The sequence below is a fragment of the Miniopterus schreibersii genome (assembly GCF_964146895.1).
Source record: "Miniopterus schreibersii genome assembly, chromosome: 7".
In the NCBI taxonomy this organism is placed as follows: Eukaryota; Metazoa; Chordata; class Mammalia; order Chiroptera; family Miniopteridae; genus Miniopterus; species Miniopterus schreibersii.
In genome coordinates, this window is record NC_138108.1 from 74759422 (window position 1) to 74903600 (window position 144179).

General features: G+C 43.7%; 1 protein-coding gene across 2 annotated transcripts; it reads right to left on the bottom strand.

Moving 5' to 3' along the window:
• Positions 1-23626: 23626 nt before the first annotated feature.
• CCDC93 (CCC complex scaffolding subunit CCDC93) lies at positions 23627-105583 on the bottom strand. 2 transcript variants are annotated; one of them, XM_081141884.1, is made up of 24 exons: positions 105405-105583; positions 100981-101094; positions 99437-99531; positions 94113-94224; positions 90072-90170; positions 89267-89323; positions 80847-80947; positions 73675-73711; positions 70921-71013; positions 70584-70631; positions 69609-69695; positions 56441-56557; positions 50487-50549; positions 46882-46955; positions 45638-45719; positions 44676-44747; positions 43292-43345; positions 41773-41835; positions 38899-39007; positions 35503-35585; positions 32738-32775; positions 30626-30710; positions 28660-28773; positions 23627-24203 (listed from the first exon to the last, which is right to left on the bottom strand). In XM_081141884.1, exons 1-24 carry the CDS (start codon positions 105444-105446, stop codon positions 24150-24152), a joined length of 1893 nt encoding a protein of 630 aa, XP_080998010.1. In that variant the 5' UTR covers positions 105447-105583; the 3' UTR covers positions 23627-24149. The 2 variants fall into 2 exon arrangements, with proteins under 2 accessions (XP_080998010.1, XP_080998011.1); XM_081141885.1 differs by having other exon boundaries at positions 70584-70634; positions 105405-105563.
• Between the last annotated feature and the right edge of the window lie 38596 nt (positions 105584-144179).

A 144179-nucleotide genomic window follows, 5' to 3' on the forward strand; every position in this document is an offset into this window, starting at 1 on the left:
GTAAAACTAATAACCCTACTCTACAAGGTGGTGGGAATTGAGTGACCTAAGGTACAGTGCTTAGGACAAAGTGCCATCATTGGATCTTTATTAATACTTTCTACAGGAAAAATTGGATCCCACAGTGTCAGGTATGGGGACCCATCAAATCCTGAGCCAGCTAGGCTTTTGGAGCACAGACAACTCTGGCAGTCGATCCCCTGGGATTCTGATTGGACCCAGGGTTTGGAAAGTGCTCCAGTCCTGCAGCACCTGCCTAAGGCAACTGTCAAGTCGATTAGTTTTCAAGGCTGCTATTTTGCACTGGGTGTCTGGTGGAGGGAACAACAGGGCGTGTGGATGACACTAAGTCGCCGTGAGTTGGAGCCTGTTAGGAACAGTGCAGAGGACACATGCCTGTGGCTGAGTCCCTCGGGAGCGTGGTTACAGTCGAAGGTGGAGAGGTGCCAGACAATTATGTTTTCCAAATAACGTGATCGGTGCAGCTACATAGAGAAATAGCCAAGCTATTTCTAGGCCTGGAGAGTGTGTCTTTCAGTTCTGGACTTCTGTTGGAAAAGTAACAGGGCCTCTGCCTGTATAAGACAGGCTTCTGTCCTGGGAAGTAAGTTCCAAATCCTGGCTGTGCCACGGAAGGAACCGATGTTTAACTATTTCCTTGCTCCATGCCCAGGAGGTTCCAACAGGCCTTTGCTGGGCAGAGGAGTCTCCGTGCTTCTGTTACAGACATGAGTAAGGACAATGGGCCAGGTACAGAAACACCGGGGCAGTACCCAGGATGCCTAGCAAGGGCTGAAGCTAAGAAAAAGAACCTTGTCCCCAGGGTAACCTATCCTCCCCCAGCATGTCCCTGGTCATGCAGTTTGGACCCCCTGAGCATTTTCTCCCTAAAGATAACACCTAGCCCGGCCCAGTGTGTCTCAGCAGTTGAGCGTGGACCTAGGATCCAGGGGATCGCAGTTTGATTCCCGGTCAGGGCACATGCCCGGGTTTCGGGCTTAGGGGGTGAGCAGGAGGCAGCCGATAAATGACTCATTGATGTTTCTGTCTGTCTGTTCCCCCCCCCCCCTTCCTCTCTGGAATCAATAAAGATATATAAAAAATAACATCTAGGCCTCAGTTGTATTTCAGCTCCAGGCCCAAAACAAAACCAGACTAGTGGGCTGTGGCTGCCTCAGGACCAGCTACATTGACTAATGACCCCCTGTCCTGGCACTGACCCATCAGTGGAGACCATGACCCTTAAAGGACACACCTGGAAAGGTGATGAATATTCTATTGAGACATTTGCCTGAGACCTCCCCTAAGATTCCCACCTGCAAGAAAGAGATAAATACGCTCAGGACAAAGGACCCAGTGTGTGCTTCCCACCCCCACACCCCAGGAGAGCACAGTGGCATGATCTCCCCTCTGATAGGACCCCCATGAGACTTGCAACCAGGGGAGCAATGGGCAGCGGCAGCTCGTCCCAGGCTTACCCCTTGAACCTGTCTGGAAGGCCCCTTCTCTCCGACTTCTCAGTGGCCAAAGCAGCCCAGCCTGGGCTCTCCTGGTTCTTCTATGCCCTTCCTTGCTTCACTGTCCTAAGTATATTTTTGCTGCAGCCAATAAATTCTTGCTTTCTTTTCTACACAGTCTCTTGAGGCCTTTCCCTCAAGAAGACAAGAACAGAGGTCTTCTCGTCTCCCCAGTAACACTTCCGCACAGTGTGTGGAACATCCAGACTAGAACCAGCACACCCGCAGCCTTGTGCTGAACCGTTCATGCTTCATCTTACAAGGCGAATGTGCCCAACCCAGGAAACGGGCTAGTAGGTTTAGTCATGCACAACTAGGGGGTCAGGAGACACACTCGGGCTTTCCCCGGAAACACGTAGTTTTGCTTTAAAAACCACAGTGTAGGACAGCGTAACCACCATGGCCCCCTGCTCCTCAGCCAGACAAATCCCCAAGGTCCCCGGCAGTGCTCCATTCAGCAGGAATTCAGTTCATTGGTTTTCTCACAGGAGATGAAACTGATTTGCCTTGGCCAAAAGTCTTCGTGAAGAAAGCTTTTCTCCCTCTAGAATTCATCTTTTTTTTTTTTTAATATATATATATCTTTATTGATTTCAGAGAGAGGGAGAAGGAGAGAAGAGGGAGGGAGAGAGAGAGAGAAACTTCAATGATGAGAGTCATCAATCAGCTGCCTCTTGCAGGCCACCCGCTGGGGATCGAGCCCAGAACCCCCGGGCATGTGCCCTGACTGGGAATGGAACCGCAATCTCCTGGATCCTAGGTCGATGCTCAACTGCTGAGCCACACCCGGCCGGGTTAGGATTCATCTTCATCTGCAATGTCAGGGGGATGGGAAATTCTTAACTGGATGAACACCGTGGTGGACATTTTTTGTGATGATGGGCTGCCCAGCGTCTAACCTTCCTGTGTTTGGAGGCCATGCCATTCAAATCCTGGTGAGTCGCCAAGATCAGAAAGGCTGAAACGTCCCCCTGCAGCCAGCGCGGGGCTGTGGCCTAGGTTTGATGGTCAGATACCTGGCCCAGGCTGAGTCAGGTACTAGGACGCCAGCTCCCTCGTCCAACCTCCAGCGGCAGGAGGGGCTCCAGCGCGGGCAGCTGGCAGCAGAGCTAACACCGGGCGACTGTGGCCGTGGCCCTGCACCTTCCCCCCCGCCCTATTGCTGCCGTTTGCAAGCCAAGTTCTCCAGCCAGCCGTCATGTCCCCTCCTTTTCACTGAAATCATTCGAAGGGGCCCTTTGTGCTCATCACTAAGAACCTCTAGCATCGGTGATTCTCAGGGTTGGTTTTAATCTCTCCCGCTGTTGGTGGGTGAGATGTCCAGGTTCCTGCTCTTCTTGCCTGGAGCCTTCGTGCTCCCTGAGCACAGGGCGAATGGCTGATCTGCAGCAAGGTTAGGACTTGGAACCTGTAGGGCAAGGACGCGTCCAAGAAAGACCAGCGGCAGGCTCGCCACCTCCGGGGTCGGACCATGGAGAAGCTGGTCTGGATCTGGAGAGTTCGGAAGCAGGAAAGAGTGGGGCCTCCGGCATCACTTAGCCTCCAGAGGGGTGTCGCAGAGAAAGGGTGGCTGACAGTCATCAACCTTCCAGGGCAGTGGTTCCCAGGTGAGGGGGAGCGAGTGCGAATCCTGGCCCCACCACTTACAGTGAGGCTTTGAGCAGGTTACTTCCCTCGCTGTGCCTCAGTTTCCCCATCTATAGAAAGGGAGCAAGTAATGGGGTCTGCAGGATTAAATGTACTAATGCCCTGGAAACATTTAGCACAGAATGAATGGAGGGAGAGGGGGAAAGAAAGGGAAGGAGTTCACGGTCACCGGCCGGCCCTCTTTGGAGCAGAATGGGAGACGGTCCCCGCTTTTCAGGCGTCCAGGCGCAAGGAGGCAGGAAGACCCTGGCAGCGCAGTGGCGTGCCGGCCTCGGCACCCAAGCCTGTCAGCTCCCAGTCCCCTCTGTTCTCTCAGCCGGCAAAGGGAGCATCGGGCCCTTCACTGCCTGGGAATTGTCCAGAGATGTGAAGGAAAAGTGGGTACAAAACAAAGAGAATCTTGCAAGTCCTCTGCTTTCTTTGTATCCCTTAGAGACTGAAAGAAGAATTTCATGGAAGAAAACCTGGCGCACAAACGGCATTTGTTTAAAGGTAAAAGTTAAATTTGCCTAAGGCGGGAGTATCCGGAGACCAGACTTCCAGTAAAGCCCAGATGAAAGCTGAGACCTGGCGAGATAAAGGAGCCGCCTGGGACCCTGGAATCAGAAATCACAGACGTCAAAGGAGGTCCATGGAGAGGCGGTAATGACTCTCCCGCCTCCACGGGGAATCAAACCCCAGGGAGGAGAAAGGTCAAATGAAAGAAGCACGGGGAGAAAGCAGGGGCAGGCTGAGCGCGGCTGGGCCCCAAATTTGGAAGTTTAGTTCGTGGCCATCAGCACACCGGGGGAGAGAAGCACCGGCTCTTCCTGTGGCTCTCCCTGGGCTCGGCTGGGGAACCTGAATTCATCTCAGCGCAGGGCCCACCGTCCCAGGGGAGCGCAAGTCTAGGCTCCCGGAAATCCTGGTCCCTTCTGTCCCCAAGGACTTTGGGCAGGATTAGGGTTTCGCCCAGGAGTGCGAGGCAGGACACTGAGTGAGCGGGGTTTCTTAGACTCTACACTTAAACCTATTCCTTTTTCAAAATATAGCATGCTCTTCTCCAAAACGTTACATCTGAAGTTCAGCAGGTAGCGCCCGGTAGGGTGTTTCCTTGTGGCTCTCCACTTATCCTGTAAGTCTCACCGGAACCTGTCAGCGGCATCCGGCCCGGGTCTGGTTTTCTAATCATTCTCTTGGGAGGTATTTTCTAATTGAGCTTTCCAAACTTAGAGCCTTGGAGTTCTTGGATTTTTTTTTAAATTTTTTCCTAGCACTTTTCTCTTTTGCGCCTCTGGGGTTAGAAATTGCAACTGTCGCCACCTAGGGCTGACCGTTCAGTTGCAGGCTATGGGGCTGAAGTCACCGGTCCCCGCGGCTCAGAGCAAGGTGCAGACGCCACGGGGCGCAGGGGCGGGGGCGATTCCAGGCGTCCTCCCAGCCTCCCCCAATTCCCCCGCCCCTGAGAGGCGTCGGGGCGCGGCGCTGGCGGCCTCGCTCCACCCCTCCGGCTTTTCCTTCCTGCGCAGAGCGGAGGTGCCACTGGCGTCTCAGGCGGCTGCTGTGAACCGACAGGCGCGCGCTCACCAGGCGAGTTAGGTGAGAAAAACGGAAAGCGGGCAGAGCGGGGCCCCTTCCCAGGCCAGCGGCTCCGGGGGGCGCCCTGGGCCGGCACCCCGGGACGGCGGGGGCGCGGACACGCCCGCCCTCGGCCGCGGCTCAGACGCCCGGGGCGGGGCGGCCGGTGCGCGGACACCCCCAGCCGAGTCAGGCCTCCTGGGGCCCGCGGCCGGAGTGCGACGCGGGGGCCGTCTCGTCTGTGCCCCAACTTCCTCCCCGACGACAAACGTACTGTTTCCCCCCATTTTTTTTTGTGTTTTTTTTGAAACTCTTCTATTTCCTTCCTTGTCTTTAGCTGTATCTTGACTTCCACGTGGCTTCGTGACTAGCAGATCCCTTTCCTCGCCTGCTATGATGTCTCCCCCCGATATCCTTAAGCACTCGCAGCGGCCCCCCATCTTCAGGTGGCCCAGAGTTTCTGTTGGGCTGCGCGCCTCCTCCCGGGACCGCCGCCGCCCGTGTCCTCCGCGCGGGGGCGCGAGACCCGCGGGCAGGGCCAGGACCGGGCTCCCCCTGGCGGCTTCCCCGGCCCCCGGCGCCCCGCCGCCCCCGGGGAGGGGCTGGGGCGTCGCTCCGGGCGCCCGCGCGGACTCCGGCGCGTTCCGGGGCTCCCGGCCCTAGGACGGCGGGCCGCCCGGGAAGCCGAGGGCAGGAGGGAGGACGAGCGCCCGGAGCCGAAGGGGGGCTGCGGCGCAAGGAGGGGCCAGGCGGGGGCACCCGGGCCGCTCGCCGCCCTCCCGGCGCGCAGACGCCGCTTCCACGCCCGCGCCCGCCCCGCCCGCGCGGAGCCCCGGGCCCGGCGTGCGCCCCGCGGGGTGCGGAGAGCCGGGCGCAGCCGCCGCGGAAGCCGCTATCCTCTCGGCGGCCAACGCGGGCGTCGCCCTGCCCCTGGGACCCGACGGCTGCGCAGCACCCCAAGCCCCGCGGAGGCGTCGGGTGGGCCCCAGGTGGCGCCGCGCGGCCGGAGACGAGCGCCGCCCTTCGTCTTCACGTGCTGGCGGCGACGCTGCTGGTGCTGCGCCCGCTTCTCTGTGGAGCCTGTTGGTTCTGGTCACCATCCGCGCGTCCGCGCCTTTCACCGTGGGCCGCACAGCGTGGTGGCCTCGACGGCCGTGTCAGACGAGCCAGTGGCAGCGCCGAGCGCCGCTGGGCTGGTGAGCGAGCGGTCGGACGGGCGACGTCGGCGGCTGGGCCGGAGCCTGTGCACGAGCGGATCTCCCCCGACGCGCCCCGCCGGCGGGGCACCTGCCCCCGCGCCCCCGCCGCCCCCCGTGCCCCCGCCGCCCCCCGCGCCCCCGCCGCCCCCCGCGCCCACCCGGGCGCTCTCCGCGCTCATCGCCTGGCGCCGCTGCTCTTTGGCTGGGGCGAGGGGACGACGCTGGACCTCAGCGCTGCCCGGTGAGGCAGGAGCCCTCCCACGGCGTCTTCTCAGCCTGCGGCGCTCTCTGCTCGCGGCCCGCGGCGGTGCTGTCTGTCTCCCGGAGGCTCTGCCAGGCGGCCCGGTTTCGCTTCGGCCCCCGCCGCAGGGCTGTGCTCCCACCGTCCGCCACCGCGCGGGGGGGGGGGGGACCCAGGCGAAGCGGGGAGTCGGCGGCGCGCAGAAGGGTTGGCACCCGGCGCACCTGGAGGCCACGCGGGGTTTGCCGTCTTTCCTAGTAAAGTGCACGGAGGGGCGCGCCGCCTGCGCCCGGGCGCACGCGCAGGTTCTCCGCCGCGTACTGGCGCGCTCGCGGAGGGGGTGCAGCCCCGCGCCCCGCCGGCCCGCGCGGCAGGACGGGCTCCAGGGCGGCGCGGGCGGGCGCGGGGCGAGCCGTGGGGCAGCGCCCGCCGTGGCTTTTTCCCGGAGCGAGCGGTGAAGTCCGGGCGAGTCCCGCTGCCCCGACGTCCCGGCCCCGCCTACACCGTGCGGCGCCGCGGGGCGCTGGGAGCTCGTCCCGCAGGTGAGGGGGCTCCTCTGACCATTCACCCCGCATTTTCTGTCCCCACCGCATCCTAGTCCATCTGCTGCAGCCCAGAGCCTAGTAGTCTAAGAGTTACTCTGCTTTAACCCCCCCAACCCCAGTGCGCTTCTCCAGTGACTTCGGCTCGAATCCCCGCTGGGGGCGCCGGTGGGAGGCTTCCTCGCGGTGGGCCTCCTTTCCTCATCTTTAAACAAGGTAAATCCGGCTTCAGCGGGCTCTTGGCGAGGGTTAGATGAGATGAAGGACGTGAAGGCCCTGGCACAGTGCCTGGCACCGGGGTGGGCAGAGCTGCCTGGAGTAAGGAGGTGACAGCGTGGCCTGGCATTCTGCAATGGGCCTGACATTACCCGGGCCCGAATGAGACGGAGGAACCTGCGATTTGGCAGAATCGGGGCTTTTTGCCTTTCGGCCAGGCCCTAATAGGTGCCAGCTCCTCCCTCACCCTGGAAGACCCAACTTTTCCTTCTGGGGAGAGGGTGGGAGTGGTGCTGTGTGTATCTCAGACTCAGTTTTGCATAATAACAGGACTTACTGCCCCTTTTCCAAATACAATATATGGACCCGGAAGGGAGGAAAGAAAGAGGGTTTTTGTTGTTCGTTTTGTTTTAATTTTGGAAAGTTAACTCAGATACTTAGGCTGTTCAAAGGCATGTATTTTAAAAGGCACCCTCCCCCCTTCATTAAATGGCAGAGGGATTTTTAAGCATAACACAGGAATGTCAAGATTATAATTACAAAGTGTTGTTAGGGGAGAGCTTTTTTCAGAATTAACGATAGTCTTTGAAAGGTCCCTTGGAAATGTCTGAGGTGATTATAGCTTTTCTGTCTGGTTGCCGAGGTAGGACTGACTTTTAATAGCTACATCAGTCCCATGTGCACCCAGAGACATCACGGTGAGATGGACATCAGAAAGGCCTGCCAAGCAGGAGTCTAGGGTTCATTTTTCACAACCCCATTCAGGCAGGTGATACAAAGATGTGACTGAATAGGGGCCTGGGCTATCAGGGGTGGCCACTGGTGGGGAGAAAGAGCTCTGGTAGGCGGGAGTGTCTGGATTTAGCTATTCACGGGCAGCGGACCTGGGCAAGCCCCTTCCCTACTGTGGGCTGCAAGTTCTCTCTCTAACACAGTCATGGCTAAGAGTCTTTTTTGTTTGTTTTAATATATATTGATTTCAGAGAGAGGAAGGGAGGGGGAGGGAGAGAGAGAGAAACATCAATGAGAGTCATTGCTCGGCTGCCTCCTGCACGCCCCCTACTGGGGATCGAGCCTGAAACCCGGGCATGTGCCCTGACCCAGAATCAAACCCTGATCTCCTGGATCCTAGGTCGATGCTCAACCACTGAGCCATGCCGGCCGGGCATGGCTAAGAGCCTTGAGTCACACCATGCTGAGACTGTAGATGAGATGGTGTTGGGGAGCATCCTGCTGCTTTAGGCCCCAGCAAGCTCTCACCCGAACTCCTGGGGAGTGTGGCTGTTTTTTTCATTCTCCCTTGGGGCTCAGCGTGGGTCTGGAGGCCCCCTGCATGGCTCTCCTCTAGGCAGTAACTCGTGGATCTGGGCCAGTTGTCATTTTTCAGCCCTGCAGTTTTGAACTTGTGGCTTCCAAGCCAGCTGTGGAGACGCAGCAGTCCCCTCTCCACAGTTTTGCTTACCTTTGCGGTTCCAGTTATCTGAGGTCAACCACAGTCTGACAATATTAAGTGGAAAATTCCAGGAAGAAACAGTTCATATGTTTTAAATTGTGCACTGCTCTTAGTAGTGTGATGATGTTTCTCGCTCGAGTCTGCCCTGTCCCGCCCAGCGTGACTCGTCCCTTCATCCACTCTCCACGCGGTAGATGCTTCCCGCCCCTTGGTCCCTGGGTAGCGTCTCTGGGTTGTCAGACTGACTGCCTAGTATCGCAGTGCTTGGGGTAAGTCACCCTTATTTCTCTTAATAGCGGCTCCAAAGTGCAAGAGTAGGGATGCTGACGATTTAGATTTGCCAAAGAGAAGCCATGAAGTGCTTCCTTTAAGTGAAAGGTAAGCACAGGAAGTCCGCACTTACGGTCAGCAGGTCCTGCGACTACGCGAACCGACCTAAGGAAATCAGCTTGACCACAGGCTCATTTATACAAACGAGCTAAGTTCCTACAGCGCCTAATCAACGTTATAAAGACGCTGAATGAAACACTGTTATTCAAGCACCTGCTGTGTAGGAAAAAAAAGTCTAAGGTCTGGTGCTCGCCGAGGTTTCAGGCATCCCCTGGGGGCCTTGGGACGCGTCCCCTGCCCATAAGGGAGGCTACTGTGTAGCAGCTTTGAAGGGCCTTGTCCCTGAATGGACGCATGTCACCGCCGTCACAGTCCATTGGCCAGCCCCTGGCTGTGAAGTCTAGGGGAGCACTAGGTGTCTGCCCCGCCGCCCTTGGGTCACAGTAGATGAAACTGAGGCACAGAGTTAGTTCTTCCAAGAGCACGTGGTTGGTGGAGAAGCTGACGCTGGTACCGACCTGAAGTCACTGCCGAGTCCATGGTGTCTCCAGCGACACAGCTTCTGAGCAGCGTCCCAGGCACGTGACCTCCTTCCCAGCGCAGCGCAGGTGCTCGGAGGCACAGCCCTTCTCTCAGGAGGTGGCGAGCCCCCCCCCCCCCCCCCCCCCCCCCCCGTCTGGGCCCGGGCCCGGGTACAGTGCACTCTGTGCCTCGCCCCAGCCGCCCTGTGGGTGAGGATCGTTTCCTACGCCCAGTCCTTCACTGCTTAGGAGAAAAAGCAGAGTCAACAGGGATTCTTTACTTGCCTTTTAAAACAGGCCTTCAGACAGCTTTTTCTTTCCGGTTGGTTGTTCGATTGCTGTGCCCAAGTTGATAGCAGAGCCCACTTACTCATTAGGCTCGGCGGGCCCACTCCTGAGAGCCACAGCTCCTTTAGGGCGCATGGGAATGGCTTAATTGTAATTTCTTTTAAGATGAGAAGAAAAATGAATATAATACTAATGAATATATAAAAATGAACCCAGCCTCAGTTATATTCACCTTTATAATATTATGGTCATAAAATATGTTTTAATATTTTTTAATGGAGGAAAGTACCCACAGCGGCAAAGACGCCGGGGGCCCAGTGGACAGCCCCTGTGGGTCAGGCTGGGAATGGCATGGGAGGAGGGTTCTGGCCCAAGGCCTGGAGTGGTCAGAGGGGACAGTAGTGATTCCAAGGCTGGTCCGGGACTTAGACTGCTTCCAAGGTGGCTCACGCACGGCTGTGGGCAGGAGGTCACAGCCCGCCTGAGAGCCACAACTCGGCAGCTGGCGTCCCCAAATCCGGGAGAGAGAAGCCAGGACACTGCAGCGCCTCGTATGACCCAGTCTCAGGAGTTAAATATGGTCACTTCCCCTATATTCTGTTCATTGGAAGCGAGTCACTGCCTCCAGCCCACACCCAGGGGAAGGGGAATTAGGCACCACCTTCGGGAGAAGCGCCAGTGATCTGTGGACAGATTCTAACCACAATAACACACGCAGACGGTGTTCAAAATTACCTGACTTTTCGTGACCTGTGTATCAGGCAGCGTGGTAGCCTCAGGTGTTCAGAGAATGAGCGAGCAAGGCTTCTGCTCTCCGGGGACGGACTGCAGGAGACCCGTTAGAGAATCAGAAGCGAAATCGTCTCAGCTGCTCAGCTCGGCCTCCAGGGCCTGCGGTGCGGAAAGGCCCGAGGGAACGGGAGGCGCTCTGTAAACTGTGAGGGGCCAGATGGGTGCGCAGGACCGAGCTACAGGGCGTGGGACAACTTGGATCTGAGTTTTATTTTATTTCTTTAACTCTTACGGATCTGAGTTTTTGATGATACTACAAAATATTTGGCTCTCTAAGCCAACCCTCTATATTAATATTAACAAGTGCTGTAAGCAAGCAGTACACAAGCCCCGGGCAACCTGCAGTCTTACAGAGCCCTTTATGTTCCTGTCATTTGTCCAATGTTTGTCATCTGAACCCCTCCCCAAAACTAAGCAGTTGGTGCTCTTGTGGGTGGAACTGCATGTGGGACCTGGGTGGCTCAGAGCTCAGAAGTGGGAAGACGGTGGTAAAAAGGACCATTATCATTCTGATCCTGTCTATTAAAAGAATAGTGGGCTCAAACATGTTCCCGCGCCAGGCCACAAGGTGGTTATACCTCTAGAAAATTAATGAAATAAATTGTATCGGTGGTAACAAAACATCTGCCTCACGGTTTGCTTTGTTTAGATTGGCACCTACGCAGCTTTATTTACAATAGCTACGGTCTGGAAGCAGCCCCGGTGCCCCTCAGTAGATGAGTGGATGAAAGAGCTGCGGTACGTTTACACCGTGGAATACTACTTGGCCACAAAAAAGGAAATCTTACCCTTTTGTGACAGCGTGGAGATTATTATGCTAAGTGAAATAAGCCATCAGAGAAGACAAACACCATATTATCTAATTTATATGTGGAATCTAATGAACAAAACACACTGATGAACAAAATGGGAACATTCATAGATACAGAGAGCACACAGCTGTCAAAGGGGGGGTTGGAGGCTGAGTGAAAACGGTAAAGGGATTAAGCAAAACGACAACAACAGTCATAGACTCGGACAACAGTGTGATGATGACCAGAGGGAAAGGGGGGCGGGAAGAGGTAAGAGAGGGTAAAGGGGGGATAGATGGTGCCGGAAAGAGACTTGACTTGGGGTGGTGAACGCACAGTGCAACACAAAGGTGATGTATAAAGAGTTGTACACCTGAAACCTGTATAGTTTTATAACTAATGTCACCCTAATAAACTCAATAAGAAAAGGATTGGCACCCAGTTGTTTGAGAGCGTGCAGAGGTTCTTGGGTGCACCAAGGAGCCTTCCCCCCACCTCCTGAAATGCCTCTGCCTTCCCCCCCAGTAACCCCTCCCTGTTCCCCTTACAGCCTTATGTTCATCCTGCCTCTTTACCGCTACTTCCATTTCTCTCTTCTGACTGGACTGTTGGAGATAAGTGGGGGCGGGGGAGGGAAACAAAGGGGGTGTAGACAAATGTGCAGGGACTGTGTGTTTCACTGATGACCTTGAAGAAGCTACTTCTGAGCTTGGGTGGGACGAGACGCAAACTCTATGGCTAACTTTTGGGCAGGCCACAGAATTCCTTAAAGAGGGGAGAAAGCTTTGGACTTGCTGCCCAGAAGGGTGTGTAGGAACTTGCTCACTCAGTTTGCCCAGGCTGCCTCTGTAGCTGAGGGTTTTGTGAGGGGCAGCCCTGGGTCTGTTTTATTTGGGTGCCTTGTCCCAGCCCCAAGCCCCCCTGCATGGTGTTGAGGGGTGAGTGCATGGCACCCAGTCCCACTTCATTTCCATGACAGCCTCAGGCAAGCGGGGCGGCTCTGGGCACCTAGCTTCATAGATGGGACAGTCTGCCGAGCTGGGACTGGGCGGGGGTCTGACGCTAAGGCGCTCCTGCTCTTAACTGCTTTGCTCCCTTTTCATATCGCATTTGACATGCTGGGGACTGCCACTCTCACTTCCTGGAGAACCTTCAGACCTTTTTTTATTTTTAAAATATATCTTTATTGATTTCAGAGAGAGGAAGGGAGAGAGAGAGAGAAACATCAATGATGAGAGTCATTAATCTGCTCCCTCTGCAAGCCTCCTACTGGGGATCGAGCCCCCAACTGGGCCATGTGCCCTGACCGGGAATCAGCCACGATCTCCTGGCTCCTAGGTCAATGCTCAGCTGCTGAGCCACGCCCGGCCAGGCCAGACCTTATTTTAACCCAGTTTCAGGAGCCTTTTCACATAAATGCAGCTTGAGTGAGGCCGCAGAGGAGGTGGTGGCCAAAGCCGGAGCAGCCTCACGTCACTGTGCTCACCCAGTCACTGTACTCCTCACCCAGAGTTTTATTTTATTATTTTAAATTGATTTTGAGAGAGATTTGTTGTATTCATTTATGTACTCATTGGTTGATTCTTGTATGTGCCCTGGCCAGGGATCAAACCCGCAATCTTGGCGTTTTGGGACTATGCTATAACCAATTGAGCTACTTGCATTTTATTTTTTAATTCTGTTTCCTTTGTTCCAGGTGAAGGAGGCACCTCAGGAGGCTGAGATTGTGCTCACGGGGCGTCACCCAGCGGTGGCCTTTCAGGAGAGCAGGGACTCCTGGAGGGAGCAGAGGGCTGCGGGCTGCTGGGCGGCCCCAGCGACGTGCCTGTGCTGTGCTGGCCCCGCTTCTTCCTGACCGAGCTCAGCAGCCCCGTGCCTGCAGCCCGCCCCATCTGGAGGGGCGTGTTCCTGTGGCTGAGCTCCCCCAATTCTTTCTTCAACCCCGATTTACACGCACTTAGCAAGAACTACCCGCCATCAAAGGCCTCCGTCCCAGCAGAGAGAAACCCAGCGCCGGAGAGGCGGAGAGGTGTGGGAGGGCTTGTATTGCCCCTCGCCAGCCTGGGGCCTCTCCCCCAGCTGGGTCCTGATGGTGCCGGGCAGGCCCGGGCCTGGCCTGGAGGCACAGCCGTGCCCCAGGCTCCCAGGAAGGCACATGCGTGGCACGTGTGCAGGCACCGTTCCCAGGCGCGTGGCGGACAGTGCTAAGGGCCCACTTCCCCAGCAGGAACCCCGCTCCCGAGCCCTTCCAGACGGCACTCGAGGCGTTACTGCTGCCAGGAGCCAGGGTGGGCACGCCTTTCCTTGGACACTCCCTTCCTCAGAGGGCCTCAGCACAGGGCCGGTGGCTTTGTGGCCCACTCAGAAAACTGTGTCCTCCAGGAAACAGCTCTTCCCGACCCTGCGTTCACCCAATCCGACTCGTCTTCCCCAATTTCCAAGGCAGTATATCCCAGTTTGCGAGGTGATCACCCGAAGCTTTGTTGGTAAAGGCGTGCTCACTGAAACCCTTCTGAGCTGTCACTGAAGTGACTTTCAGAGGAGAGGTCTGCTGATTTGTAGGAGTTCTCTAGAGACTTATTTTTGTCAGTGAGAGACCGCTGGATGCTAGGTTGCTCTTTAGACCAAATACATTGGCACTTCTGGGAGTGGGGGGAGACCCAGGTAGCAGTGCTTTTTAAAGCTCCCCAGGTGACGCCATTGTGCAGCCAGCGAGAGTCAAGAACCCCTGGTGAGGTCCTTTCTCTGTTTCTGCACCACACGGGAAAGTAGCTGTGAGTTTCCCATTACTCCACCACACTGTGTAATATACTTTTGAATTCATTTCTAGGCTCAGAATCATTCACATGTGTGTATATACATGCAAATCAACTTACCTATCTATTCAACACACACACACATACACACAGAGATGGGGAAAATGCCACCAACAAACCCCTCTGCCCCAGCAATGGCGAATCTTGGCCTTCCTGACTTTGTTAAATATACGTGTGTCTGTAAGAATCCAGGGGCCTGGCGAGGGGACACATGGACTAAATCATCTTGGCCAGTCTACCTGAGTTTGCAGGTGGGCTTGATGCCTAATTAGGCTTTTCAAATTTACACAGAACAGTCCTCTCCACCACTGGCTCACCTGACGGCTAAGGTATGAAGACATTCTCCAAGCTAATAACCTGGAGGATGTGGGGCAAGTAGCTAGGTAATTCTCAATTAAATGACCTGTAGTCACCACCCATCATTGCTGTTTGAAGAGCTGCAGCTCAAGCTTAGGGCTACTGGGGATTTTCCCATCTTGGCTGAAAGACACCAGGTGGTGGTAATGATTTTCTCCCCTATACCTCCTTCCCTAAAATACACAATCAGGAATAAATCTTAAGGGGACTATTTATTGGCCACCATGTGTAGCTGTTGTACCAGGTACTGGCCATAAATGGGTTGGACACCCATGTGCAAACCAATTCCTGGCAAAGAGAAACGGGATTCCCACGACTGATTCAGGACAGCTGTCACGATTCCTCTCCTGGGGCTGACACAGCCACCATACCTGCACAAATCAGGGTTCTGCCAGAAAGGATGGCCCACAGCAGGTCTTCATGCAGGACAGCATGGCTTCCGGAGAACGTTATCAGCTCCCCTTGGACCATGGCTCAGAGGGCCCATCTCCACTTTTAAACCCCAAAAGCCAGAACGGGGGCGGCAGCCTTAGTCTGTTTCCAGGGCGTAGCCACTTCACAATCTGTTCCCCCTGCCCCGCCCCCCAACACACTCACAATCAGAGCAGAACCATCTTCACTGCTTCAACTCCCCAAAGCTGTCCCACCAGAAGAGGACAGCCCTCTTTTCATGTCCCTATTTCCTCCAAAACTCAAGAAAAGGCAAGTTTAACTACTTTTGGCTCAAGGACTCTCTTAAGGAAAGCAGATTTATTAAATGAGAATCTTCTGTCTTATTTCTATTTTTAAAAAAGCTAAATTAAAATTTAAAAACTTTATTTTTTGAATAGATAATACATGTACATGGTACAAAATTCAAAAGGCACAAAAGGTATACAGTGAAAAGCAATTCCCACCCCTCCCAGAAGCAACCAAGGCCACCAGGCTCCTGTGTCTTCCCCAGAGATACTCTGGCATATGCACCCAGGTGTGTTTGATACACATCTATGAGTGTGGATGTTGATGCACACACACATACCCACAGACACACTTTTCTCCACCCCTTCCTCTTTTTATAAACAAACACTAGTGAGTGTGCTATGAACCTCTTCCACTCCCTAACCCGACTTAACCACGCATCCTGGGGCTCATTCCATGGCAGTACAGAGTGGCTCTGTTCTTTTAATATCCCATTGTATGGAGTCCCTGTAATTTATTTAATGGTTGCATTAGATGGTGGTAGATTCCAACTTTTTGCTATTACAAACAATGCAATGAAAATCCTGTATGTAGGAAAAATTCTTGGAAGCACTGCTGGCTCTTTCAGTTTGTGCACAGATACTGTGCAATCACCCTCCAGAGGCTGTACAATTCCGGCTCCTGCCAACCCGTCTCTGTGTGCTGCTTTCCACGGCCTGGTGTCATGTGGCTGTCATTCCAACCAGTCAAGGTACCTTTAGATTCTGACACACTTTGAGACAGGACACTCATGACCTCTGACATGGATGTGCCCCCCCCCCCATGGGGAGAAAAAACATGTCAAAGGTAAATTAGAAACCTGACACCTTTTTCTTCCCAATCTTCAAGGTTTGAGTATAACAAATACACTCTGAGATTCTCTAAAGTTGCTCAATAAGTTGTCTACCTGTTCTCAAACTAAGCACAAATTAGGTGGAAAGTTGAAATCTAAACTTTGCTAATATAGGGGTGCCAAGTTGCAACGAGAAGGTATTTTATCCAACCAAAACCTCCTGACTCTCCAGGCTAGCCAGATGCTGGGGACCGCGGTGAGTGACACAGGCCTGGTCCCTGTTTGTGCTGCTCTCACCCTCCAGAGGGGGGAGCAAGCAACAGCCCTCACACAGGACTTCAATGCAAACAGTGCCAGCAAGTGCCACCTCAACAGACAGTGGGGAAAGGGCAGAATGTGACCAGGCCTGCAGGCTGACACTGAGTGGATTTGTACAAATATCAGGTCATCAGGGAAAGCTGCTGGACACAACCTTGGAGGGAGCGGTCCAGGAGTGGCAACAAGGGCATGGCCATGGACAGGCATGAGCTTGGCTTGAGGAACTGACGTAGGCTGGCATGAAGAATCCAGTGTCCCCACGCTGTCCAACAGGCTGCAGACCAGCTACTGAACCTCACCTAATGTTTTTACACATTTATTTTAAGGACAGACCACAGTAACATTTTTATGTAGCATCTTTAGCCCATCACCATGTGCTGTATGAAGGAATGCTCTGAACTGGGGGATGCTGACAGTACATCCCACAAGTCACGTCACCTGGTGAGTGCCCAGCCATGTGGACAAACAATGGCACCTCATCCTGCTGGGCTCTTCAGAGTACTGCTCTGTAGTAAGATGTGCCTTTACCTTGAGGTCAACACTGGCCATGAGTAAATCTTAAAGCATGTCCTTGAAATGTTCTCCCTCAGAGCATGTTTTAAGCCAATCATCTATATCTCGGACTCACCCAAGGTAATTGTTACAACTTATTGCTAGTGTAAGGAGGCAGTCAGGTGGGGGCGGGACACAGGCTGCTCACCAACAGACCAACTGACCAACGGATGGTACTGGCGGATGCCGAGGCTGCTGCGCCCGAAAGTGGAGCAGGCTGTGGTGACTCAGTGGAGAGACTCTTAGAGGACTTTTTAGCAATTTCTACTGTGTAATACCCAAGTGGGACAAGAGGCTTCCTTTTTGTCCCTTCATTTTAGCCTTGGAGTAACCAGCAACTAACTTCTGAACATGCAAAAGAAAGGAGACCTACAAAGACTTCTCAAAGTAGCAATCTTGTGGATGAGGGCTCTGAAGCAGACCCTTCAAGGAGGCTTTCCAGCACATCTGGCAATGAGGACTCATGGCCCACATCAGACAACAACAATTTCAATTTTGATACCAAGAATGTTGTGAAACCAAGCTTAGCAAAGTTGACTGCTGCTCAGCAATCCAAGAAAAACACAGAAGCAAAATATGCCATTGTGAGACCAGAAAATAGGACCTTATATAAGGACAATAACTTTCACAGTGGAAATGAAGATGTGTTTGAAAACCTTCCCAACACATTAAAGAAGTCCAGGGCTTTTCTCATCCTGCCTTCCCATCACCCAAACCTGTTCTTTAAAAGCTCATGTCTTCAGCAGTCACTGGTGTTACAAAGAAAGAAGCAACAAAGCCAGTAAGTGGAAAACAAAAACATGGTATTGATATTATTGAAAGTGCTCCACAAGAGCAAACAAATAATGACAATTTGACTTGCGTTGATGATACACACAAAATAGAAGTGATAAAATGTCAGCATTAGGATTAGAGTAAGATACAGAATCACCTTGGGATTCTGACAGTTCGTCTGCAAGTCTTCCACAGAAGTATGTTGATCATTTATCTAAAGCTGAAGATAAAAGAGGAAAAATACACTAAATGGACAAGTAGAAGATGTGTTTTATATACCTTTCTGCATGAGTGGATCAAGAAATTTTAAGATGGCTAAACTAGAGGATATAAGAAATGTAGGCATAGCAGTTCTCCACATTGATTCTCCTGAAAAATATCCTCACATGAAAACAAAGAAACATGCCCCAAATGAAAAAAAACAGGAGAAATCGCCATTAAAAGAACTAAATAAAATGGAGGCAAGCAATCTACCAGATATGATACAAAACAACAGTTATAAGGATGCTCAAGAAACTCAGGGGAGGGATGGGTGAACTCAGTAAGAACTTAAAGAGAAAGTAAGCATAAAAAAGGGACACAGAAACTATTTTTAAAAAGTCAGAAATGAAGAATACACTAGAAGAATCAGCAACAGGTTAGATGAAGCAGAGGACTGAATCCGCTATTTGGAAGAAAAGGTAGGAGAAAATACCCAATCAAAGTGGCAAAGAGAAAAAACAAAATTTAAAAATGAGGACAGTTTAAGGGATCTCTGGGAAAACATCATAGAAGTACCATAAAAAGAAGAGTGAGCAAGGGATTGAGAACCTATTTGAAGAAATAATGGCTGAAAACTTCCCTAACCCGGTGAAAGAAAAGGAAACATAAATCCAGAAAGTGCAGAGAGTCCCAAACAAGAAGAACTTGAAGGGGCTCACACCAAGACACATCATCATTAAAATGGCAAAGGTGAAAAAGACAGAATCTTAAAAACAGCCAGAGAAAGACAGCTACCTACAAGGGAGCTCCCATAAAACTGTTGGCCAATTTCTCAACAGAAACACTTCAGGCCAGAAGAGACTGGCATGAATTATAGAAAGTGACTGAAAGCAAAGACCCACACCAAGACTATTTTACCCACCAAAGCTATCATTTAAAATTGAAGAAGAAATAAAGAGTTTCCCAGACAAGAAAAAACTAAGGGAGTTCATTACAACCAAACCAGTATTATAAGAAATGTTAAGCAAACTTCTTTAAGAAGAAAGAAAGAAAATATAATTGTAAAAAATAAAATGGCAATAAATAAGTACCAATCAATAATCACTTTAAATGTTAATGGATTAAATGCTCCATCAAAAGACACAAGGTAGCTAAGTGGATAAGAAAACCTATATAAATGTTGTCTACAAGAGACCCACCTCAGAACGAATGACACATAAAGACTGAAAGTAAAGGGATGGAAAAAGATATTTCATACAAATGGAAATGAAAAAAAAGCTGGGTAACAATACTTATAATCAACAAAATAGACTTTTAAACAAAGACTATAAAAAGAGACAAATAATCAAAAAGGGGTAAACCCAACAAGAGGATATAACCCTTGTAAACATTTATGGATCCAGCACAGGAGCACATAAATATATAAAGTAAATCTTGAAGAAAATTAAGGGGGAGATTGACAGTAATACACAGTAGGGGACTTTTAACACAATATCAATGGATAGATCTTCAGAAAGAAAAGCAACAAGGAAACAGTGGTCTTAAATGACACATAGACCAGATGGATTTAATTGATATATTCAAGGCATTTCACCCCATAGGAGCAGAATATACATGTTCTTTTCAAGTGTATATGGAACAGTTTAGGACATCATATATTATGACACAAAACAAATATTAATAAATTTTGGAAGACTAAAATTGTATCAAGCATCTTCTCCTACCACAATGGTATAAAATTAGAAATCAACTACAAGAAAAAAATGGAAAAACACACAAATACATAGAGACTAAATAACATGTTACTAAACAATGAATGGGTGAACAATGAAATCAAGGAAGAAATCAAAAGATGCCTTGAGACAAGTGAAAACATAACAACCCCAAAATTAATGGGACACAGCAAAAGCAGTACTAAGAGGAAAATTCATAGCATTACAGGTTTACCTCAAGAAACAAGAAAAACCACAAATAAACAATCTAACCTTATACCTAAATAAACTAGAAAAAGAAAAACAAAGCTCAAAGTGAGAAGAAAGGAAATCATAAAGATCAGAGTGGAAATAAACAAAATGGAGTCTTATAAAACAATGCAAAAGATCAATAAACCAAGAGCTGGTTCTTTGAAAAGATACACAAGACTAATAAACCTTATTCAGACTCATCAAGAAAAAAGAGAAGACCCAAATAAATAAAATCAGAAATGAAAGATGGAAGCTTTGCCAGGTCAATATATGCCAAGGTTGAGGGTTTGATCCCTGGTCAGGGCACATATAAGAATCAACAAGTAACAAACAAATGCATAAATAAGTGGAACAACAAATCAATATTTCTCTCTTTCTCCCTCTCAAAAATCAATAAATAAATTAAAAAAGAAAAGAAATGAAAGAGGAGACAACTGACACCACAAAAATAAAAAAATATTATAAAAATATTATAAAGAACTATATGTCAACAAATTGTACAATCTGGAAGGAATGAATAAACTCCTAGAAACATACACTCTTTCAAACTGAATCAAGAACAGAAAATCTGAATAGACCGAGTACAGCTAATGAAATAGAAGCAGTAATGAAAAATCTCCCAACAAACAAAAGTCCTAGACTGGATGGCTTAAGGTGAATTTTACCAAATATTCAAAGAAGAACTAACATGTATCCTTCTCAAACTACTTCAAAAAATTCAAGAGGTGGAAAGGCTCCCAAGCTTATTTACTAGGCCAGCATTATCCTTATTCCAAAACCAGGTAAAGATATTACAAAGGAAGAAAATTATAGGCCAAAAATAGATGCAAAAATCCTCAACAAAATGTTAGTAAACTGAATTCAGTAATACATTAAAAATATCATACAAATGATCAAGTGGGATTTATTCCTGGGATGCAAGTTTGGCATAATATCCGCAAATTGATAAATGTGTATCATAAACAAAATGAAGGATAAAAACATATGGTCATATTAGTTGACGCAGAAAAAGCACTTGATAAAATCCAGCACACACTTATGATAAAAACTGTCAGCAAAGTGGGAACAGAGGGAACATACCTCAACATAATAAGGTCATTATTATGACAAACCCACAATACAGGGATGTCCGCTTTCACCACTCCTATTCAACATAGTACTGGAAGTACTAGCCACAGTGATCAGACAAGAACAAGAAATAAAAGGCATCCAAACTGGAAAGGAGGAAGTAAAACTTATCATCTGCAGATGACATGATACTATATATAGAGAATCCTAGATTCTCCCCCAAATACTAGAACTGATAAACGAATTCAGTGAAGTCGCAAGATACAAAGTAAATATTCAGAAATCGATTGCATTTTTATACACCAATAATGATCTATCAGAAAGGGAAACTAAGAAAGCAATCCCATTTACAATTGCATCAAAAATTTTAAATATCTAGGAATACATCTAACTGGGGAGGTAAAACACCCGTACTTAGAAAATTATAAGACACTAAAGAAAGAAACTGAAAAGGATACAAATAAATGGAAGCATGTACTGTGCTCATGGATAGGAAGGATTAACATCATTAAATGTCCATACTACCCAAAACAATATATTGAGTCAATACAGTTTCTATCAAAATACCAATGGCATATTTCATAGAACTAGAAAAAATAATCTTCAAATTTATATGAAACCGCAAAAGACCCCAAATAGCTACAGCAATCTAAAGAACAACAAAGTTGGAGGTATCATGTTATCTGATATCAAACTATACTACAAGGCCACAGTAATCAAAGCAGTATGGTACTATCATAAAAACAAACATATACATCAATAAAACAGAATAGAGAGCCCAGAAATAAACTCACACCTATATGGCTAATTAATATATGACAAAAAAGCCAAGAACATAAAATGGGGTAAAGGGTGTTGGAAAAATTGGGAAGACATATAAAAAAATTAGAAAGCTAGGCCATTTTTTTACACCACACACAAGAATAAGCTCAAAATGGATTAAAAGACTTAAAAGCAAATCTCCTAGAAAATACAGGTAGTAAAATCTCTGATATTTTTCTTAGCAATATATATATATATATATATATATATATATTTTAAAATATATCTTTATTGATTTCAGAGAGAGGAAAGGAGAGGGAGAGAGAGAGAAACATCAATGATGAGAGAGTCACTGATTGAGCCCGCAACCCGGGCATGTACCCTGACTGAGAATCGAACCCCAATTGCCTGGATCCTAGGTCAACGCTCAACCACTGAGCCACGCCTGGCCGGGCGCAATATTTTTTCTGATACATCTTCTTGGGCAAGGGGAACAAGAAAATATAAACAAATGATACTACATAAAACCAAAAAGTTTTTTCATAGCAAAGGAAACGAAGGCAACCTACTGACTGGAAGAAGATATTTGCCAATGATACATGTGATGAGTTAATATTCAAAATTTATAAACAACTCATACAACTCAACACCAAAAACACAATCCACTTGAAAAATGGACAGAAGACCTGAATAGACACTTCTCCAAAGAGGACATACAGATGGCCATTAGACCCATAAAAAAATGCTCAATGTCACTAATCAGAGAAATAGCCCAACATAAATGCCCCCACTATAAGAAATAACTTTGAGTTGTTTTGGATAGGTCTTGCCATACTTTCCCAGCAACACAGAGGTGGCCTACAGTAACCCCAGAGTGCCACCCACTACTCTTCCCCACCTTTGGACAAATATCCAAATCATCTAACTGCTCAGAAAGTTGTCAGTTAGGGAGTAGGTCCATGAGCTTCTCAACAAGATAACGGAGATGTTCCCCTGAACCTGAAATAATTTAGTCAAACTGCTGTTTCCTTCCTCTGCCCTCCAAGTGCCACCTGCTCTTTGGTAATTTCTTACTTTAACTTCACTGAGTCCTTTCAAAATCCACAATGACCATGGTCCAGGGACCAGCCTGAGTGAAGATGTCCATGGTTCAGCACATGGAATTTCATCTCAAATGCTGCCTTCCCCCAGCTCCGGGAGCAGCCATCACCGTCACAAAGGCCTTGCTGGCCCTGGTACAGAATCCAATGGCTGCTGTTAAATCCAGTGTGAGATTTTTTTTCAGTCTGTACACATCAGCCGTGCTTAATCAAATACATAAGGGAACTAAAAATGTACATGGCCATCCTGTGACTGTCCTGACCCATTTGCCTACACTATTTAAGTTTTATGGTCCAAACCTACTGACTGGTATGTGTGCAATTTATGCAGAATGAAGTGCAAACCTCACACTGGGGCTTCCAGTTGCTGATCCCTGGTGCCAGGGGAGGAGGAGCTGTTTGGTTTGGACTGCTCATTTCCAGAGGGTAAAGTCAACTCTTCAGCCTCCCCTTTAAGGCCCTCCCCAAAGTCTGGCTCCAGCCCATCTTTCTGGACTGGTCTCTAAAGCCTCTTGCACAGAGACCGGCCCATCCAATGCTCTCGCAACAAGCATGCCTTCTACTCTCCGGACCCTTCAATGTTTAGTCATAGTCGTCTTTATCCAAAATGGCCTTCCCACCTATATGTGCCTATTAAAATGGTGTGACCTCTTCATATGTAGCCCAAAGCGTGCCTCCTCCACGTCTTCGGAGTCTCTGCACACCTCACTGCTCTTTCTCTTCTCTGACACCTGCTAATCGCCTATCACTCTGCGATTACCATGTACTGCCCTGGACTGCAGCGAATGGTGTCTCCTCTCAGAGCTCAGACCACGGCCTGCCCAGAGTATAAGGGACAGGAATGAGGGGATGCACAAGACCATCAGCATGTCGGCTATGACTGAAATGAGAACTAGAGCATGATAAGGTATCATTCTTATTTAAGTCCCTGTTTTCAAGGTTTGGTGACATGAACTTGAGTAGAACGTAGGGATTAAACCAACAGCAGACACTGGGTTTTCTTTCTAGTTAATATGCCATGAAGCCTGCTGGCCGGCACCTTGAGGAGCCAGGAACAAAAGGAACCACAGACAAGTGAAGGGCCCAAGTGACCAACACTCAACTCACATGGGATGGTCATTCAGCCTTTGTTTACTAAGAAAATCCCAGGTGGCCAAGCTGTGGAGCGACAGAAGCTGTATCTGCTCTCTGGCCCACTTGCTGGGTGCCCAACTGCAGGGACTGTGTTTGATAGTTCCATCGCCCTCAATGCTTGCTTGTCAATGGTTGTTCAATTAATATTTGCTGAACCAATGAATTCCTTTTTATTCAGAGTCCATACAAATACAGGTACCTTCATATGTGCAAAGTTACTGCAGAAATAAAAGTTGAATCGACACAGAGAACACATACTGCCGCATTTCAGCAGAGGATGAGGGGTGTTATCTAAGCCACAATGTTTTCACTGTCTGATTCCATCAACGACGACCATCACAGAGGTGGAACGGAAGCCAACAGGAGAGAAAATATCTGGGGTGTGGAAATCATTACACCTGCATCTCTCCACTGTAGCGTCTGGAACGATTTCACCATCATGTAGTTGATAGATGGCGTTTAAAATAAATCAATGACGTACGACGATGGCTGGGAATTTTCAGGAGGCCTTGGCTTTCATCTTGGACAGCAGCACCTCGTTCTTGCGACCCTCCTGGAGGGGAAGCAGAGAGAGTGTGTACAGAGAGGTGGTGGCTACATCAGCACCCATGTGAGGCCCAGGTGGTCTTGCTGTCCTTCCCCCAGTCCCATGGGAGACAACTTCTTACCAAATGAACTGGCCCCCTAGCACTATCACTAGTATGGTGAAATTTCCTGGCGACATGCTGCCTTTCAATACCAAGACAGCTACAATGACACAGTCTGTCTGTCAGACTGAGAACACGATGACAGGATTAGGCATTGTCTCTCCAAAATGTTTCTGGAAGCCTCAACACCTTCAGGGGGACAGAAGCTAAAAGCAGAGTTACGTGCCAATCTTGGGTTACTACGTGAAGGAAGGAGTGTGGGGGAAGGTCCTTGGAGATAGACTAAGCAGCACAGCAAGCGAAGCAGCAGAAAAGCTCTTACTCTGACAACAGTGAAGGTTAAGAATATCCTTAACTTTAAGAAAGACAGAAATGCATAGAAGACGAGAAATACACATCAAGGGACACCTTGCCCCCTGAAGAATGAGCTGTATGAGATTTATTACTGTACAAGCTGAGGGACATTGCTGAGGGAGGTCACTGTCCCCATCCCCTGCCTGTGTAACTGATGTCCAGTGCACAAGGTCACCTCTGCATCATTTTATACTCTTCTTCAGATATCTTCAAAGGCTTCTCACTGTGTGTCCTCCTGCCCCTTGTTCCCACTGGCCTTGATAGCTCAGGCTACCTCCATCTGCTAGCAGAAATCTCCACCCCTTCCCTGGGCCATGCCACAAGGAGCCCTGCTTTAAACTGAGAGGTGACGTGGTAGTGGGAAGAGCCTGGAGAGATTGAGCTTGAAGTCCAGGCCTCCAGCAGCCAGGCTTCCCTGGAGATCCACTGTTTCACCCTTGAGCCCTCTGCATACAAGACCCCAAATCAGTGTTTCCATCTCCCTTGGCCTAAGTGCTCCCGGCTCTCTGGAGGCCCTTTGCTCTTTGTGCAGCGTCATGGCTCAAGACTGCAATGGCCCTGGTTTTATTAAGACAGATGCCAGTTCACTGTAGGTTTATACTCATCGTTCACCCAGAGCTGGGGACTAGGCAGGCCCCTGGGCTGGGCGTGAGGCTGAACTCTTCTGTCAAAAGTGAGGTGCTCTGACATGTTTTGAGCACATGTTTCTGGTGGTGGTGGTGGTGGTGGGGGGGGCAGTTAACTTTTCCTGAGGTGGGAAGTGAAAAAAGGTGAAATTGAATAACATCCTATTAGAAAAGTTAAGAAAGTTTTCCTTTTAAAAATTAGTTACCGAGATTTACTTGGGAGAAAAAAACTTCCAGCCCTCACCCCCCGAAGTAGGGAGGGTGGGGATGGAACAAGAACAAGTAGATAGTAATATTGTTACAGTACTTTCTCTACTTCTGTGTATCTTTAAAATTCCCATGAAACATAAAACAATAAAATAATGAATAAATAAGTTAGCTTCAATTGTCACCCACCTCACCTTTTAAATGAGGCAAAAATAACTTAGGAGCATGCACACCCTCCCATGGTAGAGTCCCAGCAGGGGTAACTCCGAGTGGAGCAGATGCCCAAGGTTCAGGAAAGCTGCCCAGGCTGTCACCCGGTGGGTGTGAACACTGATTAAGACCCATGCAATCTATTAGAAGCCTTTTGGGAGACTACAGAATGATACATTTCTATTGGACAGAAAAGGTCCTTTCGACATTTTTTTTCTAGAAGAAAAGAGAAAACGTCTCTTTGCCTCTGTTTCTTTCCTGCTTAAAACCATAGGGGCCTTCCATGTGCCAGACACAGCACTTCAGCTTACTCAAGATACGCATACACAGCCAGCTGCGGTCACTGGTCCAGGCTACAATTTAAATCTTGGCTTGGTGACCTTGGGAGATACTGTGGTTCAGAGACACAATTAATTGATGTAACACTGCAATTAAGGTGATTTGTGTTGTTTCCTGGCAGACTTGTTATTAACACACTCTTCCAAGGTGAGCGAGACACTGGAATTTTACAGATAACCCAAATCTCAAATCAGAAAGTCTTGATACCAGAGAAGGCTGGAAGTCAGAATGAGAGCATGACTGGTCCCTAAGCAAACCACATGAAGTAAAGAGAACTACTAAGGTGGTCACAGGCCATGTTCTGGACAGTAATACTGTGCTCCACAGGATGAGCAACTATTGCCAGCACAAGTGCTAGGACCAGGATGTGGTGGGAATTCAGAATTCGGGAGCATAAAATCAAGCACATGGGGAGGAGGCAGGTAAAGGAGGCAGGACAGAGAAGGTTCTGAGAGAAGACTCCACCCTGGGATGAAAGCCCAACTTTTTAAACTAGTTTTCTACCAAAAATGAGATCTTATTTGGAACTGCAACATGTAAAATATCAGAATTACTCTGGCTGAAGGTATGGGAGGAGACTGGGGAGCCGCAAGCCAGCCACCACCATCACCTCAACACCAAATCACCCCAAATCACCTCAGAGGAGCCTGTGGAAGAAACCTGAAGGTTTGAGAACACTGACAGATGGTTGCTAATTTCATATTTTTGCCAAGTAAAATGCTAACAAAAAAAGAACAATGCACTATCACCATTATTTTATGAGGAAGTCAATTTTAACATCAAAAAACGAAAACATGCTTTTTTAAAAAGGTGAGGCCTTTAAATAAAAAACATTTAGGCGCCTGAAGGACATACTACATTTCTCCTCCCTTTTCCCCACTGTGCTTTGGACTGAAGAACACTTAGGCACGGCAAGTACCTGGTCTAGGGGCTGCCTGGCTCTGAGGGACCCACGCTGCGCCTCTGTGGTGAGAATGACTGTCTGAGGCAGCGGAACACAGAAATCTTGATGCATATTGTATCTGAAGGAACTGTCTTCTTTAGAGGTCATCCTAGTCTTCAGGCCCTTAGGGCCTGTAGTGCAAGAATGCACTTTTCCATTTCACTATTATTTGCTTTGACTCTGACAACATATACTTCCCCTCCCCATCTAGTTTTTGTTTCTGCTGTGAAAAGGGCAGTGCTGGCGTTACCGGCAACATGTGAAAGACAGCTCTTCTCTGGGCCTTCCCTGTGAGTTACTTGAATTAAAGGCAAGAGTCCCTGACTGTCCCCTGCCAGTTCACTGGTCTTTCCGAAACTTCAGCTTCAGCTCCAGCTCCTAGACCTGGAACACCTCGCCCAGTCACTCTCTTGTGCTGCCCAGCCTTAGGCCTTTGCCTGGCTGCTCCCTGGTTGAAGGACTCTTTGTCTGTCCATGGCCAAGTCCTTCCAAACTGAGAGAGACCTTTCCTGACCACACATACATTAGTTCCCCCATGGCAAAGACTGAAATTACTTACTTGCTATAACTAGTTTATTAGGGTTTGTTTCCTCACTTGTTATCTGTCTGCCCAAACAGGGACTGACTGAGTCTGATTTACAGCCTGATACCCTGATACACCCCCAGGGGCATGACAGGAGCTGGAAAAACATTTAGTGAAAAGATGAAAGATTTTGAAATGCCCAAGAGTAGTGGCTCCCAAAAGTTAAATTACAAAAAGGGTAAGGAGAAGTAGAGAAAGAAAAGATGGAGAAGGAAAGAAAGGAGGTCTCAAAAATATACAAGAACAAAATTATTGGCATGGAAAGATTATTTCCTTTTACTCTGGAGACCAAACACCAGGTTACAACTTTCCTTTGGTGCCTCTGTATTTTCAGAGATCTCTAAACTCACTCAAACTACTTAGGTTAGAATGGGGGTGAGAAATCCCTGGCAATAATGCTGCTGAGATCCTGGGAGGTGGTGAAATAGTCTCCTTCCTGGAAGACCTCTTAAGTAAAGGGCAAACGCCTTTCTTTCTGGAACAGTGGAGAGTAATCCTGCCCAAATGCAGGGAAGAAAAGACTGTGACAAATGGAACTCAGTGACTGCTGGGTGTCCCAGCTGCCAGACACAGTGCTAGATGTGATTGTCTCTCATCTGACCCAACAGAAGCCATCACGATGAAACTGAGGCTTGGAGGGACGAGGTCACTGCCTGAGTGCACAGCTGGTAAGTGGTAAAGGTACAATTCCCACCCAAGCCTGGCACACTTCAGAGTTCACTCTCCTCCTACACAGCTTCTCAAGGTCCCTCCCCGTCCTAAGGTTGAGGGGGAGGGAAAGCTCTAGACCTGAATCTATAACAAATGTCATTGCTAGGTGGCCCTTGAGATGAGCTAATGCCTTTTATGAATTTAATGTGTTTATTAAGTGTTAGGAAAATGAAAAAAGATGTGATGTCTCCTGGAACATTCAATTAGAGCCCCAAGATGGCCTCAGAACAATGCAAACTTGACCTCCCCAGATGCCATGCCTCACTGTCGATCACGCTGCTGACCTGCTACTTCCCATCACCGACCAGTGGAAAACCAATGAAGCTCTGGGTTTTCCAGGCTCACCTGGAAGTGAATAGCTTTACATACCCGGCCAACCTCCCTCTTACCTCCTTGAACTCTTTCACAGTCTTAAAGTATAGCCTCTGTTTTTCCAACAATTCCAAGTACTGGTCATTCAACTGGTCTCTTCTCATTTTGTTCTCCTGCTTCTTCTTTTCCATCTGTTAAAACGTTGTGGGAAATGGTAATGAAAAGATACGTTCTGACCATGGGCTGTTTGCAACATCTAATAGGCAACTATTACTAATATTTTCACAGATTTCCTTCCAGTATCTTCCTTCTTTATGTCATTTCTGAGGCTGGTTTATTCATTTGCATGATATTCCATAGAGGCCCTATTTATTCAGCATTTTTCCTATCATTGGGCACTGACTGTTCCATTTTAGGTTTTTTGTGTGACTAAAAATAATTCACAATCAACAGGTTGGTGGTTCTCAACCAAGGGCTAATTTGCCCCCCAGAGGACATCTGGCAGTGTCTGGAGAGTTTAGATTGCCACTACTGTGAGGAAATGGTGCTACTGGCATCTACGGGTAGAAGCCAAGGATGCCATACACATCCCACACTGCATAGGTGGTCCCTGTATGGCAAGAATGATCCAGCGCCGAGGTGCAGCGGCATGGAGCCTGGGGGGGGATGGAAAGAATGAGGGGTCAGGACATTACCTGCCCCAGGAAGGCATCTCCCAGTACACAGAAAGGAGAAGCCAAAGGGAAACCCAGTAAGTTCCTACTCTTTACTCTTAGCAAGAGCAGCTGAGGAGCAGCAGGGCAGGGTGGCAAGGTCCACCACCGAGATGTGGGTTAGCCAGGCTCTGTCCTCCACCCACCTCATACCCCAGGCCATCAGAAGGGACCCATTCGTTCTCTGCAAAGACAGCCTGCCCTGCCTTGGGTAAGTGTCTATGCACAGGCAGGTGTTGCTCACATCAGCTCTCATCTTTGTGGATGAAAAGTCTTGTCACTAGTGATACATTTTTTTCTCCTTTGACATCATTTTACTGGTTATTAATGGGGAAGTTAGTATTTTTCCACAGGGAAAGGGATACGGAGAGATTTCACCCTGGTTCATCACCTGTGAGATGGGAACATAGGTAGCCTGGATGTCTGTCTTCTGCGAGTGCGTTATGACGACAGGTCCCACAGGCAACCCTTTCTTCCACTTGCTTACGTTCTGGCATCACTCACTGGACACTGCCCCAAGGTCCTTAGAGGAGATACTCTAAGTCCCCAGCTTGTTCTACTGCCTTGCCTGAGGACCACTCTGGTGTGATACATTTTTTAAATAGGACCAAAAGCAAGAGACATTTGGAAGTACTCGTGAGGATTCACCTGGTAAGTAGTAGGAACCATAGCTGTGTCTGGCTTACAGTCAGTCAATGAGTCTGCTTGGCTATTGACAAAAGGGCCACATGCAGAGCCACAACGAGGAAAACCCATGCTGTCCCCACACAGGATGATTCTCTGCAAGGTTACCTCTGGAGCTCCCATACCCCTTTCAGTTCCTCTATTTTCTATTCTGACTTCCGAGGCACTCAACATCCTCTCACTTTAGTAGAGTTCAGTTTAGCAACTGTTTGCACTTTCTATAGGAGGCTCCTGAAACCTACAATGCTCTTAAGACCCTAAGGAATCCATCTCTAAGGGCAGAACGTCAGGAACCAAAGATCTAGTGAGGAAATGATTCTGGGCAAGAGAGGAAGGCTGCTGGTGAAGTTGCTTTCCTCATCTGCAACGGGTATAACACCACTCAGGTAGAAGGGCTTTAGGCGGATTAACACAGTACTTGGGACAAAGAAGGTGTTCAACTGTGGGAGCTATTGCTAGGGGCTGCCTGTGGACCAGCAGTGCAGGAGGCCCTGGGAGCCGGCACTGCCCCAGCAGAGACATGAAGATGTGTCCTCAGGATGGAGAGTACACCACCACGGACAACCAGGAGAAGCCTGTTCTTCCCAGGGCTGCTCTTCTCCATCACTAGTATAAAACCTGCCTTATACAAGAGAAGCCACCTGACCTTCATTCTACTTTGCTTAATTCCTTCTACGATCTGTTCCATCTGACGTAAAAACTGGTCCCGGGCAGCAGGGGAAGCCATGGCTCTGAAAGAAAAACCAAAGAAAGTATGATCAGCATACAGGGCTCTGAGTAAGGAGGAGGTGCCACGGAGTCAGCCTCAAACCCAGAGGATGCCCCAAGAGGCCACTAGGCCTTCACAAGTGGGCCCGGGAGGAACCTGGGGATCCCACAGTTGAGAATTCTAAGCTCTGAGGAAGGCATAAAAATTAGCCTGTTTTTATAACTGAATATTAATCTTTTCTTCATTTTTTCTATAATTTTCTTCAGTAAGATGTATTTTCTTAAGTTAAAATTTCACCAGAACTGACAAAACTATTTTTCACTCTGAATGACAATAGGTACTGCTTAGGGAAGGAATTCCCTTTAGTTCTTTTTTTTTTTTTTTAAAGTATGTTTTTATTGATTTCAGAGAGGAAGGGAGAGGGAGAGAGAGAAGCATCAGTGATGAGAGTCACTGATCAGCTGCCTCCTGTGTGCCCCCTACTGGGGGCCAACCCGCAGCCTGGCATGTGCCGACTGGGAATCACCATGACCTCCTGGGTCCTAGAAACACGCTCGACCACTGAGCCAGCCGGCCGGGCTAGTTTTTTTAAAAAATATATTTTCATTGAATTTTAGAGAGAGAGGAAGAGGGGGAGAGAGGGAGAGAGAAACATCAATGTGAGAAACACTGATTAGCTGCCTCCAGCATGCACCCCAACGGGGATCAAACCCACAACCTGGATATGTGCCTTGACCAGGAACTGAACTGGCACCAGTATGACACTCAGCCAAGTGAGCAACACTCGCCAGGGCTCATTTAGTTCTTAAAAATCTGAGGATTTGGAGGCACTGCTCAAGATTACTAGACATATTCTGAGATTTTCCTAAAACCAGGCTGGGAAACCTGCTTCTGTTTCTAGAAGCAGCAGGTAAATAAGCAGATTCCCTGATGTCCTAAAACATTCCCCTCCACCTCCAGTTCTATGGAGGAAGTGGCACCACTAGGGTCAGAATGCGCGCATACCAGGATTAGGAATTCTTCCAAAGGATGGCAACAGTACTCATCACAAAAATGCTCAAACGGCAGGCTCTCTCAAATGTCAAGACACAAAGATGAAGGCACCATTTTTAGAAATGCCACAAGGTTATAAGTCACTAACTGAATCTCATCACAGGGAAATGGAGCCTAACATCTGGAGCTTGTAATTTATTAAGATCTTAAGTTACTGGTCACCTGTCAGGGGGCAGTAGAGATTTGTGCCGGAAGGAAAGGAAGCCTGCTATACGGAGAGCAGGCCCTGAAGCTGCCTGCATGGTGGTGGGCCAATGGGCATGCATGTCTGAGGGCTGGTATAATTTTGGTACAGGTGGACTCTGCCATCCAATTTTGGAGAAAAAATTCATATCTGAATGAAGTAGTTCAGAGGATGCACATTAACTTAAAAACAAAGTCTACTACAAGAATTTTTAAAAATCTTTAAAAAATTCTATGGATTATGCCCTGGCAGGGTGGCCCAGTTGGTTGGAGCGTCATTTCATATACCAAAAGGTTTGTGGGTTTAATTCCCGGCCAGGGCACATACCCAGGTTGTGGGTATGGGAAGCAACCGATTGACGTTTCTCTCTCTCTCCAACCCCCCTCCTCTCTAAAATCAATAAAAACATTTCCTCAGGCGAGGATTAAAAAAAATTATATAGATTATTCCATTATCTAAATTTTAAAACATCTCTATGTCCTCAAGAACAAATGGTATTAATCTAATCAGAGCAAGACAAATGTAACATACAAATAGATTATATTAGTTAGGCACAGGCAACTTATTTGAAAGTTAACTTTTCCCTAAGATATTCCTCAGTGTTTTTAAAATTCACTCTAATATCAGTGTGTTTTTGCAAGAACTCAAGGGCCATGCACATCTGCACTAGCAGCAGGGGTGAAGTCTCCGCATCACACACCGAGCACTAAGTCTTGCTTGATCGCACTACTGCAGCACCAAGGTGAGCGAGAAAAGTGCAGGACCCACTGTACACTGACAGGGAGGTGGACTGACAGTCTAACAGTACTCACTGTGAGAAGTTCTCATGAATGGAGTTCAGCAGGCTAATCTGAGGAAGAAAGAAAAAAAAGAAAAAACTGTAAGCAAAAGATCAAAAGATTCCTGTGCTCAACCCCTGAAAGCCTGTCCTGCTCTGGGCATCACTTCTGAAGAGCACACAATATTCATGAAGATGAAAGTCATGTGAAAAAAACAAACAGAAACATGTTCTTAGCCCTGTCGTTTTTTCCCAGAGAATCTACCTGGACACCCCAAGGTGACAGGAATGTAGGAAGAGGGCTCCTTGAAGGGACATAAATCCCCAGAGAAGATGCTAAGCTGTCATTAGGGCTCTGTGGGCAAGCTGCCACCACTGCCCCTTCTATCTCACAAACACTGCACTTTATTTTGAGGGCTATCAGCTGAGCACAGGTTAGTCAGGGTGGGGAGTGAGAACACTGTGTCAATCCTATTCGTTCCCACAAAATCTTTTTGCCAACGTGGTCAGCTCTTGGGCAGCTCTGAGAGGCTCCACAGAATGCATCAGTCAAGGCCTCCATTCCCATGGCAACTGTCTCCCCTCAGCATGATATGCCCCTCTATCTGTCCCAATGGTACAACCTAGGGCAGAGCTCTGAGTCTGGAGAAACCAGAAACCTAGTTCTTCTTTCTGGCTGAGTCACTAACTCAACTTGTGAGCTCAGGACTAAGCACTTACTATACTTGGACCTCAGGTTCACAGTCTTTAACATGGAAATGATAGTCTTGTCCTTATGACTCCACTGGGATGTTTAGCTAAAATATCACAGGCATAATAGATTTGGAATAAAATGCACAATTTATTCAAATACAAAGTTCTGTGATAATATGGCTTAGAATTAAAAAGCTCTCACTCTTCTGCATACTCCTAGTATGTATGTATGTATGTATGTATGTATGTATGTATTTATTTATTAATACAAATTGGAAATACAGATTTAATGTAAGTCCTTCCAAAAGGCAAGCAAGCTATATTGTAGATATTAATGTAACAATTCTGATGTTAATATGGAAAGGCAAAAGATCTAGATGTCCTTCAACAGCTGAAGAGACAAGCAATCTATGATACACTCATACAGTGAAATATTCTTCAGTAATTAAAAGAAATGAAGTAACAATACAAAGACAGGAAGATTCCTAAATGTATAGTAAGTGAAAGAAACCAGTTTGCAGAAGCTACATATTATATAATATGACATTCTGGAAAAAGCAAAACTATAGAGATGTTAAAGATTGTTGGTTGCCAGAGTGTGAGGACAGAAAGGAAAGGAGGGTTGAACATGTTAAAGTACAGGAATTTTTTTTAGAGTAATGACATTATTCTGCATGATATTGTAATGGTAAATATGACATTAAGCATTTGTTAAACCCATAGATATTTACAGCAAAGAGTATACCTTAATGTATGCAAATAAAATAAAGACTGGAGAAATCCAGGATATGACAATAAGACAAGAAAATCTAAATGTATTATAAGGATATGAAACACCTTTACTAAAGGGTTATTTTTTAAAAGAATGCAATGACTTCAGACACTGCTAATGAAGGGAGGTCAATGAGTTCAAGGCTTTTTCAGAAGGGGCTGGCCTGTCCCTAAGTTAGGACTGGCAAGTCTTTCTCATGCCAGGCAGGAAGACCCCCAAGGCTAGAATGTATAGCAGAGCTTTCCCACCAAAGGCAATCAACTCATCTACCCAAACATTTATCAAATGCCTGTTATGTGCCCATCACTGTGTAAGGCCCTGGATACAGAGAAAATGAGAGCTCAGCCCTTCTTAAGAGCAGCCCCTCTAGGAGGAGAGAGATTTATTTCATTTGATTAACAACTGGCACTAAAGGTGACAATAATGACAGATGCCTCCATGTGGGTTCAGGTAAAAGATACATCTGTAATACTGTTCTTATTAAATGGCAATCAGTGCAAATTGCAAAGTAATAAAATGCAATCAAATTCTGTCACCCTCAAAGTGAGGGGTAAGCAGGAACTGTATGTATTGAAAACCACCATGTGTAAGGAATGTCACATTTTCTCATTCTGTTCCCATCATAATAATATAAAGCAGGTGTGTCCCATTTTACTGGTGAGGAAAACAAAGCCAGGCTACAACCCAATCCTGTCTGACTTCAAAGCTCATGCTCTCTCCATCACACTGTGCTGCTACTGTGAAGGCCAGTGCTGTTCTTTTCTTAAATGTAGTTGCACATCCCATCCCAATCATTTGTCATCCACTTTGGGGGAGCCTTGAATCATGAATGAATTTACTTGAGAGTCAAAGTAATACGGAGGGGCTGTCAGTACCATGTGAACCCCCTTTCACTCATGCTTTTTATGATCCTTTTAGTTCATGCCTGTCTGCTACTGATAATTAAACAGACATTTCCCCATGTAAACAATGACAAGCCCATCACCCCCATTTCATTTAGCTGGTTCCTTCCTTTAAAACTCAAACTAAAGTTTCATCAATTCCAGGACCCCTCCATATGCACCTCCTGAGCTTCCACTGTGTTCCTCTTAACAATGGCATGTCTTGAATGCACTATGAGACACCTGTCCACCAGCCTAGTCACCCCAGACAATGTGAGTTCCGTGGAATCTTGCACCTTCTGACTCTGCATCCCAGCACTGGGCATACACCAGACATTATTTCTGCTGAAACTGAATGCACCCAAGACACTGAGTTCATTTGAACTTCTTGGGATCCATAGCACTGGGAACTGCTCATCTGACTAAGTATTTCCTTTTAATAAAGGTTCTTACCTCTTTTTCCAAATAAACCTTTTTATCATCCAGGGTATTATATAAAGTGAAGAACTGCTTGGTTTCTTTATGCACTGCTGAAACTGTAAATGCAAAGAAATAAGAAACCATATAAGAAAATGTGTCAAAACCACCCTAACCACCCTCTCCCCCTGAGGCAGCCCCTCAAGAAAGGGACCTGTCAGGCTGGCCTCTGGACCTATAGTCAGGGCAGAAGCCCCACAGGGCACACAAGCCTGTGCAGACCTGCTATAGCCTGATGACACACAGCCAGTCAAAACTCTGCCAGCCACGAGGAGGGCCTGGAGGAACCTCCCCGTCAGATGTGGGTTGCTTGGAAGTCCTCAGGTGAGGAGTCCTGGAGGAGGTGGCAAGGATGATGAAGCCCCTACACAGCCTCTTCCTTTTGCCTGGCTTCTTCCTCCCCACATCCCCAAGAACAGGAGCCACAGCCTCACTTTTTAACTCCATGGTTAGCATAGACCTCTTCAGGAGACCTTCTAAAATACCTCCTGCAGGAATGACATGCCTATCCCGGGGCAGAATATATGCCTAATGAATGTGACTTCTCTTCCCATCCCTATGCATATGACTAAGAAGACACTTATTTATAAGGGCTCCCTAAAGCTTTACCTATAAAATTATTCTGCATTTCTGTCCACCTCTCATGCTTCACTTTTCCCCAAAGAATGACTTACAAGGAAATGGCCAAATTCCAGGACTGTGAGTGTGCTGTGTTCACCAGAGAATGAGATCTCTGAGGTGAAAGCTTCCTACCAAACTCACCCCCTTCCACTCCTCAGGGCTCTAAATCCCCATAATACACAGCCGCCCAGAGAAATAAAATCCCAAGACCTGGGTTCACAGTGAGGCTTTGAGCCTAAGATGAGGACTTGCAGCTATAGCTCAAGATCCTTGTGCTGAACAGCTATTAGGCACAGCCAAGATTATGTGAAGTCTGGTTTCCATGCCACGGGCTCTGGCTCCCTGAAAACAGGTTCCCTCTGGAGCAGCACAACTGGGGGAGGAGCAGGCCCTGGGCAGTTCTGGTTTCCTTGGGTAACCATTAACATTTAAATCTGATTCTTTAAACTAATCAACTTTTAACTTTCGTATCCCCTAAGAGCTGCATTTCCCTCCAGCAGTGCAGCTCACAGACAGGTGAAGGTTGGGGAAATTTGCCGAACAAGGCTGGTAACAGAAGTTAATAATCTGATACAAGTATTTTGATGCAACAGTTAAAAAATGTTTCCAACATCAAGATGTGTAATTTGAATGAAAATCACATTAAGAACCACTCAATATAAAGTACTATTATTATTGCTAAAAGCTTTAGAATAGCGATACTCATTCCTGGCTGAAAAGGGGAATCACCAGGGGAGATTTAAAGTCCATGACCAATTAAATAAGATTTTCTGGGGGCGGGGCCCAGCTGATCACAATGGGTGGCCAAAGTGTAAGGTCACTACTGTAAATACAGGAGTCAATTTTAGCTTTGTTGCTCAGGAATGTAGCTGTCACCCTCAGTCCATCCAGCTCAAGGACTGGGTAGGGGATGAAGATATTTGATGACAATTAAAAAAAAAATGATGTAGATATTCTGGTACAACTGATTAAAAAAGTCTTTGGTGTAAAAATGTCCTATCAACAAAAGGACCTTAACATATGAAATTTACTCCTGTGAAATATACAGATACAAGTTATTATTACTTATTATTGTTAAAAGCTTTAAAGTAGGCAGGGTAGAAAATTAAAGGAAGAGATTTAACTTAAAGGCAGAAACTATTTTCTGCTGAGAAACTGCCGTTATTACCTGCACCAGAGCACCTGGATCAAAGGTGAAGACTGGACTCAGAAAGATGGGAGACACATGGGAAATGAAGCATGATTCTGGACTCCAGTAGAGACAGTGCTCTAGACTGAACCAGGAAGACATATGAGAGGCCAAGTTCTTGAGGCAAAATCTGAGGTGGATTTTAAAGACTTGAAGTTTGTCAACTGGCAACTGCACTGCAGTGGCAACTGAACTTGGGGACCAACTCACAGGTCAAGACTCAGTACCCTTCTGAGAGAGGAGGCTCTGAGGGACTGAGGGGGAACCAGTTAGTGACTCTGGCCTGGACAGTGAAGGATTGTGTCAGTGCATTTAGGATTCTGAAGATTATCCAAAAAGTTATGGAGAGTTATTAAATGTTAGAGCTCTTAAAGCAAGAGTATAAATGATCAAATTTATGTTTGAGAAAGATCTCCCAGTAAGGACTGCAGAGAAGGGGTCAGACTCTGGGCAGTGATGAGAAAGTGGTGACAGCAGAAGTCCTGAGGGAATGGACTTCACCATTACTCAGAAATGGAGCAGGCAGAGCAGCATGAATCAGAATGGACTAAAGGGGGGCCCAGTTTGGCTGGACAGTGATCCCACTGGCCAAGAGGAAAAACGGGATAGGGTAGCTGTAGAGTTTGAGGTGTCCAGTGGGAGCCTAGAGGAAGGAGTGATGGTCCAGGACCTGTTGAAGAGGATATCTGAGTTGGGTCTTGAAGGACTTTGTCAGACAGAGGAGAAAGGGTCCCAGACACAGGTAACAGGAGGGGTGGAGGCCTCAGGTGTCAAAGAGCATGGTGTGTTCAGGGGCAGTGTGTGGACTGTGAGACTAGAGTGTGGACTTAGAGAAAGGAGCCCCCAGGCAGCCACTCAGACTGGGGAGGACCGACCCTGGAAAGAATGAGGAGGAGAGAGGTTTTATTTAGGAAGCCCTCGGGGGCTCCTGAAAATTTTCCAGCAGAGGAAGTGACACAATCAGATGTGTGGATGAGACTTGCAGAGGGGCCGCATACCAGCTAATGGTCACTCAGCTGAGCTGTGATGCAAATAAAAACAGATGTGGCAGTAGCAGCGGGAACAGAAGGAAATGACAGGTTTGAGAGCCTGAGGGGATGTGATCACTGACTCAGGCCCAGGAGATCCAGTCCTGGATTCCTGGGTGAATACGATGCTGTTAAAGGTGAGGAGCACATAAGCCTAAAGTCTGCAGGGGCCAATGAGTAAGAACTGTCTGGAGATAATGGGGTGATGATGTGTTCTAATGCTGGACAGTGGACAGGGAGCTCAGTGGAGCTAGTTCAAAATGCTGCTCTATAAGGGCTCAACTAGAGTGAACTGTTCATAGAGGGGGCACTAAGAGCACCTCCGTGCTGCTCCTGGGATTATGCGTTACCCACCAGGACTACATGGAATGAGCGCTGAGTGGGCCTGAGGATAAAATGGAGCCCTTCCCAGTGGCTGCTTTCAGGGACTGTGCTAAGATTTGCGCTCCACTACCCTAAAGGGGGACAAAGCCCCTCGCCTCCTGTCCTTCTCGGGACCAGCCTTGAGAGTTCCTCAGTGGTCGATGCACCTACTCTGGCGGTAGAGTTCAATAAATCTCTTCTGATACTGTATTAGCTCGGCTCGGCTGGGCACTTCATCAATCTTGCGATGTAAAATTGCTATTTCTCGATTTCTTCGAGCCTAAATGCAAAAGGGAAGGGGAGACAACACTATTTGATAAAAGGCCTTACACATTCTCTGCGGAGCCAAAACATTGCCCACCACCCACCCAGAGCATAGCCACATGCCCTGGAATGCAGGCCCAAAATTCTGCTGTTGGCTTGAGGTCCCCATCTCAGATTCTGATTTTGCAATACATGGAGAAACTGTGGCTATGAACTGGAAGCACAGAGACATCAAATTGATGGATAAGGAAGGAGGATTCTGAATGGGATGGGCTGTGCGGCCAGAGCCCAGTCAGCCCACCAGGCCCCAAAGGGCTCTAGAGTAGCCAATTCCACCAGAACCAGGTGACAAGGAACTGATGCCACCTTGCTGCCTCCATATAAATTCCCAATCCCTTCACCTGGTTGAAAAGCTTCCACAACTGAAACCTAAAATACCTCTTCAGTATCTTCTCTCTACCATGGACTGTGGGTATATTGGCAAAGTGCCCCTCTGACTGCATCTGGGGAGGCACAGCAGTGCGGTGTGGTGCAGGGGAGGGAGCGCAGGCTCCTGAGGCAGGCAGCCCCCAGCATCACCTTCCCCAGCAGGGCAGCTGCCTGCAGGAAGTTGCTCAGCTCCTACCACAGGATTCCGGTCTCAGGATGAAGCGGGCTCTCCGGCTGCCTTCACTCTGCCTCTCTGTCTTTTGCTCCCCAGGCCTGCTTTATTCACAACAGCAGAGGCGGAATCTCTAAACCCCTGGGGAAATATGAGCCTCCAAATGAGAAGCCCACCATCCATGCTGGTGCAAGGGAAAGATGTATTTCTCCTTTTGGTCAAGGCTACATCCCCCATGGGTGCTCAGGCTCTGGCTCCTGTTTTTATTTTAGGAATCTAAAAACACAATTTTTCATTCTTTTTACTGTATTGCTAACCTCTCCCTTTCTACTGCCTCCTTCTCATCAGTACTTAAATATGTTCCAGTGCCTTACTTAAAAAAAAAAAAAAAGCCCTTCCTTAAACTCTGATCACATTTCAGCTACCAGTCTTTCTCCTCCTCTGAACAGCCAAACCTCCTGAGAGCCAAGGCCCCTCTGTTCCTCTGCCCCCACTCCCCTCCAGTCATCCTGTACCCCACAAAATGCCTGGCTTCTTTCAACACCCCACCGAAACTGTTCTGGCCAATGTTACCACACACCATTTCTGGGATACTTCTAACGGGCAATTCTCAGCTTCTAGCTTTCTTGACTTCTAGCAACATTTACCATTTTCTCTACTAAGCTCTCTGCTCAGCTCCCACGAGCCCCCGGACTCAAGTTTTCCTCGCCTTCAGCTGCCCACTTGGTCTCAACCTTTATCTGTGATTCCTGCTTTCCCTTGGCCTCTTCTTACAGGGTTTAGTCCCAGGGCCTCTTCTTTGCCTACATTTCACAGCCTTGGTTATCACCTACATAGTGCTGACACCTGATCTCCAGCCCATACTATGCTGAGCATCAGACCCAACACCCATCACTTCTTGGACATTTCAACATAGTTGAGTACCCCAACCTTTAAAAGCCCCAAACGAATCTCATTAACACTCTTAGTCACACTTTCACCTCCTTCAGCCCTACTCTTTCTTTAATGCTTTTTCTCAATGAATAACACAGGCATCCACCCTGCTGCCCATGTCAGAAATCAGAGCACCATCCTGGACTCCTGTTTTTCTCTCATCCATCAGGTACAGCTCAATCTCTCCTCTGCTGGTTAACTTCTGTCCATCCCACTGATCCTGCCCTGGCTCAGGCCCTTACGCTTTTATTGCAGCTTTCCTGTAGCCCATCTGAAGCTATACAGAGTTTGCAATTTGCATATAAGCTCCCTTGTACTTTGATGTACGAATGCATCCTGGTCTAGATCTTGGTACTCAAAGAACCAGCCAGCTCCCAGAAAATGGGCCATCCCATTTACTATCCCTGGGACCTAATGCAACACTAAATATCCAGTAATCACAGTCACAATGATTTCAAATACACAGATATACTGTCCTGATTTTATTTAATTCTGTGTCTCTTTAAAGTTCAGTACAGCGTCCTTGTATCAAGGACAAATCTGACTCACCTGAATTTAACCAACCAGCAAAATAGGCAAGAGCCAGAGATAAGAAAAAAAGGGTGCCACTGGCCCCCACAGCCCTTTGTCCATTCCTGCCATAACCTGCTTTCCCTTCCCAGAGAACAGAAAGAAGGCCTGGGCCAGAGTGCAACACAAGTTAACCCTTGGCTTCTGAGCTACCGTGAGCCATATCCTGGCAACGTTAAGAGATTGTACAATGTGATTTTGATTCTATGTGAATTTAGCTTCAGAGCCAACTTTAAAACCTACCTCCACTATATTGGATGTCCTCACAAATTTCCAAGGTTATCAACTACGACAGCTAAAACGGGCACTTAGTTTTAGAGGAAAAATATTAGACAACACGGGAACCTGAATGATGGCTCTGGCACTTACCAGTTGCTTGATCTTGGTCAAGTGTTTAACAGATTTAAGCCAATTTCTTCACATAGAAAATGAGGCTAATACCTACTCTCCACCCAGGGTTAGGATCAAATCAAACAAGACGAGAGTGAAAGCAGCAGACCCTATGAGGTGCATCAACACCTGAAGCCACTGCGTCTCCCTCTGGAGAGAAGTGAGCCAACAGCAGCCTTGGTACCAAGTCTCTCTAGTTCTCGGAGACTGAAACTTCCCAGTTCTGCTACAGGACATTCACACCTAGCTCGATGCATGTATGTACTTTTGTGCTCATTTTCACTCACCTGTAGTAAACGAATCTTATAAAGCTTCTCTTTCTCCATATTATATCGTCTGTCTAGGTCTTCCTAAAAATGGAAAGAACACAATTATCTGGGAATAAGAAACTTTCATTCTTTGATGGTTTTTCCAAGTTGAATGCTTTTTACCTTTTCTTCCCCATCCCGAGCCCCCAAATTTCTTTTCTCAAATGGCCAAGTTTAGGGTTGGGGTCCTATGTCACCTGAGACCTTGATGCCCTTTAACATCCCTTTATAACAATTCCTTCTTCTGGAGTCCAGGCTGAACCCAGTGTCCTTAAGAGAAGTATCCCCTAAATTCATGTTCCCTTCCCTCGGCCCCACAAACTATGCTGAGGAGGAGATGATCATAACTTTAAAGAACCTCTTGTCCTGTGCCTCTGTGTCTGGAGGTGCTGCTGGTTTGCTTTCTATGTTTCTATTTGGAGCTGCACTGTCCAGTACAATAGCCACTAGTCACATGTGGCTATTTAAATTTACATTAACTAACACTTTAAATTAAAGTCAGTTTCTCAGTTGCACTAACCTCATTTCAAGCGCTCAGTAGACACAGGTAGCTAATGGCTACCATATTGGTCAGTGCAGATATAGAACATTCTCACCACTGCGGAAAGTCCTCTGGATAGCACTGAATTACGAGAAAAACTAGCCCACACATGCACACACACACACACAGAGAAAGAGAGAAACACCACAGTCTCCTCCACATGGCTCAGCTGCAGGCAAACCCCACAGATTTCACCACAGGAGTCCTGAAAATCATCCCTCTAGGAGCTTCTAAGGGCACGAAGGGAAGAGAAACGCTAAAGAAGGCAAATGTTTAGAGGCTTTCCTGCTTCTCTCTTCCTCCCCCTCTCCCTTTTTGTTTTCTCCTGGAGGTTTCCTGGAATGCTGGAGTCCTGGAAGCATTAGTTTGACTCAGGACAGGGGTCAGCAAACTGCAGCCCATGAGCCAAATCTAACAGCCCCTGGGCCAAATCCTCCTCTCTGCCTATCTCTGTAATTCAAGTTTTATTGGAACACAGTCATGTCCTTTGATTTACATATTGACTATGACCACTACAGTGGAGCGGCCCACAAAGCTAAAAATATGTACTATCTGGCCCTTTACAGTTTGCTGATCCCAGAATGTAGTAAAAGAGAGAGGTGTTCTTCCCTCTGCACCACCCCCACCCCTCATAGCCTATGGATTGTGACTAGCAGGTACGGCCAATGCAGGCCTCCCCCTCTCAGCAGAGATGCAGAGTAAAGACAGCACTCCTGTACAAGGTGCCAGGAGAAAGCCTCCCCAGAATGGTGGCCTTTAGGGCCATCCCAGATGAGGTCCTGCCTCTATCTGAGGGGTCAGGTGTGTAAAATGGGGTGATGCTCCCAACACCCCACATATGAGGAGGTGGCTGTAGAGGAAATGAAATGAGGCATAAGAAGCTGTCACAGGAGAGTATAAAGCTAGCCACACACCCTCGGAGAACACTGGCAGTCCTGACAATGGGCAGGTACTTACATTATGAGTCATCACAGTGGTGAGGGTATCATTTGGCTCTCCACTGGACAGGGTCTGAAATGGTAAACAGTAAGAAACACCTCTGAGTGAGGCGAATGCGACAGGAGCTGAGGGTCTAGCTGTAGGAAGGGTGGGGTGGGGGACACTTCACAGACCACATCCAGTCAGGGAACAGAAAGGGAACAGTCGTGTATGAGCCCCAGATTTTAAATTGTTCTTAAATGTCTGTCAGTTACACACAAATAAGCTAAATTTGTGTTTGAATGTGAGTAATACTCCTTCTAACGAGACATGATTCCTGAGAAGAGAAATGGGATCCTAAAAGTCTGTGATGTGTGCAAACTCAGAAGCTGACTGAGCTGACGATTTGAGCCTCAAAGGTTCAAAATTTTAGAAACAACTGGAGCAGGCCATGTGATGATGGTACCAGGACACCACTGCACCGCACAGCCACACTCTGCTAATCCCCCTTCTCATAGGTGGGAAGAGTAGAGTAGCCTGGATGAAAGGACATGCCAGGAAGGTGGGACGTGGCATCTCCCTGCTGGGGATGGCAGTGTCTCTCCCAGTCCCTAAGTGAAGGGGCAGGAGTGCCTGCTGCACTCCTGCCAGTTGGCTTGCACAAGTCTCTTCCCTTCCCTGAGCCTCAAGTTCCCCCTTTTATATGGGAGATGGTATAATCCACGAGTTCTGAGGCAACGCCCAACTCTCACACCCAAGCACAGGGGTGCTCAGGAAATAAGCTTTGAGTCAAGTGTGAGAAGGGAAAACAAAACACAGCACTCTATATATTGGTGAGAGTAATACTTTTTCCTGTCCTTGTGTTATAATTTAAGGCTCGATGGAAACACACACTAGCTCCTCAGGAGACCAAGTCTGTTCAGAGAGCCTGACGTGCCCCTGCAGAAAGCTTCTGCACTGCTGGAGATCCGATATTAACCCAGCTCTGCTCCCCTGCTTCCAGCCCAGGGCTGCCTTTTAAGGGTGGGGCATGTCCCTATGCAGGAACGGAAGGTGAAAGGAGTAACTTGGAAGCAAATTTAGAGAAGAATAGGTTGAGTGGGAAGCAGAACTCAGGCCATTCCTGAAAACACCCCTTCCCTCAGAAAGAGGAGGGAAGACTTGTAATCTGGTTGTTTTCATCCAGAGCGGCTGCTGTCCACACCCACTGCTGCCTTTTACCCAGCAGGAGGGAGAGAAAGGAGAGGGATGGAGATCTTATAAAATCATGTGATGAAACCAGCTGAGAAATGTGTACTCAGAGGACCAGGCTTAAGGAAACTTGTCCTTGCTTGACAGTCCTCACTGGTTCGTCCCCCAGAAACCTTTTCATGGTCTGTCATAATGGCATCTCACAGTTTGAGGATTCCTTTAGGGCCCTTACCTTTTCTTCTCCACCTGGTGCTCGCTCAGCTTTCAGGTTTTCAATTTCCTGCTGCAGCCGTGTCATCTCCTCCTTTAAAAGTGATATAAATATTTATAAAACTTGGACAAGCTAGAAACTGTATGCAATTTTTAAACTTGATCCAGAGTTTTATCTTCACATTTTGTGAATTTATGTGAAAACAGAAAGTCTATTAGGAACTAGTCACACTGATCTCCAATGTTCAGCTCGGGAAAGTTTTCTCAGGAGGCCAACAGGCAGCTTGTTCCTCGGTCAGAAGGCCCTTTCTTTGCAAAGGGAGGGGAGGTACACGTTAATCACTGGGCGTGGAATGAATGGGTGGCCTAGAGCCTACTTCCAATCGGCCTTCTCTGTTTCCTCTTCTCCACAGTCCTGTCCACCTATCCTGGTACCCTCTAGCCTGGAGCCCTTCCTCAGCAAGCCACTCCCTTCCATCTGCCATCCTCGCCTGCCCTTAAGTAAGATCCAGCTTCCAGATGGCTCCTGCGCCAGATTGGCCTCTCCTCCCCTGGAACACACACAGCTTTCGGGGTCTCATCTCCTGCCTCCTGCTGTGGTCATGAGCACCTGTGCACCCATCATCCCTACTACTAGATACCGAGTCCCCAAATGGCAGAAACAAAGGTTTATACATGACGAACAGACATCCTAGCTTTTCTTTTATATAATGTTATTCCTTTGTATTTGATAAGACTTTTCTTTTAAATATATTTGTAAATTAGAAAACACTGTTTGTACGACTGTGCTCTCAATTTTTGGGTTTAGCACAACATAGTGTCCTCGAAGGGTACCTGCTACAGGTGTACAGGTACACAACTGCTTGAGGAGTCTCCTTTTCTAATTACACTTGGATAGGATGCCACAATAGGACAAGGGGAGGGAAAGCAAGAGATTTTACAAGAGTCCTGATTTAATGTCTGCTGACACCAAGCAACACTTACTCGACAATGTGCTTTAAACTCCTGTTCCTGGCTTTTCAGGTTTTCATTCATGGCTACAAGTGCTCTCAAGTTCTGCAGAATACTTAAGAGAAAAAAACCAAAGAATGACATATGGCAAACAACTACAATTTTATGAATCACAGCTAAAACCAAGTCCCCAGTTAAAACAAGACTCCCTTTTAATTTCCTTTGTCTCTTCCAAGTGTCTAATGGGTTCTCCACACATGATTAAGACTACCATTATTTAACTGACATTATTATTCATTTATATGCCAGAGTCCATCAGCTACATCCAAATAAATATTACAGAATCCAGAATTAAAATGTCAACTGCTGAAACATCAATGAGTTTTAGAGTACTGGATATACTTAATGACAACAATTACTCAACAGTACTCAAAGCCTAGACAGTATAGAAAACCATTTTTAATATCCATTCTGAAAAGGAAACATGCTGCTTACGGTCATTAAACACACTAATTTGAAAATAAAAATGTCAAGTATCTAATAGTACTTTTGCTCCATATTATGACAGAAGGGTTTCTAATTAATTATAAAGCCAAGTAAGCCGTGGGGACTTCCTTGCTAAAATGTCAATCAAACTCAGAGCTGCTCAATCCGGGCCTGAAACTTTTTATGATTTCACAATCTCAATCAAGTGAGTGACACTTAGATTTTACTATCCAAACAGTTTGGTGACAAAAACATCAAATGCAAGTGCTTCTTCTATATAATTTAAATTGTTTAAAGACAATTAAAATGAAAAGCAAAACAAAACAAAAAACCCCACCAAAACCCTAGCAGCTGATTTTTGGCAGAAAAGACTGCACCAAGGAGACAAGGCTAAAGCGAGTGCAATTAAAAGAGATAACAATGGTTGACTCTAGGGAGAACTGGGTGCCTGGGGGAGGGGGTGGGAGGGAGACTTTTCACCATATGCCTTTTTGTACTGTGAATGTATTACTTAGTTTCTAAAAAAAGATAAATGAAAAAACAATTAAAGATCCAAAACATATTGCTTCTGATTCCCAGGGCAATTGGGAGGAACAGGCAGCCCAAGCACATCTCAGCATGTGCCCAAGCAATGGGCACACTCTGGGTAACACATGAAATTAACCAACCTGTACAAGGACAGAAGCATGACCCCTGGCTCCTTAGTTCTGTGTCCCAACCAATTAAGCCACCAGGTACTGGCAAAGTTACTTTCTTCAAAGAGAAAATAAACACATGCTGAAACATCCTACCTTGGATCAGCTTTGGATTCTATCTTCTCAAGGGCTGCCTGTTCCTTGTCCAGTTTCGCACTATGGTTTTTCAACTGCAAGAGAGAAGGGAGGCATTGTTGCTAGAGACCTGGCAGTACAGAGGAGTGAGCGCCTCTATCCTCCTGCCCCTTGGTTCCACCTGTACTCCACTTTTGACAGGTGGCCGCGCCCACAGGACTTAGCTGTACGTTGAGAAAACAGGTGAACAAGAGAAATAGGATGGGGCGGAGGGAAAACATGGAAAAGTCAAAACAAGACCCTTTTTGACACATACTGCTGGTTAGTAAAACCCTGGTAACAACTTCCAATCCAGAAGCAAATGGGTAAGAAGTCAAGTGTAATGTTGACAGCCAGTGCCTTTCAGTAGGAAGGGGAAAATAAAAGGAGCAACTGAGTTTGAATTTCAGAATGCCAATATCACAGCTATGAATAGGGGACAGGGTTAAATCTTCTGTGTTCTGGAATAATTTCACCTCCATTTTGAGTCAGACAGTGAGGTTTTTAAAAAAGAAATTTAAAAAATTATAAAGTGCACAGTTATATCATATAATAGAATACTAACCTGCTATTAAAAATAATACAGTTTTTATGATGATCTCTAGTATCTACTGTTACGTGAAGAAAACAAGGTACAAAAACCACAAGTGTAATATGCTTCTAATTAGTATAAAGGAATGTATACATTAAATGTATACATGTATAAAAGAATATACAAGTTACTTGTATATACATAAAGTACTTCTGGAAAGATTCATAAGAAACTGGTTACACTATAGTCACCTCTGGAGAAGGTAACTGTGTGGTTGTTACAGGAGTATACCCTTTTTACTTTTTGAAGTTTGAACCATGTGAATGTGTTACCTATTCAAAAAAACAACTTAAAAAAAAGTTCCAAGGATTATATCTGAAAATGAAGAACCAAGCACAAGCTGCAGCCACCCCTTCTTGCCTCAGGTCCTAAAAAATCCAGACTATTATGCTGGAACAAGGGACAAGAAAGATGGCTGACAGGAATGGACTGTGTGGAATTAGCAGACAGAGGAAGGGCTGGTCTGTAGGGCTGGAATATGCATTAGGAACAGCCAGCTGGGCTAAGCAACATGGCCCTCAAACCACGAGCTAACTCAAGAGCTAGTGCTCGAGTCACAGAGGCAGGGCAAGGCCCCTGAGTGGACAATATCCAGGAAAAAGAAGGAGTTCCCCAATCCTGAATATTAGTTACTAATGGCCAATCCCACTGCAGAATAAGACCCACCCTTCCAGAATCATTATATGAAGCAAGCTGCACAAAATGAACACAGAATCCACATGGTTGGTAACAGGAAATCTGAGAATCAAAAACAGGCATAGCATCAAGAATTATCAAACATCTGAAGAAAGATAAAACCATAAAAAGATGTATCAACATGAATTTTGGTCTGAAGAAATAGTTTATAGGTCAAGAAAAACTTTAGACAATTAATGCCCTTAGAGAGACACGACAGGATAGTACTTATATTAGAAAGGATCAAGTTCACACGTAGGAAATTAAAGCTGTGATTGCTGAAATTAAAAAGGAGACAGGCTAGACCCTGGTGGCCAATCAGGGCCAGCCAGTCTCTGCCTTCTGGCAGCGGTGTGCAGCCTCCCCACAGATGTTATGCCATCATCTGTCCTCTATCTGCCATGCCCTACTTTTCTTTCCCTAATTTACTGGAAAGATGGGCCTCCCCTGCTTTTTAGTGCCACTAACTTATCCTGGAAGGGCAGGTTTTGCTGAAAAGGTAAAACCTGGGAATACTGGTTGAAGGATTCAGAACATTCATTTTGCCAATCTTTGCCTTAGAATAGATAAGGAGACTGAGGTCCAAACACGAAGTTCATGACTTATCCAGGGACCTGGTCTTCAGAATTCTGACCAAATTAGGCCTCTTCATAAGTAGTTCAGAACTAGGTTTCGTAGAGCTTCCCATTTTTGTGGATGGAAATTAGTTTGACTGTCCTACCAGTAATCTCTCTGAGAGGTCTTTGGTGCCAGACTGCGAGCCTGGCGCCCTGCATGACCTTCCTGCCTTGGTCTCCTATCTGCAGAACAGGGATGATAACTGTGTTGTTAGGGCTGCTGGGAAGATTCAATGGACTAATACAAGTGATGTGCTGAGTGCACACCCAGCACATGGTAATGCTGGCTGCCATTATTATTTGATGATAGGAAGCTTATCTCTTATCGAATTAAATCACACATCTACCTTTCTAGTACCTGAAAGGGGATCAACAAATACTCACAGTGTTCAGTACAAAAGGCCACTTTATACCACTTAGGATTTATATCCTAAGGCATTTATGTGTTTTAGGAAATTGATATCAAGATGTTTTGCCTTTAATCTTTTCCAGATTGTTACAGAAAGACTGATCCATGACTTGTCAAGCTTCATGTTAGGGACTCTGCAGCATTAAAAGTAAGACAGCAGCAGAAATTCCACCCCAGGAGTTTGCCATCTAATCCATAGTAATGTAGTCACAGAAGAGTGGAAAGAGAGCTGATCTATTGCAACGCAAGCATCTTTAGAAAGAATTTTTTAAAAATTTACTCTAACTGCCCTTTCTAAACATTCTGACAATAATCAGAGTCTTAGTCCAGGCCAGAATTAAAAAGCTTTGTCAGGTTTTCAAGTTTGTAAGTCCTGCATATTGCAATAAATGTAAGAATTTTAAACAGGCAAATTTCATGTGAAATTTTAAAAACTAGGGACTGGTTTGCTTTCAGAAATGTCTTTGAAGATCAGTCCAGTTTCCACAAGGTCCAAACAGGATTAGGTGGGGCACTCATAGGGAGGCCCTACAGAGTACAGCCATAGCTCCCAAACCACAATGAGAGCCTTTCTGATCCAGATGAGGGTAGTTCTATTGGAATGCAAGGGACAGAAATATCTCACTCCCCTCACGACAGAGCTGGTATCAGAGGTGTTTGTTTTCCTTTCCTGGTTTCCCAGGCAATCAGACGTGGGAGGTAAGCAACAAACTAATGACGAAGTGAGATGGTACGCTTGTAACCATCAGAAAATGGATCAGAAATGGATCAGAAAATGAATTGCATGCTTCAAAATATATCAGTAAACCCCCTCTTCCTCCCCATCCCACTGAGGCTTAATCACTAATTTTGAACAGCAAATTATATCACTGTGATTCTCTCGTATTACAAACAGAAACCATCTCACTCTCATGGAATTCAGTATTTTGGAGCTATTCTACAACCTGTGGCTTGAGAAGCAGGGGCCATTTACTTTGAATAACCTTTCATGTTCTTCTATGTGGCCCACCTCCACTTATCAGGCCCGCTTTCCTCAGCAAGCCTATCCTGGCCCTTGCAGCCCAATCAGTGATCTCTAACACCTAAATCGCAGACGGATAGAACATGAAAGCATAGGTAAACTGGTGGCATGGGTCAGGCACAGTGATGTGATTGTCCTATGCCCCTAAACAAACCTGAGCCCTCAGAAGGGAATCATGACTTCTCCACACAGACTGATGACACATGGCATTCTATTAATAGTGCAGGTCAAAAATGATTCTTAAGGCCCACGGAGGAAGAAAAACCTGCTTACCTCTGTCAGTGTTTTCTTTGTTTCATTGTATCTGGCTTGTAGGTTGGTATGATTTGTCTGCAGCTGTAAGTGAAAGACAGAAGACATCTGCTCTCATTTGATCCTTACAACATAGATATGGGTGATATCCCCACTTCACAGATGAGAAAATGGAAGCTTAGAAAGATTTAAACTGAGCAAACATGGGAATTTTAGAAAGGTCGCCAACAACAAATGAAGAAAAAAACATATATAATTAGTATCAACTACATGTTAGGAGATATACTAGGTATTCTGCATAAATCCTATCACTGAACCTTATATTCAATGGAAGAGACTAACTTTGTTTTACAGATGAGGAAATAAAGATTCAGAAGGGTTAAGTTACTTGACTAAAGCTTTATAGCTCATAAGTGATAGAGCCTGGATTAACATTCAGATCTAACTTTTCTATATGGCTACAATGAATTCAGTTAACCAACTTGCCCATTCACAGAATACAAACTGCATTTCAGCACTCAAGACTCTAGCACAGGATATGGCTGGCAAATAACACAAGATTGAAGAAAGGATTCAGGACTTCAACACTAACAGAAAAAAATGAATTACCTTTACGTTCAAAGTTACATAAATTGTAAACTTGTATCTCAAAAATGTCATTTCCCTTTTTCTTACTAAAAGACAGTCTTGTGCTGTCTATAAACCTTTAGAGATCTGAAAACACTCCATTAAAAGTTCAAAGGGTTTGTACATTTCGACTTTGGAAAAGGGGAAGTGGCAGAAAATCATCACCAGACTCTCTTACCTGTGTACAGATTAACAATGAGATATTTTAGCCTCTATCTCAAAACTAAGTAGCCTGTCCCATCCTTGAGCCTGTACAGAACTTATTGAGAACTATGTCATCTTCAGAAATCACTCCACCTCAATCGTACCTCCAATTACCAGTCTTCAGACTGATGAATGGTTACACTTCAACAAGGCCTACCAGGAAGCCAACTCCAGTAGAGAGCAGAAGTGATGAAGGAGGGAAGCAGGTGGGCTCTGGCTGCTCCCTTTGCAAGGAGAGCCATCTATGCAATGACAGCTTTTATTAACCTGTTTGTGTAACTGGTAGGTGAGAGTATTTCTGGAGAAAGTTTTTTGTTTTTTTCCCTCTGGAAATCCTAGTGATTTAACTCTTGATGCTCTTTGGGGCTCCAGGAAGAGGTCTTGGCACTTTCCCACCTGCTTCACCCACCTTCCTGCCGACTTCTCACCCCTGTACCAACCTACCCATCTGACATTTAGCCAATGCTCTGCTCAAATGAGGTGAGTGGGAGGAGACTACGAACATGACACACAGTCTTTGCCCTCAAGGAGCTGGACTAGTAAACTGGGGATTCGAGTATGAGAAGAGCAGCAGCTGAGACAGGCCCAGGGGATGCCCAAGGAAACAGTCCCCTTACTCATTAGAAATTCAAAGGTGGTTTCACCAACAGACTCATACAAGCTGGATCTTGGCAGGGAAGCAGATGTGTGCAAAGATTGGAAGACTCATCTCCTCTCTAACTCCTAAGTGTTTTTCTCTTCTCCTCATCTGACCACGTTTTCTTAAGTAGGAAATGTCCTAGGAGCTAGGCTCAGCTTTCACCCTGCTGCGGTCCTCCACGATTCTCCTTCCCCCTCACAATTCAGCTGCTGGTTCATTCTTTCTTTCTTGATTCCTCTTTCTTTCCTCAGTCTCCGGTGTCTCCTCAGCTACCTATATGAGTGACACTGCAGTTCTGTCCCATTGCAGCACGATCCCTGTTGGACCGTGAGATGTCCTCTACTCCTTCTCTTGCTTTTATCCCTCCCCCATTTCTCTGTTGGGCTAAGACTTTCTCCAGGGTTCTTGTCACTAAGGCCACAGGTCCATCTTGGTTGCTTTCCCCCTGCATTACACCTTGTAGAAGAGGTTCTTACACTTAAAGTTTCAATTCTCTCATATACTATTGGTAGAAAAGTAAACTGGTAAAATAATGAATAATTTGACAGTTTTGATACAGTAATTCCACTTTCTAAAATCTATCTTAAGGAAATATTTTATATTTGCACAAAGAAGATGGCATAAAGATATTTGTGGAAACATATATTTGCAATTGGGAAAAATCTACATATCCATGAATGGGGGACAAGTTAATAAATTACGGTACATACATACTATGTTGCAATATGCAGTCATTAGAAAGAATGACGTAGATCTATATGTTCAAATCTTGGTTCCACTGCTAATAAGCTGCGTGACCACAGGAAAATTACTTCACTTCTCTGTGTCCCAGTCTCCTATTTGTAAACTGAGGATAGTCTACAATCATACCAACCTGAACACACCCAATCTCATTTGATCTTGGAAGCTAAGTAGGGTCAGGCCTGGTTAGAACTTGGATGGAAGAAGGTAGTAACAGTAACTTCTTCATAAGGATGTTGTAAGAACTGAATGAGTTAATTTTAAAAATACCTTGTAATTACTCAGTAAAAAAGTTATTAGTTATTATTTCTGAGAGAATTATGTAATAGAATAAGTGAAAACAAATTCAACTTTGTAACTAGGCAACCCACTGTCCCCAGGTGAATGGACATATATATAAATGCTTGCAAAGGCCTAGAAAATAAAGGCTGGCTTTAAGAAGTGGAGCATTTTTATTTTTATATAGTTCTATACCATTTGATTTATTTACAGTAAGCTTTTATGATCCTTATAATTAAAAATATAGTTGAAGCATTTAAAAACTGATAGAAAAATATGTGTTTAGCACACCTACACACACACAGTTCTATATGCTTTTGCAATTGTGACTTGCTAGTCAGTGCACACCAAGAAGTATAAGGTGGACCCACAGGGCCAGATGAGGTGGCTAGGGAGGCTGTCGAGGAAAGAGAGAATGGAAGGAGCTAGGGTTGAAGCTCTAAAGACCTGGTTCTTACACAAAAGGCTTGCTGTTAGGATTGTTGTTTGTTGCCCATCTGATTTCTGACAGATAGAACCAGACAATACTAGAAGATGAAAAAATTCTGTAGACCAGCTAGCCTAGAGGTGAGCAAGCTTTTGCAGCAGGGCAAATTTAGGGACAGTAACAAAGTTTAGGGGCTTCATATTTTTTTTGATAGAACATTCCAAATTAAAATGGGTAGAGCAAGTTACCTAGAAAAAAATGTATTCTTACAGCTCTAATCACTGTTTGGGAAAAATGTTTATGAAAATGTTGATGTTGCCCTGGCCAGCCTGGCTTAGTGGTGAGACGGTCCGCTCCTGAACCACAGGGTTGCAGGTTTGATTCTCGGTCAAGGGCACGTACCTGGGTTGGAAATCAGGGAGTGTGTGGGAGGCAACCAATCAATGTGTCTCTTTCACATCGATGTTTCTCTCTCTCTCTCTCTCTCTCTCTCTCTCTCTCCCTCGCCCCCCCCAACCCTCTTCCATTCTAAGAGTCAATGGAAAAATATCCTCAGATGAGGATTAGCAAAAAACAAAACAAAACAAAAATGTTGATGTTAGTTTTGAATTTTTACAAAACATTCACGTCTAGGCTCATTTGGAAACACCGTCATCTTTGGTTTCTTATATTTGCATAAAACTTTGGTTCATAAAAAGTGCATGTCTGTTTATATTTTCATCTCATCCTTGAAGCAATCTCTCTAGGCACAAGTTTACCATCATCTGAGACCTCTAACTCAAATGTGCTCTGTGACCCTGGGCACATCTCTGCCTCCCTACCTCACTGTCCTCACCCAGCTGGCCTAGCTACATAGGCAGGGTTTACTGCACATGCCGGTCATCTTCAATAACACTGACCACTGCAATAATGAGCACTGTCCTTCACTGACAGCCTGCTACATGCTAGGCAGTATGCCTGAAAAGTAATAGGCTCTTGGTAAACAGGTTCAGAGAGGCTTGCCCTTTCAGCTGGAATGTGCCAGGACTGCCACTGGAACAAGGCACAGCATTCCTTCTCTCCAAGTTGAGAGAGGAGTTAAAAGAAAACATGTACTCATGCTGAGAAAATCTGGCTCACAGGGTCTGTAATATCCTGAAAATTATCCTTCCTCAGAAGGTAAAGACATTCTGATGGATAAAGCCTCATCCTTGATTTATGCTCATTCTGTTCTGTGGTGAGTTCTTTTTAAACCAATTACTTTCAGGTTCTTTTCACTGGGAAGAGTCAGTAGTAAAGATAATACTTTCTGTCCTGGCTAGTGTGGTTCAGTGGTTGAGCATCCACCTATGAACCAGGAGGTCATGGTTCGATTCCTGGTCATACCGGGGTTGTAGGTTTGATCCCCAGTAGGGGGTGTGCAGGAGGCAGCCGATCAATGACCCTCTCATCATTGATGTTTCTCTCTCTGTCTCCCTTCCTTTCCCTCTGAAATCAATAAAAACGTATTAAAAAAAAAATAATAATACTTTCTGTGCTGAAAATTAAAATACCTAAACAAATTATCAAATGAAAACTAAATCACAGTCCACCTTGGAATCCTTACTTGCTTATGATCAGAGCATTTTGTAAAACCAACCTACTGTCTGTTCAGCTGTGGAACAAATTCTAATAGAACAAATTCAATCAAAGAAATGACTGGGTAGGACCATTTGATATAGTACTATCTTTTGAATATATGGGATTTGAAAAGATGAAAAATATACAAGTTCAAAATGCCAACTGGCACCCATTTTTAGAAAATCAACTGTTATAGGAACTACTGGTGAACTGTTCTTTAGAAAGCCATATTCATTCCCATTATCTTCTGCTACATGTATTTTTCTAATTAATTAAATATTATTGCCAAGCAACTGAAGCATGTAACATTTTGTCTTCTAATGACTGTTCCTGAGTCAAACTCTCCAGCTTCCTTTTATGTCTACTTTTCAAGGTGAATACATGAAGGTCTTTCTAAAACAGTTCCATCAGTCATCAAGTATCACAGAATGCCATCTCAAAGCTCTCTTAAAAATGATCTGGTTTTCTCCATTTCCCCTATCACCTCTAGTCAAAGCCACCAAAAGTTCATGTCTGGACTACTGGGTCAGCCTCCTAATGGTTCTCCCTAGACCCCTTCTCACCCAAATCCAATTAATTCATGCTCCCACAGCAAACAGAATGGTCTTTGAAACATGCAAATCTGATATTGCTATTCTCCTACTTAATGTCCTTCTAACGTCCTTAACATGACCTCAGAGGTCTTGTCTTCTCACACTCTGCTGACCGGCTGCCTCACTCATGACTCTCCAGCCACAAAGCAGAAGTTGGCCAATACTCTTCCTCTCCCAAGTCTTAGTTCATGTTGTTGCCTAAGTACTCATCAAAGCCCCACACTTCCCATACAGACTTCCTGCCCAGCCATCTATCCAGCTGCAGTCCTCTGTGACTCAAGATCAGGTCAGGTCTCTCATCAGATCTCTCTAGCCTTCTCCTTTAAGCACTTATCACAGCTGTAACTGAATGAGGTGTGTGAACGGTTTAGTGTACGTCTCCCATTACTACCTGAAGATCCTTGAAAGCAGGATCATAGCTTGTTCTTCACTCATCCCTATAGCCTAGTTTAGCTCTAGCACACAGAAGTACTGAGCACATATTTGTGAACAAATGCTACTCTTGCCCTATGATATCCTTCCAGAATACAGGTTGGCAAATCTCTTCTGTAAAGGGCCAGATAATAAATATTTTAGGTTTTGTAGGCCATGTGGTCTCTGCTGCACCTAGTCAACTCTACCCCTGGGGCTTGAAAGTAGCCACAGGAAATATGCAAACATACAGGTATACATGTATTCCAATAAAACTTTACTTACAAAAACAAGTGGAGGCTGGGCTGGCACAAGGGCTATAGTATGTAGACCCCTGTTCTGGAACTTCCTTTGACCATTCTACCACAAAAGTCTTAACTCCTTCCCCAAATTTTCCCTTCCTGAAGAATGGTTTCATTTCACATAAATAAAATTATAAAAAGAAAACACCAACCTCTTCCAGATGTTTGGTCTTCTGCAGAATCTGCTTGTTTAAGGAACTGACTTTCCGACGATGAAGTTGGGAAGTTCCTAATTTTTCTGGACTTTCTTCAGCTGATAGCTCAGACTGCTGTGGAAAACAGGGAGGGCAAATCCAAAGGACTTAATTAGTCCACCTGGGTTCTCATAAGACAGCTCAGTCTGGGCAGGGCACCACTGGCTTTGGTGCAGACCCAGGTCCAGAGAAGATGACTCTGGCACGATGATCAATCCCCGTCAATGGGATCTGCATTCCTGGCAGAGGGAGTGGCAAGTGCAGAAGCATAGGAATATGTAACCATGGTTACATTGATGTCATAAAGGCAATAATAGGGCATCATCAAAGGGTCTTAAAAAGAGGAATAACATCGTTACATTAACATCTTCATAATACCATTCTGGAGTTATCAAGAATGATGAATTGATTCACTTTCATAAAGAATTATAAGCATATGGTTAAAAAGTTTAACCATTCAGAAGCACTTACAATGAAAAGCAACAGTCTCCCAACTTATTTCTTCCCATCCTGGGGCACTTTTAACCATTTATTATTTCTCTTTTTCTGGTGCTCACAGAGCATAGGTTTGAGAGGGACAGAAGTTGCTGACAGAGGCCAGTAGGAAATTCCTGAAATTATACACATGAGGAGGGGATGGAGAAGAAAGTTTGGACAGGATACAGAGACTGTCAGGACTGGAAGTAAGGAAGAGAGTTATGAATCAGGTGATGGGGTGAACACAGCAACATTACTGAGAAATCACACAAAGAAAGAAGCAGCCTGGTGTAGGTACTGAATACAAACACAAGCCTCAAGATCCCAGTGAGAAACCCTCCAAAAAGAAACAAAAAGGTTCACCTTGTTGTAATAGGTTTACTTGGAATGCTTGTTGGACTATCATAGATAGCTCTATTAAACAGTTAAATGCCCGTTTTAACCACATTTCCTTTTTTACTGGAAGCATCCCAATTCCAAGCAAATCACTGATTTTAAGCCCAAGTATAACAAAACAGTTTGGGTATTTGACTTTCCCTGTATGTTTTAACAGTGTTCATGGGCTTGAAAGTCTGGGAGATTCACCCATGGGGAGAAGAAATGGGGAAGTGAGGAGGAGAAATTGGATGGCACAGTCATCATTTATTTTGGCTAAGGACTTCTTTGAGTAATTCAGCAGCATTATTAACAGATGATGATTTTTTTTTGTTCCTTAACAACTCTAGATATGGAAGGAAACAACCAGCAGGATATGGCTGCATAAAATAGTAATGAACATCATTTTCTATCTTGTGGGCTGGTAGGCCATAAAGGAAGTAGAAAAACTAAACATCTGGTTTTGTAACATATCTAGCCTTGAAACCTGGCATTTTGGAAAATGTTAAGTGACATATCCCAGATCATCTGGAATTGGCATTACCTTTTAAAGATGCAATTAAACACATCAAGATATCCACAACCTGGAGTCTGGGGGAAAAGAAGTGTTTCTGAAGATTATCTGAATACAAAAAAGGGGAGGGGGAAGACCAGTTCTCAATTTCCAAATCACTTGTCAGAAACAGAATTATAATTAACTAATTATATCTGTTTTACTTTGCACCACCCTAAACTGTTATTAATTTGGTCACTTTTGTCTGCTATATATTTGGTAGCTTTTTTCTTATAGATAATTTCAGATTTAGGTTTTAACATCCAACTTACATTCCCTGACCCTGATTTCTAAAGAGTCACTGGAATAGCCTCAAAGCATTTTACTGTACGAGTAGAATTACATAAGCCTTCTATCTCATGATTTATTGACATTTGAAACAGAATTAATTCCCCATTCATAGGACCTACCCCACATGGTATGTCTCTATGTTTGATGTTTGGATTATTTTAAGTACCCTCATCTCCTCCAGCTGCCCGTCTGGCTTTGGAGGAGACCAAGCTGTGGGCAGGCAGGCTCTGGGGGATCAGTGTCTCACTCACCTCCCAGATTTCTCCAGTGTGAAGGAGTGAGCACACACTCATTCAGCACTATTCTGCACCTTGGGCATGGAATGGATGATGTCTCCAACTCTTAGCAGGTTTTTCAACTGATTCCATGGGCAAGGTTCCCAGAGAATGAAAACTGCATTTCCCGCCCAGCTTTGCTTTAAAATGATGACCTTTTTTTTCTTTAAATGTTATCTTTATTGTTGAAAGTACTACAGATGTCCTCTTTTTTCCCCAACTGACCCCTCCCCTGCCCCTAATCCCCCACCGGAGATCCAGGCCCTCACCTATGACTTTTGACTTCACTTCCAAGAGCTCTTCCATAGAGGAAAACCAGTAGCTATTTTATATGTCTGGAAACATTTCCAGGCTGGCCTTTCTTTTTGTCTCTCTGGCTAGCTTTTTTTCTCTTTTATGTATCTATCTATCTGCAAAATTTTAGCCATGTGGTCCCACAAGACACTTTCAGGGGGGTCTTCAAGGTTAAAATCCTTTTCATAATAATATTAAGATAACATTTTTTTCCATTCTCATGATTTTACAGTGAAATTTTCCAGATGTTACATGATGCATGATAACATACATTGCATGTATTACTGCCATTTGTAATTGAATTAATACATAAGCTATTGGGATCTCAGTAATTTTTAAGAGTTCTAAAGGTCCTGAAACTAAAAATTTTGAGAGCCACTATATTCACCTAAGAGGTCTGACTCACTTGGAAGTTATGTATTAGCCCCAATTGTTGACTGGGATAGCCTCATTAGCACTGAGTTCCAATAAATGGAATGGGCCCACCATCATTTATATAACACCCAGAGGGGAAAGTTCTTTCTGATTCTACTCTTTTTACTAGACTGGCGATTTAGAGAACCATATAAGCAGAGGGAAAATACTTGTAATGCACAGAAGGACTCAAAGTATCTATACAAATGTACTATTATATCTCGTTAATGATATAATATGTTCTCAGCAAATACAGGCTTTCAAAAATCCTTTCTCTTATTGCTAGGTAGCAATTCTCACTGCTCTGTGGAGTCCCTTAAATTTGTATCTGCAAAGCATTAATGTACACTAATATCGAGATAGTAAGTGCCATTTCCATATCTGACATTTCTCCAGCTGAATTAAAATGAATAATATGCAATGAACAGGCCCACAGTGCATATAAATTTGTGAATTTCTTCCATTTGCTTTTGAGCCTAGAGATGGTGCTATGCAAACTGCTTTGTTTAATGGGAAGTTATTTTTGCACCGAAAAATAATTTATTCCAGAGCTGAACTGCAAAGAGTCCTTAACCTACTCAATGGAAAGCTTACTGCTCTATTTTTCAAACATACTTTTAATTAAGCAATCTAAGTTTTTCATTTCTTTCAAATATCCTCTACACAACCAAAAGCATGAGACTGATGAAGGCAGAAACGGGTTTTTAAAGCAGTATGTCTCATTTGACATTCTGTTCCCCCAGAGTCACAGTGGGAAGAACACTGAAGATGACCAAGTTGGATCTTGAAGGATCACACAAAATTGTCCAGGTGGAGAATAGGAAAGAGAGCTTTTCAGTAATTCCTTGACAGAAAAAATTTTAAATCCTGGAGCATCTTAACTGATTTCTACTTGAAAGTTGCAACATCTCTCAAAAAATACCAACCATGTACAAATATTCCATTGTGTTTACACTAGAGTGAGGGCTAAAGTACCAATTTAATTTTGTTCAACAATTTCAGATTAAGAACGTGCTTTCAAAACCACAACATGGATTTGATGACCTCTAATGCAAATTAGAAGTCATCAAATGTTTTCTAATAACTGATATATATGCACAACTTCTATTCCCAGGGGAATCAGATTTAAATGTCATTCAGTAGTATTAGCCCGGTTCAAAATAGTAAATTCCTCAGAGAAACAAAAAATGATTACTTTAGCTAAAACTATATACTTTCATAATGAAAGAGACCCAAAAGGTTATCTACATAACCACCTTCTTTTTAATACAGAACTCTCTCTTATATCACCACCCTCCCTTCCCAAAATATGGTCACTAAGCTGTCAGTAATAAAGATCCCTATCTCAGGAGGTTGCCCAAAATTCTCTACTGAATGGGTGAACTTCAGTTTCTCACATCTTGATGAACCCTTCTATTAAAAACAAGTAAACAGTAAATATAAAATATTTATTTTTAATCTTTTAAAAAATCTGTAAGTAGCAAGAATGAACAAAATCCTGGAAGGCCAAAAAGCTGGTGAAAGTGGAAACACAGGAAAGTGCGTGTAACCACTGAAGTTGGCTTTTTTCTTGAGTGTATTTGCCAAAACCAGGTGATCGCAACCTTGGATTTTTAAAATTCAACACCTGCTGTGCATAAACCTTGATACAGGTGTAAGTGGAATAGGAAAAATATCTGCAGTGAGATTTTTTAACAACAGATTGGTCCACTTTTGGATATGCAATCTAAATTTACACACTACCTAGATGGTCTAAAACCCCACAAATCAAGACTATAAGTACAACAGACTTGGACTGGGATGTCCCCAGGTGTTTGCCAGAAGCAAAAGCAAATCCACTACGGAAGAACAGAGATTCAACTCTAGGCCTCAAAGAATTTCTACAGATAAATTTCTATGGAATATGAACTCAGTCAAAAGTCAAAAGTGCACACAAAGTCAAAGTATCACGAGCAAAAGCTAGTAGAAGCAGACAGCAAAATCTGGCCTGCAAAAATTCAAACAAGTACCCACCGCTTCCTCCCTGAAGCAGCAGAGATTAAGTGTAACCACTCTTTCACAGTTCAATTTTTATCCAGAAGACCACAGCTCTTTCCTTTTTCCTTTTTATAACAAGATATCAGTATCCTTTGCCATCTTAGCTGTTATTCTCTGAACATACCCTAGCTCATAAGTGACCTTTTCAAGTACTCCAGATGGAGTCAGAACTGCAGATAGGATGGGATCATCCATCCACTTTCCCTGATCTACACTCTGCTTCCATTAATAAAACCAGATACATAAACATTCTTTTCAATATTCTTGACTCCCACTAATGCAATCCCATAAATTTCAAAGCCACATTCATGTAACTGCTGAATCCAAGGCACAGCTCTGGGTCCCCAGGTAAGAACAGAGCATCCCTGCCAGAATGTACTTAATATTTAGGAAGTGTGAAAAAAAATCCAAAACCTTTCACTTTCATCTCTAGGACCTGCTGTCCGGTTAGAAAGCATCCTTATCAAATCCTGAATTGGCATGACTGATTTTTCAGAAACTAAATAAAATAGTTCACATTTATCTTCTTTAAAAAATGAATTTATTGCCCAGCTGGCATGGCTGAGTGGTTGAACACTGACCTATGATCCAGGAGATCCCGGTTCAATTCCAGGTCAGGGCACATGCCCGGGCTGCAGGCTCAATCCCCAAGGGGGCAGTGCAGGAGGCGATCAATGACTCTCTCCCTCTCCCTTCCTCTTACTGAAATATTTAAAAAATTTGTAAAAAAGAAAAAAAATGCATTTATTGGTTTGGACTCATAATTTCAATCTGAGACATTTCTGAATACTGATTCTATTTTCCAATGTACTCGCCACCTTTTCTTTTCTAGCTTTAAATAATGTTCAAATCCGACAAAACAAGTCCTATGTCTTTATCCAAAGTGTTAAGACTCTGAAAGGTACAGGCTGTGCTATGAAGCTTGAGACAACTCCACCAGGTTGACAATTCTTTAGAAATACCATTCTCCCTGCTGTTATTTACTGTGTATCTCATTATTCACTCAGAATTTAGGAAATCTTGAAGCTGTTTGGAAATGCAAACATATTTAACACGATTTTCTGCAGATTTATTGGGTTCCTTAATCTCTAAATTCTGATTACAGTTTTAAGCCTCACTCCCTACCTTCCTTGGTTTAGTTCAACTAACCTCACTCAGGCACTATTAAGTGTGGGGCACAGCGGAAGGCGGGGTGGGTGCGGAGAGACACAGACCTTCCCCAGGCCTTCTGTCTGGTCAGAAGCCAACTCATTCATAAACAGAGGGCTGCATCCTCCACCTTCTCCCCAAGCCGAAACTGCGCCACAGGGAAAGAGTTCTCAAAGCTCTTTTCCCCCTTCTCCCTTCCTTCCTTTCTTCCTTCCTCCAACAAATGTTTATGATAAACTGATCTCAGCCCTTGCTAACAGCAAGCATCCTAGTCCTGGGAGACAGGCAGACAAATGAGATGGCACATTGTGAGCAGCGCTGTGAGGGAGACAAGGAGCGGATCCACACCCCACCGAGGAGCCTATCTGCATGGCTGCTGGGCGAGTCTCCAGCCTCTCAGTCACCATTAGCCTCTACTGAGTACTGCTCATACGTTAGGCAACAGAGACGCAGAGATGAAACTCCTGGCCCTCCAGAAGTACACAGATTAAGGATATGACTTGCCTAACACCTGTGACCTTATGTGAAGAAAGAGTCTAGAAAGAAGGGGTAAAAAATCCACCCCTGCTCTCACCCTCCTGATCCCAACCTGGGTTTCCCCATCTGGGGCCACAGCAAGAGGTTTCCAAGAGGTCAACTCCTCCTTTTCCCCACATTGCTTCCAGCACTCCATATGCCAGACCTGCTAGGAAATGGTAAAACTGTTTTCTGGGGTGTAGTCAGATGATGGGATTAGAAATATTCACATCTAAGCTTATTAGAAATGACCCTGATTCCAGCTCAGGCCTGATTCTCTAATTAAGTAGCCAGGGCTTGCTGGTTACTAAGCTTCCCATGACCTTCTGATCCAGGCGAGGTCCCTGGGGTGTGGTTATCTTTACTCAGTCCCTAGCCCTCTTAAACAATTCTTTAACATTTCACCTCTAGTGGATAAAAGTTTTATAAGTCATCTACTCTGCCTAATTATTAATAGGAAAAAAAGTTCAATATCAACTATACCAACCACTTTTCTTTGGGCACATACTGACATTTCAAATGGCAACACACACCAAATAACAAGTGGCATCCACCTGAGATCACACAGATGATATTATTCTGTAATTTATTTTTTTGGGTTGACTGACTCCTAACCAGGAGCTCCTCAGGACAGTATGCATGTCTCACTCACAAATGTATCCCTGCCCTACGCCTGACACTGCCTGGGAGACAGCACACGCTCAATAGATGTCTTTTGAAAAAAGAAATCATCCCACCTAGAGGGTCAATTCTGCCAGTTCTTTGGCAGAAAAGAAATCAAGCTAGAGCCCTGGCTGGGTGGCTCAGTTGGTTGGAGGGTCATACACCAAAAGGTTGTGGGTTTGTTTCCTGGTCAGGGAACATACCTAGGTTGTGGGTTTGATCCTTGGTCAGGGTGCATATGGGAGAAAACTGATCGATGTTTCTCTCTCACATCAATGTTTCTCCCTCTTTCCCACTTCTCTCTAAAAAAACAGATCCTTGAGGATTAATTTAAAAAAAAAGAAATCAAGCTGAAGACTTAAAATACCCCAAAATTACACAGTTCTCTTTATAAATGTTTGAGAAGTCTTCATAACACTAATTGAAAAAATAAAACCAAGGTAGAGGAAAAAAACAACAATAAGGCAGCTCCCTCGAGAGGGCAGATGACATAAGGTAGTTCTCAGACCCCCAGTGGATGCCAGAAACCACAGATAGTACCAAAGCCCATATATTTCATGTTTTTTCCTATACATACATGTGATGCTTATAATTTATAAATTAGGCACAGTAAGAGGTTAACAACAAGTAATAAAAAAAAAAATAATTTTAACAATACTGTTATAATACTGTTTCAAGTAATTGAAACCAAGGAAAGTGAAATTGTATTAAACAATAGATTCTTTTGGGTCAATTTCATCCAATTTAGTTAGACAAATCTCCTGAGGACTTACTATGGACAAAGGCTTACAGAGGTGCTAGCCGTCATGAGTGCCCAGAATCCTTTGGTTTCCTAACAGCAATCCCCTCCTTTGCAGAATCACCATCTTGCACTTTTTCATTTCAGAGGAGCTGCCAATCAGGAGGCTGGCCACCTGGCCCCACAACTGCCTCAGGGAGAAATATGTGACCTGAGCCATGTCATCCGGAAGAGAGTCCTTCCTTAGAATTTTGCACAGATGCGGGGAGGATGCTGTAAGACTGGAACAGTCTGTGGTGCGATCACCAAGGTGCTAACAGAGATAAAGTGAAGCAAGGGCAAAGAAATACTATAACAAGGCCTTTGGAGCACCCATGCTCCTTCCAGATTGCTGAGAAAGGCTCCCTTTTGTTTATATCACCACTCATGGAAGAGTTTCTATCACTTGCAGCCAAAGGGTACTATAAAGTAAACTGTCCAGGTCAGTAAGTGTCAGAACTCTGTCACTCACTGTCACTCTACTGGTTGCACCATAAAGTATAATAAAAATCATCATGGTAGAGGGGGACAAAAACCTACTCTAATCAAATATGGTTGTCTGCATTTTCCAGAAGCCTTCTTTCCTTTCTGTTTTTATATGCATATCCCTTACCACACCCTGGCCATTAGCGCTCTGTGGCTACACCCAGCTCTAATGACCTGAGTTGCCCCAGGTGCCTCCGGAAAGATATCATTTCAAGACAAAGTATAGGCTTCCAATGAACTACATATTTTAATGTAGTATTTTCTGGATATAAAAGCCACCCACACCCCCCAAAGAGAAATTTCCATAGCTTGCAACAGTGTAGGTGTGACTGTGTATGAGTGCCTGGGCTGCACCATTTTTATTTTTGTTTCTGTAGTTAGTTCCCAACATGACCTGGCCTCTTCTCTCCATTTAGTCCAAGGTATGCTGTCGGATGGTTGGAGTCTAAAGAAGCCCTTTCACTGTGAAGCCTGGAAGGCAGACATGAGGGATGGCAAAGGAGGCCTTCTCCACTTCCCCCCCACAGAGGTTTCATGTGAGACAGTCCTGTATACAAACCTGGAACTATAAGCTACATGGTGCTGACCAAGTTACTTAACACTCTGACATTTAGTATCTTCATCTAAAAAATGGATATAATATCAAATGCTTATGCACTGAGCACCAACACTGTCAGGTCCTTGGCAAGGCTCGAGGTTATAGAGAAATGTAGTTCACATACACATAAACAGAAGGTTTCAGTTGCATATGGGTCAGTGTAATGATGGAGACAGGCAGAGGATTATAAACAAGGAGACAGAACACTGTTCTTATAATTAAGTAAGATGATGGTACACAAAGTACCAGGCACAGAAAAGAAACTCATGATAAATTCTTCTGATTCCGCAAGACAGATCTCTGCCTCTAGATCAACAAAATGTTCTAAGATTCTGTCTCAGGGAGATATTGACCAAGGAATGATTTGGTTAAAGTGGCCAAAATGGTACGGTTGATTAGTACGTAGCATTAGGGAGAGTCCCTTCCTGTACTTCTAGGGACCCTGCACCTTCCCTGGCCTAGCTTCCTTCCCTTTCTACTGGCTCAAGTTAGTGGGGGACAGTAGAGTAGAAGTAGCTTTTGGACAGTCAGTCTTTTTAGTTTTCTGTAAATCAGAGTAATAGACCCTCCCTCCCTGTGAAAATAAATGCTAAGACACAGTGGGCATATCAGTGGGGCCTCATCTAGCACACTCTGAGAAGGGTGTTACCCTATGGAAACAAAGGGAGACAGTGCTCCCTGGCCGAGGCCAACTGACAATCATGAATTATATATCTGGAAGCTTCTTCACATTCCTCTTTCCTGATGCTTTGCAGGAACCATATTAAATCGAGTTACGTATCTCAGAAACTTGCTTTGAAACATGGATTATTTATCGTATTACACTGTTCTAAGACCCTTTGAACTTTACAAATAAAAGAGAAGCCTGCCCATATCTATTTTTCACCTCATGTTTATATCCCAGTGCCTGTTGACTTTCTAAACACTTGTGCCAGGTAGGCTGTTCGATTCATTCCCTGGTCACAAAATAATTTTCATACTTTCACCCTTCCAAAACTATCTTGCCCCTTTTCTTCACTAAGCAAAAATCTATCTTGATCTCAGGCTAATCTGGATTTCTTTTAAGTACTACTGATAGCTTCCCTCCTGGACATTCCTCAATCCCATCTCTACTTCCAAGGGTTTCATAACTGAGACCCTGAAGGCAGGGGTATGGATTTTAGATAAACTATCAGTGCCTGGTTTTAGCCCAATTCATGGCAGTAAGATTAAAGAGAAAAGTTAACACATTGTGGTAGGCAATCCTAAAATAGCCCCATAATCTCTGCCCTCCTAGTGTTCAGGCCTTTATGTAGTAACTCCCCCTGAATCTGGGTGGGACCTGTGACTTGCTTCTAACCAACAGAATACAGCAAAGGCCATGGGATGTATGTGACTACAGGTATGTAACTGTGTTACATGAAACTGTAATGTGTCTTGTAAGGAAGTGCTCTCCCTTGCTGGCTTTGATGAAGCAAGTGACAATGTTGGGGAGGCCCACGTGGCAAGGAACTGAAGGCAGCTTCCAGCTGACAGCGAGCAAGAACTGATGCTGCCAACAACCACATGAGCTCAGAAGTGAATCCTTCCCCAGTTGAGCCTGAGATGAGACTACAACCCTAGGTAGCACCTCTACTGCAACCTGGTGAGAGTCTAAAACAAAGAACCCTGCTTTTGTTTAGCTGTTCCCAACTGCTGACCCACACAAACTATGTGATAATAAATGTGTGTTGTTTTAGCCACTACATTTGTGATAATATTGTTATGTAGCAATAGGTAACTAAATAGACAAAAAATAGAGAAAGAGAAAAGCAGCCCAATGTCTGAGAGCTAACCTCAGCAAAGTCCTGCTGCTGCTGGCGCTGGACTGTACTTATATTAGGCCTTGGTGTTAAACATAAACAATTCCAAAAAAAATCAACATCAAACAAGGTCATGAAGATAGAGGCAAAACGCGACCTTTCTGTAATCATGTCTGAACATGGACAAAAACTTGAATATTGTTCAAATCCCCCAAATGACTAAACATCCCCCTATACTGGCTAATATAAGTAAACAGCTTTAACCTTGGTTCAGTCTGCATCTTATATATTAGATTTATTTAGATGCCATTCATTGAATTGCCCTTCCTAAAGCATCCAACACAGAGCAAAGCCCTACTTTCTTGAATTTCCCCCTAAATCACCTAAAACAAGCCTAAATCTCTTAAGTCTTTTCTAATGCCCTCTTACTGCGACGCTATACAGTTCCCCACTGGTGTGTGGCCTCTCCTGCTATAACCAGCAATAAACTTGTCAACTTGTTCAACTACAGGTGTGTTCCTAGTGGTCTTTGGCCCTTTTATACAGTTACAACTTATTTGTAAGGCAACACAGGAGTTATAACCCAATCATCAATTCCTAGGAAACCTTTTAGCAGAAACTATCTGCTCAGATTTTACAACACTATTATCTACAATGGCACCAGAAACAACTTAAAAGACTAACAATAGGGAAATGTTTGATGACTTGTGTGGTATCAACATATGGATTATCTAGTATTCAAATAATCATGAAGGCTAAAACAGAGAATGTTTAGGATTTGATGAGACAAAAAAATACAGACTATAAAAATGCAAATGAAGGTTACCATTAGCTGAACAGCTATAATGTGCCAGGCACTATTTTAGGCATTGTGTTCACACTTCACATAATCTTCACAATACCCTCCCAGGAAAGTAATAATATTCCCATTTTGCAGATGAAGATACTAGGGCAAGCAGAGGTTAAATAAATTAGCCATTATCTCATAGCTGGGAGTAGAAAAGACAGGTATGAACCAAGACATGACTCTAAATGCTGTGTTTTCAACTACAGAGCTCCATCTCTCTTAGACATACATGATGACTGCAACTAGGTACAACTATGGTATTAGGGACAAACACTGGAAGATAATGCACATATGAAATAACTGATGGGATTAGGATTAAAGGCAATTTAATTTTAAAAATTATCATCTTTAATGCTATATGATCTACTCAATGCAAACAACACAGATAATCAAGCAATGAACTCTTGACCTCCAATTCTCTCTGAGAAGTTAATTATGTATGTCTTCGGAAAGAGACTTGTCCAAAACTACTAATTTCATTCTTTTCTGACCTTCTGACCAAGACAGTGAGTAAGCTGGTTTTGACTACCTGGCGGCAGGGTTCTCTTGTTTCCGCCTCCCCCACCCCCACCCAGTTTAATGCTTCTTAACATAGGTTTTTTAATCCAACTTTCAGAGACTCCAAAGTGTCCTCTATTTCAATTTACAACATAGGAGAGGTGACAGTGGTCATAATGCCATCTGAGGTTTGCACAGAAAAGAACTTAGGTTATCCTAAAGGTACTCAAGTAGAACATCCTCAAGTCTTTTGAATTTATTTGGTGGGAGGTGACCATCTGTTATGTTTACATTAGATTAGAACTCCCAGATTATAGACGACATCCCTTCCCAATTACATCATCTGTGTAACCACTTCAGAAGAATATTTATTGCACAGAGATTGGAGCAGAACTAATTTTTTGTCAAGGTTTCTGAGACAGGGAAAGCAAAGCTGGAAGCTTCAACAGACATCAACGTTTTAGGGGGGCCCAATGAGTATGGTGGGGAAGGAAGGATATGAAACAATGCCCGGTAAATCTGATTTTACTGATACTACATCTCAGCCAGACCAGAATCAGTTATGTGCAAAATGATTAATCACCGTCTCCCTGAGATATTCAAGGTCCTGCTGCCTATTCTCAGCATGAAAAAAATCTAACACTGAAATATGGGTTTCAGGCTTCTGTTCATTCTATATCCTTTTAATAAAGTAGAACAAAAAATTTTGCCTTGGGCTTGGCTGAGTTATGGGGTTTATCTCCTAAGTGGCAAAGCTCCATTCCTCAGCCCAATCACTAAACTGAGCCCAAGTCATAAGTGGCCTGGTAGAGAAGGAAAAATGCCTGTGCTGTACCTCAGGTATCGATTTATCAGATGCAGTAATTGCTCTGAGAGACAGGTTTTCTCTTTACATTTATAGAAAAATAGGCACTGTAAAGAAAATTAATTTAGCTAATGGGCAAATGCTGGCTTTGTGTGACGTACATGTTTTTGACAAACGTGGCTAATGAATTACAACCTGCCTCCATCACTGCTGGAGCAGGGTGTAGAGAAAGAGCACAAGTCCTTGGGGCGTTACCTGAGGAAAAGACTCCAGCTGAGCCCCCACGTACCTTCTCTGCGTACTCAGACACAATCTGCTTGATCTCAGCTGAGCAGAGTCCCACGATCTGGCCCACGGAGCTTGCTGTTAGACGGCTCTGCAATCACAGGGAAGGTGTGTTCTCAAGGCCATATCTTGTCTTTCACAGAACTGGAAAATCTAACACTCTGGGTATTACAGCAAAATAGATAATATACCCAGGGTAGAAAATAATCTGGATTTTGTTTATGTATTTATCAACAAGGAAGAAAAAAAACAAACCTTGGGACAAATGTGAAGCCACCTCTCCACCTCCTGAGTCATTTAGCTAACTGGGCCAGATTCTCTCAGGATCCTGGGTACCTCTGGAAAATCATTCTTCATCCTTTCTGTCCCATCCCAAGGTCTTTCTTCCTAAGGGTTACTACATAAAGCCTGCAGAGAACTTCATGGACTTAGGACCCAGAGAAAAGAGAAGTATAAATGGGAGAAAAAAAGGAATCCTAAAACTCCTAAAATATCTCTACTACAGGCCTTTCCTGCTCCCCAAAGAAACTATCCTTTCAAAACCTTTGGTTAAACCTTCTGGAGAGGCCTTGAGTTCTGATAAGACCAACTCTAAATCTGGTATTCTATTTTCTACCTAGACGGTATAGGAAGGAAACAGAAGACAACGGTTCCTTTGGCATGGGGTGTAACTTGTGGTTATGGAGAGGCAGGGCTGAACCATGGCTCTTCCACTGAGGCCCATACAGTACTGTCCCAACAGTGACACCCTGCCTTCACAAGGGTCTCTCAAGTCTTCTTCCTACAGGTTCCCATGGAAAGCAACATTATAAAAAGCTTCCCAAAAGAAAGATCCCTAGGAAACAGGAAACACTGAGTGCTGAAAAGACAGGGCTCTGAAGATGGTCCCTCTGGGAAGAGGGCCCCACAGAGCCAAGCAGGTTGGTTCCAAGACCCCATCTCTGCAACATGCCCTCCCTGCTGACCACTCCCACCTCACCTCCTCATTTGCCATGGCAGTCATCTTGGTCATCAGTGACTGAATACGCTGCTAAGAGAGGAATGGAGAGAAGTAGCAGTGAGCGGATTAGGCCACATAAGACTTATGCAATATGTCTAAACAGGTCTTTGAAACCCAAGGGTTGTTGTACTTGACCTCATTTTATGGTGAGTTTCATGAGAGGGGATAAAAGGAAACTGGAAAGGGTGTAAAAGGCCAACTAATAGCAGCTGGCTATGAGAAGCACCTGGCCAGTCTGGAAAGCTAGAGGTGAAAGTGAAGTTTCTCCCCAAATGATTTAAACAGAAACCTCAGGGGACCTACACAGGCCACACACCTCTTCAGCAGCTTGAAGCTCATCTTCCTCATGAGCATCAGCTTTTTCCGCAGCCGAGAGCCCTGTGGGAAGTACCGTTTTCTTGTCCTCAGCCTGAAAGGGAAGATGCAAAAATAGCTGAGCATCGGAGTTGGAGAACAGACAACATTGCAAAGAGGCATGAGACTGTGAAAAAACACACACACAGATCTGAAGAGCCAAATCAGTCCCTGAGAAAGAATGGAAAATCCAGAGACCTGAGCTTCCACTCCAACTGCAGAACAAGCAGGTCGAGTTTCATGCCCTGGCCAATGCCTGTTCTCATTACTGAACTGTTTGCTGATTAAATCCCTACCAGGTCATGCACATTTGCCAGACTTATCCTTGTAAGTCTAATTTAATGCCTTCAGAAGCAGGTCACTGCCTAAAGGAGTGTTTTTCAAACTGCCAATTGAGACCTATTAGTGAGAAATGAAAATAATTTAGGTGTGACAAGCACCTAAACAAATTAAATAAAAATTACAGAAAAGAACATATCAGAATGCTTTGTAGGCAGTCAAGGGTTAAGTATTGCTTTGTGAAACCTGAAGTCAACAAAGTTTGAAAACCACTGGCCTAAAGGATAAAATTCTAAGCTGCTTCACCTGCTGATCGAGCTCCATGTTCAGCATCTAGTCTCAGGCTCTAAATGTACCACACCACACTCAAGATACCTGGATTAACTACTGTTCCTCAAACATGGGCTGCGAGTCTTGAATTCTTGGTTTTAATTCCATCTCTGCCATCCACCAGCTGGGTGACCTCAGGCTTACCTTCTCTGGATATCAGGGTCTTCTAGGGTTTAAAGGGAGGACTGGTCTCAAACACCCTTCTCAGATTACCCCAATTCTAGAATGTTTTTCTATAACAAGTCTACAACTAACTATGGGGAACACCTTGAGGACCCAACTGCTGGGTAAATCTACAGTATTTGAACAAGGCTTCCAGTTCAAATGTGCCACCTGACAGAAAAATGGTAAGATAAGCCTGATGTGAATACTCTTTCATGGGCAATTCATGATTTTTCTCGATCATAATCAAACTGCCTTATTTCAGAATATAGTCATATGCATAAGCATTGTTTTCATACTTAAATTATGTATCAAATTAAATACATGCATCAAATTCTTATATACTAGATGCCACATGACATACTTAAATCCAGAAAATACCTTGTTTTGGAGGAAATGACTGTTTAGTTGAATAAAAACAAAAATGTGGAAAAAATGAGAAAACAAAAAAAGATGTAATCGATGCATGACTGACTGCTAATGAAATAATAACAATTAGATGTTTACTATGTATTGGATCATTCTAAGTCTTTTACATGTTAATCTCCACAACAATGCTGCAAGGTAGTACACAATTACTACCCCCATTTTATAGATGCTGTTAATTAAGGCACAAGAATATTGTCCAAAGTCACACCGAGAAGGGATGAAGTTAGTAATTGAAACCAGCAAGTCTGGCTTTAGAACATATGGTCCTAGTCACTGTCAGGGCTCTCCGATGACTGAGACAACAATTGCCACAGGAATCAGAGGGAGGCTAGGGTCAGGGAGGGTCTCCTGAAAGAAAAACTGAAGGATGCGGAGCCTAGACAGAGGGAAAAGTGGAAGGAGAATAATAAGAGTGGTGTTTCATTCAAGAAAATGTGGGAATCAGTGAGGAATCAGAAAAAAAGATTAACAGACCTCAAGCAGCAGGACTCAACTTTTTAAGAAGTCACTGAATACTTTAGTTAGCACTTTATTATTTAAAAGGCAGTGGTTAAGGGTACAGGCTTTGATGTCACACAGACCTGGATTCAGATTCTTATTATGGCACTTAAGGAGCTGTGTGATCTTGGACAAATCACTGAGCCTCTCTGGGCCTCAGCTTTCTGACCTGAAAAACAGGAATAAGTTTCTTCCTCTGAGTTGTTCAGAGGAGTAAGTGAAAAAACACATGCGGGGCTCTGAACAAAGGGTCTGTAACACAGTAAAGTTCTGGCACTGTAAGATTTATATGCATGCCCCGCTGCTGACATTAAAGACCATTAACAAATACATAAATGAAGAAAAATCTTTTGAGACTGCTTTGTGAAGTTAGAAAAACCCATCTTGACTTACCTGATTTTCCCACCTCATTATCTTTTTTTTTTTTTTTTTTTTAATATCTTTATTGATTTCAGAGAGAGGAAAGGAGAGGGAGAGAGAGACAGAAACATCAATGATGAGTCACTGATCGAGCCCGCCACCCGGGCATGTGCCCTGACCGGGAATCGAACCCTGATCACCTGGATCCCAGGTTGACGCTCAACTGCTGAGCTACGCTGGGCGGGGCCCCACCTCATTATCTTAATACAGGGCAGGCCTGTAATTCATGGCTGTGTTCTATCTCACTGCAGCATTCTGTTCACAGCTGTCTAGGGTCCCCTCACTCGAGGAGTGCTCAGGGCCCTGGTAGTGGACTTCACTTTCACACTTTTAGAGTTATTAGAGCCCACAGATTGACCCTGGGCCATGACTTTCAATTACCCTTCACTTCAGCCCCAGATGAGGCCACTGCTTCAGCTCCCTGGCCTGGGGAGGCACATCCTTGCAGCCCTGGGCTGCCCAAAGACCAGAGCCTGGTTGGCAGCAGCCCTGCCTTCTCACCCATGCTGGACAGCCTGTCAGTGTCAGACAGAGGCAAAAGGGAGGGTGTCACTTCCATCTCTCAAATATTCTCCCCCATTATCTATGCTTTTCTTACCTTCTCTGTTTTGCTCTGGCGGCTAAATCCGTATTTCCTGCAGGCCACAAAAAAGGGGAGTTCAATTACTATTCAAAAATCACATACAGTCTGTCAAATATATTTTAGTTGGATTTTTATATGAAAAGTGAATTTGGGCTATTTTCATGACTGGAGAAAATATTTTAGTGCCTAAACCACAAATATATTCCACTGTGTTTGAATAAAGGGTCAGCCACTCTATTTGCCATATAAATGCTTACATGGGAATTCTCAGTGTATAGTGCAACATTCTCTTTAAGTGCAATTATTACTCTTTGAAGGAACTGTATTTCAGATTCACAGTTTAAGCTAAAAGTCTTGAAAATACCTGTATAAACAAATGTGAATGTGTTTGCTAAAGCTAAACATGCTCTCCAATGGTGACTTTCACAACTCCAGTCCAGCCCATTTTTTCTCAAGCATAACTGAAGCATTTTGTCAATAATGTGTTCATGTCACTCAACTTTAAATTCAAAGAAATTCACAAATGTGAATTTACTTTAGTTTAAATTAGTTTATTTTCTGGCTCTAATTAATATCTCTTTTTTTTCAAAGCAAGTATAACAATGCAAAAACCATTCAACCCAAAACAAAAAGCATAATGAAAAATACCCAATCTCACTTACCTGTAAATAGTTTATAAGAAAAATTAAGGGCTCCTGCTCTAGCCTCCCTCATGTCAGGTCCCACTTAATGGATCAGTGTGATGGCCTCTTCCCTGGTCTCCAGCATCCAACCTCACTCTCCCTCTTTCTTCTCATTCTTACCCAACTTCCCATTCGCCTGATCGGCAATGGCAGGCCTCTACCCTCAGGACAAACAGGACGTCCTGGGCACTCTCATTAGGACTTCCCATCTATGGCCCTGCCTAACCACCATTTCACCTCACCTTTCGTGCTCCTGTGCATCCACTGCCTGAATAGAGCTCTGCACACACTGTGCTGTCCTCTTCTCTCCTTCTACCTTCCTATTCACTCCTCGCACCTCAGCTCTAACACTGCCTCTTCTCCAAAGCATCCTCATGCACAGACACTGTCCTGAATGACCCATCCCTAAGTCTGTACATGTTCTTCCACTTCCCAGGTGGAAATCATGTTCAACTACCTATTTGCATGCCCGCATCCATTTCCTGGAGGGCACTGATGCTATTTTACATTTGGTATTTCCACTTTATGTAGAATAAATAAACTAAAATAAGTGAAAGAAAACAAAGAAATCAAGAAGCCAATAGTATCACCTGACCATGCAATAGGTTGTCATATAACTGGAAAAACCTCAACGTCACTGCTGGGCATATGCCCATCCACTAGGCATAAATGTATAAGCCAAAGTGCAGCAGACTGAGGTTAAAGGTGGAGTATCTACCACATTCTGTAAAGGACCTTATGGCAGATTCTGTGGATCGGCTTAGTCAATACCTATTACATCTTCCTATGGTGGAGAGGCTGGAAAACAAAAAACTCTTTGTTCCATACTCCCTTGCTCCTAGCATTCTGAATCCTAGTTAGGTTCTACTGATCAGATGCATTTGTTGGAGTTTTGAATGTGCAACAGTTATGAGGAGAGAGGAAGGTCATAAAAGATTCACTGTGTGGTGTGGATGACAGAAGTAACTTGGTTTTGGGGCCAGCAGCTGTCACAGTGGTTTCCTGATTTTGGCAGAAGTGGTATGATCTTTTTGTCAGAAGTTGCAGCATCAGCTTCCCAATTCCTCAGGCTGCTAGACAGCTTTCTATTCGTGGAGTACACTAGCATTCCTGGAGGCCCAGTTCCAATGTTACGCTTGGGAAATTACTCTGGCTCAGCTGAGATTCCATGTTTTAAGCCCACAGATCCCCGTAATCAATCTTCTGCTGAAACTAGCGGGAGGGTTTTATGTTCTCAACCAGGGAGCCTTGACCAATTGAAGATCTCACCAAGTTTCTGCTCCTAGAATTGTCTTTGCACCTTGAGTATTTCTTTGTTTTCCAGGCTATAGGCTATGTAGACCCTAAGGACAGAACACATACCCTCAGGCAGATAGCCCTTATCTAAGGCCCAGGAACTCAACAGATTTTCCAAATAAAGCAGTAAACTACTAAATCTGAGCAATTTAATTACCAGGTAGAATTAAACTACTCTGTCCTTAAAGACAGAGACTCTGTGAAGACTTCTCTAAACATCCAAAACTAGATTAGGCCTAGGGCCGAGTATTTCTGTGTTTATACCACCAGCACTCATCCCACAGTGCAGAATAATCATGTTATGTGCAATCTGCCTGTTGAGCTCCTGGAGGGCGGGTATTTGCTTCATTCACTCTCTTTTCACGTTTTTTAAATTGAGGTACAATTCACATAACATAAAATTCACCATTGTAAAGTATATATACTTCAGCTTTTTTTGTATAATCACTATTTTGTGCAGCCATCACCACTATCTAATTCAAGAACAGTTTCATTAGCCCAGCCGGGCGTGGCTCAGCGGTTGAGTGTCGACCTAGGATCCAGGAGATCAGGGTTCAATTCCCGGTCAGGGCACATGCCCGGGTTGCGGGCTTCAGCCGATCAATGACTCTCTCATCTTTCTATCTCTTCTCTCCCTCTCCCTTCCTCTCTCTGAAATTAATAAAGATATATTTTTTAAAAAAAGAATAGTTTCACTGTCCCCAAAATAAATCCATACCTGTTAGCAGTTAGTAGTACCATCTCCCTCTCTCCTCATCCCCTGGCAACCAGTAATCTACTTTCTGTCTCTAGGGATTTGCCTATTTTGGACATTTCATATAAACAGAATCGTAAACATGTAGCCTTTTATATCTAGCTTTTTTCACTTAGCATGTTTTCAAAGTACAAGTCAGTACTTAATTTCTTTTTGTAACTAAATAATATCCCGTTATGGATAAACCACATTTTGTTTATCCATTCATCAGCTGATGGACACATCTGTGTTATTTCGTTTGGCAACTGTGAATAGAACTGTTATGAATATTCACGTACAGCTTCATTCGCTTTTGTATCCCCAGCACCAAGTACAGCCTGGCTCATAGTAGGTACTCAATAAATGTTTGCTAAATGAAGAGTCCAGATGATTCTTCTAACAGCTTCCTTCTCCATGTGATATTATGGCAGTGCTTCCATGACAAAGAGCTAGCTGTCTTAATGTCTGCCTCACTGTGTGCACTACTCTTCCAATGTTGTTTAAGCTTCACCAGAACATGATATCCCATTATGGCGTATCATCCCTCAAAGAGCAGGGGGATTTTCAATTTCTTTTTACTATAAAAGCATTTACTTCTCTTTATCCTTCCTAGGTATGCTGCTCTACCCTACAACCTCTCTTTCCTCTTGCCCAGTCTCAAGAGCCAGCCTGATATGCAGTGCCATGTGGTACAATCTGCTCCTGCCTTCCCCTTGGTTAGCTCTGACTCACCAACTTTGCTGATGTCCTATACTGTCAGCACCAACAGAGCTCTGGCCCTCTTACCTAAACCTAGTACTTGGTCTTCAAAATCAAGGATGTACATCTTCTAGAACAGTGTAGTCCAAAAGAAATATAATGAGAGCCACGTATATAGCTTAAAATTAGTAGATTCATATACTCATGTTACTCTGACAATAATGAAACACATTCTAATAACTAAATCAAGCATGAGTTTTAAAATTTAACATAATTAAAATTAAAATTCTGTACATAAGCCATACTAGTCACATTTCAAGTACTCAACAGCCACATGTGGCTAGTGGCTACCTTATTGGACATCACAGTTCTAGAAAACTAACCTTCAAGAACAATTGCCCCAGGGCAAATTAAGGCATATCAAGCTATCTGGAATCTGAACAAAAGAGGAGTGTAAGAAAGCTCTAAATACTAAGGACTATGAAATCTGTTCTTTGTTTATTCAACAAGCATTTACTAAATATATAGGCTTCACTATCATATGGGACATAGGTTGGGAGAGGCATGTCATATTTCATTTAAGTACAGAATGACTTCAAGCCTCAAATAGTGTGAAATAGGCTAACTCCAGCATTCTAGTGACTGTGCTTCAAAATTCCACTTGCAAGTCAAATACACTGCATATAAATGCATTTCTCCACAGTGGCAGTTTTATATTGTGGTTTGGTGTTTAAGTTAGTTCCTAAAAGGTGACTGAGGTCATAACAAAATAAAAATATCATAGAGTTGCAATTTTGTTTAAGTCTAAAATCAAAACTATGAGTCTTATTTTTCTAACACCACAACTTTAAACAAATATAGCCAAATGTATTTTTAATGGACACAATCCTTAAGGCCATGGTTGACCAGGCTCAAAGTCCAGCCTTATTTGAGCAATTAAAGTAAAAAAGGGAGAAAAAGTTGGAATGCTGACCTCAAAGCCAGGTGCACTGTGGGTCTATGCTGATGAGTGACAGGAACACTGATGAAAGATGGGGGATTTGGATTTCTGGGTGGGGATGAGCAATTAAGGGGTGCACAACAGTGAGGGGAAAGGCAGGATGGAGCAGAGTGTCCCAGAGCCAGCAAAGGGCCAGCCTGCTTCATAGGGGAAGGGAAGGAAGAGCGGGTAAATGTTTCATAAAGGGGCCAGGAGGAGGCCTAGAACTAGGAGTAATGAGTACATAGGGACAAACGAAATTGAAAGGGGGGCTTAGGAAAGAATCCACCTTTGAATCTAAAGGTTATATTTAAGGGAATTTAAGAAGTGAAAACCTGCTGCTGCTACTGCTACTGCTGGGACCTAACAGTTAACATATACTGTTTTCTATAGATGACAAACTGTTGAAAGTTCTTCACATGATCATATAACCCTCGTTTAATGGTAAAGATTCCCATGCAGTGGCAAGTACTGAACAGAACCATGAGGAGAGTCTCATAGCCAGAAAGAAGGGGAGGGGCCTTCTGCAGAATAGGGAATAAAACGCACACTTGTTGGGCCTTCAGGTTTTATCCAGTTTGCTCTGTCAGTTTAACAACCACTCTCTTCTTGTTCAGTCTCAGACCAAACAATACAGACTGGGCCTGTCTTTCTAAAACCAAGAGACAAACTCTCATTGGAGGCTCAAACAGTATTTGTAGATAATGATAATGACATCCTTTTGGACTCTAAGAAACCTGACTTCAAGTCCTAGTTTGAGGCTCTTAATAGTTCTTAACAGTTAATAGTTGACCTTGGGAGCATTATTTTTTTACCTTTCTGAATGCTGTCTTTATAATTTTCAAAAAAAGAAAACAAACTAAATAAACTATAAGAATGTAGTTAAGTATTTCCCCGCCTCTCAAAAACTCACCATTCCTTATCAGAAAAGTGAAAAAGAAAGCAAAATAATCCCTCCTAAAAAACAAAACCAACAAATCCTTCACCCTACCTACTTAGGTTTATAAGTCAGCATGACCCACCAACAGGATTGGTATTGAGACACTCTGCTCTTTCTTACACTCCAAATTTTCAAGGAGTCATAATCGAAACCTGTGCCTTGCTCCCTTCCCTAAATAAAGTCAAGCCATACTCTGGCCTCACACTGTCCCAATCACTCCTGAGGATGAGCAGGAATGTCCTGAATTTACCCAGCCATCACATGGTTACATGGTGATAACTACTATCATCTATGACACATGCAAAAGATCCAATGTGACACTGAGAATTTCAAAACAAAACAAAATATTGAAATTTGTCAGCAGGGTCTTTGTGAGGTGGACAATTTACTGACTCTCTGACTTCTTTTTAGTCCCAGGGACATTGGGGTTTCCATGATAATGGAAAAACTGGAGGCATGAACAATACAAACTAACAAAAGCCGCAACATTCCCAAGTATTCTTTGGCTCTGGAACATGTTGACACAAGCAGGCTGTCTCTCCATCTCTGACCTCTCAGAGCAGTGCAGCCTCACCTGCCCACCTACAGCTGGGCTTGGCTGGAAAGACCCCATCATAGTGCCCAGGGCATGCAACCTGTCCAGTCGCAAAGGGCTCCACACTCAGAAGTGCCCCACATTTGGTTGCTTTGCTGTCTTGAAGTTCTTAATAATTAACCATTAATAATAATTCTTAATAAGGGGTCCTGCATTTTCATTTTATACTGAGCCATGCAAATTATGTAGCTGGTCTGATGATGACTGAATCAGAAGAGTTCAATTCACAGCAGCAACTGGTGAGCTGTGCAGACAGCCGTCACACCCAGCCTAGGGCTAGAACAAACAACTTACTTTGAATGAAACAGACTAGCTTCATTCTAGGAAGGAAGGACCTGACCCCACACTACCCCTTCAAAAAAACAAAACAACAAAACAACAACAACAACATAGTGATAGCAATTCCATCTGAAAGATGGAATACTTAAGCCAATTAAGCCTAGTATCCTCTAGTTCTCTCCAGTACCCTAGAGAGAGAAGCCATCAGATGCTCACTCAGGAAGATGCTAGTGGTAGTGCTGTTAGTTCCAGCCACCCAATGAGGGTTGGGTTATGAGGCAGAGCAGCACACAGCAAACACTCTCAGCATAAAGGAAAGAAGCCCAAGGAGATATACTCACATGAAGGAATCAGTTACCCTAAGTAGAAAATGCAGGACATAAATGAAGGTTAATACCAAGTGTCAATCAAAAAATCCAATGGGAAGGAATACTTCCTTATGTACATGTGTTCTAAGTAAAATGTGAAGATAAAAATAAGAATTGTTTTTTTAATAACTAGAGGTGTTTTTAAAAGTGACAAAACTACTTCTAAATTCTTTACTCTCCTAGTCAGGACAATTCTTCACAGGAAACCAAAACTATTATTCTAACACTTAAAGTAAAACTGTTGAAAACTCCTTAGTTTACCTGACAATTTTATCAAATGGCAGAGACAGGAAGGGCAGACCACCCCCAGCCTCCATAAATGCTCCAAACTCTGAACCCCCGAAGAGAGTAGAACCAGGACACACGGTTACACACATTCCTAGAAAGCAGTTTCAAAGATCAGGCCTCTACCACTATCAGGGAGCGACCTCCAGAAAGTTGGGTAATTCAATACCAGAGAGAAGAAAAGTTCCAGATGCTGGAAATCTTGGGCCCAAAATAGTAAACGCAATCAGGTAAAAGCCAACTAAGTTAATCTCAATGAAGAAATTCTAAATAGCTTTCCTTTTCAATGGTTTTATAAAATAGGCACTTTAGACTGGGTTCCATTCATACCTGCCATATTCCAAAAGTGTAGCACGGATTCGAGATTCTTCATCAAGCAGCTCCTCTGCTCCCTGCTGGCGTTTGTATTTTCGACGGGGCTTGTAAACATCCTAAGAAGTGTGTGAGACAGAGGAGTTACTGAGTGTGAGAAGTCTCTCCTCCTGAACTGGTGGCTGAATGACTGAATGCAAAAACAGCCAGTCAGGAAATGAGTCTTTTCCCCATCACAATAGGGGCCACCAGGGTGGCTGCCTTTAAGGACTCTGCTCAGTCTACTGCTAGTTAACTTTGTTATAACTTGGTGTTTTTTGCTTTATTTTATGTAGTCAAATCAATCAATCGCTTTACAGCTTACTTCCTATCTAGGGATTGTGAAAAAAAGTTCTTGTCTGTTACTTTTACAGTTTATATTTAGTCTTTTCATCTATTCAGATTTGGGGGGGGGGTATAGTGAAAGGTTGGGATCTAGCTATTTTTTTCTGAATGAAAAATTAAGAATCCCAACATCATCAATTTAAGTCTGTCCTTCCCCTGCCTTCCTAAACAAGTATATGGCATGTAATAGGTGCTCAATTAATCCCCAGATGACCCAGAAGGGCATTTATTCTACCCCAAATGAATGTCCTCCTTGACTGCCAAGCTGGCAGTCAAATACCACCTTTGTAATATTTGCTCAGGGCTCTGGGTCCAAGCAGGCAGTTGTTTATACAAGCAAGGAATTCTAGTTGTGTGTCCCTGGATCTTTTCTTCTGCACTACCAGAGTTCACCATATCTAATCTCTACTTGGATACGTCAGAACAAGCAGTACTATCAGGTTTTTCCAGATAGTGGCATTTTTATTCTAATTAGAATTGTTTCCCCTTGATAATTCTGGTTAAGTTTATTATTTTTTTTACTATGAAATATTTCAAACATAGAGAAAAAACTCTTTCTGTAACATACACATAATTTCAACAGGTTAGTAGAAAAGGAATGGAATAGGGTCTGACATGATGTTGGAGGATTGTTCTTATAGCTTGTTACCACAAATATCCCCTAGTTTGCTACTGGCATCTACATGAATAGGAAGCTATAAATAACATAAAACAGATTTATGGGGAAAGGAAAAATATAATGAAGCCATATGATGTCAGTTACTGCGTATGCTTTAATTTCCACTGAGCTCTACAATTATAGTAGTACTATACAATTGAGCTTAACTGCTATCTTCCTTAGTTACCACTGATAGAGTCAATGGCCCAAGACAGGAAATTGGATTCTTTTAAAAAAAGGATTGACTCCAAAACAATAGCATACTGAACCAACAGCTACTAGGACCTTTTCTTCTGCCAAACAATGACAATGTTGGCTTTTGTGTCATTACTCCTTATACTTTAAAGCACCTCATAAACACCTCACATTTTGCAATTTATACTTACCCTGAGATAGAGGCAAGGTAGATGCCATTACCTCCACTTTACTTCTGAAGAAACAGAGATTAAATAATTTGTTCAGGATTGCTAGGAGAACATTAGGCCTGGCCCTCAGTACTCTGGCTGCTGGCCCCAAGGATTTCCCATTACACTAACTTGGTTCTGATGGGCACTGTAGTCACCCACCTGCCACTTCAGCTGAGCCCTCTCATGAGACTCCCTATACAATCTGAGGCTGCCACATGAATCATTACAATGACTTGGACCTAATAGTAATACAGATCTAAAATCAGAGGTTTCCAGGTCAACCAAAACCAACGATTGCCAAGTCACCCTTTAAAGCAATAGGAATCAGGAACACTGATGTCTAGTCCTGTCTCTACTACTAACTAGCTATATAACCTTGGGAAGGCAGTTCCCTCAGTGGGCTGTTTTCTTATCTGTAAAATGAGGGCTGGATTAATAGGTCTTGAAGGAGACTCGCAGTCTCTCATTCTTCAAGTTTTTTTAATCCTGTAAAGATCCTGACTTGGTAATATAATTCCATCAATAATTTAAAGTCTAAGATTAATTAAAAAACAACCACTCATGCTTTACACCTGACTGTGCTCTTACAAAAGTACACAAAATCAACTTATCTTTTGCCACTAACAGGGGGAGCAATAGTACTGGCTATCATTTACTGAATGCTAGGTATGTGCCAGGCATTCAATACCTGCCTGTGCTACTGCCACCTCATGGTCCTGTCTTTTTCCTTGATGAGCCCCTGATCCGTGGGATCCCTGACAGTTGGAATGTCACTCTCTCACCTCAGCCCCTAGAGTATGGTCTGGCTTGCGGTGAGGCCACAATTAGTCTTACTAAATGAAGACATGGAGTCAGATAGATGGGCTTTTAGTCCTGACTCCGTAACCTATTACCTGTCTCACTTGGGGCAAGTTACTTTAACCTCTATAGCTTTCCATCTGCAAAATAGGTATAAGTAGAGTGGCTGTGATTATTTAATAGTACCTGACACACAGTAAGGGTTAAGGTACATATTTTTTACATACAAATATATTATTATTAATAAAATGTGCTAATATTATTTTACTTATATTGCCACATTTACATTTTTTAAAAAAAATATCTTTATTGATTTCAGAGAGAGGAAGGGAGAAGAAGAGAGAGAGAGAAACATCAATCATGAGAGAGAGTCATTGATCGGCTACAGCCCGCAACCCAGGCATGTGCCCTGACCAAGAATCGAACCCCAATCTCCTGGATCCTAGGTTGACGCTCAACTGCTGAGCCACGCCCAGTTGGGCCACATTTACATTTTATGTGCTGCATAAAAAGGCCCTCTGGCAGAACACACTGGAGGAGTAATTTTAAATGACATGGTCTCTTAGGTGATCCAATAAGTTCAGCAAAGCATTTCCTTTCAACTGGACTGGAAGCTCTAAGAAGTCTTTTTTTTTTCTGTTCCTTCTATACTCACATACATTTTAAGTATTACCAAAAATGCTCAATAAACATTAACTGAATACCTTTTGCGGCTTTGGGTAACAATTCACAGGCCCTCTTCACTCAAGGTTACTAGGGAGTCACAGACCTCGCCGCACAGGACAGATTTTCATGAACACGAAAAGTTGCCAGCTCCGAAAAGGAGGAAGTAGGCTGTACAACAGCACACTAAGTGAGACAAATGAGCGATTCCACTCTGAAAGTGGAAGGCAGTGAAGAGAGGCCTGACCTGGGTGGCAACAGTTTCATTTTCTTACATCCTTTGAAAATACTACCTCTCATCAAGCAGACCTTCTATAAAGCGGCTAGCTACTGTATGAAAAGGTGGTGTGGAGAAGTCAAGAAAGTAATACATTTTAAAGAAGAAAGCAGAAGTACTGGAAATAATCCCCAGAAAGAAGAAAAATGAAGCCAAAAGAGAGCCAGCACCTCAAGGTGATGAGCTCAAGTTAGTTCACAACTGCTTTTCTGCCTGGCAATCTGACAAAAGGTCCTAATAGCCTTAGGGATAACCTTTGACCCAATTCCCCTTCAGAGCAGGTGTCCTAAGTAAATAATTAAAGATAAAAGAAAAAGTTTAGCTATGAGGATGTCCTACATAATGCCTCCCCTCCCCAACTAAGCTAGTTAAATTAGTACCACACAATGAATAATCTACAGACACTAAAAATGCTAGGGAGGTACATATATTTGTTGGTGGAGAGAGAGAGCTGAGCTTATACTGTTGATCAAAACAAGCCTGCACTAAAACAGAATATACAATATAATGCTGTTATTCTTTCTTTGCATTTTCTAATTCTCTATTTTGACATCCATAACTCTGTATTTCCTACTCAGAATATCAGTGATTATCCCTGGCTGGTGGTATCATGGGTGATTTAGTCTTTGTACTTTTCCTTTGTTTCCTAATTTTTCATTATTATTATTGGTACTAGCATAAATGAAAAATAAGTTATAAAAATCATGCACCAAAAAAATGGATGGGCTGCATGACCAAGGACAAATGTAAAAGACTGAAACAGTCCTATAAGGTTGGCTAATGACAAGAATGTTACATGTTTTGAAAAATATTAAAATGTTTATAGTTTATTTTTAAAAAAGAGGTTATTTCTAAGCAAGAATAAGTAAAAACCTACTGGTTGAAGCACAATGGTATCATGTTAACTAATGAAAAAAGGAAAGATGACAACCTCCACTTGGCGGCGAACATTCTCCAGCTGGATAAAGGGTCTTCAAATGGGAACAGTCGCAGTAAATGCCCCATAAGCGACTGCTGAGGTGGTAGGGGGGCTCCCAGTCACTTAGAAGTGTCTGAGTCTCTGGGACCCAGATGGATAAGAGCTCAGAGTCCTAAAGTCAAGAACAGTACTGCAAAATTGGTGCCAGGATATGTGGGAAATCAGAGTGCAGGTAAGAGGGAGAAAACTGAAGTATAAACACCTGTTGTGTTGGAGGAGTCAGGTGTAAAATCAAAATCTGGCTGCCGCTTCCTAGCTCTGCAACTACGCAGGGAACATTAGCCTTTTTGAGCTTCAACTTCCTAATTATAAAATGCAAATAACAACTCCCTGAGTGTTGGTGAGGAGTTAATAAGATAATGCTTATAAAATGCCTAATTAGGTGCCAAGCACATAAAAGGCACTCAATCAGTACATAGCTGCTGAATACATTTTACATAAAAGGCTGGGTCTAGAAACTAGGGACCTGTACCTTAGACCTGATTTTAATCCTTAATTTACCATTCACAATTTAAAGTTTGTATTTAGGTAAGAAGCAGGTAAGGAGCAGGTAAGAAATAATAATGAGGCACTTGAAAGGAGACTGGCAAAAGACTGGAGGGGAAAAAAACGCTTTAGAATCTGAGACTTCCAAAGAGCCACAACCCTTGGTCACCTTAGAAAGATTTCATTCCCTTTACTGAGGGAAGGATTCTCTTCAGGGACAGTGACAACCAACAAAAAGCAGCAAGCTGTTTCATTTCTTAAACTGACTCAGAGGAATGAGCCAGGGACATGCACTGCAGCCCTGGAGTTGCCTGTGAGCTTCTGGTACTCATTTCAAGGCTGCAAGGAAGCCCTTGCAGAGGTGCAGGTGGGAGGGATGCAAATTAACGGCAAAGAAGCTCAGCTAAGAAACCTAAGAATCTGGAAGTGAGGAGTATTTTCAGTAGACAGGAAGAGAAGAAAATAAACCCAAGGCCTGGCTCTAGACATCTACAGGAGTTCTTTACCATTCTTGCTAAAAATGTATTGATAGTCAACTGAAGAGTAATAATACATAAAAAAGGAAATAAACTAAGCAATATAAACTACTATCAAAGAGACTTGCAAATTTCTTCCATTTCACTTTATTGTGATATTATTTTCTAAACTACTATCAAAGATACTTGCAAATTTTTTTCATTTTCCTTTACCTTGATGTTATTTTCTAATCAGCTGCAAACACCTTTTTATCTAGAGACTCACGGCATAGTGTTTTGCACTCTGGCTCCATCATCACCAACTTATATAACCTGTGTCTTAGTTTCTTCAACTGTTAAAAAAATACTACTACTTCATAAGGTTGCTGTGAGTTAGATAAAAATGCTTAGAACATTATTACCTGGGCACTATGTATTTGTTATTATCATTGTCTTTAAATTCTACGCAGTCACATTATCAAGAAGAGGATTAATAAAAATCTCTATTACAAATGAAAAAAAAAAATAAGGCCTCTAAACACCTGAAATATAGGGTGTCCCAGAAAATGTGTATACACACACTTTGAATAATTATAAAGGCAGTTTATTAAAATACGTTTCACTGAGAGACAAGAAGGCGTGTAGGTAACTGCAGTACCCATGCCTCCCACAACCACGTCAGAATTACAACTAAAATACAAAACCACCATCACTCAGAACCTCCTGAGATCTGGCTGAACAGAAGCCCTACAACTCGAGAACTGAAGAAGCATCAAGACAGGGAGGAGAGACCGAGATGAGAGGCACAATCTGGGCTGAACCACAGGGACTCGGCCGGGCCCACACCTGGTGCTGTGGTTTAAACCCAGGAGGGATCTCTCTGCGGTGGAGGCTTCCTAGAGCAGTGAGGGGTCCCAACCCCACATCAGACTCCCCAGCCCAAGGTTCTAGTGCTGGGAAGAGAAGTCCCCACAACTTCGGGCTATAAAAACCAGCAGGGATTATAGCTCAGGAACAGAGGCTGCAGGAATCCCAGGCAGCTCCTCTTAAAGGGCCGGCGCATGGACTCAGACGCCCTCCCCCTGAGCTCCAGCACTGGGCAGCAGCCTGAAAGGAACCTGGGACCTTCAGAAAGGAACTAACTTGCCTGGAATCAGGGTGAGAGCTAGAAAGGAAGCTTTGTCATAGATAGAAGCGCTGGCAGAGGCCATTGCTCCTTTGATGAGCCCTCCCCACACAAAGCGGGCAGGCAGGCAGGTCCCTTCTCTGAATCTGCCTCACACCTTTCACCCCACCCTGGTGATTCCCAGAGACCCTGCCCCTCCCTACCTGCAGGCTCATCCCAGCCATTTCCAATGGCTTTTCTATGCAAGTGGCCTCTCAAGCCCCATGCTTAGGACTTTCCTAAAATATCTCAAACAAGCAGCAGCTGGCCTCAGCATGCCCCATATCTCTCAATAAGTGGCCCCAGGCCCAGCACTAGCGTCAGCCTGCACTGGTTCATAGCTTGGCCTCTCCTGGACACCTCCAAGTCCAGCACAAGTAGCAACCATCTACGGTTTGCTCTGTAGCTCATGCTGGGTGGCCCTGGGCAGGGCACAGGCAGAGGCTGACTTTGCACCTCCGAGGAGGCTGGAGAGAGAGTGCACCCGGTGGTCAGACTCGACCATGCTGAATTACAATCCTACCACACACTCAAGGGGCAGACACGGTGAACACCAAAGCTCCAATGAAGTAAATCCTGCTCCACAGAGGTAAGTGAAAAAAAGAAAACCTACAAAATTATATTTAAAGTAAAATTCCAATTCGGTATAAAAATGCACATTAAAAACATGAAAGAGCGCAGCCGGGCGTGGCTCAGTGGTTGAGTGTCGACCTAGGATCCAGGCGATCAGGGTTCGATTCCTGGTCAGGGCACATGCCCGGGTTGCAGATTGCAGCCGATCAATGACTCTCATCATTGATGTTTCTCTCTCTCTCTCTCCCTCTCCCTTCCGCTCTCTGAAATCAATAAAGATATATTTAAAAAAATAAATAAATAAAAACATGAAAGAGCCTGGCTGGGCGTGGCTCAGTGATTAAGCATCGACCTAGGATCCAGGCAATCTCGATTCAATTCCTGGGAGGGGAACATGCCCCTGTTGCGGGCTTGCAGCCAATCAGTGACGACTCTCTCATCATTGATGTTTCTATCTCTCTCCCTCTCCTTTCCTCTCTCTGAAATCAATAGAGATATATTAAAAAAACAAAAACAAAAAAACCATGAAAGAAATACATCTGACCATCAAAAGTGGCTGCTTCAGTGTTGTGAGATTAAGGTTGATTTTCTTCCCCTGCATTTATCGGCCTTAAAAAAAACTGTAAAGAAGTTGTAAACTGAACATCTATTTTATAACGAGGAAAAAATTACTCCACTGTCATATTATGTGCTCTTTTTCTTATTACTTAATACTGTCACCAATTCTGAAAACAGTATCTGGTTGCAAAGTGTAGCTAACCTAAAGGTTTTTCACTCCTCCCTGTTCCAAAATGGAATTGAGAAAAGATGCAAATTACAACTTACAACTATAAAGTGAGAAAGACTTTTTTTGTTTTGTTTTAAACAAGTACTTCATGCCTTTCATCATCAAATGATTATTATTCGTTTCAGAATAATCACCTTGGGAGACCACATACTTAAAGTAAAAAATGTGCAAAATAACACTATACATTATTTTTGGAAAAGAATTTACACCCAGGCATTGAGGCTTCACTCCCATCAGCTCAGGTAGGAAGACTGGGGTGGGAGGGCTGACAAGGTTCTGCTGGGTATGGCCCAGAGTGTTTTGAAAACGCCCAAAGCTCTCCTCTGTTCCTTGCACTGGGGAAACTGGCACATGCATGCAGTCCCCCATGGTTAAGAAACACTGTGTATGGTGACAAAGAACATTCCAGAGTTTCCTACACAAAGCTCAGAAGCTACTCTGCCTCTCCAAAGCCACCACGAGGGTGGTGACCTCAGTTTACCATCTCCAGTTCATCATCCACTTTTTTGGGAGCTATTCATAATTTATATCTGACACTGACACAAATGAGGAAGGACTTTGGGTTTGGAAAAGTTCTCCCTTAAAACGGGAACTAAGAAAAACACAGGGCAGTGGTTGTGGCAAGGTCTAGCTGTGAATGGTGGTGTCCAAATATGGGGCACATAAGACAGGCAGGGCTTCCATCACACATATCAGGTCAGCTCCTGGGCAATCCCAGCAGACAGAAACCTCAGGGACCAGGGTTTTGTGATTTAGATCAAAACGCTGTTTGGAGGCTGTGAGCCTATCTGAGAAGGGGAACTTACTGAGACGTCAACAACTGTCTTGATCGCCTTTTCTTTTCTCTTTATGAAGTCATCATCCTGTACAACAAAACACAGGGATTAAATAAATCTTGTGAAGAATGAAACTCAACTGGACTGCTCAGAAATCTGTCTTATAAACTGACTTCACATCACACCTTTGCCTGAAGAAGTCCCAATTTTCTAACAAACTAAAATATATCCTATATGGGGAAAAGCTAGGGCTTCTGCAGATGGCTCCTAAACAAATTCCTATAGCTGGTAAGAAAAAGGGGTATCACAGGTGCAGACAAATGTTCATGTTTCAAATCTTTATGAGCTCTGAAACCTCAGGCAAGTTACCTAACCTCTAAGCCTGTTTCTCCATCTGTAAAATGGGACACCACCATCCATCTCAGGGAGCATAAGGAGTAGAAGGTATGTGATATGCTGGGACTGGAATACAGTCAGAATACAACAGCTACCAGCTACTGTTGTTGGGATTATTATTAACCTGTTACTATAGGAATGTCCTAGGCAGGTAGTCTCTCAAAAAGCTTTATGTGACTATACAAAAATATACCCAATGTTCTTATAATTTAAGAAAAGTTCTGGATCGAGTACCAAAATTTAAACAAAAGGATGAAATTATAGGGCTTTACACTCAGTGCCCATAGAAAGAGGCAGTTCTCAATGCTGAACCAGTAGAGGCACAGATGCCACATTGGGGGTGGGAGTGCAGGGTAGCCTGAGCTTACTGAGCTCCTTCCCAGGGAGTCTCTAAGTGTGCACTCATAGTCTCAGTGGACAAGAAAAGTAAAAAACTGACCTCAGGGAGACTGTAGGTTTTCTGGAACTGGGATATAGAGTAGGAGCGGATGTAGTCACCCATCTCTTCTTTTGTTTCTATAGCTCGCTTCACCAGCCACTAGGGAAGAAAGTTAGAAATGTGAGTAGGGATGAAATACCACCATGGTGAAGGTCAACTCAGAGATGGCATAACTCGTGAACCCAAATCACTGTACTTGAATGGACCAGGTGATGAGAAACTATCTGTGTACTGTCCTATAGGCAAAGCCACAGGCTGGGCATATGGGATGCTTAGATCCAGTGGGACCTAAAGCTGAGTAGCTGTGCAGAAGATCACCTCAGATCCTCAGGACTCAGTTTCCCTCTCTGGGTAAGGTGGAGATGAGACTATCAGTTCCTTTCACCTCACAGAGCTGTTGTGGGAGCACATGAAATCACAAGTACTAGAGTGATTTGTAAATACCTGAAGCACAACATAAAGAGAGCTATTGCCCACAGCCACCTGGTTGGTTCTAGGCAGATCTTAACGCAGCTCTTTCTCCTGTGCTTTATACCACAGATCAGAGAATAGGGAAGAACCACAGAGAACACCTTCATCTGACAGATTAAAAAATCCCCAAAATACTCAGATTTGAGAATAGGGTGTACTGAGTACACAGCCCTATGCTTAGGGGTAGTTTGGTACTCACAACATTTTTTCCCTCAATCCACACACCATTATAGAGCAGTTAGTATTGGCTGCATTTTACAGAACCTGAAACTCAGACAGGCTATGTAATTTGCCCACTGATCCATAGCTAGCAAGCCACAAAGCTGTGAGTCACAGCTGTGAGGATCTTCCACGCTAGAAGCCTGGAAGTATAGGTTTATTATAAATGTTTCTCCGTTCTACTGGGCTGATATGCAGAAGCAGCCACACTTCCTTTTCCCCCACTTAAAACTCCAGTTAATTAAAACATACGCCCATGCCCACACCCCACACCCCGCGGATGATCCAGACGTTCTCAGAGAGGGAATGTAAAGAGCAAAAAAGAGCCTTTGCTTCTCCTCTCTGGCTCTTCATTCATTCCCTTTATTACTGAAGAACATTATGGAAGGCGAGCCCATCTGTCAGGGTTGTCATTCTCTCTCCAGAGGGAGCTATTACATCTCACAAGCAGTTTTGGGGCAGTAGTTTTGTTTCCCCAAGAGCACAGCCACACTTGGCAAAATTTAGCTAAGAAGGTAGGCACATGGCACATAACATGGTGTGCCCACAGGGCTGGAAAGAATGCTTGCTCATGGAGGGGGGTCAGTTCTAGCAAAGGTCACATTTAGAAAGTGAATGTTTAGGAAGTTGCCCAGGATAGGGGTATCTGCAAGTAACTGTATGAGAAATATTCTTTTGTTGTTAATATCTTCCATTTATTTCCATCACTCCAAACAATGACCTCAGGTAATGACTAAAATCCAGAAGCAGGGCAGAAAGACAGCATTCAGAATTACTCTAGTCCCTTACTGTACCCCATGCAACGCGATGGCCCAGGACAACTAAGGAGGCTGACCCTTGCTCAACTCAGTTTTGCTCTGCTTTCCTTCAGATGGAGAGATCCAGTTTCTAGGCTTTCACACTAGTTTCCTTTTCAGATCTGCCTCCATTAATCAGATGTATACTGAGTTATTATTTGGCTGGATCCTGAATGTGTGGTTAGATGAGGAAAGTAAAGCCTGTTGAGTCATAGGATTCCCTTAGAGAATTTGTCACTGCTTTGGAGTTCCCACTGTGAAGGGCTACAGAGGGAACCTCTGAGATGACCAAGCTCTGCCACAGGTCCCAAACATTTGAAAAAAATACCCTTACACGGTTCACGTGTCCAGCATGGGAGAAAAAGATGTGACCTAGAACTAACAGTGGCTGGAAGGTAGATTGTTTTTCTCTTGGCTGGCATTCAGACAGCATTACTACAACTTCACTAAACAGTGTGAATGTGGGTGGTGAGCCTCTAGAATCACACTGACAGTGAGTTCAATGGTTCACAATCCATGGTCGATGACTGTTCTTTCACTGGTCTCCAGCAAAACAGGAAAAAACTACAGGCATGTGGTGAATTTTTCATAATGCTAAAGGTATTACATTTGAAGACTTGTTCTTATTCTGAGATTGGAGTTAAATGACATTTCCTTTAGGAAATGATGGTGAAAGAAAGATAGTTGTTACTTTAAAAAGCATCTTTGCCTGGCAAAATACAGGTACAACCGTCAGTTAACCTCCATTTTTGCTTTTAAATTTTACAGGCCCATGAAATTAAGAAATCTAGTAACCACTAGCCTAGGCTCTCATATCCAGACAGAAAGCCCTCCAGCATTCTATTCACAAAATGGAACCATTCATCACAGACACTCAAAATGCCCAAACTATAGAGGATCACTTCCTTTCATCTCCTTCTCAAGTTTGGACTAGATTTTTTGCTCTCAAAGTTCCAGAAGAGGGTTGAGTAGGTCTAATCACTAGAGATCCAGGCTTTCGGGGAAAAGGCAGTAACTTCACAGTGTGATGGTGTTGGAGGTTTCAGAAACAATCAACACAGGGTCCTTACTTCCTGTTTTCACAAAGAGAATTAGGTGCCATTTCCTTGAATCAGAGAGACTGAAAGGCTACCAAAGATACAAATCAAATTTTGAGTAAAAGTCTTAGGCTCAAATTTACAAATTTCATGGTATTTGATGTGAAGTCTAATGCAGGGACGATAACACTTATAAAGCACTTACTAAATGTGCCCATCCTTCAGCTAAGTGCTTTACACATAGTCAAGTAATTCTCATCTTATCAGATAGGTACTATTATTATTTCTATTTAACAGATGAGAAGTTAAGTCTTTGCCTAAAGTCACACATCAGAGCCAAGATTTGAACCCAGGAAGTCTCCGGAGTCCATGCACCTATACAGTATAATCTTGACACAGGCTTAAAAGATTTTTCTAGCCAGGGCTGCACAGCTTTCTCCTTGGCGGCTCCATGAACGGTGGAGTGGGAAAGTACTAGGCTTGGAGACAGAGCCTTTAGACTGGAACATTTGCTTTTCTATTCTGCCTGTAAGCAAATCAATTACCCTCTTTGAGTCTCACTTTCCTCAGATGTTAGACTGGGATAACAGATGCTTCAAAGACTCTCAGGATCGGATGCAGAGTACTGTTCATAGCACAGGCAGCAAAGGTTAAGTTCCTTTGCTCCTCTTTTCAAGGTGTCCAGACGGGAGGCACACAAGAACTGCAGAGAATACAGGGAGCTGTACGGCATGAGTCACTTAATCACAGGGTCTTGGGGAAAAGCTGAGGTGGATATAAGCCTCCCAACAGACATTCAGTCATCAGATAGGACTGAATGCCTACAAAGTGCCAGATAGTCCATGAGGTGCTGGGATCACAATAGTGAGCAGGACAGCCACAGTGCCTGCCTTCATGAACCTTACAGTGTGACAGAGAGACGGAAAAATAACCACACACTTGAATATACATGGTACAAACTACAGCAGGGGACATTCTTGTGAAGAAAGCGAATGTGGTCATATGAGTGGACATGGCAAAGGAACCTGTTCTAGAATACGAGGTCAGGGTAAGCTTTCTTGAGGAGATTTGGTGGAACTAAGGTCTGAACTAAGGTGGAACTAAGGGAAGAGCTTCTCAGCTGGGGGGAAGGCCCCGTGACAGAAGAAAGCATAACAACTATGGGAAAATCTGAAAGTCAGAGGGACTAAAACAGAAAGAACAAAGAAAAGCAAGGAATGAGGCTGGATAGGTGGGAAGTGGCCAGAGCATGGAGGCAGTGGAGTCCTACCTTTACCAGAAGGACAATAAAAAACAACTAATGGGGAAATTCAGAGTTCAGGTGACAGTGTGAAACTAGGGGAGATGGAGTACCAGTGACTTTCTGAGGATGACGTCAGGAAACATCACCATGTTCTGCTGCCACCAAATCCATATCACACCCATTAGATCCAGGATCTAGGCCAGACAGCCCAAGAGCCAGACCCATTACAGGAATTCAATGTTCAGAGGACAAGAAACCACGAAGAGGCTCTCACCTGAACAACAGGAAATATGTGAATAAAATCCATCCCCTGGATCTGATGAGGCTCCAGCTGGTGTGGACACTTCATTCTTGGCAGAACTGAGACAATTTTTTCTGATAGAGCTCTATTTGCAAAAACAACAAGCAAAGAGTGAGAACATACTAAGCGGCCCTTACAACATCTCTCAAGTCTGGGCAGCATCCCAGAAAACTCTGGGGCTTCTCAATGCCAGACCATGACCAAGTTTCTCCTGGCTTACTGCAAAATAGAAAAAACAAGCACAATTTAGATGTGTGTGTGCATGTAAAGCGAAAAAACTGCCTTCATCCTTTATTCTAAGACTGTGTGCTTCCTACATTTTATATTAAAATATTTTGTTTGTCTATGAAATTATAGTGATATTTGAGGTAGTATTATTTTATAACATCTTTACATAACATAAAAAGTTATCAGTGTCCCATATTCTTTTGCATTTCATTTTACTGACCTACTTTTTCCAAAAGTCTGGGAACCACTAGGTTACACATTTAAAAAATTGTTGTAGCCCGGCTGGGCATGGCTCAGTGGTTGAGCATCGATCTAGGATCCAGGAGATGGAGGTTCGATTCCCAGTCAGGGCATATGCCCGAGTTGTGGGCTCGATCCCTGGAGGGGGCCGTGCAGGAGGCAGCCTATCAAAGACTCATCGTTGATGTCTCTCTCTCTCTCCCCCATCCCTTCCTCTCTCTGAAATCAATAAAGATACACTTAAAAAAATTGTTGTAAATATCAGTTATGCAAGAAATAATTACCAGACTTGTGCTAAGTGCCCAGAATATTAAGATGAAACATGAGGCTTCAAGCTCAAGAAAAAATTGATGTTTCTATCTCTCTCTCTGAATTCAATAAAGATATATTTAAAAAAAAAATTGGACTTCTCCGGTACAAAAGCACTTTTAAAATAAAAAAGTTGCCTTTAGTTTTTTGATACTCTAAAATCAATGCTATATTTGGGGGAAGCATGTATTCTCACTCTTTTTTTCCCAGAGAGAAATTTCCCGCTTCTTATGAGGGACACTGATCTCTCTCCAACCTTTACCTCAGTCCTCCCCCTTAAAGGCTGGGAGTAGGAGGGAGGACTCAGGCTCCCTGAGGTCCTGAGGCATCCTCCCTCTGCTGGAGAGATTTTCAGCTCAACCTGAGCCTGGGTGGGACAGTTTTATGGCAGGAGTGATAGAAGGACTTGTGTGCAAGCCCATTTCACCACAGACTTAAGCCTCCTTCTCTAAATCTGCTGATACTTGATCTCCAACAGTCTTCATCTGTCTAAATTGAGTCAGATTCAAGGGGAGTGCATAAAGGTTATTTAGGGGTTCTGCTAAACCCCACAGCCATGGCAACAGACCAGGAACCTTGAGAAACACACAAGGCATGGACCTATGGGCCCAGATGGAGAAATGGGGGCTCAGCCTACGTGGATAGTTTAGGTTATATCCTCATTTAGGACCCTTAAGAAAGATCTCAGCCAGTTACAGCAAACACTTGGCCTTGTTTACAAGTGTAGAACTCCTTGCTAATAGATGAAGGCCCTGGTGAATGAGGTCACCAGGTCTTACCAGATGCTTCAAATTCAGTAAGTTTGGAGTTCACCAAAAGTGCTCCTGGCCAAAGAAATCTTGTACATCTTTATCTTCTTGCAGTTCCATAAGCCCTCGCAGGAGACAGGCACTCTTAAGGCCAACATCTAACTCAGGCCTGGCTGAGAGCAGTTATCTTACCTATGTTCCCTTAGTAGGTTTCATCTCCTCAGACCTGGTAGAAACTAAATAATCTAGGGACAAAAGCTAAATGGCTCCCCAGGGAATGGTCCCTGGAGAACAAACTGCAAAAACATTTATATGCAGAAAGTAGCTATACAAGGTGGGACCAAGGTTAAAACTGCAGAAGGAAACAGCCACAGCCCAGCTCCACTGATCTGTAATATCAACATTAAGTCCAATATGTTAAGAGAATACAATTTGGAGAGAGGAAGACTGATACCCTATGGTACACATTCACAGAAGGTAGGAATTATCCACCCAGGATGGAAGCATACAGGAGGTGTGATTTATCCAAAAGGTTCGAGATATGTAAGAAAACTGTCATGTGCCTCTCAGCCACTTCTGCAATCCCTCCTTTCTGAGCAGCCTGTCTATGGTTCATGTGCATCTTTCTCACTGGGAAAGCCTGTGGTTGTCCAGCTTTTCCTGGGGCTCGAATTGGATAGTTTGGCAGGGAAATTCCCCCCCCCCCCAAATATATCTTTATCGATTTCAGAGAGAGGAAGGGACAGGGAGAGAGCTAGAAACATCAATGATGAGAGTTGTCATTAACCGGCTGCCTCCTGCACGCCCCCAACTAGGGATCGAGCCCACAACCCAGGCATGTGCCCTGACCGGGAATCGAACCTCTATCTCCTGGATCCTAGGTTGATGCTCAACTGCTGAGACACGCCTGGCCAGGCAGTAGGGAAATATTAACAAACCCATTTGGCAAAATATCTAAGGCTCTCTCTCTGATAAACTTTATGTTTTATTTTCATCTCCAGAAGACTCCTATACTTTGAAACTTGAGAGGGGAAGAAATGGGTACTTAATTGGTGCTGCTCTCCAAACTCCAAGCTTAGCAAATGAAAATAATCACCAACCCTGGCTTTGTGTCCTTGCTCCAGGCAGGCCTTAACTATTTATACACGTGAGGGGCCACCTTTCCTCTTTGCTATATTTTGGTTCAGCAGGAGGAAAACTCCCTCTGGTGGCTACAGGTCTATGGGTTTGCAGAGAATTACTGCTTGCCTATAACCATTCAGTAGCTTAAAAAACGAGGCTTGGACCCCCAGCAACAACCAGCCCAACCCTCTATCTTTAGACAAGGTTCTCCCTGGCTACTCCTCAAAGACAGGTTACTTTCCCAGTTCATAAAAGCCCCAAGGAAAGGATACTGCAGGTCATCTCAGAGTTTACAACCCTCTTAAACCTGCCTCCCAGAAATGACTGCCACGTCGGGACAGTCTTGGCAGCACATGGAATAACCTGAAGGCACTAAAGCTGCCTGAAGGTAAAGAGGTGGGGAAAACACCTCTAGGGAGTAGGGGACAAAAATCAGGAAGATTTCCTACAGAAACCCACCAGTCCCCATCTGGCTTCTCCCTGGAGTTCAAGGTAAATCCTCTGACTTTCTGAAAATAAAGGGAAATGACAACTGCAGAGGTCACCAGGCAGGTTTCCTAGTCTAAGATTTTAACATGCGCACTTGTCATTGCAGGTGATTAGTCTGATTCTTTAGTGTTCAGTGCACTGTTTCCTCAACCACTACAAGCAGTTTAAAGGAGAGTGAATTAAACCTGGGTCTAAATTCCAGTTCCATCACTTACTCTGGGACTTTTGGCAAGTCACTCGGTCCCTCTGGTCCAATACTACCATCATAAAACGAGGGATAAGCCATGTCCTGCCTACTCCAAGGTTGTTGTGAAGGTTAAATAATAAAAAGCATGTGCAAGTGCTCTGCACACAGGGGCTTAGCAAATGTGTGCTGTTAAAATGAACTCAATTATAAGCCTAAAATTTCATTTTTAGATCTTGGAGCATAGCCCCTATGATAACAGGGCTTTAGGACAGGTGGGATGGAGGGGAGAAGCTCATGGAACCCTCAAGAAAGAAGTAGCAAGGAGAACAAGGCCCCAGCGGGCCCGTATGGGAGAGCCTGAAAGATAACCATGCCCTCACATGCTTCCCGTGCCCATCTGTAAGCCATCTTTAACCCATATGCAAGTGTTTTTTCTTAAGGGAGAATCAGGCTTCAAAAAAATACGTGAGTCACAAAATCATTCAGATTGGAAATCACTAACCCCTATTCTTACAGATAAGGGAACCGAGGCTTGCCCCAGGTCACACAGCTACACGAGGCAGGGCTGGGAGCAGAACTGGGGATCCCAGATGGTCTAAGGAGATCACCAAGCCCCTGGTGAGCTATGGAAGACCAGCCAGGGAGCTCTCAGGTGAAATCTCTAGCAAGGAACCATGCCATCTCTAATGAGAGGCAAAGTGACGCTCTGTCTTTCACAGAGACAACAGGGAGGGAAAGGTTCTCCTCTCCTCACCCTATTCAACTTCCATTCAAATCAGCTGCCATTAGAAAGAGATACACGGCAGTTACCAGAAACTTTGATCAAGAAAAAGTATTAGAGTCGCTGAACAGCACTACTCATCAGTGACGTGTAAATCAAAACCACAATGAGACAGCACCTCAAGCCTTTTAGAATGGCTGTCATCAAGAAGACAAGAGATAACAAGGGCTGGTGAGGATGTGGAGAAAAGGAAACTTTTGTGTACTGTTGGTGGGACTGTAAAATTGGCCTAGCCACTATGGAAAACAGTATGGAAGTTCCTCAAGAAATTAAAATTAGATCTACCATATGATCCAGCTATGCCATTTCTGGGTGTATATTAGAAAGAAACAAAAGCACTATCTTGAAGAGATGTCTGAACCCCCATATTCATTGCAGCATTATTTACAATAGCCGAGACATAGAAACAACCTCAGTGTCTATCAAGAGATGAATGGATAAAGAATATATAGTACATGCATACAATGGACTATTATTAAGCCATAAAAAAGAAGGAAATCCTGCTATTTGCAACACCATGGATAGTCTTGAGGGCACCGTGCTAAGTGAAGTAAGTCAGAGAGAGAAAGGCAAATACTATACATCTACTTAACCAAACTCATAGTAATAAAGAACAGATTGGTGGCTGGTAGAGGTGGAGGGTAGGCAAAATGGGTAAAGGTGATCAAAAGGTACAACGTTCCATTATAAGATAAATAAGTTCTGAGGATGTAATGTATAGCATGCTGACTATTTTATCAACACTACACTGTATATCTCAAAGTTGCTAAGAGAGTAGATCTTAAAAGTTCTTATAAGGAGAAAAAAATTTATGCCTATGTGAGATGATGGATGTTAACTAAACTTATTGTGGTAACCATTTAACAATACATATATATATATACACATCAAAGCATTATGTTGTACACCTTAAGCTAATACAATGCTATGTGTCAATTATATCTCAATAAAACTGGAAAAAAGTTTTAAAAAAGTGTTAGAAATAGCCTGAACATTAAAATAACTCTTACATGCTACCTGTATGACCTTGGCTTCTTTCAGTCCCTGTTTATAATCTATAATTACCTGTTGTAATGAAAATTAAAATAAAATATGTAAAGTATCTAGCACAATTTCTGGCACACAGCAGGCATTCAAAAGTTACTCTCTCCTCCCCTTTTAGGCTCTTCCATGGCAAACCCTAACAACTTACATTTTTTGACCTATTGTAGAGTTTTCTTGAAAGAGTAAGTCAACATCTACGTCAAAGTTGCAAGTGGTAATGCACCAAGTCATTCCTCCTACCACCTGCAAAATGAAGAAAATATGTGTTTTCTCTTTCTAGTTTGGGGGAGGGGAAGGTGTGAAGGTGTGAAAAAATATAAATATTTTTTACAGACTCAATGAATACACAAAATTATGTACTGTTAGAGAGTATTTATGTCCCGACTCTATCAACTACAATTCATCTAAAATAGCTCTGCGGAATAAAACTTTCTGCAGTGATGAAAACATTCTGTATCTGCACTGTCCAATACAGCAGCTGCTAGCCACATGTGGTTACTGAGCACCTGAAATGTGGCTAGTGTGACTGAGAAACTGACTTTTATTACTAAATGGAATATCATGCATAGACTTATTTTATACTGAAGAAGACAGACATTAATTCTTAGGTGAGAGAAGTCTTAACCTAGTTTCAGGCAAGCGCCAGATTCCAGAGAAATTATCTGTTTAATGGACCAGACATGTGAGTAGCAAAACTGACATTTTGTGGCTCATTACTTAATTTCCATCTACCTATAGGAGATGTGAATCCCTGCTCTACTTTTCTCACAGGATTTCTCTGAGATGGAAATGAGACTAATGCCAAAAATCCATTTTGAAACAAAATCCTTTTCCAACACAGCTTGATGTTTAAAAAACAAAACAAAACAAAACAAAACAAAACAAAACAAAACAAACCAATAGTGAATCTTACTCCTGGCTCTCCTGTAGACTCATGTGAGATGCCTAATAATATACAGATTCCAGGCCTCAGCCCAAACCTAACTGACCAGAATTTCAATGGGTGAGGCCTAGACATTTGTATTGTAAAACAACCCACAGTGATTCTGTTATGTGTAGCCAGGGCTGTGGCCCACTTGAGCACTCAACACTTTCTTCCACCAAGAAGCTTTCCTGGCTTGCCCTGACTGACCTGGAGGCTTCATTTCTGTGTTCAGTTCACTGCAGCAGTACTTAGTGCATTGTGCCATTTATTCTATGCATGTGGTTTACTTGTCTCTCTCTTCCCTATGCTACAGAGGTCGAGCCCTTTGAGTACAGGGTGTCTGTCTTATCTTTGTGCCCTATTACAATGCCTTGTGCATAATAATTGTTCAAGATTCTGCTGAATTAAACGTCACCCCATAGTGACTTCTCCCTCCTCCAAACTAAGCATTTACCATCCATCCATAGAAAACCTGGCAATTGTCTTGGGATAGCTTCTTATTAACTCAGATTATTTTATTTTACATAAGTTTTATCTTCCCACCCAAACTGTTAAGTTCCTCAAAATGAGTAACTATTTCACTTGCTTATTGATATATTATTATTTTTTTAATAAGGAATTTGAACACTTCCATAATGAATCTGAATAAAGGAGAAATGGAAACATGAACAAGGAGAAAGTAAAAACACATTATCTCCCTCCTTTCCAAGGTTAACCATGCCATCCTGACAAAAAATAGCCTAATGGTTACAAAGATTTCCTCTTACCTTATCAAAAGGTGACAAACCTTTAATTCTTGCCCTGAAATACCCAGCTGCAACCAAGAGCTCCAGAATTTCAGTCAACTTGACATTTTGTTCTTCATCTTCTCTTGTTTCTACCTAAAACAAAAGGCAAAAAGCCGGTAAAAGCTACCTCGAATAAAGAAACACCAGGTGTATCTCCTGATGCTACAACACTGCCAGGTGACACTGGTTTATCACTACAGTCATGAAGGAGCATGGGGACACAGTGCTGCCAGAGTTTCACAGAAGAGACTCCCCAGTTGTCAACGAGCTGTGAATCATCATAGGTGGGGGCAGAAGACAAAGGCAGCACAGCCTATTCACCAGGTGCTGAAGGAATCCAGAGAAAAGAAGATTAAGGCACATTACCTCCCTGTTCTCTAACACATGGTATACTGACAGGCCTCTCAAGTAGATTATAAATTCCTTACAGACAGGAACAAGGTGGTTTGTTTTTTTAAAACTTCATATTCATTTTGGTCCCAGTTATTTTCAAGAGGGGCAAGAATAAATTCATATATGTATGCCTTTCTACACTTCTCTGTTTGATCTCTAAGGCAAATATAAAGGAGACTTTCAACCCAGAGATACTAAAGGGTGACTGCTGCCATGAAACAGGACTGCTTAAAAAGTAATAAATTCACCTAATATATTTAAATAGAGATTTGATTTAGCAATTTTAATTTATATCCTACCTTCACTCCCAGGTATTTATTTTCAAATCAAATATATCTAAATATCCTAGTACTTTTGCCTCCATTTACTTTCATGAGCTGTGCCTTTCCTCCCTTGCATCACTGCAGAAAATAAAAAATCACCTGTCTATATAAAACACCACCAAGATAGCCTGGTTCATATCCTTGTACTACCACTTATGACTACTCCCTTACTCAACAATGCCTGTTAAATCTTCCTTTACTAAGCATCTCACATTAATCCTCCCTTCCCTTTTATTTATACTTCATGCCAGGTCTATTGCAACTGCTTCTCGATCTTTCTTCTCTGTTAATTTGTCTTGCTCATTCATACCTAAATCACATCTTTCACATCATTATTTCTTTAGCTCATCCTCTGGCCCTTATCATTAATGCATCATACATTGTCTATAAGATAAACTCCAAATGTCTTAGTTTGGCATCCAGGTCTTTAGCGGTACCCTATCTTTTCAGCTTCATCCTTCACCTCCCCCCCAAAACAATCCAGACATGGCTCTGGCCAACCTAGACAAGCACTGTTCACACCACTCTCCTTCTTCTAATATTCTCTGATCACGGAGAAATCATCCTCAAATTCTCAAAATCATCAGGTTTGATACCAAACCTGACATGGTCATTTCTCTGAATTTCTACTTTATTTACACTTCATATCATTCATACAATTAAGTAACACCCTCTTTTGAGTGGCATGTCTGGTGTTAACGAACATGCCTGTCTTTCCAAACAGACTACTATATTAGCTGGTTCAGGAGGGGACCCATACATTATTTACCCATGTTAATTCCTCTGTTCTGAAATAGCACTGGAATTCAAAGACGCACTTATCATAGAGTGACATGCTCAATCACTGCATATAGTGCATGACCTAAGCCAGTCAAGTATTAGCAAAATGTTTTCATAGTCATGACACTGATAATAGAAATTCAAGTTTATTTTGCAGTACAAACTGCCAGAAAAGGGAGTATACATATTAACATACAGTTGAACAAGGAATTATTAAAGTGACTGTTAATCCCTTGCAATGGGGGTTGTAGGGGTGACAACCATGCACCAGTACTCATTTAACTTAACTCTCAAATGATGCTTGGTCCAGCTAGCAAAGATTTGAAGGTTAGCATTCACCAGTTATTAGTGGACATGCAAAAACAAGGTAATATTAATTATTCACACCTTCTCTTCCTTGGCAAAAGACCTACGATGGATGAAAAACAGCTACAAGTGGAGAAACTCAAATAAAAGAGACGGTAAAGAGCAATTTATGGTTCATACAGGTACAGAAGGGAAAAAAAGGAATAATACAAGTATTTTCTTACAACTCTTCGGATGTAAAACAGGAAGCCTTCATTTGTTCAGTCATCATATATCATTAAAACACTTCTAATAAGAGGACAGAACATCAAGGGAGGATCATCCTTGCCTCAGCTTCTATCCAAGGAGCACCCCATGGAAGACACATGGCCCATGCTTCTCAGCCACTCAGCCCCAGAATGGAAAATATACTTTTGCAATATAACCTGTGAAATACTTTTTGTCACAAGACACTGAATGAATAATGCTAATAAGACTTCAAATTCGTTTCACAGATTAACCCTGAAACAAAATAGAGAAGAGCATGACAGAATGCCCTCTTGAAGCCATACAAAGCCACCAGGCTGGTTAATACATCCAATTGTTAGAAAAACTAAAATTCTGGTAAAAATGAATGACTGTGAGCTCCTAAACCAGGCACATTAAGTTTTCACTTGCCTTGTATTGTAGTTCATGTAAGGGGGAGGGGAGGGCCAAGTCTGGCTATCTTTCTACCCTCCACATACATACCATAAGTGGTTTAAAAACTGAAGTTAAGGAATAGGACTAGTAACAGTTTAATGACACAGACTATATGTACTCGTCTTTTATTTTTTAAAATATATCTTTATTGATATCAGAGAAAGGAAGGGAGAGGGGGAGAGAGAGAGAGAAACATCAATGATGAGAGAGCCACTGACTGGCTGCCTCCTGCACGCCCCCCACTGGGGATCTAGCCCACAACCCAGGCATGTGCCCTGACCAGGAACTGAACCCCGATCTCCTGGATCCTAGGTCAATGCTTAACTGCTGAGCCATGCCCAACTGGGCTATATGTACTAATCTTTGACTAAATGATAACTTGATTATAGAGTCACCCTGTCTGCCTCCTAATTGCCAAGAACTGTCCTAGGCTCTTGGAAAAGTGACAAATAAGACCCAGTCTCCTAGCAGAAAAGGGCTAAACAAAGTTTATTTCAGAAAGATCCCCACTGGTAGTGGGACACTGAATTGGAAGAATTTATGGTAGAATCATGGGCATCAGACAGGCGTCTAGAACAAAAGGCCCAGCAAAACCTTGATGAGAGCCTAAAACAAAGAAGTGGCTAAAAAGAAATGCCCAATAAACTACCACAGCGCAGAGCCCAGCATTCACAATTCCTGGCTCCATCAGAGCAACTCGCATGTAAGGTTTCACCTAACAGGAGAGTTCTAACAATATTACACTTGTTAGGATTTCCTAAGATAACAACAAAATGGACTTGAATTCTGGGAACACACACTGACAGGTACGTCTACGGTTCCATCACTAACTATATCCCCAGCTTTTATGCGCAGAACAGTGATCTCTCGAAACTAGTGGGTACTCCTGAGATGAAAATACTGGGGTGGGGTGGGGGGCAGAGAAGCAAGATTGGCGACCGGCAGCTCGGAGCGAAGGAACCACTCACTGCCCAGAAATCAGTCCCCCTGCCAAAGGCCTGCTTCAGAACGTTGAGAGATTCCATTCCTCCCAAGAACCTAATAAACTAGCTCTCGAGTAAATCAACTGGAGAGAAGGCAGATGTAAACCACGTAGCTAAGTGATATTTGCACCCCGAAGGAAATGCACTTCCCCTTTATTCCCAGCCAATGTGGAAATCCGGAAACCACTGACGACCCCGTCCCTTAGGACGGCTGAGTGCTTAATAACAAGCGCCTCTGGGAGGAAGGGCACCCGTTATCTTCTGGAGAAGCGGCGACGCTTCCGCCAGGTGCTGCGTCCCCCGGCCGCACGGCCCCGCCGCCACACCGCACACCGGCCGCCGCGGCGCGCAGACCCGGCCCGGCCCGGCCCAGCCGGCAGCGGGCGAGGCCCCCGCGTCCTTCTGCCGCCCGGCCTCAGCGCGGGCGCTCTGCAGGGGGCGTCCCCCGGGCACCCAGGCGCGCGGGGCTGGCCGCCCGTCCCCCCACCCCCCGGGTTCCCCAAGGCGGCCGCAGGCGCCAGAAGGTCACCGCCCTTAGCACAACCCGAGCCGAGACAGTCCCCAGGCACGTCTCGTGACTCCTGGCGCAGCCCCGGCCCTCCGGGCGAGTCCTGTGGCGTCGAGGGTCCGGGGAAACTGCCCCGAGGAGCAGGGGAGGTGGGGCCCCGGGGCCCGCGGCGCCTGGGGCTGCGCTGGGGCAGTTACTGGGTCGGGAAGGCCACCCCAGTCCCAGGACACCGGGGGACCGCTCAAATGAGTTCCGCCCACGCAGGAGGACCTGCACGGGCCCAGCGGACCCCGCCCGGGCTCGCAGCCGCGCGCACACCTGAGGAAGGGGGCGGGGCGCCCCGCAGGCGGCCGGGATCCCCACCGCCGCCGCCCGCCCGCTCGGCCCTCTCTCAGGACCCCGACGTGTCAGGAAGACGGGGTTGCTTACCTCCGGGAGGCCCTGGCCCTCCGGCCCCTTGGGCAGCCCCATGGTCCGGGTGGCCTGACGCGCGGCGGCACCGACAGCCACGGCGCGGCCGGAGGAAGCCGTCCCCGGCCGTGAAGCGGCGCCGGGTGGAGCGCAGAACGGCAACTTCCTCCGCCGCCGCCGCCGGCTCGGAGCGCCTCTGCCCCGCGGAGCATGCGCGCTGGGCGGGAACGCGGGCCACTGCGCCTGCGCGAGGCCGTCCGCCGCGGCGCGACTGGGGGACCCGAGCGCCGCGTCCCGCGCCCGGGCTGACGTCCCGCCGGAGCTTCGCGCCGGGCCGGCGTTTTCCTCCCAGGCGCTTTAGAAAAGGGACTACTCTGCGTCTTGGGGAACTTTTCCGTTCTGGGTCCCCTCTCTGCGGCTCACGGGCATGACTCAAGCGGGTTCGGTTCTCAACGTGAGCCGGGCCTCGGAGGCCGCCTGGCTCCGGGGTCAGAGCCCGAGCGCTGGGAGCCTGGCGACTCGCCTCGGCCCGGGTCTAGCTCAGCATCGGGTGCCGCCTGGCTGACGTGCACCTGGGCAAGCTTCTCGCTCTACGCACCAGGAACCGGGCCCCCGAAAAAGGTTTCTTCACTCCCGCCGCCTCCCTGAGGTCCGAGCCAGAGCATCTTGTTCCCCAAGAAAATTCGCCTGGGATAATCCCCCCCTCCCCAGCTTCTGGTCTTTGTTAAGGGAAGGTCCTCTGGGAAGTGGACCCCAGTGTTGACCTCCCCCTCCCCGCCCTCCCCCTCCCCTCCCCCCTCCCCCCTCCCTTCCCCTCCCCTCCCCTTCCCCCCGTGGAACCTGCAGCCCGGGTGTGTAGCCTGCCCCGAATGGGGCGTCAGGGACCATCCAGCCGACTGCGCCCCCGGCCGGAGCAGCACTGAGAACTCGGGGCTCCCCTCAGCGTGTGTTTGGGGAGGGGCAGGAGTGGGGGCCCATGAGCGTCTACTCAGCAAATGTTTGTCCTTCAAGAAATTCTTTGCGCGGTTCGTTCTCCTTCTGGAAGGTATCCTGACAGCACAGAGATGCCTCTGGAACCAGAGCACACAGCGATCGGAAGGGCCCTTTGTGCGGCCGTTTCCTCCTTAAATGTAGGTAGCAAATATTGCTGGCAAAACTTGGCGCCACCCTCTTTGGCGGGGTAGCTCAGTGGGTTAGAGCATCCTCCTGATATGCCAAGGTTTTGGGTTGGATCCCTGCTCAGGGCACATACAGGAATCAACCAATGAATGCGTAAAGGAGGGGAACAACAGGTTCTCAAATCAACTAAAAAACACCCCAAAACTGTGTGCTACCTCCCCCAGTCCCCAAGAATTAAAAAATAAAATTGAATATGTAAATTGAGGCATTGACATGAGAACTGTTATGTTTTATGTGTATTAAAAAATGATGAAATAGAAGTGACCTCTTGCTCTCACCCATTGTGAAGCCAATGAAACTCAATTTCTAAGGTACCCACTCTCATAACTCTCCAAATGTGTTATTTTTGTAATCTTTAAAATTACCCTTCCCTGAGATGGTATAGAATGAGGGAGAATGGAGAATGGAGGGTGATCATTTGTAGCCACTCATTTGGATGACCAGACAGATATTGATGCCTAGGGACAGATAGCAAAATCTCTCATAGCAGGGGAGTCTAAATAGCTGTCTATAAAGTAGCCCAGGGAACAGAGCTACGGAATAATAGCACTTGGGTAGGCTACACAGGACTTCCCCTATTGTAAATGCTTTTGCAACGTTTTAAATAAACATGAGCAGCTATCTTTCCCAGTAAGAAACTGTCCTGTTTTAACTCTCTGGTAAGGTGACGGTAGCAGACTTGAGTTGACAGCGTGTTTTGTTGTTTTTTTCCTAAGATCCCAGCAAAACAGCTCAAGAATGCTTGAGCATCCCACCTTTGAGAGAGAAACCCTGTACAGCCTTGGAGACAATGTAGGTTTCTGAGAACTCTCTTGGATAAATGCATCTCTCTCCCTCTCCCCTGGCTCAGGGTATCCATACACACATGTTGTCTTCCTTGTGGGATATTTGGGGCTTAGGGATCATCTGTCCCTCTGCACATCCCGCACAGAGGTATGTGATGTTCTTCTAAGTGCAAGATTCTCCAGAGCCTCACAAATACTTTCTTTCCTGGGTAAAAGGGTGCATAGTAAAGAGCTTCCTGTTAAGATCACCTTTATCCTGGGTGAAGTTTACTATAAAGCCTCAATCATTCTGTCCTCTTGGTCCTTTCACTCTGAGCTCTTGCTGTGACTAAGAAGGGAAATCATGAAGTCTTGAAGCAGGAAGGGGCTTTAGGAGGCATGGAGTGCAACTATGTGTGTTTAGAAAAGTAGAGTGACACAGTTCAGGTCACATATCATGTTAGTGGCCCTGTAAATGTCTGATTTACAGTGTCTTTTTATTCATCCATCATCTGTCCATCCATCTATCCATTCATCCACCCAACTAACCAACAAATATTCTGAATCCTTTCTTTGTCATTGACTCAAACTTGTGGCATGTTGGAATCACCTGGGGAGCTTTAAAAGCTACCATTGCCTGACTGAGTTCCACCCCCTAGAAATTCTGATTTAATTAGTCCAGGGAGGAACATAAATATTTATTTTTCTTTGAAATATATTGTTTTACACATAAGACAATATATATTGTTTATATATAAACCAATACGGGGGATATATACTTGGGCAAGCCAGTAGTGAACTGTGACCTCATTATTATAATGTTTATAGAGCACAGTGGCACACACAATTTAAAATTCATAGAGTCCTTAAGTTAAAAGAGTTTTTCCTGAAAATTCTTTTTTTTTAATATATCTTTATTGATTTCAGAGAGAGAAAAGGAGAGGGAGAGAGGGAGATAGAAACATCAATGATGAGAGAGCCATTGATTGGCTGCAGCCCACAACACGAGCATGTGCCCTGACCGGGAATCGAACCCCGATCGCCTGGATCCTAGGTCGACGCTCAACTGCTGAGCCACGCCCGGCCGGGCTGAAAATTCTTTATTGTATGCCAATCTATTCTCAAACAGTAAAAGTTGACAACACACTTTTTATTGGGGAGGGGGAGGGTGAATTTTTAAAACTTCACAGGTAATCCCACTGAGCAGCCAATTTGAGAACCACTGTTCTCTGGTGCTGGAGATACTGCAGTCAGCAAACCAGACGAGATAACTACTTGTAAACATGTAGTTTACAAGTAGTACTTGGTTTAAACATGTAAACCAATAAGATAATGTTGAGTAGAAATAAGTGCTCTGCAGGAAAAAACCAAACCAGTGTGGTATGATAGAGGCAGAGGCTCCTTTAGATGAAGGGCTCTCGGGTTTGAGGGGAGACCTACGTCCCGAGAAGATGCTATGGGAGCATCTCAGGGAAATACATTCCAGGCAGGAGGTGCCTCTGGAATGATCTGGACATCTTTCCTCTGCCCCTCCAGATCCATTCTCACCCCTCTCACCTTGCCTGCTGCTATACAAGGCTGGCCAGAAAGGACCTCATCAGCAGAGTTTGGAGTGTGGACACCTAGGTGTGAAGATCTGGGGTGTGGATCTTGGGAGGGGGGGGACACACCTAGGTTATGGGGCCTGAAGACTAGAACCTCAGTAGAGATTTGGTAAAATGTATCAAGAATTTAAAAACTATCCCTGGATATGATAATTCCACTTTTAGGATTTGTGGATAAAGATCTTCATCTCAATGTTATCTATTGGAGAAAAACCTGCAAACTATGTAAATAGCCCATAAAAAGGGAATGGTTAAGTACATTACATTGTAGTATGTCCACTTGAAACATCACACTGCCAGTAAAAATATTCGTTGCAGCAGGCCATGAAAGACAAGGATGGGAGATGAGGCTATCTAAATATTAGCAATGTTTTGCCTGTCAAAAAACCATTATAACATTTAAAAGGCAAACTGGAAAAATATTCGTTGCCTGTGACAAGAATTATTACAAATGAGGAAAAAATGAATAGAAAAGTGAGCAAAAGACTTGAATAGAGAATTCCTAAAAGAAACTGTCACAAAATATTTAAAAAATATATAGTCTCAGCTTTACATTAAAAAATTAAAATTGGGAACCTTTTTTCATGGAAGAAATAATGTTTTAAGAACATTAAACTAAAGCCATAGCACGTCCTAGTCACTGAGTAAGTTTTTGCAAAGATTCTGGAGGGCAAATTGGCAAAGTTAATTCTTCAGCAAATATTCATCGAATGCCCACTGTGTGCCAGGCACTGAGAAGGTTTCTCATTGGGGTGGGGGAGTGATCCAGCACCCCAGGGGCATTTGGAGTTTTCACAGTGACTGGGAGGTATTACCAACATTTAGCACCCAGCTGTTATGGATATCAAGTGTCCTACATTGACTTTGAGTCATAAGAATTGCTTTGGCAAGAGGAATGTGGGAAGATATGAGATCATGCCAGTTTGGGGCAGAGGTGTTAAGAACCTTTTATTCTGTGTTTCCTTCACGCTCTTATGCTCTTTCCATTCATCACAAGAACATATTCAGGCAGCCGCTGCCCCCTCGCCGGGGCCCGTGAATGAGAACCAGATGTGAGAGAAAAGGGAGCAGATCAGAGACCCGAACCCAGCCAAACCCAGCCAGGCCAGACTCATGAGTGGGGTGTCAGTGTTTGTTGTGAGCAGTGAGATTTGGAGAGTGTTTGCTAAGCACTGTCATCACAGTGTAACTAACCAATACAGGGAACAAGAAAGAATTGTCCCTCCAAACGCCTTAATGCTCCACTTGAAAAACACTGGCTACAGAAAAGGGAAAAAAATGGAGCTGTGGGATGAACGCGCCCAGTCAACAAATAATCACACCAAAAATTGTATGATTGTATGTTGAAAAAGTGCCATTAATGGCAAGTTGAAAGGTGGGGTGAGAAAGAGGAGCGGAGCAATGATTCTGAATGGGAAGCTGTGAGAGCGTGTAAGACAAGACCTGGGGCGGAGGAAGAGTGAGACTCAGAGTAGGGGAAGCACTGCAGGCTGAAGGGCCTGTGGGCAGAGCAGGAGGGGCTGGGTGGGCCTGGGGCTGGAGCACAGCGAGCAGAGGCGGTGGGGCCCGGCCCAGGCAGGACCTTGGGGACCATGGGAAGGGGCTTGGATTTCACCTAAGCACAGTGAGAGCGATCAGAGGCCTTAAAGAAAAAAAATTTGTAGACATATTAGTCCTATCACTGGAGTCAGGTCTGCCCTTGGTCTGTAGAAATGAACTTTGAGTTCCAAATGTCCCCAGTGACAAGGTTGCTCATGTAAAACTACTACTGCCATTCATGTTACAGGGACTTGGTGAACAACACAACTAGAATCTAACCCTTACACCCTCTGAAAATGGAAGGGAAGGAAACAATGAATCAGGGAACGCACTTTGAAATAATTTACACTTATATAACATTATCCTAGGACTTCCAGTTTCTTCAAGTGTCCATGTGAAACTAAATGAGAGAAAATCCAAAATTACTTTAGAAGAGAGACTGAAAAATCATGTTTTTCTGGATCCATAGGAGAGACTTCTTAAATAGCAATAAAGATACATTATACTTTTGGTTCAAAATCAAACGATAAAAATAATTTACTAATAAGATTCATACATATGTTACAGATTTTTTTTTTTACCTTCACATTTCTTGGTAAAAACAAAAATTACTAACATGTTTCTGGGTTATTTTATCAGACATGTTAACATCAACAAAAATACTCTAATTACTCTACCAACAAATAGAATAACATGGAAGCCATTCATTTATAAGATTGGCATTTAAATAAACTAAAATTATAAAAATCATCCTAAAATTATAATCCTAAAAGCGTCTATTTGAACCATTGTATCATCTCTTAAACCCAGTAAAAATAAGAGAAAAATAAATCATAATTACATTGGTAGAGAGAGAAAAAGTTACCTTGTTGCAGTTCTGGATCTTCAGAAGTGGACTCATTACAAGGTGGGATCAAGTTGGAAGGTGAATACTTCTGTCTTCAGGTTGTGCGGGCCGAGGACTGAATCCAGTGCTTGGTGTGGCCACACTTCTTATTGCCAGTGGAAGATGTGATGGGTCAGCAAAGACCCTCAGTGGAGAGAACTTCTGGGGAGGTTCTTCCTCACTTTCCAGAATGGGAGGAAGGACAGGGTTCTGTTCTCAAGGACTGCACATGTGGCAAGGAGTGTTCATGGCAAGCACTGCTTGAGATAGAAAAGTACTAAGTATGACCTAAATAGTCATCAAAAGAATAGATACGTAATTTGTGGTATCTTTATACAGTGAATTAATGTACAGTGGTGAAAATGAACTAGAGTTACATGTCTGAATATGGATAAATATGAAAAATGTAAAGTTGAGTTTTTAAGAAAAGCAACACTCATAACGATTTGCTAAGTTTACATCCAGTGCTTATGGATACATAAACTGTAGTAAAAGTGTGAAAGCTTGCCTGGGAGTTAGGCTCGTGATTCTGGTTTTCCCTGGGGAAGGGGCAGGAAGGAGGACCCGAGAGTGTCAACTGTATCTGTAATGTTTTATTTCTCGGGGAAAGAAGATTTAAGGCAATTATGATATAATGCCAATATTTGATAAATGTATGTGATAAAGAGATGAGTAATTATAACATTTGTATTTTCTGCATATTTTAATTATTTTATAATAAAGATATGTTGAAAATGAGATAAAGAAAAACAGCCATTAAAGTGAACTAGAGGCAAGAAAGAAGGAACAGAGGGTGCAGACTCCTCTTTGGAGAAGTTTGACTATGAGTCGAGGGGGCAGCCTGATTGATGGAGAGTGTTTTTCTTCGGCTTTTTTTTTTTTTTTTAAGATGGCAAAGACAAATATTTTCTATTAAATTACAGGCAAGAAGCCAGTTGAAGGACAAATAAAATAAAATAAAATAAAAGATTGAAAATACAGACCTGAACCTTAGAGCACAGCTGTTACAAATCTCCCTTAAAAAACAAAACATGTTTTGCCCCCGTAGGGTGTCAGCTCCTCAAGAAAGGACAAGGGCTGTGTGTGTCCTGTTTATCTGCATGCTCAGAACCTGCCTCGCACAAGTGCACCACGGATGGACGGGTGGACGGGTGGACGGGTGGACGGGTGGGTGACGGACGGGTGTGTGAAGGGGTGAAAAGCGTCAAGCGGGGTAACATTCAAACACTGTGCGCATCAGAGTGGCCACAAGGTGGCAGATGTGACGGTCAACGACAATCTTCAGAGAAGTCCAAGTGGTAGCTACTAGTTATAATTTCTCTCTTAAGTAAGTGGAACATGCTCAGTATTAGGTGGAAATTGTGACTATCCTGTCATCTATTGGTTTCTCATTTTGAATACCATTAAGTCAACTTAGTTCTTCCTGGAAAAGAAGCTCTTGGTAAAATAAACAAAAATAAATAAATACAGTTGTGTTGACTGAATATGTGTGTCCATCCTGAAATCCAAATAAAATGATGGAAAAAGTATGAATCTACAAGGACAAAGAAAATGGAAGGAAAAACACACAAAAATGCTATTATAACCATTTTATTGAGTTGGTTATACGTGTTAAGATACAAGCAGGAAGCCACCTGTTTTTCCCCATCCATCTTCTTTAAAGCTTTTTAAAAGATTTTCTTTCTTCCACACCTGGATGATATCTTGTGCAGATTCTAAGGCTCTTCTGGGAATTTTGTAGGTTAGAATAATCTCCTTTTTAGATATTAAGAGGGGCAATCTACTCTAGTCTTTAATCTTTTATCCAATTCACACCTTCTCCCCTTCCTCTCTCTGGTCTGACCTTGAATTTTGCAAAATGGAAGGAAGGGGTCATGGTCTGTTTTTGTCTCTCTCACCCAGCTCCTTCCCCCATTTACTAATTAATGCTTTGCCCCACCCCCAGTGCCATGCTAAGGGAAACGGGAATTAGAAGAGAAGAGGAAAATTGTATTTGAGCAGGCTGTTGGACCTAGCATTGAGGCCTCTGTGTGGCACGTGTGCCAAAGCTGTCCCTTTCTGGAGGACGTGCTTTTGAAGGATTTATTTTGAGTACGGTCTTGTGGGACGTCTGAACTTGCACTTAACTGTGGTGCAGCTGATATTTCATAATGTTCCCTTAGTTCTCCTTCCACCTACTCCTGATACAAGCTCATCCTGCTAATTCAGAACTCTTGGGTGGAGTCGTTTCAAGTTCACTTTTACTTTGCTGGTTTCCTACTGAGTTGCTGAAAAACTCATGAATTTCTGTGCGATCTAACTATGGAAGCTCAGACCGTTTCAACTCTAGTTCCTTCTCTGTTCTACACAGGCATCACCAGACAGCCCCAGGTGATTAGGAGGCGCGAATCTCTCTGCCCCTCCATGCTGTCCAGGTTGCAGCATAGATCAGGCCCACAGGCTTCTGCAGCTCAGCAGAAGCAGGCTGGGGGCTGAGATGTTGGTCTTCACCCGTGGCAGTGAATCCCGGGGTCTTGAATGTGTGTCTTGAAGCCTCCCCTTGCTGGCCCAAGTGGTGGAGTGTAGCATCCACTTTAAATGTTCACACTCCCATGTGTAACTCTTCAAAAAAAAAGCAGAAAATGCAGACTCTGAAGAGTCTAGTCTTTTTATTTGTTTATTTGTGTATTTATTTATTTTTATGTATGGGCTAATGATAGGAAGTGGGCTCAGGACTTGTCTTATTGTCTCATAGTGAGTCCTGTGTGCATGGTCTAGCATCTTCCTTTGGAATATGGGACTACATTACATTCTGGGCTTTGAGCCTCAGTCAAAACTCCAAATTTATTTTTAAAAACTTCAATTAACACCCTTGTATACTCTAATTACATAATTATAATTACTAATTATAATGAATAATAATTAGAATATAAAAAAGAGAGTTCTTAGAAATTAAAAAATGATAGCTGAAATTAAAAATTCGTTAGAGGAATTGGAAGATAGGGCCAAGGAAACATCCAGGAGGTCAGACGTTCAATAGAAGACAATAGGGGAGGACATTTTTCAAAGAAATAATAAAGAAATGTCCAAATTGAAAGGACCCTCCAAATACCATGCATAATGAGTGGGAAAATGAGTCGCACCAAAGCACATTACAATGGCATTTTACAACACTAGCGAAAAGAGATGATGCTAAGATTTTACAGAGAAAGACCAGATCACATAACAAAGAAATCAGAGTGACATTCCTCAACGGTAACACCAGAAGCTAGAACACAGTGGATCAATGCACTCAAAATTCTAAAGAAAAAGTATTTTTAACCTAGAATTCTATACTCTAGTAAGATTTTTATCAACCAGAAGGTAGAATAAAAATATATTTAAACATGCAAAATGTACTTGCTAGTTGTTTATTTTATTTATTTATTTTTTTTGGGGGGGGTATATAGGAAAAAAATTTGTTTGAATATATACAAGTATATTAAAACATATTTTTTTAAATTTTATTTTTGTTTAAAATATTACAGATGTCTCTTTTTCTCCCCAATGACCCATTCCAACCCGTCCCTCCCCCCTCCCCAGTTTCTCTCCCCACCATTGTCTGTGTCCTTGGGTTGTGCATATATGCATATAAATTCTTTGGTTACTCTCTCCCCCTCTACCCACCCGCCCTCCTCCATCCCTCTGACATCCGTCAGTCTCATCTGTGCTTCCATGTCATTGAATCTATTCTGTTCATCAGTTTATTAAGTTCTTTAGATTCCATGTATAAGCAAGATCATGTGATATTTGTCTTTCTCTGCCTGGCTTATTTCACTTAGCATAATATTCTCCAGGTCCATCCATACTGTCCCAAAGGGTATGAGGTTCTTCTTTACAGCTGCATAGTATTCCATGGTGTAAATGTCCCACAGCTTTTTTATCCACTCATCTACTGATGGGCACTTGGGCTGTTTCCAGATCTTAGCTGTTGTAAACTGTGCTGCTATGAACATCGGGGTGCATATATTCTTTCTGATTCGTGTTTCAGGATTCTTAGGATACATTTCTAGGAGTGGGATCACTGGGTCAAAAGGCAGCTCCATTTCTAATTTTTTGAGGAAACTCCATACTGTTTTCCATAGTGGCTGCACCAGTCTGCATTCCCACCAGCAGTGCACCAGGGCTCCCCTTTCTCCACACCCTCACCAGCACCTGTCGTTTGTTGATTTGTTGATGGAGCCATTCTGACAGGTGTGAAGGGATACCTCATTGTTGTTTTAATTTGCATCTCTCTGATGATTAGTGATGTTGAGCATTTTCTCATGTGTCTCTTGGCATCTGTGTGTCCTCTTTGGAGAAGTGTCTATTCAGGTCCTTTGCCCATTTCTTAATTGGGTTGTTTGTCTTCCTCTTGCTGAGCACTATGAGTTCTTTGTACACTTTGGAAATTAGCCCCTTATCAGATTCATCCTTGGCAAATATGTTTTCCCAGACCGTGGGGTTCCTTTGTATTTTGAGGCTGTTTTCTTTTGCTGTGCAGAAGCTTTTTAGTTGATGTAGTCCCATGTGTTTATTTTTTCCTTTGTTTCTCTTGCCCTAGGAGATGTATCAGTGAAAAGTCCACTACGTGGGATGTCTGTGACTTTACTGCCTATGTTTTCTTCCAGGATTTTTATGGTTTCGTGACTTACATTTAAGTCTTTTATCCATTTTGGGTTTATTCTTGTCTATGGAGAAAGCTGGTGGTCTAGTTTCATTCTTTTGCATGTATCTGTCCAGTTTTCCCAGCACCACTTATTGAAGAGACTGTCTTTACTCCATTGGATGCTCTTGCCTCCTTTGTCAAATATTAACTGACCATAGTGGCGTGGGTCTATTTCTGGGGTCTCTGTTCTGTTCCATTGATCTATATGCCTGTTGTTGTACCAATACCAGGCCATTTTGATTACAATGGCTTTGTAGTACAGTTTGAACTCTGGTAATGTGATCCCTCCCACTCTGTTCTTTTTTCTCAAGATGGCTGCAGCTATTCGGGGTCTGTTTTGATTCCACATAAATTTTCGAAATGCTTGTTCTAGGTCTGTGAAATATGCTGTTGGTATTTTAATAGGAATTGCATTGAATTTATAAACTGCTTTGGGTAGTATGGACATTTTAATGATATTAATTCTTCCAATCCATGAGCATGGTATATTCTTCCACTTGTTTATATCTTCCTCTATTTCTTTTTTCAGTGTCATGTAGTTTTCTGAGTACAGGTCTTTTACATCCTTGGTTAAGTTTAGTCCTAGGTATCTTATTTTTTTTAGTTGCAATGGTAAATGGTATTGCTTTTTTAGTTTCTCTCTCTGAAAGTTCATTGTTGGTGTATAAGAATGCCATTGATTTCTGGATGTTGATTTTGTATCCAGCTACCTTGCCAAATTGGTTTATCAAATCTAGTAGTACTTTGATGGAGTCTTTAGGGTTTTCTATGTACAATATCATGTCATCTGCAAATAATGACAGTTTTACCTCCTCCTTTCCAATTTGGATACCTTTTATGTTTTCTTCCTGTCTGATGGCTGTGGCGAGGACTTCCAGTACTTGCTAGTTGTTTATATACAATGTCCATTCTTCCTAGTTTCCTTTCTAGCAGAACATGTTTGGCTTAAAAATGTGCTCAGTTAAATGCTACAATTCCTAGCCTGCCATGCAGATTACTGGTAGATATGTGACCCAATTCTGGGAATAAAATGTAAGTGGATGTTTTCTAGGAAAAATCCTTCAGAATTGGTAAGATACAGCATACACATTGTTTGCCCTTTTCTGTTCTTCCTGCCTGGAAAAATGACATGAAGCTGGAGTTGTAGCAGCATTTTCCTCCCATTTCTTTACAAGGTCTTGTTAATCCATAGGCATTATTCTGAATTCCATGAATTCCGACTCTCTGGTTGGGCAATCTAACCTTGAAACCTTCCTCTGACGGAAGACAGTATATGTTCCCCCTTTGATCAAAGCTGCTGACTTAATGTGTCTTACTGGTGTCTGTTTTCTCAGTGCCCACTGGAGTAGGTTTTGAATAAATAAATGAGCCAAAGAGTGAAGAAACATCTTCCCCCTCTATTTCCTTCCAAGACACTCCCACCCTCCTTCAAGGTTTTAGCACTTAATTCAAACCTTATTTGCCTCACCATCTCTTGCTCACAACTTCAGTGACATCATCACCCATAGATCCTTCCAACCTCTGACCTCAATGTGCCTTGACTTCCCATGGGATGAACTAAACGATTCACAAGTTCTGTTCCTCCTTGCACCCTTATTTTCCTCTCCCACAACTTTTTATTGCCTCTCACCAGAAAAATTACAATCCCATGGCACTACCACCAGATTTATCTTATCTGAACGACACAGCCTCCTATTTAAAGACCAGCTTATTAAAAGTAGTCTGTGGGCTTTAAGTTTCTCCTTCACAATCCCCCTCTCCAACACGTCTTCCTCTCCTAACCTCTCACAACCGCTCTAGATTTCTCACTTCTTCTCAACACCCCCTGGATTTTTTCTAGTTCTTTGTAATTGTTTATACTATTCTCTCGGCCTAGAATTGTGTTTCCATTCCCTCCAGCCCACAGCCCTTCAGTTCAGCCAGTTGAAAATGTGCTCATTGTCCAATGCCATTTTCTCCCATGAAGCATTCCCCAGTGATCCAAGCAGAATTGATCCTGGGACCCTCCATGACAACAAAAACATTTTGCTATTATGTCTATTGCAGTGTTTATTAGGGCAGTAAATGGTTACCTGCCCATGGTCACTCATTGAGGATGCTCCATTTCTGTAATACGGACTTAGCACACAGTGCCTGGCATGTAGTACATACTAAAAATTGTTAGATGAACTGAATTGAGATTCAAGGAGCTTTTCCTGACTGTGATTTAAGTCTAGTGACATGTGGAAATAGGCAAGGGCAATGCATATCTACTCCCTTAGGAACACTGCCTCACAATTATTTTTAAAGTTTTCTATTTTATCAAAGAGCCTTAGAAACTACTCCTTTTCAAAGCTCTACCAAAGTATTATTTTTCTAATTAATTATTGCAGAGGGATAACTATTGCATAAATCAATTCTCAACTTAGTTTGATCATGATCACTAATGAAATAAATTGGAGATCTGTAGCCCCAAAGAGAATGTTTTCAGATGAATAATATATTTTATTTGTCACCAGTCCTCAGGCTCAATTTATAGTGAAATTAACTGAAAGTGGATTGAAAATAATTGTCAGCTCATTGTCAGTCTGCATTTCTAAGGCCCTGAATAGATAGAATGACGAAAGGTAATTTCGTTTTTCTTCGTAATTGCTTCTGAATAATACCAGAGCTTTTGAAAGAGAGCATGAGGCTGTGCATTTTGAAAATTGCAAAGAAAATGCAAAGCTTGGGTTGAATACCAAAAATTCTCAATATGTCATATGTAACAGAATTAACATTTCTAAGGTTCTTTGCAGTCTGTTCCACTAAAACTGTCTACAACAGATAACATGATTTTAGACTTGAGATATGAAAAACACAATTTTACATGTCAACACTGAGAGTTAGGATGGGGATCTGAGTTCAATTACTTTTATGGGAATTTCTGAAAGGGGTTAGAATGCAATAAAGTTCTTTTCTTTTTAAAATATATATATTTTAATTTCAATTATTTATATTAGTATCATGTGTTCAGCATAGTGGTTAGACATTTATATAACTTATGAGGCGATCCCCCCAATAAGTCTAGTACCCACCTGACATCATCCATAGTTATTACAATATTATTGACTATATTCCCTATGCTGTGCTTTACATACTCATGACTATTTTGCATCTGCCAATTTATACTTCTTAAACCCTTCACCTTTTTCACTCAGCCCCTGAACCTCCCTTCCATCTGGCAACCATCAGTGTGTTTTCTGTGTCTATGAGTCTGTTTCTGTTTTGGTTTTTTTCATTTATTTTGCTTTTTAGATTCCACATATACTTGAAATCATATGGTATTTATTTGTCTTTCTCTGTCTGACTTATTTCACTTAGCATGATATCCTCTAGGTCCATCCATGTTGTCACATGTGGTAAGATTTTATTCTTTTTATGATTAATATTCTATTATATATATACCACTTCCATTTCTCTATTGGTAGACACTTAGGTTTCTTCCATACTTGGTTATTGTAAATAGTGTTGCAATAAGTATGAGGATGCATATATCTTTTCAAATTAGTGTTTTGGATTTCTTGGGAAAGCTACACAGAAGTGGAATTTTTGGGTCATATGATAGCTGTATTTTTGATATTTCGAAGAATCTCCATACTGTTTTCCGTAGTGGCTGCCCCAACATGCAATCCCACCAATAGTGCACCAAGCTTCCCCTTTCTCCACATCCTTGCCAACACTTGTTGTTTGTTGATTTAACCATGATAACCATTCTGATAGGTGTGAGGCGATATCTCATTGCGGTTTTAATTTGCATTTCTCTGATAATTAGTGACATTGAGTGCCTTTTCATCTATATATTGGCCATCTATATGGAAAAATGTCTATTCAGGTCCTATGCCCATTTTTAATCAGGTTATTTGGGGGGTTTTTTGGTGTTAAATTATATGAGTTCTTTATGCATTTTGGATATTAATCCCTTATCAGATATATCATTTGTGAATATGTTCTCCCATTCAGTGGGTTGTCCTTTCATTTTGTTTATGGTTTCCTTCTCTGTGCAAAACCTTTTTAGTTTGATGTAGCCCCATTTGTTTATTTTTTCTTTTTTCCCTTGCCCAAGGAGACATACCCCCAAAAGTATTACTAAGAGCAATGTCAAAGAGTTTACTGCCTATATTTTCTTTTAAGAGTTTTATGGTTTTGGGTCTTACATTTAAATCTTTAATCCATTTTGAGTTTATTGTTGTATATGGTATAAGAAGTTTCATTTTTTGCATGTACCTGTCCAGTTTTCTCAACACCATTTATTGAAGAAACTGTCTTTACCCCATTGTATATTCTTGCCTCCTTTGTCATAGATTAATTGACCATATAGGAGTGGGTTTATTTCTGGGCTCTTTATTCTATTTCACTACTCTACATGTCTGTTTTTATGCTATTTTGATTACTGTAGCCTTGTAGTATAGTTTGATATCAGGTAGTGTGATTCCACCAACTTTTTCTTCTCAAGAACAAATATATATATATATATATATGTACACACACACACACACACACACATTTTGTGGTTCTATATAAATTTTTGGATTATCTTTTCTAGGTCTGTGAAATATCCCATTAGTATTTTGACAGCAATTGCATTGACCCTATAGATTCTTTTGGGTTGTATCAACATTTTAACAATGTTAATTCTTCCTATCCATGAGCACAATATGTGCTTCCATTTACTTATATCTTCTTTCATCACTTTCTTCAATGTCTTACAGTTTTCCAAGTACAAACTGTTTACCTCCTTGGTTAAATTTATTACCATTTTAAAATTTTTGAATCAAATATGAGACTTTCTTAATTTTTCTTTCTGATGGTTTGTTATTGGTGTATAAAAATGCAACCAATTTATAAATATTTATTTCGTATCCTGATACTTTACTGAATTTATTTATCAGTTTCAGTTATTTTTTGGTGGAATTCTTAGGGTTCCCTATACACAGTATCATGTCATCTGCAAATAATGACAGTTTTACTTGTTCCTTTCCAGTTTGTATCCCTTTTATTTCTTTTTCTTATCTGATTGCTGTGGCTAGGACTTCTAGTATTATGCTGAATAAAAGTGGTAAAAGTGGACATCCCAGTCTTGTTCCTGATCTTAAGAAAAACACTTTAACCTGTGGGTTTGGCATATATGGTCTTTATTATGTCAAGGCATGTTCCCTTTATGCCCACTTTGCTGAATTTTTTGTCTAAGTAGAAATGTTAGATTTTGTCAACTGCTTTCTCTGCATCTATTTATATTATCATATGATTTTTATCTCTCATTTTGCTTGGTTTTGTCATCAGAGTAATGCTCTCTTTGTAAATGAGCTTGGGAACTTTCCTTCCTCTTGAATTTTTTGAAATAATTTGAGAAGGATAGGTGTTAATTATTTGAATATTTGGCAAAAATCACCTGTGAAGCCATCTGGTCCAGGACTTTTGTTTGTTGGGAGTTTTCTTTTTTATTATTTACTCTATTTCATTAGTAGTTACTAGTCTGTTCAGATTTTCTGTTTCTTCTTGATTCCGCTTTTTTGCAGCTGTATATTTCTAGGAATTTATCCAATTGTTTGTAGTATTTTCTTATAATCCTTTGTATTTCTGTGGTGTCAGTTATCACTCCTCCTCTTTCACTTCCAATTTTATTTATTTGGGTCCTCTCTTTTATCTTGAGGGGTCTGGTTTAAGGTTTATCAATTTTGTTTACCTTTGCAAAGAACCAACTCTTGTTTTTATTGATCTTTTGTATTTTTTTAGACTTTATTTTATTTCCACCCTGATATTTATTGTTTCCTTCCTTGTATTCATTTAGTGCCCCCTCCCCTGCCCCCACTTTTTACTAGTTCCATTAGGTGTAAGGTTAGGTTGTTTATTTGAGATTTTTCTTATTTCCTGAGGTAGACCTGTATTGCCATGAATTTCTCTTTTAGAATTGCTTTGGCTATGCCCCATAGATTTTGGGTAGTAGGTTTTCATTTTCATTTGTTTCTTGTTATCTTTTGTTTTTCTTCTTAATCTTATTGTTAACCCATTTATAGTATAGTGGCATGTTATTTAGCCTCCACGTGTTTGTCTGTTTTTCAGCTTTTTTTCTTGTAGCTGATTTCTAGTTTCATACCATTTTGATCAGATAAGACGTTTGATATGATTTAAATTTTCTTAAATTTGTTGAGTCTTGTTTTGTGGCCTAACATGTAGTTTCTCCTGGAAAATGTTCCATGTGTGCTTGAAAGTAATGTATATTTTGCTGCTTTGGGGTGAAATGTTCTAAAAATATCAGTTAAATACTGCACATTGTTTCTATCTCTTAGAAAACTATAATGCACATTAACTTGAGGAACACTTTGAAAAATCTTGCAATAGAAAAACTGTAATTTTGACTAAGTATTTCACCAAGGTATTTGATTATAGATACCATTTGGTACCTTGTGGAGCACTAGTGTTCCCAAGGAAGCCTCTCTGGGCAGGGGTGCACTAGGTGACTATGCTGGCTGGTTATACAAAAGGGTCTTGGACTGTACACTTAGGTGTAGTCCTTTCTCCAGGGTTGTATCTGGGAGAGGAGTACATGCATGGTCCTGTGTGTATGTTAGAGACTGACACAGAGGCAATGCTGTCTGGTGCAGAATGGGCAAGAAAAGTGAGGATCTCCTAAATGAAAATTGGAAAATAAAGTATCGCTACAGAGAGACCCTCAGCTGTCAACGCATCCAGTAGAAAAATGGAACATCCACTCTTTTCTATGTGATCTATGATGTGCCCCCTCCTTGAAGGTTCCTCCATAGGTCCCAGAGCTGAGTGCAGCATTCTTAACATGGGCTACAAGTGGCTGCCCACTCTGGCCCAAGCCCATCTCTGCATGCTTGTTTCACACTGCTCCCTCCATTGCTTTCTGTGCCCCTATCTTTCTAACATTCTTTCAGATGTTCCAGAGCTCAAGCTTTCCTCACCTTGGTGCCTCCTACAGGCTTTTCTCTGTGAACCCCTCTTTACCACTTCTTACTTTTTTGGGGAAGTTGTCCTGTAGTTCCCAGATCAGATCAGGTCCTCTTGTGGAACACGGCAGTTTTCCTTGGTAGCATTTATTGCAAATGATTAATTATATGTGGGGACATTTGTTAACATTGTATTGGGACATAATATACACCCAGTAAAGTGCCTGATCCTGAAGAATGTTTACATGTGTGTAAATCCAAGGAACCTTTACCCAGATCAAGCTATAAAACGTGTCCAACATCCCAGAGGGCCCCTTCCCACATAAATGATTCATTTTCCTAACTTTTATCACCATAAGCTAGTTTTCCTGTTCTTGACTTTACAGATGCTTATCATTTTGACTGTGGGATGGACCCAGATTGTTGCATGTAACAGTATTTTATTTTGATTGCTGTAGCATTCCACTATATGAATGTACCATAATCTATTTATTCTGAATATTTTTGACTCTCTTCCTGTCTATACTGTAAGCTTCATGAAGCTTCAGAGAATATGTCTGTGTTATTGACTGGAATGTCCTTGGGCCTCGTAAGGTGAGAGGCAAAGAGGAGGAACCGTACTTTTTGTTGAGAAATTGACTGTTTTGTGTGTTATTGGTGTGGGTGTTGGGTCCATTTAATTAGCTAATGCAGCCCCCTCATTTTATGGGTGAAGAATCAGGACCTGAAACATAAGGAAGTGATGCTACTGTTAAAACAGGTTCTCAGATCCAGCCATGTACAGCTATGTAGTCACACCCCAGGAAAGGCCCCAGCAAGCCCCCAGGAGCTGGGAAGAGGGAAAGGAGGACTCACTCCCCTACAGGTTTCAAAGGGAGCATGGCCTGCTGCCACCTTCATCTTAGACTTCTAGCCTCTGGAACTGTGAGACAATGCATTTCTGTTGTTTTGAGACACTGAGCTTGTTGCATTTTGCCATGGCAGCCCTAGGAAACTAATACAGAGCATAGGAAGAAGGAAAACCCCAGGTCTCCCTACTATCCTGCTGGCTGATTACACCTTGGTGGTGCCCTTGAAAATGTGCCTCTCAGATCTCCCACCGCAGTGAGTGCAATTTTCCAAAAGCCCAGGTGCTGTGGTCTGATCCCTCAGTGCATTTGCATCAGGGCCATGCTTCCCATGATCCAGTGACTGAGCCAGAAAGGACATTTGGGATTCTTCTGGGACAGCTTTGACTTGAGAACTTTTTCCTTCATCTGTCTAACTTCCTTCGTGACCTGGGAAAAGGGGGTGGGGTGGTTGCAATGGGTGCTATGGTCACCACAACCGCAATGATGCAAGTGGCCCACCAAAGAAGTTGGTGCATTTTGCCACAGAACTGCACACATGCATGACTCAGAATGCAGAAAGGCTGAAAATCTGTGGGGGCTGGAGGAACTGCCCCTTACCACCAGGGTGAGCGTGGGGATCAGTGGCAAGGGCTGCAATGGCATCTGGTGCCCTACACCAATATGCAAGCACAGTAGAGGCTGCTTCCCCTTTTTTCTTTCCAAACTTCGCACAGATTCCTCTTGTCCCCCTAACCACACAGGAGAGGGGATTCTGCTCAGTGTAGTTCCCACTTAGCTAACGTGCCTCAGTAAAACCCCCATTGCTGGTACTGTGTTGTTTCTGCAGAGAAGCTCTTCCAATGTCCTCTGAAAAGTGCGCTCTTTTCAGTCCTTACCTTTTGGACCTCTCTTCACTACCCCTCACTCTCCCCATGGCCTCAGTTACCATGTTTATAGGACGGTTTGTAAATCTCTGTCTTCATTTGTGTTAGGATAGGCTTCTTTGTTGCAGCTAACAGAAACCTGATTTAAGTTTGCTTAGGAATAAAAGGGGAATTCACTAGCTCATTTATGCAACTGAGGACTCAACCAAGATGCTCAAAAGCTGTACTCTGCTAGGGATTTGTTTCTCTCTGCATCTCAACTCCGCTTCCCTCCACATTGACCTTGTTCTCAGACAGCCCCTCTCCACTCGGTAACAAGTGGCCGCTGGGTGCTCCATGATTTCACTCTCCCCAGTGCCAAGGGTCCAGAGGAGGAGGGCGTCTCTTCCCTGCAGCTGAGGCAGGTCCTTGCAGAGCCCTCCCCCCTGAACCACAGGCCAGCGGGACTGCTGTGACACAGGAGAGGAAGCGGAGTCTAAAGGACAGGTGGGCTGGGCAGGGCTGGGGAAGGGAAGGAGCTGGTGCGTTCCTGTTAACAGCTGGTGGAGGAGCCTGCACCCAGGGCGCAGGGGCTTTCACTCTGGCTGCTTACCCCTTGCCTGCAAAAAGAGGAGCTGGGCTCTAAGGCCCTCTGGCTGCCACAGTCTTTATTTTAATTCTCTATATGATGGACATACAGAGCAGAACCTTTGTAGGGCGAGTCAGGAGAACCTGCTGTTTAAGAGCTTGCGCCCTGGATTCAGATCGCCTGGGTTCTGTGCATGTTCCTTGTGGCAGCGTGGCCTGTGCAGTCTCAAGGGACCCCACTTGCAGGGAGCTTTGCACTTGATTTAATGCTCTGCTGTCACTGCCTTGAAATTCTTCTTTTTAATCCTCACCCGAGGATATTTTTTCCATTGCTTTTCAGAGAGAGTGGAAGGAGAGAGAGAGAGAGAGAGACATCGATGTGAGAGAGACACATCGATTGGTTGTCTCCAGCTTGTGGCCCGACCGGGGCAAGGCCTGCAACCCAACCGAGGTACGTGTCTTTGGTCAGAATCAGTCCGAGGGCCAATGCTCTAACCACTGAGCAAACCAGCTAGGGCTGTCTTGAAATTCTTTTTTTTTTTTTTTTTTAAATATACCTTTATTGATTTCAGAGAGAGGAAAGGAGAGGGAGAGAGAGAGATAGACACATCAATGATGAGAGAGTCATTGATCGAGCCCACAACCTGGGCATGTGCCCCGACTGGGAATCGAACCCTGATCCCTGGATCCTAGGTCGACGCTCAACCGCTGAGCCACGCCCGACCAGGCTGTCTTGAAATTCTTCATGATTTTATCTGTGAATTAATGTTTTGTACGTGAAGTCTGACAAAACGTTAGAGCATGTTAGTAGAGAAGAGGTCAGCATGGGTGTCCACTGTGCCCGTCACCTCGTTCCCTTAGAGTCCACAGTGCCTCCTGAGCACGGAGCTCTGGTCAGCCCATGATATGTGGGAGTCAGCGAGACTCAAAGTGCACACAAGGTCAGTGGTTCTGTGTCTGTACCTGACTTTTCATTTGAACCAGAACTTGCTTTGATCGCAGAAAGAAGGCAGTGGCATGCTAAGAAACATGAGTGGCAGGGAATCCTACAAAGTTCTTTCTCCTATCATTTCTCTGTATTATCTGACCACTTACACTGCAAATGATGACATAGAAAGAAAGGAAATTATAATTCCTTTTCCCTTCAGTCCTACTTTACTCATCAGCAAGTCAAAGGAAGAAAGTGTTGCTGGAATGTACGCATATCAAGTGAAATAAAGACAGCTGAGCTAGTTTTGTGCAGCATTTCCACTGTTCTGCAAAATGCACCGCTATGCACGGATAAGCTACAAAGCAACAAACTGTAACTTTGGCTATTTTGCATAAGCGTTAGATGCTCTTATATTTGCATTTAAAACTGACATTGCACAATATAAAAATGAATGGTGAAATTCATACTAATAACTTAAATCATTATTTTTTGAAATCACAACAAGAGGCAGGTGTAGTGTCCATAATGGGGCATTTTTCTGCTTTTGGAACAAGAGACCCCATATTTTCATTTTGCCCTGGACTGGACCCTGTGAATTAAGCAGCCACCTTAACCTCTCAGAGCTGTGGTTTCCTTAATTGTAAATTGGCACAAAAAATGTCTCCAACATTGGATTGTCTCAAGGAAGAACAGTGTTTGGCACTCAGTAATCACTCAACAAATGTGAGCTTTTATTACAAAAATTAGTATAAAGAAGATCTGTGAGTGATTTGGTGATCAAACTTAAATTTCCCTCAATTATGACTTTATGTAAACCAAGTTAGTTAACTAGTTTCCTATCTTGGACTTCTCCTGTCTGTGTAATATGAATATTTCACTGTAATTTATTAATGGGCTCACTGAATTTACCACTTAGATGATGTCATTGAAATTAGCAGAAGAACTTAGTCAGTGGCAGGACAAATAAAGTCAAGAAAAACATTTTAGGAAGATAAATTTGTAGATCAAACTTTTTGAAATTCAAATAAAAGCTGAGCGGTAAGGATTAAGCTATTGTTCATGTGAAAAAACAGAAAAGGGTGTTTTCCACTTTCCAACAACAGATGGCGATGTCACTAAGCAAATGGAGAACACTGTTCCTTGTTGGAGAGATTCTGCGGATGGAGTGTGAGGAAGCAAAGCTATAAACAGCATATGGAAAACAATGAATATTTTAATTAGGTGTTAATAACTGAACGCTGAATCCTGGTCTTCCACCTAACTCATGACAGTGTTATGACAGCTAATTAATAAATGATTGCAAAAGAAATGATTAATTATTTACAGTAATAATTAGAATAGCTTACATGCTTGTAATCATAAAATGGTTTTCAAAAGTGGGTGGATGCAAATGCAAGGCAAGTCACTGTTCTGCTGTTGCAAGGCTATTGCGGCGCCTCTTTTAGGAAGATTTCTATTGTCATTCCTCACCGTCTGCATTTCTTAAACAGGTACCACTATGCATTCGTTCCATCAAGTTGCATTCCAGCCATGAAATATAAAATCATGTATGTGTATTTTTAAAGGATCCTCTTACTTATTTGAAATTAAGTACATAAAGGTAAATGTGAAAGCCTCCTCATGTGGGGAAACTCTTTGGAAAGAGCTCAACCATAGAACAAACCCAAACAAAATCCTAGACCGGAGGAATAAAGCCTCCCCCTCGAGTCTCGATTTCTAGCGTCTGATTCTCATATATAAAAACAAAACTAAAAAAGCAAGTGTATAAGCCCAAACTTCTCCTCCTCCTTCTCATTCCATATGTCACATCTCTTTGAACTGCCTCATGTCTTCAGGATATAATGAAATCCCTTGCTCTGGAAGGGAGCCACGAAAGATAGATTTCAAGACCTTTTCTTTCCTCTCTGCCAGTCGCAGAGCTAATGCAGTTTACTTATTAGATGAGTCACCATGGATACTGATGCAGTCAAGCCAAGTCTACCCGAGTGAGGGGAATTGGAGAATTGAGGCAATTATCCTCATAATTTAAATAAACAAAGTCCCCCTCGCTTTTGTTTGGGTTACCTGAATTTTTCAGGTGAATGTCTAATTTTAGTTTTGAATTATTAGAGGTGGTGCTTGCCTCAACTCTCTTATTAAATTTGCTAGCAGAGCTCTGGACTCCTTTGCTGCGAAGCACTTTAAGAGCATGTGCCCAAGGCAAATGTATTCCTGTGCTCTCTGTTTCATCACCCCAAGCATTTCTACCTAGCATTTGGGTAAACAATGAGAATAACTCGGGTCTAGGATGAGATATTTCCAAAGGGTAGACAGCATTCAGTTCTGGAAATGGTTGCTTAGAAAGACCATAGATTTTCGGTCAGACAAAGACATTCATAATACCGTGTTCTCCAAACAATATGGCCCCCAACACGCCCGTGTGTTTTTCCACTGGCCCCTGTCCAAGCCTCAACCTGCCCTGGAACTTCCAATTGGGATTTAATGGCTGGTCTTGGCTGCCTCTCCTAATCCCCTTTCTCCTGAGGCCATGTCCCAACTTAGTCAATGTGAATTCCCCCGTTTTATTACCCTGAACTTCATGCTGATGAGCATTCTAGGAAGGTAAAGAGCTTTGTAAGCTAAGGCATGACTGTTATTTCTAGGTAACAGGGCTCATTTTATTGTTAGTTAATATCCATATTCAATGTCTTTATTATTTAGCACCTTTTGTCTGTAAGCCATTGTTTCAGTTAAGGTTCAGAGAGAACCTGGCAATGGTGCTTGCTATGAATGAGCCCCGAATACTATGATCTGCATTTCTTTTCATACGGTGCGTGTTTGGAGACTAACTGGGTTTGCCACGGTTTTGCTCTGTGACAGCCTTGAGGGCCCCTGTGGCTGCCTCATGTCCAATTCCTTCGCACCCGCACCAGCAGGGGGCGGCTGTGCGGCCGGTTCAGAGGCCGAGTGTCTCGGATGGGACAGTGCCGTGTGGGCCGCAGGGCTGGAGGACCCGAATGGACGCTGGCAGGGGACAGACAGAGGTCGGAAGCTCATTCTTGCACTTCAGTGATGCATCCTTGTGAATATGGCTTACTTTCCCTGAACTTTCATTTTTGTTTCTGTGAGACAGAGATAATAATACAGATCTCGCAGAGCAGTGATTAGAAATAACTCCTGGGAAGCATCTGGCATGAGGGGAGTGTTTAATGGGAGCCATTCTTAGAACTGCTCTCCGGGCAGCAGGAGCAGGTATTTTTATTCTATTACTATTATGCTTCATTCTCCTTTCTCCACCTTCACAGGACTTTATCCGTCAGCGCTTATTTTCTGAAAAGATGTGAGCCCAACACTGTAGAGCACACAAATGGCATGTGCTGCTGTGACGGCCTTCAAGGACTTGTTCTCTGGTTAAGAAGAGGCATGAAAAAGAGTAATAATAATCATCTCTAATATAGACTGAGAATTTTACTCTGTGTCATGCTTTGTGCTAAATGCTTAAAAATTGGATCTCGTTTCATTATCACAACAACCCACTGAACAAACACTCCTATTGTCCTCCTTATATACAGGCGAGGACAGTGGGGCTCAGTGAGGTTAAGAGACTTGCCCAAGGTCAAGGTCACACAGCTAAGAGCGGTAGAACCAGGATTTAGACTCGGGCCATCCTGACTCGAACCCGAGCCTTTAGCCACTCTGTTTCCATATTCACGTGGGCAGCAGTCAGTGGTCCAAACGAAACAGAGAGACCCTGTAGGGTGGAATTCACCTGAACGGTTTTTTGGAGGGGAGTAACTTTATCTGAGTCTTACGGGCTATGTTTATTTTATTATTTTATTATTGAAGTGTAATTGACATGTAATATTCCATTAGTTTCAGGTGTACAACAGAGTGATTTTACATATGTATACATTACAGAATGGGTCCCCACAGTAAGTCCAGTTATCATCTGTCACCATACAAAGTTAATACGCAATTACCGCCTATAATCTCCGTGCGGTACATTACATCCCCAGGACTGTGTTTATTGTTTGTATGGGAATCTGTACCTCTTGATCCCCTTCACCCATTTTCTTCCCCCATCCCATCCCCCTACCCTCCGGCAACTACCAGTCTGTTCTCTGTATCTATGAGTCTGGTTTTGTTTTATTTGTTTGTTCTGCCTTTTAGATTCCACATATAAGTAAAGTTACTCTTTTTATGTCTGAGTAGTATTCCAGTGTGTGTGTGTGTGCGCGTGTGTGTGTTCTTTAGCCGTTTACCAGTTAACGGACACGTTGTTTTCATATCTTAGCTACTGTAAATAATGCTGTCAGGAACATGGGGCCCATGTATCTTTTCTCTCTTTTTTTTAAATCCTTACCTGAGGGTATGCTTTCATTGACTTGAGAAGCGGGGGAAAGAGAGAGAAACATCGATGTGAGAAACAACTGACCAGGAATCGAACCCTTAACCTTTTGGTGTACGGGATGACTCTCCAACCAACTTTAGCCACCGGGCCAAGATGCATGTATCTTTTCAAGTTAGTGTTTTCATTTTCTTCAGATAGATACCCAGAAGTGCAATTGCTGGATTATACGGTAGTTCTATTTTTATTTTTTGAGGCACCTCTATACTGTTTTCCACAGTGGTCGCACCCATTTACATTCCCAACAACAGTGCACAAGGCTTCCCTTTTCTCCACAGCCTCACCAGCACCACACAAGGCTATCTTTAAATGGTAATAGTTAATGGCAAAATGTAACAGTCACAAGAAGGTGATTTAGAAGTTCCCCATGAGGCCACATGTCCATCATTTTTCTGTTTGGGTTTATGCCAGGGACCGAATCTTCCCAAGCAATTCAGTGCTGGTCAAGGTGTCCCCTGCATCCTGTGATCTCATTTCTCTTACATCAATCATTTGGACCTCATTGTTTAAAGAATCGAGGCATTTTTGAGCTGGAAGAGATGCCAGGAGTCCCACTATAAGCTCCAGAGAGAGGGTGTGAGTTGCCCAAGACGACACAGATGGCCCGGCTAGAAAGCAGACACCATGACTGCCCACTGCCCTCTTTCTCTTGGTTGCATTGGGCCCCTGCCTTTTGTGGCATCAGGTATGGAGGTGCAGATTTTATTAAAAAAATTCTTCCAGCTCTGCTTCAAGTGCTTGGTGTCTGGCCTTACTTAATACACATCTCCTCCCAGATACTCCTCTCTATCAGGGCAGTAGGTATTTACCAAAAGACATCATTGGTCAGTCTGCATCTCCTCCATAAAAATGATATCTATTGTCTTGCTTACAAACAGATACAATATGCTGAGGGCCCCCTTTCTCCTACTGAAAAGTCATGCTTCCCCCCAATCAGGAAGCAGAGTGTTCACACTCAAAATCCTGAGGGTTTGATTAGATTTTAAAGCTGGCCACGCACCGTCTTCCTGCCACCCAATACATTATGTGTTCAGCAGGAGACTCTTTGTTTTGAAATAACGTCTCTATCTAAAACAGAAATTCAGAACCCTGTTAAACAAATGCATAAACAGGTATCAGATTCCCAGTCACTTCTTCCCAAAGGCGGCCTCTTGCCCGCTGTCAGTTGGTCCCTGCTGAGTTGTTTGATGCGATCACTGCATTTTATATTACTTAATGTGGCTTATATATCTGCCAATAAATCTGAAATACAGGTCACAGAATACACAGCTCAAGGAAATCCATAAAGTAGTAGAGAGAGGCTTCACTCACTGCATCAGATTGCCAAAAGCTGAGGTCATTTCCTCTTGCGAAAAATGCAGAGCTTCATAAATTATTTTTATCACCTCCAGAGCCAAGCAAACAGTTCTGCACAGATGCCAAAGGGGTTTCATTGCTTTGTTTTTTCTCCTTAAGCTGAAAACATTTTTCTCAAGTCTTCTGCAAAATGATCATGGGTTTGTTTTTCTGGCATTATTTCCATCCATGTAAATCTCGGAGCAGAAGCACACTTGCGTCAGGTCGGGTCTTCGGTGCAAGCGACGCCAGGGAAGATGCGGGGACCCTGGCTTAATTATTCCCGTGATTGGGAGCTGACGTGGTTTCCTCTAAAACGTTTTAAAGCAGATGTTAGGTATGCAGAGACAGTAAAAACGAGCAGCGAACATTCAGGGAAGAACTTTATAGAAAACACTACTGAATTAACTTACAGTACATTTGTTAAACATGAGCACCTCTAATAATGACATTTCATTTAACAATGCCCTTTGTCTTTTCAGTTCATCAGTTACCTATTTCAGTAATGAACTGCAGTCATACCATTCTGATTCTCTCCTAATGTAAAGGCTCAGCTCACTTCACTGCCAGTGAAGCATGATGCTATTATTCAGCTCCTGGCTTAGGAAAAAAGCTATAGAATATAGCACAATTCTAATTGGCTAACAAATATTAAACCTTACGATTGTTAAGGGCACCCAGTGATTCTGTTTAGCTTTTGATGGGGCTAAGTAAAATAAAGAAAGGGAAATGGTTTGAAGGAAAAAAAAAAAAAAGATTAGCGTGTATACTTTATGAGCAGTAACCCAAGTATCCATTGAAAAAATATGAGCACACATTATATTTAATAGCTCAAATGTTATCTTAATTCTTTATCAACAATTCATGCGGATAGCTTAATACCAAACATTTTAGGTAGGATTAACAATCTGTGAAACAGAAGGTTTAGCAAATGAGAGATGGAATTTGTTCTACCTGCAGCTGCAAGAGGAGGCAAACGTAAGCTCCTGAAAGGCTGGGCCGTGCATGAGACATTCTTCCTCTGCCAAGGAAATGCAGGCAGATTTGGAAAATATTATGGTTATTGTAGCCCTGATTTATATTTCCCCTGGAAGGTAATGAAGCCTGTGTCCAAACTTATTTTTGTCCTTTTTGCAAAGCTTTCCTGGGAATGAAAGATAGGTGCCTTCCTTGTTTTCCTTTTTCCACGTGGCAGAATCCCCTAAAGCACACCCCCCCCCCCCTTTTGAACTCACCAAAACATCTCATTAGTAAAGGCAGGATTCAGCTCACCATAATCTTCCCCAGCTGAGGCAAAGCTGCACAATTTACAATAGATCTTTGGAAAACTGCTTTTTACTGAGTGCTGCTGCATCTATAGATCTCTCTCAATTACCCACAGTAAATTTAGGCATTGTACAAGAGCAAATTTTACAGTCCATGAAGAGATGAAGTGAAATCTAGATGAAATTCATTGTGACAGATTCCCAGTTAGTGCTCTGATGTGTCTGTATTACAGAAGATAGACATTCTATTAGCATGGAAGCTCCCATAATGGACTGTGAATCATCTCAGGTAATAGAGATGCCAAGCAGAATGACTGAAAAGCACTATTGAATTCCATTAGAGCTCTTTGTTTTTAAATCAGTCATTTCTTGTGAATAGCCAACTATACACTTCTTGACCCTATTGCCAAGTGATAATTGTGGACTAATATTACAATACATTAATCTGAGTTACTGTGCAATTAGCGTTTCAGTCGCAGGCTGATTTGGGGTCTCCTAAATGCAAAGGCCTCCTCCTCTGGACGCTGGAACTAATATTACGAACATGCCGCTTCAGAAATGGGCTGGTCCACGATCTCATTTTTAGTCGTGTTTCAACATCACTGGAACTGTTCCTTGGACATACTGAATACAAGGATTTTGCATTGTGACTTCCCATTCTTTTCCTTTAAAGGTTTCCCCTGCACCGGGTCAGGCATCCAGGGCAAAATAATTATCACAGTGGTAAGTCTATAAGGAAATCATTTTAAACAAGCCGAGTTAGCAAGGTTTATTTTTTTAACCTTAAGTGTGCAGCTAATCACAAAAGAAAGAGCTTGACATTCCTCTGCATAAACAGCCCCACCTAACCTATCAATCACGTATGATTGATCAGGCCCGGTAATTACCGGGCTAGAGTACCGGGTGTGGGTTTGTGCAGTGCTCTGAAGCCTTTGGGATGCCTGCATAATTACCACTTGTACAGTAGATCGCGTTATGTGAATTACTCTATTCAATTATAACATAAACACGAAGCTCTTCGAATAGACAGCCTGAACAGCACACATTTCTTAATTCAATGCATTGGATAAAAATGCAATAGCTTGTCATGAGGCAAAGCGTTTTTTGGCTAAAAGCTCTGAAGTTAACATACATACATTGAAAACAGGACAAATCTCTTCTTGCGTCTCCCACCTGGTTTACCAGGCAGGAGTGAGGTCGTTTTGAGAGGGGACCAAGGCTTCCAAAGTGTAACAGCGGCAGCCGAGTCACTTCACTATTCTCCATAAATACCCGGGGGTAACTCACAGAAGAGTCGACTTTACATCTTCTGTCTGCAACCATCTATTTTCACATCGGGATGTGAAAATAGATTATCCTCATGGAGGGAGGACCCGGGACTACCGCCTCCACGCGAGGCTCTCTCCTTAATGTTGTAATGACAGGTGTAAGATTAACTTTGTTAGGTGTCTAGCCACTCATGCAAACTAAATTAAATTAATGGAACAAATTTCTCTCATAATTAAGATAAAAATTCATGTCAGCTGTAACCTTGCTGTACACTAATTATATACAAATGATTTATCATCTGCTTCGCCCAGAATATTAATCCTTACCTCGTTGATAACCGCAGCCAGTGTTAAGAGATGAGAGTTGATTAACTATGACAGATTGGGCAACCGCAGCCCTGGGCCGCAAACCAGTGAAACCAATAGCGCTCCCGAGCTCCCCCGTTCAAGGTGCATTCCCATGGAAACAGATGCATGCTTAATGAAGGGTACTGAGATTATTTTCAATAATGACTGATATTGGAACAGTGGGCAGAACTGATCAATAACAATTAACCACTTAGTCTGCTAAAGACATGGTTAGAGAAAGCAGGTTATTTACACATTAGCAGAAGCTTAGTCAAAGGCGAGTGCGCCCCGACGTCTCTATGCGGCCGTGGCCCTCCCCGCCTGCCCGGGAGGCGCCCCCGGGTGGAGGGACAGTAATGTGCCAAGGGCCCCCTCCTGTTGCTTCTTCATTTACTTTTTTATTTTTATGGAATTTGTTGGGGTGGCATTGGTTAATAAAATTATATAGGTTTCAGCTGTACAAATCTAGAATACATGATCTGTACACTGTATTGTGTGTTCATCACCCTGTCAAGTCTCCTTCCAACACAATTTTTCCCCCTCTTTACTCTTTTCTACCTCTCCCCACCCCTCCTTCCTTCTGGTGATCACCACACGGTTGCCTGTGTCTAGGAGTTCCTCTTTTCTCTTGCTTAATCACTTCAGCTTTTCCACCAAGCCCCCAAACCCCTCCCTCTGACAGCTGTCAGTCTGGTTCTCTGTATCTATGAGTCCATTTTTATTCTGTTAGTTTATTTTGTTCATTAGATTCTACATGTAAGTGAAATCATCTGGTACTTGTCTTTCTCTGACGGGCTTATTTCACTTGGCATAATACTCTCTAGGTCCATCCATGCTGTTGCGAAAGGTAACAGCTGCATAGTATTCCATTGCGTAAATGTACCACAGTTCTTTTATCCACTCATCCACTCACGGGCACCCAATTAAAAAATGGGCAAAGGACCTGAATAGACACTTCTCCAAAGAAGACATACAGATGGCCAAGAGACATAGGAAAGGATGCTCAATGTCAGGAATGATCAGAGAGATGCAAATTAAAGGCACAATGAGATCTCACCTCACACCTGTCAGATGACTGTCATCAATAAATCAACAAACAACATGTGCTGGTGAGGATGTGGGAAAAGGGGACCCTAGTGCACTGCTGGTGGGAATGCAGACTGGTGCAGCCACTGTGGAAAGCAGTATGGAGTTTCCTTCAAAAATTAAAAATGGAGCTGCCTGATGACCCAGCAATTCCTGTCACCTCTGAGTGTCTGCTTATGAAATGAGTGATTGATGTTTCCAGCAGTTCTTTGGATGCCCTCAAGATAGCTGCGAAATGTATTAAGGAAAGTCCAAAAGCAACTGTGACCATGAAAGTAATATTGCTTTGTAGGGATTTGGTGTGGTGGAAACTTGACTGCCAAGGCGTAACTCAATTGTACAGAAAATTCCTTTGATCTTCCATCGTATGCTCTTTTATTTAATTTCAAAGAGTCCAAGACGAGATGTGAAGTTATTTAAGGAAACTCTGCTTTGGACCCCTGTCATACTGGTTGGAAAGGGTTTTAATAACATAAATTTAATAATAGATATGGCTTTCAAAGCTATTTGAAAATTTGCACTTTTATTTTGTATTAATTTGAATCACCCCAGGAGTCGAGATCTTGTAATGCTAATTACTAATATAGACTCCCAGAATCCCTGCCTGACAGTCGGCTTGGAGAAATCCCAACTCCCTGGGCCAAAAAGTGTTAATAAAAAGTGATTAGCTACTTAGGCCAAGTCGCATTATAATAATGCATTATATTTCCCTTGAATGGGTTACGTGCATTCTCATTTCTCTGAATGAGGAAAATGGTTGAGGGTGATGGAAATCAGGCATTTTAGCTGGCATTGTTACTAAAAGAATGAAGCTTTAAAAAAAGGAGAACGCGTCTTTCTTTCCACTGCTTCGATTTTAAGACTCTAGAGCTGAAAATGCAAATAAACAGAAACCTGTTCTGCATATTGCCAGCCTAGTGGGTCTGTTTGTTCTGTTATGCAGACTTACCTGGAAACCCATGCCAGCAGCCAATGCCCACGCTAACATGCTCTATGTGTGTTAGAAGTTTTAAGTTTTGGTAAAGAAAAGAACACGGTATTTTGTGTCCTCTAACCCTGTGAGATGGACGTTCCCCACTTAAATCATCAGCCACAGGGTGTGTGTGGCTGGAACTCCATACAGATGCTAATTAATTTGGAACAACACTCATGTGGCTGAACAAAAATGGATCCTAAACACCCCAAGTCACGCGCAGCAAACAAGAAATAGGCTGACACATTTCTATCAGGAAGGCAACCAGAATGTCAAACTCCTGAATGATATTGGGCGATCTTAGCTCTGTTTTATCATCTCAGTAAATAAATCTAGAGGTGATAAACAACCATAAATACCTGTAAAGAAGACTCCATAAAAATCAAATCTTAACTGTACCCACATGTCCCTCCCATATCACTCTCTCCCTCCAAGACAAGCCTTTTGCTAAATCTCTTGGTGGAAATAGAATTACATTGAACACAAAGATAGTGATGATAGTATTTTTCTACCTACAAGGAACTAGAATATTGGAAGGAAATAAAACAGCATCCCCAGGGTTGGGGCTCGTTAGTTTATTTAGCTGCCCTTATCGGAGTATCTGTTTATCATCTTTCTGAAAACACCATGATCTTATACGGATGCTGAGGCCTTCAATCCTTACTACAACCAAAGCAGTTCTGCCCCAACCCTGGCTGGAATGCAGTGGAGGCAATTACCCTTTCCCTCTCTTCTGAACAACACAATTATTGGGAAGATAATAAGATTATTCAGGCTTTTGCTTCTTAAAATTATACTGCGGAACACCACGTGAATACTGTTTCGTATACATTCATCTTTAAAACAAATAAGGGAAGTAAAACGTGCCTCTAAGCTAATGAGGACCATGAGACAGAGCCACAGATACATTTTCTCACTTGCCTAATGAGCAAAGTGACAGACAGTGAAACAGTTCACACTTGAGTAATTCTCTAGTCATCAGCACTGCAGAGGGCCCCTCCTCCCAGAGCTTTGGAGGGGACGGTGGGGAGAGGTAATAAATAGATCCTGGCTCTGCTGGCCAGAGTAAGTTATCACAAAGAGAGAGGTCTTGGGGTACACTCCCTGAGGAAATTTAACTGGGGAAAAAGAGAGTCCATTAAAGGCATCTTCAGCCATACATTCAATTAGAATTAAATTAAAACAATGGAAAAAAGAACTGCTCCTCATCAGGCCAGCTGCCCGAAGGGGGTGGGGTGGCAGAGGCTCTGGGAGGCGGGGACCCCTCCCCACCGAGGTCTGGACCTGGCTGCTCAATGGCTGCCCCTCCCCTGGGCCTCACGGTCCCGGGGCCGCTTCAGGGAAGGTGGGGAAGGTGGGGAAGGGGAAGGAAGTGCCGTCGGGGCTGTGGTGGGTGGGGGTGGGTTGTCTGTGTGTGTGTACATGTGCGTTTGTGTGTGTAGCAGACAGTTAAAACGAATGTTTTACTATTTTCAGGGGCCTGTGTGAGAGTTGGGAGGCAGGGAGTCTTCGCAGGGGGAGGGGGCGTCTTAAAAACCCACCGCTTTTCCTGTTTGAGGGAGAGGAATTGAAAGTTGCTCTGTACCAACTATATGCTAGGCCCTTTTCTACCCTTATTTTATCCCCATGCCGACACCGGGAGGGGGCTCTGTGCTATTTTAGCCTGTTTACAGGGGAACAAAGTGTGCTTAGCAATTTGCTGAGGCTCTCACGGCCAGTAAATGGAAGCACTAGGATTCAGATTTCAGTCTACCTGGCCCCAAAGCCAGGCTCTTTCCACTCAAAATCTCATCGTTTTCCTCCCCAGGAGACCCATGGAGGAGAAAGGCTTGAATGAGAAGCCAGCCAGAGAAGCAGGGCAGTGAGTGGTCCTTTTAAGCCATGAAAACTGCCTAGAAAAAGGATCATTTGACCCATGGATTGGGCTTTATAGTTCTTTCATTTAAATTATTTTATTTACTTTGTGAAGACCGTCCCCAACTTGTGGAGAGTGAAACAGGGATCCACAGAGTTTGGAAACGAGCCACAGGCCACACAGATAGGAGGGATGAAGCCAGGACCAGACCAGGGTTCCCTGGGCTCTTCTCCTGACTCCACACTCACTCACCTGTCTGTGCAGAGAAGACAGTTTACTGATATGCAAGGACCGCCTAAAGCAGATGCAGTGTGATAGAAACGGTGTCCTGGAAACGGTGGTAACGACTTTCTGTTGCTTATATTTTTGTTGAAAATCATCGGTAAGGAAGCAGGACTTGGAACTCTTCTGACTGGATCAGTGTTGGGGAAAAGCTATCCATGAGAGCCGCCTTAAACCAGAGGTCTGACTTGGTCAAAGAAGACAAGCAATGCCTAAAATGTTGGATTTAGACAAACAAAGGAGGGATGGTTTTGATTTTGTAAGAATATTGGCTATTAACCTCTTGTGTGCCGACTGTTCACTAAGGTGAAATACATACATGATCTCTAATTGTAACAGCCACGCTAAGGAGGTGGGGGCACTATTATTATTCTCATTTCACAAATGAGAAATCTGAAGGTCAAATTGGGATGTTTCTTGTTCATCACGGCCACTTTCTCCCTGGGTCCTGGCACGCTGGTGGGACTCAGGGGCCAAAGCTCAATATGGCAGTCCCCAGGGTACCAAGTATCCAATATGTTCATTCCTCAGCCATTTGTTTCCATGTCACTTATATCACACATACATATGGCTTGAAAATTGTTTGAAATACTTAGCACATTCCATATCTTTTTATTGTACTACTTTAATTACCACAGTATCTTTGAAACTAGTGCAGGCCGCTGGCTCTGGCACTTAAAAGAGAGCCTGTTTAACATGGGCCAGTGCTCCATCTTTCAGAGGTTCTTTACTTTATTCAAATTACTAATCACTTAGAGCATCACTAAAAGCCGTTCTCCCTTGCTCCCCATGCATGCTTAACCTAATTAACTATAAATGAGGAAAATGCTATTCGCATTAAAAGAAAATGTTAACCTATAAATTATCCCCCTCTTCCTGGTGAGGCTAAGGACTTCTCAGAAAGCCCAGTTGAGGGGCAGGCTCTGTTTCTGTGCTCCCCACACCTCCTCACACTAGAATGGGCCACAGAATCTTCAGTTCATGGTGGGTCCCTTCCTCTGTATTGATTATAACACTATTATAATTTCTCAAATCATCCCCCTTTGTGTTTGCTTAAATACTCTCAGGAAGCCAGAATAGTAAAGTGGAAAACCTCTAACATGCCCTCAGGAGCCCCCTGGGATAGAAAAATAGCAAGTTACATCCCAGACTTGCCCCCCAGTACAGGAAATCCTGAGCACCACCTGCCCCTATAGACAGATCCAGCCATAGGAAGCCGGAAATGTCATGAAAGCCTCTCAGTTTAGACCCCAAAATATTCTACCTCTCGCTGACCCCCCCACCCCACCCCATGCTGCCTTCCCTCTGAGCCACAGCATTAGATGAATCAACACAAATGGGGAAGGGGCTTTTCAAAACTCTTGTTAGCAGAAGTGCCCATAACCACATTAATCTGAAAGCCCAGGTTAATTTATCAAAGTAGTTCCAGCTTTAGTCGTTGAGAGCTTAGGGTAGGCCTCTGGCAGAGCAGAGTATGGAGAGGAAATTGGTTATGGGGCCTCTGGCTGGGCATGCAGATCTCCCCAGGGAAGCTGTTGGGGTAAACCTTGGGTAGCTAATGGACCCAGGTGCCAGGGGCAAAGCAGTAAGGACAAGGGGCAGCAGTGCCCGAAGCAGAATTAGCCACTCCTCAACTTTGTTCATAGTGGTCCCTGCTTTTAATCCATGTGATGTATTACGTTAGACAATTCTGAGGTGGTAGTAACTTTGGAAATGCAACCGACGTGAACAATTCCTGATTCTCTCTTCCATGACTCTCTTGCTCCAGTTAATCTTTGCTCCGGTTGCAAGAGTTCATAACAAACCCCAGTTCATTCCTGTAGCCCAGGGGAAACTCTAATCTTTGGGGGTCTGAGCAGAAGGTCCCTGCCCCCAGGCTTGCTGTGGATTTATATCTCCATTCCTACCGTAGGTTCTGTGTGGAAGGGAGTGTGGAGGCTGCGATCAGGCCACGGGGGGACACCCGAGTCCAAGCAGGCTTTGCATCCTCATGTGCAGTCAATTCTTGATTATCCACATCAGTGGTCTGTGACCCAGGCTCAGGTAATCCCAAATAATTGACAGTTCAAAAGGAATTTCTCTTTGATTTTGGAATATGCTCTGATTTTTCCAGCTGTAGATCTCCTTCCCCACTATGCTTTTCCTGGTAGGATATTAAGAATCATTTATGTTCCTTTAGCTGGGCACTTGGTCTGAGCAATGGCTTGAAGTCAGCTTCAGATTGAAAATTTGCCTACTCCATAGACAAATGATTCCCTTGCAGGCAGTTGAATTTGACAGTATCATATATTGCATAAAGAATCATCTGTCTAGGCCAGTGTTGTTCATTCATTTATTCATTCATGCATTTAACTCACATGCATTGAGCTCCTACTGTGTTCTAGGCACTGTACTATGAATTAGGGATATAGAGATGAAAGATTGAGCCCCAGCTCTTGAGGGATATACATACTAGAGGGACTTAATGGACTAATTTCTAGTATCTTCCTCTGGACCTGCATGTGCCCAGTGCATATTCACTTATCACTCCCATTTCCAGCTTAGCATCCATCTAAGCTTTCCTTTGAGAAGTGTCAGTATTTGAGGGGAAGAGTTGTAGGTGATTGTTGGGTAGGGCAGGGCCTCCCAGAGACAGAAAGAACCCAGACCACCCTACTTTTAAAGGATTAGATATACTAAGAATGAACAGTTGCCAAAACATCTATACATATGGGGTAGATTTTAAAAGTTTACATTTTAAAAATTAATAGTTTAACACTCTAAAATATAGTGTCAGTATAACTTTATTTGGAGAAAATGTCAAAAGTCTAAATTTCAGCCCTTTATGAATGTGAGATCTGGCTCGTCTCCCTGGTGTTCCCCACTCACACTTACCCTCTGCCAAGAAAAACCCGGGTAGGCTGGAGGGCAGTCTAAATGGGGCTGAGTGGAGTCATTTTAATGCTCAGAGGAACCTCTGTAAATATAAAGCAGTTGGTCCATGGCTCTGTGCCTTGTGGTCACAGGAATAGTTCTTAGCAGGGCAGACGCATCTGAAGTACTTTGACTCAAAAGGCATCAGATCATTTTGTTTCTACAAAGGTGGCCTGTTCCCATGGCATTGGAAGGATCCTGATGGAGCACCTGGCTACCAGCTCTCTCTTCCTGGTATCGCCCTGCACACACACTATCAACCTTCAGTTCTCAAAAAGCTCATGGAAGGTAAGGCACTTATGACAATACAAAAATTGGGATTAAGGGTCAGAGGTTGTCACCCGCCTTATATTTTTTATGTTTGTGAAGGTAAAACAGTAAAGGGAACACTAAACTACTTTCTGGTGACATTTCACCCATTTAAGTTAGTTATGATGGGTGTCATATAATTAATTTTATCTTAGCACACATTGCTTATGAGCAATTTTGCAGGAGCTCCCTACTGGAGAAGATCAATGTGATGCTTGTAAATTTGTTTTTCACATAACATGTATGCCAGGAGGCATTTTCTTTCTGTGTCTTGTCCTCTACCAGAATGTTCAATGTTGGTGAATACTATGACTCAGAATTATTAACTTTCACCTCTAAGATCCTGGGTCCCCCGTGGATTAAAAAATGCAGAGTAGTTTCCAAGGTGCCTGAGATGGAAAAAGCCTTGGGCTACTTTCATGGCTAATTTGTTGTATTTGAAATATCTGTGCAGTAGCCAAGGTTATGGTCTCAGCTCTGCCCTGGACCCTGTTCATACACAGCTCAGCCCTTTGCTTCCTGGTAGAAATAGGTGTCTCCTTTTTTTCAATTTACTTCAGAGTCTCCAAAGCTTCATTACTCAAACCTCTTCTCCTCCTTTATCTTCTACCTTCATTTTTCTTTTCTATTCGTAACACCTAGTTCTCTCTATTTTTCCAACAGGAGTGATTCACGTCACACAGATTAGAACTGCAATTTCCATGGTTGCTAAAAAGACATGCAGAAGTCAATCCTTTAATACTCATAGTTCCCACAGGAGAACTTGTGGTTTAGAGACATTCTCTTGGGTGTGTGTGTGTGTGTGTGTGTCTGTGTATGTGTAAGGTTTGTGGATAAAACAGTGAGAATCACAGGTGGGAAACCAAAAAAAGACCAACAGGAACCAACAGTTGTGGTGGTGGTTGTGGGACGCAGAAGTTAAGGGAAGATCTCATTAATCCTGCTAGTTGAGAGGCATGGAGTCAGTACAGGCTTTTATGAGGCTGAGGTTAGGGTCATTTTATAAAGAATGTGATGATTTACTATCCTTGATGGAAAAAGTTCATTGTTTAAATAAGGCTAACATTTAGCAAGCGTTTCTTACGCCAGGCACTAGGTTAGTCCTTTTATAACTGCATCTCACTCAATCTTGACAATGCTTCTATGACTAAGGCCTTTAATATTACCTATATTTGTACAGCTAAGAAGCAGAGAAGCTAAGAATTAAACTTGGATATGTGTGACTCTAGAGGCTGAGTGCTTGACCATCACATGATAATGGCACAGAACCCATCCTTGGGAGTTACTCTTAGAGCAATGGGGACAGGATGACCGTCTAACATCCCTTTTCCTTAAATCTCATGATTGGAAGAAGGCAACTGAGATTCATACTGCAGTCTGGTCCGGTTGGGTAACAGATCATCCCCAAATTTACCACTTTATAGCATCTCATGATTTTGTGCTCAGGAACCTAGGCAGTAATAGGGCAGCTCTGCTCTGAGTAGCTTTGACTTAGGTCACTCAGTGGTATTCAGTTGGTAGGTGGACTGGTCTAGAGTCCCCAAGACCACTTGCATTGCATGTCTTCCACTTGACAGGGATGGGTGGAAGGCTTCATTTAGTTGAGACTGTGATCACAGACTAGTGGTCATACTTCTTATACAGCTACTCAGGGATCCCAGAGAGGGTATTCCAAGATACAGAGAGTAGAAGCTTCCAATGTCTTAAGTTCTGACGCAGAGTTTGCACAACACCACAGTATTTTCCAGAATATTGAAAGAAAAGTTCACTCTCACTAGCTCTATCCCATGCATTCCATTTGTGTTCCCCTCCAGGTTCTTGCACCTTCCTTCTCTAGTTCTCTGAAACTTACTTCCCTGAGGTCACCAAGAACCTCCTCATAACCAAATTCAAAGATTATTGTTTTCTATCTATACTTTACGTAACTTCTCTGGAACAGCTGACTTTGCTCAACTTTTCCGAAACTCTCCTCTCTTGGTTATTCACAGTA

What these genes read in the sequence shown, in the direction of transcription:
- CCDC93 (XM_081141885.1), bottom strand. Translation starts at nt 105,446, where the DNA reads ATGGGGCTGCCCAAGGGGCCGGAGGGCCAGGGCCTCCCGGAG. An exon ending in ACATATTTCCTGTTGTTCAG is followed by an intron (nt 90,171 to 94,112) that starts GTGAGAGCCTCT and finishes TTTCTTCCCTAG; the next exon opens with TGGCTGGTGAAGCGAGCTAT. An exon ending in CTGTGAAAGAGTTCAAGGAG is followed by an intron (nt 24,204 to 28,659) that starts GTAAGAGGGAGG and finishes CTTCCCCTCCAG; the next exon opens with GAGGGTCGCAAGAACGAGGT.